This window comes from Pteropus medius, unplaced genomic scaffold (genome assembly GCF_902729225.1).
Source record: "Pteropus medius unplaced genomic scaffold, Ma_sr-lr_union100, whole genome shotgun sequence".
Classification (NCBI taxonomy): Eukaryota; Metazoa; Chordata; class Mammalia; order Chiroptera; family Pteropodidae; genus Pteropus; species Pteropus medius.
In genome coordinates, this window is record NW_024342467.1 from 19817876 (window position 1) to 19962054 (window position 144179).

At 38.7% G+C, this 144179-nt stretch overlaps 1 protein-coding gene and 2 long non-coding RNA genes across 8 annotated transcripts in view; 1 reads left to right on the plus strand and 2 right to left on the minus strand.

Moving 5' to 3' along the window:
* Positions 1 to 2630, minus strand: part of LOC120602448 (uncharacterized) — a 3786-nt gene extending 1156 nt beyond the window's left edge. The window contains exon 1 of the long non-coding RNA XR_005652768.1: positions 1166 to 2630. This is a non-coding gene — a long non-coding RNA (uncharacterized LOC120602448). The remainder of the gene's footprint in view (positions 1 to 1165) is intronic.
* Positions 2631 to 19348: 16718 nt separating this feature from the next.
* LOC120602447 (uncharacterized) lies at positions 19349 to 43077 on the minus strand. The gene is made up of 3 exons (XR_005652767.1): positions 42349 to 43077; positions 37712 to 37803; positions 19349 to 19800 (listed from the first exon to the last, which is right to left on the minus strand). It is a non-coding gene; the product is annotated as an uncharacterized LOC120602447 (long non-coding RNA).
* Positions 43078 to 44280: 1203 nt separating this feature from the next.
* Positions 44281 to 115747, plus strand: SEPTIN7 (septin 7). 6 transcript variants are annotated; one of them, XM_039862743.1, is made up of 14 exons: positions 44281 to 44505; positions 45982 to 45983; positions 65473 to 65575; positions 81282 to 81388; positions 92386 to 92486; positions 93360 to 93494; positions 97959 to 98076; positions 100727 to 100819; positions 101876 to 101972; positions 103384 to 103435; positions 105237 to 105362; positions 110024 to 110159; positions 113520 to 113659; positions 114683 to 115747. In XM_039862743.1, exons 1-14 carry the CDS (start codon positions 44445 to 44447, stop codon positions 114720 to 114722), a joined length of 1311 nt encoding a protein of 436 aa, XP_039718677.1. In that variant the 5' UTR covers positions 44281 to 44444; the 3' UTR covers positions 114723 to 115747. The 6 variants fall into 6 exon arrangements, with proteins under 6 accessions (XP_039718677.1, XP_039718676.1, XP_039718679.1 ...); XM_039862742.1 differs by lacking the exon at positions 45982 to 45983 and adding an exon at positions 53107 to 53111 and having other exon boundaries at positions 44294 to 44505; XM_039862745.1 differs by having other exon boundaries at positions 44328 to 44505; positions 65479 to 65575.
* Positions 115748 to 144179: the final 28432 nt, after the last annotated feature.

A 144179-nucleotide genomic window follows, 5' to 3' on the forward strand; every position in this document is an offset into this window, starting at 1 on the left:
TTTAATTGCCTTTGGAAAATTTTTGGAAACTGCAGTATGTTCCAGGGACCGTGCTAGATACAAAGATGGACAAAACACAGTAAGGAATGAGCTATGGACTTCCAGGCGTTCTAAGTCCCACAGGGGACCAGAACTGAATACGAGTAATTATGATGTGATTTGATAAATACTATCTGTAGCACAGAAGAGGGAGTGAGTAGTGCTGGGGGAGGGGACCTCAGGGAAGTGGACAGAGGAGGCTTCACAAAGATGACATCAGAGAAGGTGCAGAGGGAGGGACAGGAGCTCTTCAGACCTCCAGCTCCGATTTTAAAATAACGGCATTAACCCTACCTTCCCCAAAACACCACTATTATTCCTCAAGGATTTACGAAGCAACTGTTCTTGCTCCATTTACCTCCCATTATGTGTGAAAAACCACACGCATACATATTATGTTGGAAAGTAAATGACAGATAAATGAGTCCACTGGCCCCATCAACAGGGCCAGGCGACCTTCAGAGGCTCCGCACTGGAAAGCCGATCAAGCTCCCCACGAGTAGTTTCGTATGAAAACAATGTCATCAGTCACAGGCCCCGGAGAAAATCCAGCAAGTTTCTGTCTTTTCCTACAATAACACCTTTCCTATGCTTTTGCAAATATCAAATAGCCAACCATTACCCATATAGCATTTTTCTCGTTCTATTGGTGCCCCAGCTTCGCTGGTGCCCCGAGCCTGTGTTGGCCCCTTTGGAGGTAACCCTGCCCTAAGGAGGCAGCCCCTTTCTACTCGAGACAGGTTGCCTTCGACAAGTTCAAGTTCCTGCTTTTAACCAAGTGGACTTAGAGCTGTCCTTACACTTCCCCACGGGGCGTGTGCTTTACGATTCTGTTCTTTACCCCTTTCTGTCAACGCGCTCACCTTGCAGCTTACGGTCATCTGCAGGCCTGGAGGTCTGGTTAACTATCAAGGAAGGCTGATGGCAGAAACCATCCCCTTGTCCTGAGCTCGGCGCCTCGTTGCAAGAGGAAGGCCACACTACAGCGCCGCGTTTAGGAGCACAGGCTTTTGAAACAGACGGGGCCGGGTTTAACACTTGCTTTTTCATTTCATCATGTGACCCTGGGCAAACTACTTTGCACAAGTTTTATCAGCTATAGAAGGTACTTAATAATAGCACCTACCTCACGAGGTCATTCTTTCGACAAACATTGGAGACACTCCCACCACGTGCCAGGTACTAGTCTCGAAAAGAGAGATACAGCAGAGAACGAGCAAAAATTCCTGCCCTTGTATACAGCTTACATTCTAATGGAAGAAAATAGGCGACAAAAATAAATAAATAGACCACATATTATGTTAGAAAGGAAGGGGACCAGGGAGGACCGCAGTTCTAGATGGAATGACCAGAAGAGCCTGAGTGAGGAGGTGACCAGCTGGATGTAACATAGCAGCAGGGGGACACCCATGGGGACAGCCCTCCGGACAGAAGGAACAACCTGAGCAGAGGCCCTGGGGCAGGAGCGGGTCTATACTTTGAGGAGCAGAGAGTCTGCGGGAAGGGTGGGGACAGAGCAGTGGGAAATGAGGTCAGAGAGTATGAGATCAGGGGCCGGCGTCTCTGACTCACATCTGAAGAGGAGCGCTGGGCTGCTGGACTGAGAACAGGCTTAGGAGGGCGAGGCGGAAACTGGGAAGCTGGTTAGGAAATATTTGCAATGAACCAGATGAGAGAGAAAGCATGTGACAGCCTTGACTTGGTGCCTGACACAAACCGACTCTGGATAAGGGTGCCCACGGACTCCTACTGTGACCTGAACCCACACGCACATGTCTGGCAAGGAAAGATCTCGACTTGGTTCTCTCTCTGCTTGGCATTTTTCTCAGCCATCCGCCCACCACCGTCATCATCGTCATCATCTTCCTTCATCCCCCTGCTCTTACCTTCTTCCCCTTTCCTTCTCTCTCTGCCTCCTGCTCGCCCTGTCTGCCTTTTCTTACTCTTACGAATGGTCTGTTTTCCCAGGGCCCAGTTTTGGGGGTTTGTCATGAGTCTTGGGGAGAGAACAGTGCACTGCTTTGGCGTGTTGGTCCCACGGGACATATCAGAAGGATGAGGGAGGAAAGGTGGTGTGACGGGGACGGAAGGCTCCCAGAGAGACGGCTGCGCCGTGAAGGTTGTACTGGTGCCTCCGGCAGAACTGTTGTAGCCTAGTCGAAGCCAGGAGGGAAAGCCCCTGCCGGTGTCCCAGGCTACTGCAGAAAGGATGGTGACATAGGAAGATAGAGGTGGACATCACCAGTGGATAGACCAGGAGAGCAAAGGTCAAAGGGCCATTTTCAGGAAATCAGGAAGTATAGGGAAGCCCACAGCCTTCAGCGCCAAAGCAAGTGATTCTCAGAAGGAACCTTTTTGATACTAGCCCACACTTTGGTGTTGCAAGACCAGGTAAACTGTCACAGTGGGGGTATTCCCAGAAGCCACTCAGGCAGTGGGACAGCTAGCCATGACCTAACTATAGAAGTATCTGAAAATCACACGAACAGATCCCACTAAAACCAAGCTCAATGTGGCCCCACCTCGACTTCCCCATAGCCAGACCCCCAAGATACCCACGGCCGCTCTCATCCCCCGACCAGGTGACAGAAGGTAAGTCAGAGCGGAGAGGGACAAGGCCTTAACTAATTGATTTTAAATACTTTTGCTAATTTTTCACAAACCCATGGTCCTGTGCACACATTGCTAGGACCCCTCCCAAGGCCCCGGAGGTTTGCTACGAATGACGGCTCCTGAGCCTTCAGCTTCTCACAGAAAGTCTGCCTCCGCCTAGAGCGGAACTCAGGGACTTCACGGGCCAGAGAGCCGAAGCCATCCCAGGAAGGGGCTTCGGGCCAGTGCGACGGGCTCCTTCGGGCACTGTTTGTAGACATAATGTCTCATTCAGCCTAGAAGGTGCTGATACCGTTGCTAGGTGATTTGTTGAATTCGTACATTTGAATTAGTTGATAATGAGACACTCAGACTTCTGAGTCACTGGCTTTTCAGTCACTAGGCCCCGAGCTTGTCCACCAACAGCACTGTGCCACTGACGTCATGCCCTGTCCAGGCTCCGCGCTAAGCTCACGATGGTGAGCAAAGTGAACAAGGTCCCTGCCCTGACAGCGCCCTCCAGGGAAACACTAATAATCCGACAAGCAGCCACGTCTGTAACTACAGGAGTGCAGGGGGCAAGTTTGGGGTCCTGCAGAGGGTGTAGGATGAGGGGTCCTAATCTAGCGCAGGTGACAGGGAAAGCTGAAAGACTTGTTCCTTCAATAGTTATTTTTCGGTGCCCACTTTTTGCCCACCCATACAGTGCTGAGGGCTAGAACAATGGTAAGCAAAAGCCGTGGCATCCATGCCTTTCTAGAACTGACTCCTGGAGGAGACATTGTCACAGAATCAGATTGCAGCTATCTGTAAACGACAGCCTGATGATGGCCTCCATGAAGGGGTGACGCGGGTGCAAACACAGGTGTATGCGGCGAGGGTTGGTGCAGCAGAACAGGCTTTCAGAAGGGGCCAGCCGCAGAGCGCTGAGAACCAGAGCAGAGTTAACGGGTGGGGAGAAGGCGGGAGGCCTTGCGGGAGTCTTCTGGGCAGAAGAGCTGCAGGAGCAAAGGCCCAGGACAGGACAGAGCTGCAGGAGGGAGAAAAAGCATTAAAAAAAAAAAACAAAGGCCAGCATGGCTGCGGCAGTTCTAGATGAGGATGGGGGAGTGTATGGCTCCGTGGGGCTGGAAAAAGAGACCGGGCTGGCATGCCTAAAACCAATGGGAGCCCAGGGAGGGTCTGAGGAGTGGAGAGAAATCTCCCAGTTGGCATTTAAAGGGCTCACTCTGGCTGCAGCGAGAGTGTTGGATGACCAGAGTTGCTTTGGCAGGTGCTACATCCTAATGACTTCCTCCTTTCTCGCTATCCTTTCCGGTAGCCAGGGAGACCTAAGTAAATGCACGCCAGATACGCAGTTAAAAGCACCCCAACAAAGAAGGGCTGTGTGGCTCGGAGGCGAGCACAGGGCCTTCAGTCAGGCAGAGGCAGATTAGATGAGATCTCCCCTCCGCCTCCAGTCGTCTAGTGGCACCAGACAAGTCACTCCCCCTCTCTATCACTCACTTTCCAGCCAGTCTATCACATGGGGAGAACAATGCCTACTGCGCTGAGTTGAAAGAGCGAAGGAAAGAGTGTGTGCAAATTACCTGGCACTTGGCGGACACAGGACACACCAGCCCTTAGTGGAAATAACTGCGATGTAGTCGAGCCAGTCAGAGGAAGATTCCTAACCAAAAGACACACTAGCAAAAGCGTCAGGAACAGAGCGCAATCTCTCCTATAACAAATACATAAATATAAGCAACGTTGGACATTTACATAAATACGGCATTTTTTAGAGATAATCGTCTAATGAAATCTTCCTAATAACAGTGTCACAAAATGAATCTGTTACTTATAAAATTAAAATATCTACACATATACAATAAAATTTAAAGGCCTTATCGCTGGCCTTTTCCTGTGTGTATTTGTTAGCCTGTCCATCCGCCAGACTGAAAAACATTAGCTTTTCAAGAATGATTTTATTAATCTCTCTTTTTCCAGAGCCTCCTAGAGAACCCAGTCTCATTAAGTAACTGCAGAATGGGAAAATAAAGAACGAATGAGTAAATTTAACTTATGAGTATGGCAACTATACATTATGAACCACAATCAAAACATACTGTCACTTCTACAGAATATAAATGTCTCAGAGAGAACGTGGCATGGCATATTCGAAACCCAGACTGTCCTGGAAAATTCAGGACAGTCCTGATCGGCGTATACCTCAAGTCACTGAGGAGTCGCAGCAAGTGGCCATAATGGGTTCCACTGTGAGCTTGTGCGACACTTATTTTTCAGCAGAGAATTTGTTCCAAGTCCTTTGCTCATAATAGAAGGAACAATCTAGATGATTTAGAAGGACTTTTTTTAACCACCGACACAAGGACACAGGATCAGCTTTTCTGTTATCTCGCTCACTGTAATTAATTAGCTGCCCCATCAGACCTCTGCTGGCACGAAAAGAGCAAGTGAAACAGCCTTACATTTTGTTTGTTAAGCGCAGCTGAGCCTAGCTCAACAGAGTGTCAATTCAAAAGAGGGAAATAAAATATGCAGCAAAGTTGGGGGACAGGGAACAAAGAATCCAGTATGACAAAGAACAGGAGAGCGAAACGAGCTTTCAGAACACCATCGGGAAGGTAAAAAACCTCAAGAGTCTAGAAAAGAGATAAACTGGAGCGGAAAGGCTCAAAGGAGCTGGAAGAACTCGTCTAAAATCAGTGAAGAAATTTAAGACTTTGTTTTAAAGAAATATTTTTAAAAGTCAAGTTTATTGAAGTATAATTTATATACAATAAAATTTAGCCTCTTTGTGTATAGTTCTATGAGTTTTAAACATCACATACAGTTCCGTAGTTACCATCACAGAAGTATAGAATAGTTTCATCATCCCCAAATCCCTTCTTGCCCCTTTGTAATCAACCCCTCCCTCGCCCTTAGCTCCTGGCAACCACTGTTTTGTTTTCTGTCCCTCTAGTTTTGCCTGCTTTAAAGGAATTTAATAACAGAATTTAATATGGGTGGGAGGAGAAACTGAGATTTTTTTCCCCATCACCCGCTCACTGCCTACACCCTTCGATAGCATCATTTAGCGAATGTATATTTATTAAGGATCTGTTATTTGCCAAAGATTTTACATACGTCATCTTTCGTTTCTACAGCTTGTCCGTGGAGGAGGTTCTCCCCATTTCCCAGATAGGCGTGACACTCAAAGAGGTGTCAAGCTGGGAAGAGGCAAAGCAGAGATTCAAAGTCAAAATGAATTAAAAATGTCACCATGGCTTACATTATAGCTGGTTTGTGCTTTCTTCTTTATACATTATTTGTATTATCAACATTTTCTACAATGAGCTTATGTTACTTTTATGAAGAAAATCACTTTTATAAATAAAATATATAAATACATACTACATACATCCATCTGAAGGGAATAAAGGAAAGGCTTCCCTTAGCATCATGCCATGCCACGTTCTCGCTAAGACATTTATATTATGTAGAAGAGATAGTATGTTTCTCATTCAGAAGTGAGAAAACAGAACAAAATTTATCAAAAGAACCAGAGCAAAGCTTTGCTCTGTCTCTAGATCTCATGGTAGTCTTACACCAATTCCTTCCTAAGTGCTGAAGATGAGCCCTGGAGGCCTATAGAAACCCACTGAGCTCACTCCAGACCCAACAGACAACCCTCCTAAGCATCTTCCTATCTCATCCCCATCCCCAAGACACCAGGTAGGAACGAACTAACCATCATGGGCAAGCAAGTGCACAGCAGCCTTTCACCACTCCTGGAGAGGCAAGAAAGTGAATAACAAGCCCAAGGTTAAAGAGAACACAGAGCATCTTTTCTTTGAAGGATGGGTGGGGAATCATACTTGAATATGACCCTGTTGAGGGGATCTTATCTATCGCAAAGCTGTAAGGGGACTCATGAGAGTGTCCCCTGGCCCTTAGGCAGAATGCATTTATTGCTTGTTCTCAAAAAAATATTTGAGGGGTCTTACAAAAATGATATAAGATTTTTAAAAAAATTAGATTAAGTATTGCATACCCAAATGGAAAAACTATGAATCTTGACCCCTACTTTACACAATTTAATTTATTACACAAAAAAATAATCTAAGAGGGATCACAGACCTAAATATAAAATGAAAACTATAAAGCTTCTGGGAGAACCTAGAGGGGAATCTTTAGAACTTGGGATAAGCGAAGGTTTCTTAGGATACAAAAAACAATAATCACTTAAAAATGTATAAATTATGTTATACAAAAATTTAAAATTTTTGCTCATAAAAAGGCAGTATTAATGAAACACAGAAGCATTCCACAGACCGATATAAAATATTGTTAGACATATATCTGACAAAGAACTAGCATCTAGATTATGTAAAGAACTCGTATACCTCAAAAATAAAAAAACAACTCAATTTGAATTGACATAGACACTTCACAAAGGAAGATACATAAATGGCTCATAATCCGTTTAAAAAATGCTCAATATCATTAATCATCAGGGAAATGCAATGAGATACTACTACCCTCACGAATGGCTAAAGCTTATAAAAGACCGACAGCACTAAATGATGGGAGACCATGGAACCTAAACGTGCACCGCTAGTGATACAATCACTTCGGGAAAAGGTCTCGTGAAACTAAGCATGTGTCTGCCCTGCAGCCCGGCAACCTCCCAGGTGTGAAGCCAAGAGCTATGACAGCATTCCCATAAGGAGACTTGTACGAAACGTCCACAGCGGCTTTAACTGCTAAATGAATGGAGGTGCAGCTATAAAACGGAATCCTGTCCAGCAATGTAAAGAACAAATTCTGAAACACAAAACAGTGTGGACGGACCTTTAAAACATTACGCCGAGTGAAGGATGACTTATGTAAGAGTACATACTGTGTGATTCCATTTCTACGAAGTTCTAGAACAGGCAAAACTAATTATGGTTGGAGAGAAAAATAACCGAACAGTAGTTGTTGCCTGGGAGGGTGTGGGATGCAAGGAGCATCATGAAGGAACGGGCCGGACCTATGGGAATATTCTGTGGCTCGACAAGGATTCGTGTTACACAAACGTATCCATTTGCCAAAGATCATTGAATGGTACACTTGAGGTGTGTGCACTTTGTTGTATGTCAGTTTATCTCACTAAAAAATAAAAAGGAACTACAACCAAATATTGAACTTTAGTTAATGATATGCACACTCAAACACATAGGGGTGAAGTGTATAGATGTTTGCAATTTACTTTGAAATATATCAAAAATAATTGAAAAAAGGGATAGATATCTAATAAAGCAAGTATAGGAAAAGTTAATTGTGGACTCTAGACGGTGGGTATATGAGGGTTAACTATAAAATTCTGTCATCTTTTCTGGATATTTGAAAATTTTTATAATGAAATGTTGGAAAAAAATGTTAGGATTTAAGAAAAGGGAAAAGTGAAGGTCAGACAAAACGGGTCAAACTGAAGTTGGTACATGATAAAGAACTTCAGATCTGGAGTTGAGTTCCCTATGAGCCAAAGCAAGAGAGGGGGCTGGGGTGAGGAGACACAGGGGAAGAGGGAGTGGGAAGGAAGGGAGAAAGAGAGAGAGAGAGAGAGAGAGATAGAGAGAGAGAGAGAGAGAGAGAGAGAGAGAGAGGATTTCTCAGTTAATGATTACCAATGCCTGTATAAGTAAAAATAATTGTTCTAGTAAAGCACCACTTTTCCTGATACTGACAAGTTTTCACGGAGAGGGCATTGTGCAATGGATTCTATTAAGAGTTAGGGAAAGGAATTGGCACAGAGAATTTACCTCTTAATAAGTAAGAAACTCATTTATCTCTCTTATAACAGTCTACAGGTAGTTCTCTGGGACTAGTATGGTGGAGCTCTTCAAGGGAAAATAGAGTTTGACTGAGCTTTAAAATTCTACAACATAGAAAACGGCTGCAATGATTTGATTTTATTCAGAAAAAAAAAATGTATCCAAAGATAGAAAGATCCTTGAAAACCTCTAAGAAATACTGTATTACTTGTCTTACTGATCTATCCAATGTATCTTGCTAAATCCATTCCTCTCTGAACGGGTACAGAAATGGTGATAATAGCATTCTTATATCACATTTCAACAATTCAAAAATGCATAATTTTTTCCCACATTTTAGCTCTTCTAAATCAGAATGGGCCTTGCAATTAATGGCATGTCATAATTGGTGGAATTTTTCTTTCTCAATGGGACATAAGATAATAGTGTTTCTTAAAATCAGTGGCACGTTAGATTTAATAAAACACAATATCTACTGCTTCATGGTTCAAAGTAGTTTCATCTTACTTGAACCTCACAATACCATATTTGGGTGAGATGGGTAGTTATTCCTATTCCAAATATAGAAATTGAAATTCAGAAAGTTTAAATGACCTCTCCAAGGTCCTTAGCAAGACTATGATGAAGCCATAATTCTAATCTGAGCTCTCGAAATCTGAAATATCCTGTTTTCTACCAATGTCACACAAAAAATTTAGAGAATGAAATCTCCATAGAGACAGGGCTGTTGTTCTATTCACTACTATAGCACCAGAGTATAGAACTTTGCTTGTCACATAGCAAAGTATTTAATAAATATTTATCGAATGAATATTACAGAAGGGAATAAAAGGTAACGAGGGAAAAGCCCGTGAGCTGTAGTAGGCTAGGAAGTTTATACAGAAGGTGACTACCCTGCCATCATTTCTATGCTTTGATGAACTTCTCATTAATCACTCAAATAGCACCTACCCCATGATGCCTTCCTCAGGCTGAACTAGATATATTTGCTCCCTAATGACTTGACAGGCAACGTAGTATAGTGCAAAGTGTACTGAGTTATACACGAGGAGACCTGGGTTTAAGTGCCTTCTCATTTTAACCACCTGTTAGCATGCAATCTTAGCAGAAATTGCTTAACTTTCCTGAACTTCAGTTTTCTTACCTTCAAAATGGAGAATAATAAAACCTACCGGATTATATCACTGTGAGGTTTATATGAGACCAGATATGTAAATGTACCTTATACATAATAGGAGCTCGATGATATTAATTCTTTTCTTTCCTATACCACGCCCCACTTCAACTTGGTTTCATTTTTCGCAATTAACATCTTTCTCTAAAAGAACCCCATTTGGTTCATATCCACCGCTACAGGACCCAGGAGAGCGTCAGACACATGCTAAATGCCCTCAAATATTTTCAGAGCTCATTCATGCCCTTACTTAATTCATAAATATTTATCGTATGCTTGTCACGTGCCAGGCTCTTTTCTAGTTGCTGAGGGTACGATAGTGAACAACACTAACAAAAATCCCTGCCCCCGTGGAGGCAGATGGACAACACATGAATAAATAAGGTGCAGCTATAAGGGCTATGGAGACAAATAAAGCAGGGAACAGGGACAGGAAGTGGCGGACAGCCAGGGGTGACTTGTTGTAATATCAGTTTTAGTGTTAAAGAAAAGCCTTACTCATGTGGTGACTTTTGAGAAGACCTCAAGGAAATGAGGGGAAAGCCACCCAGATATCTGAGTTAAATTTAAACAGCAATAGACATCTTTGTAGAAACAATAAATAGAAAAACAGTAGACAGAACATTCCAGAATGCGGAACATGTGGCCAAAAACCTAATAGAATGAAGTAGAAAGTTTGCTTGGGCAATATTAACTGGACTGGCCTAACTGGAGTAACAGGACCTAGAACGTCAGGAAAAGAATTTGTATTTTATGTTGCTGACAATGGTGAACCACCGAAGACTTTTGAGCAAGAGTGTGTGAGAGGAGCTGACAATGGTGAACCACCGGAGGCTTTTGAGCAAGAGTGTGTGAGAGGATCAGAACAGCATTACAGGAAGCTTATCCGGTAGAGCCCCCCATGCAAGAAGTGTTCAAGGGAAAGCACAGCGCTTCCATCGTGGACATCTTGAGTTTGACATCACAGTGAGTTTTCACACACACACAAAATATGCTTACCAAACAGTTGGAAACAATGGCCTAGAGTTGAGAGATAGGTGTGGGCTTGAGATTTGAGGAGTGTATCCCATCTAAATCCTGACAGCTGATTGTAATCATCTTCTAAGAATCGCAGACTCTGTAGCAACAAACAGATCTTGTTAGAATTTCACTCCTGGCCTGAAAACTGGTAGAACATTCCTCTTTGGAATTTCCAAGCTGAGGCCAAGACGAGACAATCAAAGTCGGCAGGAAGGAGAATGATGCACAGGACCAGACAGGGAGACACGCCAGCAAGTTAAGTAGGAAAGACACCCCAAAAGGTGGGTCACGACGTGCCTTGGGAAGCTCAGACTCTCAAGAAATCTGGAAGAACATGTATCACGCCAGATGCTTCAGCCTTATGGGAGGGCTTTGGTTTAAACATGTGCCATGTGAAATGATTTAGAACCCCCTCAAAAAGCAACACGCCAGCGATTCATCCTGTCTGAAAAACCATACGGTCCCTCACATTTGACTTTTCAATTAACAATGGTTGGAGACAACAAAAGAGACCTCTTTCCCATTTGGAATGATTTCTTACTCGCCCTTCAACAAACAGGAAGGAGGTCTGTGAAAACTGAAGGTTGGGTTTGTAAACTACAGGGAGAAAAGTTGCAGGAGGCAGTTGTAGCTTTATATAAGATTCTTGAGTCCTACTGATGTGCTTGTAGCTTTGTGGCAATGGAAATCTACCACTAAGAAAAAAATGTTATTGAAATAAAAATGGTTCTCAATGACAATAGCAAAGGCCTGCCATTTTGCCTGGAATCCTGCTGAAATGCATTATGTGCCTATAATTAGCCATCGGCTCTTGAGAAGGAAAGAGACTAGAAAGATGCAAAAGAGAGGATCCCCTTTCCTTGAAATGTATTATCTTAGCCCAGTAATCTTTAAATATATTGCTTACATAACCCCCAAAAGAATTTTTTAAAAGTCTGTAACTTCTCACATATTTTATGTTGTCTTCTAAAATTTTTCATTGTAAGATGATGAATTATAATTGGATGAATACTTCAAGACACTGATAAAATAAGTTTTAACCTCCCAATGAATAAAATATCCAAATTTTAAAGAAATCATGTAAAAATTTTATAGTTTCATCCAATGTTTCTCACAAAATGGGCTTGTCTTAAAAAGACATTTCACTTAAGAGATTCGGCATCACTAACATAGTATTCAGCTGTCCCAAATCCAGAGCTTCCACATGAAGGCAAATTATTCCCCTTCTAATGCCAAACTTCACTGTTAACATAAATAGGTGTAAGACAGGCAAAGAAAGGGAATCCCATACATCTAAGGAAACTTGATTAATAATAAATAAAGGTGTCTTTACCATGTCAATATTTCTTTCTTGTTTTCTACTTCCATATGCATCTGTAAAAATAAGAATGTTTTCCTATACAACTAAAATAGCACTGTCACACCTAACAAAAGTATCTAGTCCATATTGAAATTTTTCACAGATCCCTCAAATGCCCTTTAAAGCTGGTTTATCCAATCTGGGATCCAATCCTGGGCCGTATATTACATTTGGTTGTTAAATCCCTTAAATGTCATTTAATCTAGAATACGGACTCTTAATAGGACTAATATGGTCCCTAAGAGAGTGAAAATTGGTTACTGAGGGATGAAAAAAAATCTTACTCTTTTTATGTACCAAGCACAGATATACATATTGTAAATATATAGATACACAATGTAGATGAATAAGGGGTTCTCGTAATGAATCTAACCAAAAGCAACCTCACAGGGTGATCTGTCATCAATTCCTAACCAGGCAGGTCATGCTGGGTAGTCATGTCCAGGCCTATAACTTTTGAGTAAAAGGTTATCTTTGTCTTGAGCCAGCCCTGTCCATTGTTTCTCTGTGCATCTAGATCAACACACCTGGGAAATGCCTCTTTTTCAGACCCCTCGGAAGTGGAACCACGCTCAGGAGAGCACAGAACCTTAACTATCCTCTAATCCAGTCCCTGCCTTCCTTTCTCCCACCTTCCTGGAGTCTTCCTCACATTCCCTCCTTAATTCCAAATGCATAAAAGAACTTGTAAAACTGTCATTCTCTTAAGTATTTGAGATCTTGCTTCCCAGCCTGTTGTCAGTTGGGCTCAAATAAACTCTTATAGAAATTCTCTACAGGTTTGGACATTTCATACGTCGACAACAGTGTAACTCTGATATTAAACTTTCACAATGAGGACACAATTGGGGGTGGGGAGGATGTCTAAACATGCTCCTGGGGTGGGAGTCTGGGCAATAGCGAAAGGAAAGGATGAGAAATCCTGATCTAGAACAATGCCTCTTTCGTGACACTGATGGACTGATGAGGCCACCAAACCAGTAGTATTTCAGTGTGTTCCCTTGTTGTTCACAGGGGACATTTTCGTAGCACTATAATACTCTATTGGATGACTTGAGTTGAGTGAGGTGGCAGACATGGAAATGTGATGCTCAACTATTCCCTTTAAGGAAGGCCTCACCACCCGGCTGGGAGAAACGTGGCTGGCTGAGATTCATCTGGGTCTCCCTCAGCTTTCCACATAGGTTACGCTCCTCTTGGGACAACCCCAGCCGATGACTGAGCAAGGCTGGTGTACGAGGGCCTGACCGTTTCCACCCAACTCAAGAACTCTAAGGGGCGATCTTGGCTCTGGAGCGCCCACACTGATCTAACAGAGACATCGTGGGATAACATCTACATTACGATAGCATACACAAAGCCTAAGTGCAATGCCCGCATACAGTAAGTGCTTAATAAATGGCAGCTATCGTTTCAAAGATGTCTTATAGCTTCCAGATGAATAAAAGCATGTTGCGATCTGCATCTTAGATCTGCTCAATCTTTGAAGGATCACACAAGCAAAAAACTGCTTAAGCCAGGGTTAGAGCTCACAGAACCATCAGTTTATGTCCCCTAAAACCGGAGTTCTCCATGTCCTTGAGATGCAAGAGTAGGAGGGAAAAACCAGATCGTCCCAATCGGTTCACTTGCTATTGACAAATGCCATCACTAGCTGAAGGCGAAGGCGGCAGTCAATAGGAAACTATGCTCCATGTCTCCACTGCAATTCAATACTTCCTGAAGGCAAATGCATCCTTTATGCCTCAGAGAGTTAGAATCAATCTGGGAACCATGGAGGCAAATAACACTGTGAAGGACGGAAGAAAGTCATTCCCGTCCTATCATAATTGATTCTCTCCACCTCCCTGCTCTCTTACACCAATATATAATTTAAAGGTCACAAACAAACTTTGTCAGAATGCACTAGGTTCTGAATTAGTCAAGACTCTGCGGTTGTAGGAAATAAAAACTCAAGTCAAACCAGCTATAAACAAACAAATGAACAGATAAACAAGTAAATAAACAAGGATGAAAGAAAGAAGGAAGGATGGAAGAAAGGAGTAAGGTTCATGTTTATTGGTTTATTGTTTATTTGGTTCATGCGGTGGGAAGTCCAGGAGGAGTAGACCTCAGGGGAATGCAGAGACTTAGCGACGCAGTCAGCTCGCTCTCTCTCTCTATTTCTATTTCTATCTGTATCTCTTTATCTATCTCTATCTCTGCTCTGGTTACATTCTCTTCTACGCCAATAGGCTTTTCACAAATATGAACATGAATAGCAACTAATTATTGAAATAATATAAAATCTTAATGTAACCAGAGCAGAGATAGAAATAGATAAAGAGAAGAGGAGCATAGTTCAGAAATTTCTGGTTATATCATCTCAGTCGAATGACATCACCTTCCTTCTCCCAAAGTCTTTTCCCAGGGAAAGACTCTGATTAGCTCAGCTTGATGCATAAACACATTTCTAGCTAATCACCGAGGCTCAGATGGAGATTAAGGTTGGCTGAGTCTGGATCTCATGCTCACCCCTGTAGACTGAAGACTAGTCGGCAGCCCATTAAACCTACAAGGAGCAAAGGCGGATCATTTCTCCCAGATGAAATAAGGTGTGCCAGAAGAAGATGAGAAGGAGATGCTGAGCAGACACGAGTGATAGGCGTCCTTTACAGATCCTTTATGTCTCAAGTTCTTGTTTTGTTTTCTAACAAATATCTCTGAAAACAGAGAAGATTTTTGCAGTTTCAAAGGAAAAACTATGTTGACAGAAAAAAGAGAAAATGTGCAGAAGAGAGGAGCTGGGTGAATAAGGCTATGATCAAAACTTTAAGTGCATCATTTCTTTGTGATGTCATATATTTAATCTCAGGGAGTATGACACTCATATCTACTTCTACCAGCCTTTAATCCCAGACTCTAACCCTTTGGGGATGAGAGCGATACCCATCTTACAGGGCTTCTGTGAGCATTATATGAACTAACGCAAGTGAAACACATAGCAAAAAGCCTAACGTACAGAAAGCTATTTTTATAAATAAAAATATAATTTAGGTATATTCATGTAGCACCCATATCCCCAATACACACTGAGGGCTCTTTGCTGCAAATACCTACAACATCGCTTAGGGTTCTTTTTCTAGACCAGCGAGACCCATTCAGAGAGTTAATGCCCACACCCAATCAACTCTCGACTGACTTCCTCTGCAGTCCGTGGGATAATCCTGAGCCGCCCACATGACTGCATTCCGATTGACGCATCCGAGACCGTGTCCTTTTTGGGGCTTCCTTCCTTTCCTGACTACTCCCAACTCCCCTACTAGTGTTTCCTTGGAATCATCTCCTAAATAAACCTCCTGCATTTGAATCCTTGGTTCAGGATCTTCCTCCAAGGGATTTAAAACGAGCACAATGAATTTGTAGACAAAATTTCTGAAAGAAAATGTACTGGAATGTTCACCATCATGATTCTATGACTAGCAGGATTGTAAATGATTTTCCTTTTTATGATCTCTATTTAAAACATTTTTCACAAATATGAACATGAATAGCAACGAATTATTGAAATAATATAAAATCTTAAACCTAATTTTTAGTCTCTGTAGCACCTGACCGCCTTTTTCTTCTCCCTACTTCTAATTTTATGTACCTGATAAGTCTTCTTACTTTTGCCTCCACTAAGCCCATTCCTGTCTCCACGCCTTTACTCATATTTATCTAGCACTTTCTATTAACCTAACCTCTCCCACAAGGCCTCCCCCGATTCACCCTAGCCCATAATGCCATTTTATGTTCATTTCTTCTGTGTATCATTTCACCGACTATCAATTCTTCCCATACCTACATCATTTTAAAGAGAAACATGTAAAATACTACTTTTCTATGGGTCTCTCAACTTCCTAGAAGATCTGGATCAGCAGTAGAACTACTTTCAACACAAATGTGATGTTAGACCCATTCGAGACAAAATCCCACCTCCAGAAAACATGACGGACGATATCTGAGCTGCATCTGCTGTTTCAGCCGTTAACAAAGAGTCTTTTAAACAGGACAGCAGCAATTGGGGAAAGAGAAGGAAAGAAACAGAAGCCGGCTCTGATGCATCCGTTCCATCATCCCTCAATGATCTTTTCATGAGGACACATAGCCGATAAGGAGAGAAGGACAGACAAAAAGCATTCTTGGCTTAGGCATGAAATAGCAGCTCCCCCTCGGTGTCTGATTCAGTTACTCAGAATGGTTTTCTTATGGCTGTGCCTCTGGTGAATTATGAGTCTCTCTCTCTCTTTCTCTTCCCCCAGGCTTCATACTAAAGACGAGACGCAGCTGCCAGGGCCTCCCGAGAGTTCCCAGCAGTCCACTATGGTGAAATAAAATACCATGTTATGCTGGAAAATTAGCCGGTCTTTTCTTCGCACGGGCTGTGCTATTTCACAGTTGGGATAAGGGTCCCAGGCCTGAACACTCACTGCTTCTCTTGAGACGTGCAGCGCGATCTTCCAGACAGTCTCAATCGTTTTTGTGTTCCTGCTTCCCAGCCTACTGCGATAATTATCTTCTAAAGCGATTATAGACGTTTGTATAAGACACGTACACTCCACCTTCTTGAAATACTGATCTGAAGGAGGGCATTTGCTCACCATTAGAGCAACTATTTTACTTCCGAGGAGAGAGGTTCTGTGGCCCCGATGCCACAGATGATTTAGGACTTCGACAGGCTTGTGATCTTCCCTATTTGCATCTTCCATGTCATTACTACCAGAAGGATTGAATTATATAAATGGGCTGAGGTTTATACATAATGATTGGTTGAACTGCTTATAATGTTGCAATCTCAGCTTTATCTGCCTCAGAAGAAAAGGGAGCCAGCTAAAATAGGTCTGTAACCCAGCACGGAGATTTGGAGTGAAGTATCAAATTAGAAACTATCTCTAGTTAAGCAATTTAAACCCTATTAGAGACTGAGGCTGAAAGTAAACTTGATGCTTCAACCTAAAATCCTGATTTCAATCTTTAAATAATAGGATAAGCTTCAAATCCCAGCAAAGGCTTGGGTGAACGGTTAGCAGAGGAAATGGAGCAATGTGAAAAATGACCAGTTCTTCTTGCCGAGGACAGTAGCTCACCAAATGTTAACAGACAGCCCTCTCTACACATTCCTTTATCCCTCTCCTGTTTCACCCTATTAGCCAGCAAATAGGATAAATGAAGACCCCCACACACACACATACACACACACGCTTCAAGTATTTAGAAATCCTTACTAGATCCAAATCATCAGATGCTAAAAATCTAATTTCTTTCTAACCTCTCTGTGGGGTATACATGGGAGACTTGACCAGGATCTATTTAGAGATACAAATGTTCATTGATAGATGCAATCAGACAAACAGGTCCCTTTGGGAGTACACAAATAAAAATTGAAAGTAGTTCAATTTACCAACTGAGGGGCAAAGGTGGAGTCTTAATTCTTTTTTTACATTTTTTATAAGAGGCACTCAATATATAGAGTTGGGTTGAATTATTAAATTGAAAACATTCACGCCCACTTTTGAAGAACATAATTGGAAAGGACGTTATCAAGTGCAATGGCTGTGTTAACTATACTTGACCCACTTCTCTGCTTTTCATTTGCGAAGTTAAACTGCTCTCCAGGAATAACTCGTTAATTTTCACAAGTTGTCGTAATTCCCGAAGGACGGGCAGCAAAGATCGCCATCGATCCGTCGCAGAGATTTCAGAAGGAAAGTGCAAGGCGCAGCCCAGTGAGTGGGAGTCAGAGCAGAACGATGTGAAACAGAGGACAGTGGACAGCGGGAGCAGAGACGCAGCCCGGAATGGACTGCCAGACCCTCGTCTATCTCCCTGCCCCTCTGGCTGTGTTACGACTCAGGAAGCCCTGGCATTGCACTCATACAACAGGAGTAACCTCCCCTGCCCATCAGAGGGGCAGAGCAAGGAGGCAGTCCCCGGACTCGGTTAGCGCGGGGACTCTCTTTAGTTCCCCACCGTGTGCTCACCTCTACCCCGCACCCCCTGTGCTCACCTGACTCGGCATTTGGCTCCGCCCTAGTGGACTCCTGTTGAATGAAAGAATGCGTTTGTGACGACATGGAAGGATCTAGAGGGGTATCATGCTAAGTGAAATAAATCAGACAGAAAAAGACAAATACCGGATGATTTCACTTATATGTGGAATCTAAAAAACAAAATAAATGAACAAATAAGAAAGAAATAAGTTTATGGATACAGAGAACAAATTGATGGTGGCCAAATGGGTAGGGGGTTGGGAGTGTGTGTGAAGGGATTAAGAAGTACAAATTGGCGGTTACAAAATAGTCAGAAGAACTAAAGTACAGCATAGGGAATCCAGTCGATCATATTGTAATAACTATGCATAGCGCATGGGTACTAGATTTATAGGGGTGATCACTTTGTAAGTTATGTAAATGTCTAACCACTATCCTGTACACTTGAAACTAATATAATATTGAATGTCAACTAGAACTGAAAAATAAAAAAAAAAATTTAAGAAAAAAATGAATGAACGAATGAATGAATGAATGCCTTGTTGGTATTTGAACCATTAAGTCAATATTTCTTAAGGTGGTATAATCAGCCCTTAAGAAAAAAGGTGCCTAGCATCCCTTATCTGCAATGTTCCTGCAAAATACAGCAATAGGAATCTCTCCAGATTGATAAAACCATATGCATTTGGTTATAGTGATGCCTTTTTCTAATAAAAACCAATACCTAAGTAAATAAATGAACATTAATACCACATATGAAGAAGGGTCTTCGATATGTTATAAGTAAGAAAGTTATAACACAGTACGTTCACTGGGCTGCATGCTTTTAAATGCATTATCTCACTGGATCCTCACGAAATGCTTTGAGGTCAATGTTCTTTTTTGTTCCTTAATATAGATAAGGAAACTGAGACTTTAAAAAGTTAAGTAATTTGCCCGGAATCACACGGCTTGAAAATGAGGATTTGAGACCAAGTCTGTTGGAAACCAGCCCCTGGTGTCAGATTGCCTCTCCCGGGTGTTTGCTCCAATTCTGGCTCCTTGACTCGTCTCTCTTCCTTTTCCTTCTCTTGTCTCTCAATTTCTCATCTCTCTGTTTCTTTCCTCTCTTTCCATCACCCACCTCCTACCGCACAGCTTATCTATGCATAGCTGTCCTCTTATTCTCCAAGGGTTCATGATTTAGAAAAGCTTCATTGCCAGAGAGACTTGCCAGCTCCAGATTCAAAGGCCGAGCAAGGTGTCTGATAGTCCGGCCTCCAGGCCACTGCCTAAGGTCACCACGCAGCTGCCGAGCACATCTCTCAGCACAGACTCACGGACTCTGCCTGGGCTGGGGCTGTCCATGCATTTGGTCACTTGGATTCTGAAACGGCAATTAATAATTTTAGAAGCAGTGTTTAGAAATGGTTGCTGCTTAGATTTTGTGGACTAGTGTGTATAAACATGCGCTATCAGTATAAATAATTTACATGAGAGATTCCCTTGGGTTCTTCTGTAGAAACACTCTTCGTGCGCCAGAGAATGTGGCTCCAAAGATCACCCGAGGAGCAGCTGCTCTTCCTCCTTTGGGTCGACACGTAGGTACAAACCTATGTCAGCTGACATTTTGAGTAACGATTGCACAGAACACATGCTGAGTGGTTTACACACATTATCTTCTTATCTAAGGCTTGTAGGGGTTAAACAATAGCCCAGTTGTCACGTACTAGTTCATGGAAGAGCCAGCTCTCCAATACGATGGGCCTCATGTCAGGGCCTAAGCCCTCCACCCTTCTGCTCTCAGTGACAAGCACTTGGTCATCCCTGTGAAAGACAAACATAAAATCAGTCCAACAAGGACCTTGGAATTCAGTAGCAAAGATTTTTAAAAAGTTCATAAATATAATTAAAAAGGGCAGAATGCAACCTAACATTACCCTCTCGGTCCAACAGATAAGGAGTAGTAATAATTTCTTAAAAAGAGTAAACCTTTAATTTATGTGTGATGCTTTTAAAAAGAACCAGGAGAAAAGCGGAAACCACAGCACATACTCTGAGACGGGCAGCCGTCCAAACATCACAATTACTTCTGTGGAAAAGCAGAGCTAAGACCGAGAGGGGAAAAGTCCAGGAAGTCAGTGGCCGGGTGGGTTTAAAACTCGTTATGTGCATCTGGAGATAAAGGAGTCAGAAGGGCCAAGGAAAGATTAATGACCCAATGGCAGTCAGGCCCTGGTACTGGAGGGACGGCTGCTGCCATCGGAATAGCCCAGGAACTGAGAATTCAAAAATTCACCACTGACACCGGAGGGCCAAAGGCTGAGACCCTCCCTTGGTTTATTTAGTTTCGCTATAAATCATTTACTTCATAAACTGCCATTCTTAGGACAGTACATGCTGTAGGAATTTATGACCATTATGAGGTTGAGAGAGAAAACACAAAGTTTGTATACAAAAGAAAAAAATCTCCCAAGTTGTTTTCTTTAGATAAATGGCCACACGTGGCAAATCGAAGCCAAGAGTCACTTTGGAAAGTTTGTCTAAACCCCAACCGTTTTTAAATGACTCCACAACCTAGTCAAATAGGCAATGGTGTGGCCTCCACCAAAATTCTAGATTTCGTAAATGTCTATCCGTTTCGCCTTTAAAAAGTATCAAAAATTTTAGAAAAATGCGGAGCTACGGAGTTCAGTAGCTTGGCGGGACAGTGGTAAGAACTTGACCCTCTTTGATACGTGCTCATCAAAGACGCTGGTTTTTCAATATGAGGACATTTATTCTGCTAATAAAACTTCTGCTTGCAATCATATCTCTTAGTTGAGGCGCTGCGTGGAATGGGGGGAAAAGCTATAATGCGACTATTTCTCGGGAAAAGAAATTTGTTTGTACTACCTTTGGCCCTTAAGGGTTATTTGATTGCATTTATCTTTCTCCAAAAAATCTTGCCAGAACTTGCAAAGTTCTAAGAAAAATTGGTATGGAGCAGTCAGGCAATGGCAAGTACTAGCGGGGGAAAACAGCGAGTCCTGACTTTGAAAAGTATTTACATACATTCCAGTGCATTCCATAATGCATAAAGAATAAACTTAGCGAGGAGACGCATTCCATGCCCCAAACTGAATCTCTGAAACGGGGATCTGAGTGAAAGAGACACTTGATGTTACTACTCCATGTAGAGAAACAAAGCAGATATTGTAGGCCCGGATGAAGTGTTCGTGGATGATTCGTGAGAGAGAAGGGCAAACACACACCAAGTAGATACTTCTCGTAAGGACATGCTTTGCGATGCGAGCATTTTTGAGCTTGCAATGGAATTTTAAAGCCATCCAGAAATAACAGATGTTTGAACCCGAATGATCCAACTTTTGATGCCAAAATTAGTGCTCTAAAGAGGAACTTTAGAGTTGTAACATATGAAGAACTTCAGTAACTCTTCTCCAGGCAAAGAGTTGAAAGAGATTTATTCTGTGGCTTGCTGACCTACCCTTTTATCTGTGTCCATTTATATTCTAAGCGATAAAAATTTCTGTCAAATGGAAATATTAATAACTGAAATGCAAGTCTCTTTTCTATGTCTGACTTCAATCTCCTTTCCCTCCCTTTGAGCACTCTATCTCTAAATTGAATTATGAAACCAGGAGGAAGACCCTTTGGACATGATTTATCCCCAAATTCTTACATATGAAAACTAATAACAGGTTATGGTTGAACCTACACAGCACAGAATTATCTAGCTAATTTAATAGTTATCAGTAGTGAGACAGATACTTCAAGCAAGTATACCAAAACCAGCCAACACACATTCCCACCAACAATAAATAGGCAAATTCGACTTTGCAGCTACTTTTCTTCCAAATGAAATAGGTAACCGATAGATGTCAAATCTTGGCTTTACTTGGTTTAAAGGATATATCAAGGCTGCTGCTTCACTTAAAACAAGGTTGTCTTTTTTCTTTTTCATTAGCTTGTCAGATTAACTTCCCATGCCCCAGCTCATCCCCATCTCTCAGTTAAACAAATGAATGAAACTTAGACAAGGAAGCACTTTATTTAGTTTTCAAAGAAACATCTTATACATCTCCTTTACCAAATAAACTTCCCAGCAAGGTAGCAAGGTTTATTGGATATTAGCATAGCAACGTTTCTTATTTCAGCTCAAAAACACTGGAAAATAGCGCCTGTGAGGAGCAAGTGGCAGTATGGTCATGGTTTTAAAAGGGAGCCAGGAACTCAAACTGTAGCTGTATTTTAAAAATAGCATAGCAGCTATGATTATAATTTAGCTCCACAGCACGTAAGCGTGGTATGAACAGGAAATGGGAGTACATCTTCTGAGCCTGATAAGATTCTCTAATGTAAGACATATGCTCCAATTCTTGGCTGGAGAGCTTGGCCTAGCCAGAAAGAAGAAAAGCATATATGTTTATCTTTAACCCAAAGATCAAACTATCAGTCTTTGAAGAATTTTTTAAATTGCTATTGAATTGAATGCTAAAGTCGAGAAATGTGCAGCATAGATACAAACAAGGAAAAACTACTTTTGTTAGGAAAATTTTAATTGGAAGTAACTTCCGGAGGAAAGTGAATTAAGTGAGCTATGCGTCTCAAGCCTGTGCTATCCCAGGGCAGCCTGCATAGGGCACAACTGCTCTCCAGGGAAATCAGTGCTAATTGAGGGGACATTCCTGACAAAAGAATCTCCATCTCTACAAAAGCCCAAAGTCAAATTCACTACAGACCGTATTTTTTTAAGAATACTCTACAGTATCAATAATTATTCATAATTCTACCAATGACAAATAGAAATGTGACCAAATGCCCTTGCGATTACCTTTATTTTCAAGGAAGGAACCGATGGTTTATGTGTTTCCAGATTAGTATTTTAGGAAAAGTATAAGTTAGAGCAACATGGCTCAGCAATGGATACGCAACAGTATTGCATCACGTAATTATATAGTCCATGTTAGGGATGATGAAAAGTTTGAAACAGTAATAAGCAAAGTGCTATTGGTGATAAAAGTGATCTAATATAATTGAAAGTCCTTTGTAAAGTTTAAAGAGCACTAAATTGGTGGTAACATTTTTACTTATTAGGTGCCAAGAACTCATCTAAATAAGTTTTTACACATGAAGAAAGTGAGAGGCAGAAAAGTAACTTGCCTAATGTCACACAGCTAGTAAGTGACTGAGCTAGAAATTGAGTGTATCTAATCCGATTCTAGAATGTATGCCCTTAATATTTATGCTGTATTGTATCGTTACTCCCTTCAAATTTAATACCCCTCCATCACTCCATGTTGCAATGTTGTGAACATCTGAGCAATACATACTATCGACCTAGCACTGAGAGGGAAACTATAATTCCAGTAGCAGCCAAATTCTAAGAAAAAAAATTATACCGCCTTCATCTACGTTCAAACTTGTTTTATTTTAAATTTGTTTAAAGATTTATTTTTAAATTAAAATTTTATGTTTCTTAACATTTTTCTATGTTTACTATTTATACTGTAAGATTTTATTTGATTTTATTTAAGTCTTTCTATGATGAAGTGGTTAACTCCAGGACAGGGGCAAGGAAAGTATAAGGTGAGTCTGGAACAGCTCATGATGCCAAAAAAGTAAGGAAGTGCTTGAAAAACAATGGCAGCATGTCAAAAAGACGTAAAGGCTAACCAGAAAGAGCTCCCAGTGGCCAAAGGTAGAATAATTTGAGCAAGAAACAAATAACAATAGTAAGAAATAAATAACTAATAACAATTGGTTTATAACCCATTGAATAAAATAAATATCAAGGAATCATACTGATATCAACAAATATGTAATTGAATTTTTAAAAAATGGGGAGGAAGAGATGGTCTATCTTACATAAAAATTCTAATTCATAAATGTGAAACAAACGAGGAAATAGAAAACCAAAAACAGACCACAGTAATATTTGTTGTAGGCAAAAATCTATCAACGGATGCTAAAATCAGTGGAATAGGAACAGGATATTGTCATAATCTCAGTGTCTTCCCCAAATATTTATTAATTATAAAGGTAAAAATAGTAACTTTATAGTGGAGAAACCTGGAAATAGCACCTTAACCAAGTAATGGGAGTTAATATCGCTAGTAATAAGATATCAATACTGTGAACTCCTGGATTATGATGTCCTGAGAAGGACACTTCACTTCCAAGTATTCTGATCAAAATGCATAAACGGAATTTAAACACGAGAAAACAGTGGGTATAGCAAAACTGAAACAAATTCTACAAAAACCTGACTAGTCCTCTTCAAAAGTGTCAAAGTTGTGAGACACAAAGAAAGACCGAAGAACAGTCCACATCGTCAGAGACAAAGAGGACCTGACAATTACATGCGATGCGAGATGCTGGGTTCGGGATCACAGAAGAGGATACTGGGGAGGGAGGGTAATCCAAACAAAACCTTTGTCACACTGGTGTTACCGCCTCAGTTTTGGTCCTTACATATGGTCACACGCGATGTTAATGTTAGGGGAAGCTGCGTTGAGCACTCTCTGTGCTATTTTTGTAATTTTCTATGATTCTAAAATTATTTCACAATAAAAAGTTTAAAACAAACAAACAAAACCAAAAAGCCCTGATCCTGCATTGTTTTAAACAATCGTTTAAACAGTCTATTCTAATATTTCTGCTAACTCAGACATCTGAATATCCATTTCAGGACTTTTGCCTATCTAGTCAACATTTACTGATTTCTCACACTATTTTAGAAGGGAGGAAGGAAATTCAAGCACAACGAAGTAAGTAACTAACTCAAGGTCTCAAAACTAACAGGTGACTGAACTATGATTTGCCCTTAGGCAGTTTGATGCAGTCTGTCTTAACTTCTTCATATAACTCGCTCTGGTACCCAATACCGCTATGACCTCTATTATTATTTACTGACTAGCTTCTTTACAGTTGACTCCATTTGTTTTAAAACTAAACAAATAATAAGCTATGTTATAAGGTCCTCAACCTAAGTAGATAAGACAAAGGGACCTTCTGTCTTATCCACTAATGTACCACAAGTTCTTTGAATAGTGCCTGACACCCAGAAAGTACTCAATGAATCTTTATTGAATAAATGAAGGAATGAATTCAAAATTCTACATTGCAATTGTAAATAGAAGGCCAAGCATCATTTGCCAGAAATAGAAAGTAATCTTCAAAATAAATAGAATTAAAATAACACAGTATTGGATTTTGTTAACCAATGTCTCCATAAAAAAATTAATTAATTTAAAAAATAATAAATAAAAATAAAATAATACAATATTATTACATACCGTTGTTTCCTGAATGCTCTGAGGCTCAATATCTTTATATTTTAAAAGTAAAAATATTAGAGATGTAAAAAAGGATATCTATTACAGACAGATTTCTCCTTGATTTAATCAAAAAGAGTCAAAGTGACAGAATAATTTTCCAAGTAAATCAGTTTTATTTTGAGTTGTATCAGTATGCTACCTGAAATCATCACACAAATGACTAACGTAAGGCGCCATTCTTGGGGGAATATGGCCTTATTCTAAAGGGACCGACTGAATCAGGGATCATGTAAGATTAAACAGCTTAGTCTCCGTCAATCTTTCTCACTCCTTAAATGTCATCTCGTCCCTGTAATCTCCTCCCTCCTCTTGCTTACCTCTCATTTCTGTCTCTAATCCCCTACAGAATTATTTGTAGACTCTGTGACACTCCCTTGTGCATACCTCTTCAACAGCGTTTAAACCATCAATTCATAATTATTTTTTCTAAGCCTCTCTCCTTTACTTAAATTACAATTATGTAGGACATCAGGGAGTGGAGCGCGTCATAGTTTGTTTATACCTCCAGCACTCCTATCAGTATCTTACAAGATGTTAGGCCCATAATAAATTGTTAAATTTAGGTAATTACAGAAGTTAGAGGAAAAGAAAGAACTGTGTGGGTTTTTTCCCCTTCTTTAAGCCACGATTTTGTCATCACCTGTGTTTGAAAACCTTATTCTTGAGATCATTCATTAGATCTTCTCGAACACACATGATGGCTCTCCAGTAAGAAGAAAAAGAAGACAGCCATCCCTTCCTTCGAAATTTCTCAGAATTAATTTGCTTCCCAGAGTAATTATAATATATCACTCTTCTTTTGTGTAATGGAGGCTAAAGCCTGGATGGATGCCTTCTTTGTAAACATTACTGCCACATTTTTGTGGCTTGCTGATAAAGTGAGGATAGTGCTGAGGTCACTTTTCTCTACCTGGGTGATGATCTCTGCTCTCCACACAAGGAATGACGGACTGATACAGCTCCTAGCTGACAATAGGTTAAAAAGATGCAGGATGGCAAAGAAAACACACTACAGAACAACATTCTTACTAGAAGCCAGAAATGTAACATTCCTCGGACATCTCTTGAGATGATTAACAGCAGTTTCTTAGGAATATGTAATTATGTCTAGTTAGAAAAACCCTGTTACCTACTATTGCATTTGAGAACAGGATTCAATATATGAGTACAAGATCTAACATGGAGGTGCATGGCAAGCATCCCTGAGATATCGAGCTGAAATAATCTCTACTTTATGAAATTATTATACAGAAATCAATACTTTTATATACATGAAAAATACTTAGGAAATATAATGGAAGAAAACCTATTTATAATAAGCAATAATACATATCAATATTTCATCCTCACTCATAACAAATGTTATTAAAACCACACTGAGATACCAATTTTCTCTATCAGAAAGGTAAAAATCCAAAAGTTTTACAACATACTCTGTTGGCGAAGCTGTCAGGAAATGGGCACTCTCAGACATATAGTATAAACGGACATAGTTTTATGGAAGGCAATTTGGCAAAAATGTCAAAATTTAAAAATGCATTTACCCTTTAACCTATCGATGCCACTCCTGGGAATTTATCTTTTATATGGGTAACATGTGAAGTGGCTGAAAGCAACATTGAAGAGGCAACATGTGAGTTACACTGTTACTCACTGAACCATTGTTTATAATAGCAAGCGATTAGGAAAAAAATCAAGCATTCATCAAAAAACTTTTTTATACCAAATCTATTTGTACAAAAATAAGTTAAATAAATCTCAGTCGAGGGGCCTTTTGCAAAATACTTGACTAGTACTCCTCCAAACTGTGAAAATAAGTAAAACCAAGGAAAGTCTAAGAAACTGTCGCTGCCAAAAGGAGCCTACAGAGATATGATGACTAAATATAACGTGATCTCCTATGTTAGAAGACAGTAAAACTAAAGAAATCTGGACAAAGGATAGACTTTAGCTAATAATGATGTATTAATATTTGTTCAATAATTTTAACAAGTGTACCATGCTAAAGTAAAATATTAATAGGGGAAAACAGATACATAGGAATTCTCTATACTATATTCACAATTTTTTTTGTAAATATAAAACTATTCTTAAGAAATAAAAGTTATAAATTAAAATAAATTATAGGACAGCTATATAATGGAATGATTCTATGCAACGTTCAAGAAAGAATAAGGAGCTTTCTCTGAACTGATAAGAAAAAGATCTGCAAGGCTATTAAGTGAAAAAAGCAGTCATATAAGAACTGGTATCTGTCTAAAGAAACCCACTTGCACACACAAGTACCTAGTTACAGCGGTCATCCGTCAGGGGAAGTGTGGGAAAACAGATGATGAAGAACATGGCAGAAAGAAAAAATACACACCCACACATACGCAAACGCACGCATATATCAACTATGTAAATGAAAGCCTATTTAGTTTTGTTAACTCCTGCCTGTAGGACTCTCTATGAATAAGGAAAGAGATGGAACCCTGGGTAAAATGTGATTATTGTTGAAAAACAACCCCTTCCCCAAACCATGACTCTTTCTACCCCCTGTATCTCTATGAATTCGTTTAAAAAATAAGTACAAAATGAAAACGGAACTGATTGAAGCCTGCCAAATTTGTATGAACCCAAACTCCTAGACTTTGCCTAAAAGATCATGCTACCCTTTTATGGCATCTTGTTCCTTTTACTGTAAAATGAAAGTAGGCTTAAAGAAAATTTTGTTTTGAAGAATTCTTACTATTGATTGAAAGAGAGATAATTTATAAACAAGAAAAAGAGGGAGTGCAGAATGCAGATCCATAAAAAAGTTTGAAATGAAGAACAAGCTATGGAAGTTTAGCATTTCCAAAAGAGATTAACAACACCGAGTTTTGTTCTGCCTCTAGTAGGTTATACCTTCACTGACTATATCAACAGTAGGTATGTACATATAAGAGGGACAGAATAATTTGAAACCGGAATTTATTCATTTTAAAAAAAAAAGACCTAGTGATTTAAAGAGTCAGATTCATTCTGCCTTTGTTTCAAGGAACTATTAGAAACACAATTCAGATGAGAAGGCATTTAATTATATGAACTTCACAATGACATCTTCAAATCAGGCCAATCTCTTAACATTTGAGGCAGCCCAAGTCAAAAGTACGTAATGAAGCCAATATGCCACATATCTAAATATTTTGCAGTTGTAAATCAAGCTAACAAATTGTTAAATACTTTAATCCTTCTACCTTAACATCTTCATAATGACCTAAAAGATTAGATTTGAATTTAGATTTCTCAGACTCTTCAGAGTTCCAGACCAGCAAATAGTAGGAAGGAAGAAAGAGGTGGGAAGGAGCCTTGAAAGTTACACGGACCTTGTAAGCTGAGACTTCCTCTATCCAGGTTACCCCAGATGTGGTAGAGGGCACGAGAGCTCTGAGTGCGCCTGTCTTCTTGGCAACACAGACACCTCACCCAGGAGCAGAGCCAAGGGCAGGCGGGAGTAGGACCCTCAAAAGTTTCAAGCCCAGGGTGAGGGACCTTTCTCATATGGTCAAGGGTGAAACTGCTTCAGCTACCTCTTAGCAATCATCAGAGGAAGGAATAGAGAGCTTGCATTTTTCTGGATCCTTTGGAATTGCACTTTGAAAGAGAGACTTTTTAAATGATGATATTGACAAATAGAGAAAAATCAAAAGATGTAATGATTTGTCGTGGGCATTATGCAACATTGGGGTTTTCTGAAATTCGAGGCCATATATAAAATGGAATTGGATGATTTTTATCATTTGTGTGTGTGTGATTTTTACACAGTGTGTAATGGTGGTGGGGACCATGGAGGGGACTTTTACCCTTCAGTTACTACCATTCTTAACTGTTGGGTTTTTTAATTTTTATCATGTATATATACTGCATTTACATTAAAATGACAAAGAGGTAAAGATCTTCTTATACTCCTTTAAGCAAATATAGGAGTTTAAATGTTGAATTTAATTATCAGGCCTAGGTCTTTTGGTCTCCAGATGAAGCATTGCCAAAACAACATATTAGGTAACATGATAAATACAGAAATTCTATTTTTTCTTAATGGCGATATTCATATTAGAAGCAAGCTGTCAGTAGCAAACAGCTTTGCTTGAGTTGCCTGGTTCAGCAGATGTCTTTGTTAGGAATGTGACAATTATCACCATTATTTATTTCACTGAATATCAAGTGGTACAGAGGGAAGCCAAGTCCTCATCAATAGTGCACATGGTAAATTACATCATACTATCTCCTCACGTGTCTTATTCTTTGTTACTTGTGCTTAAAAATATCACAAAAAGACATATCTGACAGACTTAAAACTGAATGCAGTTCAAAGTTAATATCGACTGTCACACAAAACTATGTAGGATACACAGGAAAAAGAAAAGTGTGTTTTCCAGCCACTTTACTTGCTATATAATATTAGATAACATTTACCGAGTGCTTAGTCTGTACCAGATAATGAGTAAGCAGTTTACATAGGTTCTCTCTTTTAACCATAACCAGAAACTCCTGATATTCACATATATTCTTTCACCTATACTGTGCCTTCCTCTTAACATATCATTACTTGTTATATTAGCCAATGACTAGTTTGATAAATATCATGAATTTTTATTCATTGAATAATTCTTACTGTAGAAGTTCTTTTATGAATGGACATTTTCTATTGCAATAAAGAGCAAATCATTAAGGAAAATAACATAAAAATCTTGCTCCTCAAAATAAGCTAAATTTTATTCTTAACTCTATCAATTAGATCAAAGCAAATTTCGATACAGAATTTGACAATTCAATAAACAATAAAGCACCTGCGATGGGAATTTTACATTCATTATTGGGTTGGGTACAAAAATGAATTAGACTGTCTCTGTCTTCTTAGTGTACAGTCTGATGGAGAAGAGGAACAAACAATTGGATGTCAAGACAGATTGTGGTCAACTCTGTGTTCCAGATATCAACCAAGTATTTCAGAATATGCGGAGGCTCTTGTTCTGACTTTGGTGATGGGAAAAGAACATTTTGAAAGCAAATGATTTGGATCAGGCTTTGAAGACCTGTTAAACTTGCAAAAGCTGATCTGGAAGGAAGGGCACCTGACAGAGGCAATAGTTTAAAGAAAGACAACTGAGAACAACTGAGGGCCTGTTTGGTAGGACTTGTCACAGACCAGGCTACAAGAGTTGATCGAGTGGGAGATAAGGCTAGAATGATGGATTTGGATCAAATCATGGAGGGTTTTGACTCTAGAAGGCAAGGGACAGAAAAGGAAAGTGAGCTCGAAGGAACATGCTCAGATCTGAACCTTTGGAAGATGACTCCAACAGTAATGTTCAGAAAAGTCAATATTTAAGGTATTTGGGAGTGGATGTGGGGAAGAGCATTAAATGAGAGTTTTTTAAAATACAAAATCACTTAGATGAATAGCAAGGTTGATTTGCTATTATTCCACTTACTGGAGGAAAAAGAGAGTGAAAACAGATAGGTAGTAGTCAGGGGAAACTTCAAGTTCGAGAGTCTCAGATGTGGAGACGTTGTGGATGATGTGAAGGCTAAACTGTGGCTGCGACTCGCTGGACATGCGGGAGAACGAGATGGAGCCCCAGAAAGCAGGTAAGGACCTGGTTGGCCAGGGAGTGAAAAAGATTATCAATACGGATTTTGAATTCCAAAGAAGAATACACTGGTTACAGCTGTTTGTTTTTTGTATGCCTATAGCACCTGGTCCCAAGTACTAAGCAGGCCCAACTCTGCTTAGCTTCTGAGATCAGATGGGATCAGGCGTATTCAGGGTAGCATGGCCGTAGACTGAGATTTTATGTGAAAAAATTTATATTAATGTGGTATTAAAACATATGAATAGTTAAAAAAAATACTTTAAAGGAAGACATTCAACTTCGTTTGTTCAACAAACATGTTGAGCCAATTGCTTAATGTGAAACTGTGTTCCATAAGCTCAATAAGCACAATGTGGTAGATTCCTCTCAAATAACAGTTTAATTAATACTAATCTTTTACTTCCCACTGTCAGAGGGTAGATTTGCATTTTCTCTTCTTAGCACCTGATGACCTAGGGCTAAAAGTAAAAAATACAAATTGCTTACTTGGAAAAAAAAAATTTATAGGAAAACTAAACCCAGGAACATCACCTTATGCTTAAAGAAATGGTTGAACCAAGTAAATAAGAGTGGTTCCCCAGAAATTGCTTGTATTCAACATAAAACTACTAATCGCTCCCTAATGTTTTGCTTTAGAGTGTAAATTTTCACACTCACAGACTCTACAAGACATGAACCCAGATGTGCAGTCAATCTGAGTTTCCCTCCGGTTTGTCATAACACTAGCTGGGGGGTGGTGCATCTGGAGCCACTGAATGCACGGACCAGAGCAAACTGGACTCACTGGTCCTTTGTACCCCAGATGGAGACACAGTGACAATTTCCTAAAGTTCTAAAAATAAATAATTTGTTTTTCTAGAGACAAGTACAGTGACTCTATTATATACACTCATCAGGAGATTGTAGAGAGTTTGGGATGTGGTAATCGTCCAACTCAAAGAGGAATTGTTAGTCAGAGGTTGAAAAATATATGTAAATGGGTTCTGGGAGTACATGTTATCTCTAAATCTTCCCAAAGAATGTTGACCTAGTCCTAAAGCATTTATTTACACATTCTTTTCAAACATTTTTTAAAGTAAACTCAGAAGCCCCATTTTGCATCACATAAGTTGGTCCAATGTAGGCAAAATGTTGATTATTGTTGAAGCTTTGTGATAGATATGAAGACTTATTATACTCTTCTCTCTACCATGTATATGTTTAAAATTTTCCATAATAAAAAGTAAAAAGAAAAAAAAGGGGAGGAGCTGTTTATTTCTTGTGTTTGGATAGCTGGAGGTAATGAGAATATTTTCTTGCTTTTCTTTTTCCTGGTGACATACACAGGAACCTTTAAGAAGTCACTAACCCTGGTTCCTTTTCCTCCGAAACAAACTAGAATTTACTGACGCTCGTATTTGGAAGGCGTGACGTCATTATTATTCCACATATTCCTTATGCTTCATAAAACTCTTCCATGTACTGTCATTTCATTTACTTCTGTGGAACTTCTGCACTCTCAGGCATCCTCCCAAATAGCTGCCCCTTCCCCCAAAATCCATCCCAAAAGAAAACTGTTTTTAATCATTCATGAAACGTTAATTGAACAACTAGCGTGTGCCATTATTTTAATAGTATTTTTAAATTCCATGACTAAATAGCTTTGTAAGAAAAAAGAAAACAACAGAAAGCCTGCATTTGGTCAAAAAACATTTATTAAGCACCCGCTCTCTGCAAAGTAGATGCTCTGGTCTTGGTCACAGAGTATGCTGGGAACTTCTGTCTGGAAACGAGAGGGGTAGAGTCGAGTGAGCTGGCCCTTGCAGAGAAGAAAGGGGAGCTTTGAAAAGTACAGATGCTCAGCTCTGCACACAGGGCCGCTGAGGTCTGGGTGGTCCCAGGAAGGACTGAGAACCAATGGTTTAATTGCTAAGCCTAAGGGGGACCAGAGCACACTCCAGTCTGACTGAAGCTGGCACAAGTCATCCATGGAGTAAGTTGGTGGGTGGAAGGCAGGCAGGATACGTGTTAGAAGCTGCATCCTGATGGCGGAAAGGATATGAAAACAGGGCCCAAGAGAAAGAATTCAGCAAGATTTGGGCAAGCATTCAGAACTCAGAGCTGACTGGGCTTAGGTTCAAGGCTGGGCTTTGGTCCTGGTGGAGTTCTCAGCAAGGACTGAGAAAGGATCGATTGTACTATATCGGGTCCCTTTTGTGTAGCAGGCACTGTGTCAAGCTCTTTTCTTACATAATCTCATTTCATCCTCATGACAGCCCTGGGAGATAGGGTGATTTGCCCACAGTCAGATGACCAGTAAATGGATGAGCTGTGTTTAAACCTAACTCTATTCTCACTTCAAAGCCTGTACTCTTTCTGCCCCCCAGCCTGCCACGGTACCTACAGGGACCAGGGCAAAGGCCTGTCAGGCTCACCCAGAGGTAGCAGCTGGGAGGACCATTTGAGTCTAAGAGGCTCTGCTCACACGAGGCACCGGGCAGCTGACTATTTCCACACTGAACTTACTAGTGGGTTAAAAAAAAAAACAGTGACTCCTGACTGACAGGGTTCTCGTTCTCAGCATTACGCCTCAGGCAACATAGTGAAGTTAGCAAGTGTATCTTTGTGCCCCTAGCCTCTCTGTTTTATCTATTTCTTCCCCAATCCCTGAGGAGGTTACTACTGTCATGCTCTTCACCTCCATTCACACCAAGTAATACATGTCCGATGACACAAAAGCACTGTGCTTTGGGGACCTACAGCTTTTGAACAAAGAGCAGGCACTTGGAGGAACGACACTGACAGAGGCAGGAGCCAGGAAGGATTTGGAAGATACGCTGAGTTCTCCAAAGTCGCACTTGTAGATAAGCTGTAGCACATTCAAATGATCCTGCTGCTATCAGGAGATGGATGCTCAAGGGTCCTGCTGCTGGGATTCCCCGCAAATCCGTTCATTTCACTGTACCAGCCTATCCATACCAAGTCCTCATTTGCACGAGAAAAACACATGCGTGTGCTTTTCACAGAGACAGTAATCAGAGGGCACAGTCCACGAAAGCTTCTTTTTTTCGATAACTGAAGTTACACACCCAGACACTGCTGCATTAGCATTCCGAACACAGTACTGCCCTACCCTACAACAAACCGAGTCAACAAGAGCGGCACCCATTCCCGCCCTCGACCATTGTTCGGTGAGAGCTTGAGATCATGGAAGTATCCTCCACTTTTCACAGTTCAAAGCTGCGCTGCCAAAGACTTCTGATTAGTGGCTATGAAATACGTATAGGTAAGTAGGTAGTAGATAGTAGGTAGTAAGTAGGTAGGTAGGTAGGTAGGTAGATAGGTAGACAGATTTAGACAGATTTGCTGAGAGACCTATAAATGTGACTCTAAGATAATAATGTCAAGCTGGATGACAATTTTCTGTATCCTATATACATAACGGAAGAAAGTAACTTTACAAGGCAGCATAATAGAGTTGACCAAAGATGTGGCTTTGCTGCTTGTTAACTGTGCAACTTTTACAAATTACTTTACTTCTCTGAGCCTTGTTTTCTGGCATGATAAAATAAAAATAGTAAAACTTGCCTTGAGAAGCTTTTGTGAGGATTGGGTGTAAATATGTGAAGTGCCTAACGATGCCTCTTGAGACATAGGGGCTCAAAACATTTGTTGAATGACTAAGTAGTAGATGTTCAATAAAGGTAGTTTTTATTATTTATTACAGTGTTTGTCAAGCTTTATAGGCTTTAAACCTGTCTACCCCATGTTCCTCTGGGAATAATTTAAAAAGTAATGGTTTTCTTTTTAATTTTTAAAACAAACACATCTGTTGCAAAAATTCAAATTACATAAGTATACAAATAAAAAGAGAAAGGCCCTACTACAAAGCCCATACCTTAGACATAACCACTGTTAATAGTTTGATATATATCGTTCCAGACCTTTTTCTAGGCCTATACAAACATAATTTCTAAACACGAGTTTGTGCCATACACAGTGCTCTGTAGCTTAAGATTTTGACACAGCATCTTGGACATCTTTCCAGGCCTAGTATTCTATCTGTATGATCAGACAGTAATTTATGCTATAAATCTATTACCGGACAACTAGGTTATTTACTGTTTTTTGCTTTTTCAACCAGTGCTGCAATGAACATCCTCTTGTAAATATTGTCTTGGCACATATGCTAGTTATTTTTCTAGGATAAATTTTTAGAAGAGGAATAGACAAGTTAAAGGGTACACATAAAAATTAGACTCTGCTAACTTACAGGGAGAGTGTTATAGGCTGAATTGTGTTACCTCAAAATTCATGTTGAAGCCCTAAACCCTAGTACCTCAGAATGGGACTGCATTTAAAGACAGGGCCTTTAAAGGAGGGTGGGGGCGGTGCTTAAGTTAAAATGAGGCCATGGGGGCGGGCCCTAATACAATCTGACTGGTGACCTTATGAGAAGAGGAAATTTGGACAAAGAGACACCAGGGATGTTCATGTAGGGAGGAAAGGCCACGCGAGGACACAGAGAGAAGGCAGTCATCTATCTGCAAGGAGAGAGATTCAGGAGGAACTAAACCAGCTGACACTTTGATCTTGAACTTCTAGCTTCAGAACCATGAGAAAATAAATGTCCGTTGTTTAAGCCACCCAGCCTTTGGCGTTTTGTTTCGGCTGCCCTAGCAAGCTGATGCAGAGGGCTTACCCTCACAGCCTTGGTGGCCCTCCGGTTTTGAGCTGAGGTCCATGCAGCATGAGCAAGCTGTCCGAGCCCCTTGCACCCTGTTTACTTGAGCTCACGTTCTCTGCCCCTTTCTTCGTTGTCCTCACCCTCCTTCCTCATAGCGGTTTATTTAATAAGAGATGTTTATTGTGAACACTGGGGAATTTTAAGGATATTTAGATGTTTCTGAATAATTTGTTCTTTGATGTATCTCATTCTGGCATGGCATTTAGATAATGAGAAGAAGTTATTAAGGGATTTTCCCATTGAAATAGCTTCTATTTTCATTATATGAACTTTGAAATTATGAGAAAAAAATCTTTCCCCCAGTTTCACATTTCTTCCACTGATTGATGGGAGTAAGTAGCTTACCTTTGTAGATTATTTTAAATTTATTAGATAAATCTTTAGATTAAGATAATTAAATTACCCTAGATCAACCTAGCAGCTAGCTAGACTTAATGTCCCTCCCCCTTGAGGCTGTGTTTTAACACATTCTCTCTCCTGACCACTCCTTGTCACTCAGCCTTCATTACACCCGATATGTGTGCTTCTGTAAGAAAGAGGTAGGAAGGAAACTTGAAATTACTTGAGGATCCACATTCTGCTACTCAGGCATCCTCAGTAACCTTCACATATTTGACATTCTTTCAATTTCCTGAAGAAGACTGACTCACCCAGAATCACACAGCCACAGAAGCTAAATAATCGGTCTCGAGGTCTCCTAATATTTCTTTCTTCCTTCAGCAATTCCTTTTACTTGTAAAGCAGAAGATTGCTTTGCTAGAGACTGCTGCATGTTGGTGAAAAATGAAGAGATAGAGTATCCGTCAGAGAAAAGAAGGTTTTACTTTTGGAATCTCTTCCCTCTGTTTCTGTTCCGGAGTCCACTCTGATTGCTTAAGTACCATAGATGTAGGAAGGATTTTGCTTACTTTTCCCCAACAGGTTAGTATATTTCAGGAAGCTAAGAGTCAGGCCTGCCTCTTATCTAGAACTGATAAGAGGGAGGGAGAAGGGTAGGAAGCAACTAGGCTGAAACAGAAGTGTAGGTAAACCTGTTCTTTCCCTGGTCTTGCCAATGGCAGTATCCGCTGAGCCTTACATTTGACTGTCAAGGTGATGCCAACCCCCATACCTCCAATAAGCACAGAAGCCTCATGGTGATGCTAAAAATACAAAGAAATCTCTGCCATTTGAAATCCGAGGGAAATTGTGTAGGAAAGGGCTTTTTCCTGACTTTTTTCTTAACATGTTTGGATTTGTGTGTGTACTGGACATTGGGGATAAATTAAGGAGCAAATATGAAGATAATATAACAATCTCTTCCTATTTGCAATACTCAGTTCCATGTTTGTTTGTTTGTTTTTTGTCCTTTTTTGATGTTCCTTTTTCTACTCCATTCAGTTTTCTAAACCACAAACACTAAAAGTATATGCAATTATTTCCAAAACGATATCTGAGTGCCTACTATGTGCAAGGCATTATGCTAGGTTAGAACAAGATGAAAAGACAGCTAACATATAATCTATCCTCAGGGTCTGTAGTCTTACAGCAAAGGTAACTTCTAGTCATGCTTGCTCACAAATTTTCAAAACAGCTAAATCTTACAAGAAAACACATTTTGTCTAGCGCTCATTGACAGCATCTAGATGTCACCGATGTTTAGCTCACGCCAAAAAGATATTCTGAAATAATAAGCAATTGAATGAACACTTTTATCAGAAGTAAGGATTTCAGAAGAGTTTGCTCACTTATGTGTCATAAATCGTAAAAAGGAAAATTAAACCCATACCATATGTGAACTACAGGGCTATAAAGTAATATCATCTGCACTACATCTGCTTCATTTAAAATCACATTTTAGCATTTATAGTTTTAATAGTTGGTATTGTGGCCTTATATATAATATGACAAAAAGTATTTGAAGATTTTTAATTGGTAGGTGGCTGATTTAGAGTTATAAGGTCTCTTCCAACTCTTAAGATAGTAGATTCTTAAGAATGTAGCCTTTTGGAATAAGAGCTTCGAGGGAAACATCTGTAGTTCAACACTAGTGTTTAATACTGTATTCCCACCATTTTGGATAAAGATGGCCATTATTTTGGTTTCATAAAATCTGTTTATCTGGTGGTTGACTGGCAAGTTGTTATCATTTACTGCCAAATTTCTGCAAGCAAATCAAGGGGGAAAAGTATCAACTAAAAACCATAAATAAATCTCAATCACGATTCCTTCCATGAAATGGATCACAATGAACATACACCATTATTTGTTCTTTTATTTTTTTTATCAGGTGCTTAAGTATCTCCCTAAAATAAGGTTCAATAATGTCAAATGATTAGAGAGATAGGAGCCTCACAAAAGAAGGGAGTAATGGCATACTCTTTTATTACTAAGCGTTTGTTCTCTACCAGTCAGTCTCCATGATAATCCAAGCAATAGCTTCGCATAAAGCAAGCCCATTAGTCTGGCGCAGGCACTTGCCTCCTCTCTGGACTTCCTGTCTTCCTGCATATGAGGTTCTCTGAGGTGGGCCCTCAGGAAACGCTCACTCAGAGGTCTGCTAGGAAGAGTGATTTGGACAGGGCAGCTTCTAACTGCGTGCTAAATGATAGCCTTGCACTAACCTAATGCGTGTCATCTAAACTTCCTTAAGTTCAATTCAACTCACTTTCAGTAGTCTCTTATATAGCAGGAGGCATTCAATCATTGCCAAAGTCAATATTAAGTCTGGTTGTTGAAGGCAGCTGGTTTCCCATAGAACCATGTGTCTCTATTTCCTATTTCAGTCAGTTTATGATTCAGTGGTACAAAATGCCAAAGGGAGTTGGCAACAACGGGCTTTCCACTTGTAATAGATTTTATGTGCTTTGGAGTTTTCGCCAGTATTGTGCTCAGTGGTATTTTTACTGTGTAATCAGATTGGTAGCTCTACAACAAGTGGTTGGCAATGAAACCTCAAGGTAAATGGCTTCCTCTCTGCCCTCAGTCTCAGAGGCAACTGTGCTGCCAGCCCATTACCAGGGGCACGGAGTCCTGACAGAAGTCGGGCTCTCATCCGCATTATAACTTAGTTTCCATGAGAGTCCTGGAATTTGAAAATTCCTTGAGCTTCCAGCGATAAGCTGAGATAACTCTGGCCTCCTGGGGCAGTCAGGATTCAGATATCCTATTTTTGCTGTGCTTTCTCCCCAACTCACTCCTTGGCTGGTGGGAAAAAGAAAAATCCCTCCTTCGAAGGTAAAGAATTTAAGAATGGGAGCTGTTATTTAAATGACTATTTTGCTGTTTGTTTAAATCTCTGGCATTCAAGTTGTGTGGTTCTCTCATTTTCTTTTGTTATTGCTACTAAGTATTTTGGCTTCTCTTCCTCTGTGGGGTGAAGTTTGATCTATATAAAGGAAGAGGAAGTGAGGCTTTATTTTTTCTAATTTTTGTTCATTAGTTGTATAACCTTGCAAACGTCACTTGACTTTCTGTACTGTATAGATTCTTAATCTATAAAAGGGCAGGTCAATATTCCCTTTCATTTGCAGAACATTAACACTGTCAATTATTTTAGTTAGATTCTCTGACCTCAACAGAACTTGCCTCCGATAACTATGCTATTTGATTATGAATTCAGCACTGGAATGCACTATTTGTTTTCAAATATTTAAAAGTTAAATACAAAAATATTTAAGCCATACTTACCTTGATTCTCTGTATTTGTATTTCATGACACATAAAAGATGCTGTGGATGGGAGAATATTTCTCTTGAGGAATATCTTGAATTATGAGGTTTCATAGTCTAAATCTGATGTGAACAAAATATACTCCCATATTCACTCATATGAAACTAGTTTGCTTTTTTAATAAGTTATATCTTTCATTTTCATAAGAAAAAAGTTTTATTTAGTTAATGTCTCCTTATTTTCCACATCATTTCTCAATCCTCTACTACCGCTTTTTAACTTTTTGGACATTCGAATTGTTAACAGGGAAATGTTGTGGACTGCCTAATACGCTTCATAAAATATACATCTGAAATCTCAGGCTCCACCCCTACTACCCAACCTGATTATGTCTGCTAAGTTCTGACACTGTAGAAAACAGGACAGACTTGTTCTTTGAGAAGTGCCATCTCACTTACATTGTTGTTTCTGAATTGGCCCTCAAAGAAATCCTTAATACCATCCACATGTCCTTCTTCCTGCCCTAAGTGTAAAAAAGTACCTGAAAGTTGTAGAAACCATCTTACCCTTTCGCTTGCAAATGTCTAGCCAATGAGGACAGGATTCAGGACAAGAGAGAAACAAATCTCTTTACCTGAGGTCTTATGTATTGGAAAAGCATGAGGTCTCTGAAACTTGTCTCAGGCTCTTACCAATTCTGATTCCGAGACCTTGAATAAATCATTTCACTTCTCTGAACATTAGTTTTCTCATTAAAAGAAAAGGGTAATATCTATTCCACAAAATTGGTATGTGGATTAGACTGATGTGAAATGGGTGACTATAAACATTCATATATTCAAGTCAACTATCAGATCACAATACATAATCCTGGTTCCACCACCAAAGCTAGAACGTTGATCCTTATCTATCATAGACAATTACCAAAACAACACTATTTGTATGACGTGCCATAATTTACAAAGCATGTTCACCTAAAGAATACTCTCACTTAAATATATTCAGATATTAAGTGTGGGTATTGTTTTGCCCATTCAGATAGTTATTCTGGGAATTTTGGGGGAAACGCTAAGAAATATGAAGCAGCCATGTGCCAGGTTTTGGCAAAGTGACATTCATTAATTATTTAACACATCAACATTAGCACACATAGGATATGCTAGTACAGCAATTCTCGTATGTTTGGGCTCAGGACCCTTTTACATTCTTACAAATTATTGAGGACTTCAAAGAGTTTTTGTTCATATGGACTATAGCTATTGATACTTACTAGAAATTAAAACCAAGAAAACTTAAAAATATTTATTCATTAAAAATAACAATAAATCCATTACATGTTAATATAAATATTTTTATGAAAAATAATCACATCTTCCAAAAACAAATAGAAATTAGTTTGAAGAGTGCTATTGTTTTACATTTTTTGCAAATCCATTTGATGTCAGGCTTAATATGAGAAAGCTGAATTATTTATCTTTTTGCAATCAATATGTTACAATTATCATACTTCATGTAGTCTCTAGAAAACTCATGAGAGAATGAGGATGCAAAAGGTTAAAAAAAAATTAGTATTAGAATTAAAATAATTCTGACTTCCTGGGTCCCCTCGCATCTCAGAGAACTCCCACAAAGCTTCCCCACCCATTCCACACATTAACCACTGTGCTGGTGCTTAGTACGCAGTTACAACTCAAGACATGTTTGCTGAATGAAATAATGAATGCCATACCCTGGGCTAGGCGCTGGGGATACACAGACAAGAGTCTCAGCTCTTAAGGAAATTAGACTGCAATGAAAGAGACAAGTATGTGCAAAACTGCGCTATTAGTACCACGGGAGTATAAGATATTATGGGGGATAAGAGGGTACCTCGACCCATCTTGAGAGTCCAAGAAAGGCTTTTAGAGAAAATGATGGCTAAGCTGAGACTTAAAAGAGAAAGCTAGGTAAGAAATGCAAGTGTAAAAAGGAGAGTGAAGGGTCCCAGACAGAAAGAGCAGCAAGGCTTGCTAGAGTTTAGAGAGAGCAAGGCATGGTAGATTGGACAGAGTTGAGGAAATGTATCTTATAAGTTTCCTGAGGGAAAGTTTGAAGACTTTAACAGGGAACTGACGGTTAAAGTTTAGAAGGTCACTCTGTACAATGTGAAGAATGAGTTGGAGTAGAACAAGGCACCAGGCAGAAAGGCTGTGGCAGAGAGGTGAGGCAGGAGATAATATTGGCCTTGATAGAATAGCAGTGGTGGAGATAAGAGAGAAATGAATAGGTTAGAGATATATGAGAAGGAAAAACTGAGAGGACATTCTGGTAGCTGTAGGAGGTGAGAGAATGGGAGGGGTTGAGTGTAAAATCCATATTTTGTGCTTACGCAATTGGGTTGATGATGATACCATTGGGAACACAGAAGCAAGTATAATGAAAATGAGCTTAATTTGGGATACATTGTTTTGAGATACGTTGAAACATCAGGACATATATTTCGAAGGCAGTCAGGTATGCAGATCTGTAGTAAGGAAAGAGAACTGAACCAGAAATGTATAGTTAGGAGTCATTAGCATATATATGGTCACTGAAGCCATGGAAGTGAATATCACCAAAGGAGAGTCTATAAAGTTAGATAGGAATAAACTGACTAGGACACAATTTTGAGATGATACATGGACATTTAAGTAACAGGTGGAAGATGGAGGTCCTGGAAATTAAAAATACTGTAAAGAAGCCAGAGACCTAGGAGGAAAACTAGGAAAGTGTGGTTTCACAAATCAAGGGATGTAAACACAGCAGGCCATGATCACTAGTATCAAATGCTGCAGAGAGGTCGAGTAAAATAAGAGGGTCCACTGGATTGAACAAAGGGTTGTTAGTGACCTTGTTGGGAGTTTCAGTGCAGTGGGAAGGACAGAATCCAGAAGCTTACTAAATAAATATCCATCAAGTGGAGTTTCTGAGAGGACAGAATCCAGAGGACAGGCGCAAGCAGATAAAATATAGAGAACATGCAGAAATCTGTGCCTCTGATGGGGGAGGGGGTGGGTACCTGATCCATTGTGATGTTTGAAAGGATAGGTGTGGATGCAGGCAGGCTTATGAATGTGGAAGCAAGAAGTTGTTGGAATTTCTCTCTGATGGGTCCTACTTTTTCTTGACACTAAATGGAGCAAATGGAGACTTAGGAAATAGTAAATATCAAGACACAAAACAAGCTGTTTCCTTAGATAAAATTTCCTTCATTAAAAAAAATTACTTGGAAACATTTCAAGTATACAAAGTAACATAAAAAAATAATCACAATTTAACCCCCATGTATCCTCCACCTTTAAGGTTTTGCCACATTTTCTGCAGGTTACTTTTAGTAGAAAATAAAACATTTTAGATACAAGTGAACCCTCCCTGTTACATTCCTTTCTCTTCCTGTCTAGAATTCACCGCTATTCTAAACTTGGTATCTATCATTTCCTTAGATGATTTTCAGTGTGATCTCACAGTTTCATATTTAAAAATTCTTATTTATGGTATACCATACACATTTTTCTGCAACCTTTTTTCCCCTCTCAATATTATGTTAAGGAACTCTATCTAAATTAACACCAGTAGCTTTAGCTCACTAATATCCATTGTTTAGAATTCTGTGTATGTGAATTAGTCCGACAATGTAACTTATCCATTTTCCTGTAAGTGGACATTTAAATGGTTTCACTAATATAAGCAATGCTGCTGTGAACATTCTTGTGCTGGCTATGAGCCGGCATACACACACACACACACACATACATATATGTGTGCGTGTGTTGTGTGTGTGTATATATATATATATAAAATTTTAGATATATAAAAAATTTTATATATACATGTGTATATATATGTATATATATGTGTATATATATGTGTGTGTGTGTATATATATATACATATATATATATATAAAATTCCTTAACGTGCAGCTTAATAGGAAAGATAATACATGTGCATGAATTATAAAATGAAGACAGCCATTAGTTTTCAAGAAAGGTACAAAAGACCACGGGCTGTTCTGAGCAAAGTGAAGCTGCTTCCATCAGAAGGCATTTGTACATGGCTCCAATGACAGAGCAACATTCACTGCTACCGTACAAGACCCCACAATTGGAGCCCTTGATTACTCTTTAACTGTTATCTGATAGTTTCATGTACTCTCATTCATTTCCTCAACTACAGTGTGCACTCCAGGACACTCTAGGAGGACCCCACAGGGCACCAACAAGGTAGCCAATACGAGTCCGCGGTGGAAGCTGCAGTAGCGGACCTCTTGGCTGTGCCAGGCCACCAAAGTGACAGCGCTAGGAGAATTTCGGGGCAACTAGGGCCTAACCTCGCTTTCTCTCCGGAGGCAAGGAAGGTGGGGAAACGGGGATGGATGGGGACATAGACACTTGCCTCGAAGTGTCTCTTCACTTTCACTCACAATGCCCGCCAGGTCAGTAGCTAGCAGCCGAGGCTTAAACGCGGCCCCCGCCCCGAGCGCCGCTTCCCAGTCTGGCCTCTTCCAAGAGGCGCCTCTTTGCCTTACGCCAACTCCGTAAGCAGGCGCTAAAGCCAACGGGGCGGCTCCCGCCGCTCCAAAACCTGACGTGAGATTGCGTGGGGCAGCACTGGCGGCGGCCATCTTTAATTTGGGCAAACCCCGCCCTCGCGCCCCACCAGCCCCTCCCTCTCAGCTTCCTCGGCCCTTTCACTGACAAACCTAAGGCTGTTTAACCTTAAGCTCAACATTGAATAAATTTGTACAGACACCTGACTCCCCGTGACCCCAGAGGTGCCGAGTCCCACCAATTTAAATATGGCGGCTAAACTCGAGCAGCAGACGGGTGCTAACGCCAATGAAGTCATGCTCGCAATGGAGCAAGGCGGCGAGGCTCGCCAGGCGTCATCTCGCGAGATCGAAGCCAGCCCCCGCTCGGCCCGGAAGCCTCTTCTGAGGGGGCGGGGGAAGCGGAGAGAGCGGGAGTCGGGCGAGAGCCGGAGGAGGAGTCCGTCTGCTGTCGCCTGCGTAAGCGGGGCAGCGACGCCGGGCGGCTACGCCGCGGAATTGGCGTAGGCGGCTTTGGAGAATCCGCGGGCTGCGCCGCTCCCCGGCTGGTCGCGGAGGGGGAGGGGATGTCGGTCAGTGCGAGATCCGCTGCTGCTGAGGAGAGGAGCGTCAACAGCAGCACCATGGGTGAGTCTCAGCTTTGGGCCGCCGCGCCTCGGGTCGGCGGCTCCAGACGCGGCGGGGCCCTCGGCCGCCGGACCGGGCTGCGGGACCGCCCCGAGGCGAGGCGAGGCGGGGGCGGCCGCGGACGGAGGTGGGTGGGGGCGACGGCGGGCCCGGGGCGCGGCGGCGGGCCGGGGGGCGGCGGCGGTGACAGTTTGAATTGAATGCGAGGAGAGCCGAGGCGGCGGCGCTTCCTGTGCTGCGGCGGGCGGCCCAGGGGAGCCGGGGGGACGTGAGCCGCGGCCTCCGACGCCGCGGCCGGAGCAGCCCGAGCGGGGTCGCCGCGGCGCGGCCCGCCGGCTCCCGCGGCCCTGCTGCCCCGCCGGCGTCCCCCTCGTGGGCGAGCGGGGCTGGCGGGGAGGCCGCGGGTGTCGTGCGCGCCCGGCGAGGGTGCCGTGGGGCCCGGGCGGCGGCGGCGGCGGGAGGGAGGGAGGGAGGGAGAGCGATGCACCAGGCTGCAGCTGCGGCGAAGGCGGCCGCGCTCCCGCACCGCGTCGCCGGCTCGCTGCCCCCTCCCCGCCCCTCGGGGTTTCCTTTCCCAGACGCCGCCGCCCCGGGGCCAGTGGAGGGCGGGCGAGGCTCGAGTCTGGAGGAGAAGGAGCCTGGTTCGGGCTTAATTTTTTAAGAAAAAGGGGAAAGAACGTCTGGGAAGGGCGCCCTCCCGAGGAGTGGGAAGGGTGGGGAGGGTCGCTGGGAAAGGAGGGACCCTTCTGGAGATGCGGACTGGCGGCGTTTAAGGAAATTAATTTTCGAAAGCATTTCAGTAGTCTGTTATTCTCTTAAGAAGCCCTTTCATTTCCTTTCCTCCCCCACGTATTGGAAAAAGAGCAAGGCCGTTTCATTCACATTTTCCACTCCTGAGTTCCATTTCGTACTGTGTGTATAGTGGGAAATAAGCAACTGAGATTTTTTTCTAACACATTTTCACTTGCTGAGTTACATTTTGAGGGTACACTGTTTCACATCTGGGTGTTTATAGTGTAAGGAAAGAATATGTGACGTCCAGGTGCTTGCTTAGTTACTGAAATAACTTATTGCGAGTTTATTATTATAGTTCAACTTTAAGGTTTCTTTTGGCTTTATTTTGATAAAAGGGAAGAATATCTTCTCAATTGCCTTTGAGACTCTAAATGAACAGATGATTTACATTCAGAGCATTTTACTTGGTTTACATATTTATATACATGCAGGTGGTGAACATAGTCAATCCATCCCCCCTCGCCTAACTTTTAAGCAAGTTGAGGAGGAAAAGCTTTTTAGGCATTAAATGTACAGGTACGCAAGAAATGAAGTTTATGGAATCCTTACAGACTGAAAGATGGTACCCTAGGATATAAACAGTTACAAAGCTGGTCCCTGCTGCCTGGATTCCTTATTCCTCCAAATAGCAAGGGAAGGAGCAAGGGGGGAGGGCAGGAAACAATCTTTCATCCCTCCCAGCTGTTCAGCGGGTGGGGCTAGAGGAGATGGGATTGAGTGGAGCTATGAAATAAATGCGGACGCTACATGGACGGTTTGTACGGCAGCATGGTGTCAGTCTGTGATGGGACAAGATGGAGCCAGGTCCTTCTAATACAGTTTTTAAAAGTATCACATCCATTCTTAGGCTTACAGAATTGAAGTTCATAACTGATACTGGAAATTTATTTTGTGTTTACATCAAGTAGACTTGAATTTACAGAAAGGATATATTGTGGTAATGTAGTTAAGAATTTTTGGTTTCTGGTTTTGATTTGGAGAAAAGGTATTTGATATATAACTACATGAAAGGTAGTGTTATCAGTATATTGTTTCAGAAGTTTGTTATAAGATTGGTTGTTGGATTTGTGCATTTTCTCATAGAGATAATCTTGAGTAAGTCATGCCAGAACTTCTGAGCTAGTCTGAGACAAGGTAGGACTCCTGATAGACCTGAGAGCAGTTGTAGAGCGTTAACGAGTTAACAACAACACAGACACACACCCAAAAAAAGCTTGAGGAGGAGGAAGAGTTAGATCTGTGGTTTTCAAGGTCTCATGAATGGGGGATAGTCAGATGACAAGACCAGTCAGAGTGAAGATCATGGTGGAGCAGTTTGGTTTCAGACTTCTTATAATTTGATGGTATACATATTCACTATATACTGTACTCTGGGTTTTGCCAATAAGCGTATTCTTACCAGACTAAATTATCAGTTGAGAACCATGTTTCACATTTTGAGCTAATAAGCTATATTCAATTTTTGACTAGAGGTCGAAATTTTTTATTATAACATTAACGTTTATGCATTTTACTAAATTTTAAGACAACTTTTTGTATCTTTTTTTAACGTACTAAGTTTGGACTGTAAATGATGTAGGATTTATTGTGCAATGAAACTGATGTAGAAAAAATGTGTTTTTGCGGAGTAGAATTTTAAGGTAGTATGATTATAGGTTAGTCCTGCCTGATGAGAGCTACTCTTAAGTGTAGACTCTTGGTCTCTACAGCGGTGTTTTGTAGACTGCAAGTTGAGACGTATTAGTTGATTTTGAAATAAATTTTGTGTATTCTACTTATGCTTTTTAAAAAGTAGGAAAAGAAATAGAAAATAGCAGTAGAGCACACTTAATATAATATGGGGCGGGGGGAGTTAAATTTTGTTAAAGCGGTAGCATTGATGTTAAGCCATTACTAGCTTAGGAGTTTTAACACTCAAGTTCATTCGTATAGCAAATATATGTCTTGTGTCCGCTGTATGCTGGGCACTAGAGAAACTGAGTTAAATTCTGTGACAGAAGTAGAAAGCATGGTGATTAAGAGCTTAAGATTTTGGAGTCAGACCTCCATTCACATTTCTAAAGCTTAACTGAACCTTGGGTAAATAACTTTCTCTGTTTTCTTCTCTGTAAAATGAGAATTTTAAAGTTACTGGAGAATTATATGAAAATGAAATGAGATAAGATATGGCAAGTCCTTAGCCTGGCATATAACACTCAGATCTTAACCTAAAAAAAAGTCATCAGACTATATGGCAATTGACTACTTTTCTGCCTGCGTTGTAAGTTTCTTAAAGTCAAGGACTGTATTTTGTTCACCTTTGTATTCCCAACCTTGCATTTACTTAGTAAATCAATTGTGATATGATTTAAAGATATATGTACAGTGGGAAGAGTACAGAGCAGGATACCTTTTTCCAAACTGGAAAAGGCGAATCTTTAAAGATAAGTAGGAGTGATTAGGCAGAGGAGGAAGGATGCTTAATCTATGCTGAGAAATCATGATGGTATAGATTATGAGGCTAAACAGGTAAGCAGAGATCTGGTGTACTATGCTGAGGATTTAAAACAATCATTATTGAAGGATTTTAAAAGAAGAGGAGTAACCATGAGCATTGTGATAATTTCAGTAGGGATAGATAGAGCACCCAGGTGGGGCTAGTGAATTGAGGAAGGTTAATGTAGCAGTCCTAGGACCAAAAGATAAAAGGCATAAGCAGGGCATTTGTAAAGGGCGTGAAGTATAGGGGATGGTTGTGAGGTATGTGGTATGTGAGGGAATGTAGATGGTGAATGATGAACCTAGAATATCTGAGCTTTCAAGAGTATATGGGTGATGAATAGGTACCATTTCTTGAAATAGGTAAAACATGAAATTGAGAGGCTTGGAGGACATCTTAGTGGGCATGTCTAATAGAGTCTCAGTATCAGGACAGACATCTTGGATGGAAAATAAACATTTTATGATTATTGTAAATGTTTTCATTTGTGCTTTGAATTTTTATGTTTAGTAATTGAATCTTGAATAAAATTGAAATATTGAAAAAAGCTATAGTTTGGTCAATAAATTTGTTGGTACTTTTTTTTTTTAAGACTTGGTATTTGGGGTTTGGTGAGCAGAGTTGAAGGAAATAGGAGTAAAGTGATTTGTGCAAAACTTCTACATTCTTCAAAGTTAGATTGAGGTCACTAATTTCTTGAGTAGTACTAAAATGTTTACTTATGAATAATTTCCGCTGGTATATTTTGCAGCTGTAGTTGTTTCAAACTAAGAGTCATGCTAATGTTTCTTTATACAAAGACATTTCGTATCTTTATATATTCAAAATGTCCACTCAGATTGTAATCAGGGGTTCTTTTTGAGGAAGATTTTGTATAGATTGTCAATCAATTTTAGTGAATACTGTAAATATTTTGAGTGAGATCATTATTTGTGTAAGAGGAGGCAGAATCTTCATAGTAATTCATTCTATCTCAGTGCTTTCTTTTTATACTCTTATTAAAATAACCAGGGTACCATTTCATTTGTTACATGTAGCAATCTGGGATGTAAGGGGATCTAAACAAGAAAAATTTTTTCAGTAAGTAATATACCTTCAAGCATCAACATTTTAAACTTTAATTTTTAAGTTTCATAGACATACTTAGTTCCTTTTATGATTAATTTAAACAAATTAACCAGTAGGAAAAAAAAGCCATTAAGTTGTTTCAATCACTGAAAGTTAATTTGTATTCTTTTTTAATTGCATATATGTATTTTTTTCATGATTGTAATTAGTGGTATATTAGTGGTTAGTGGTTCTTAACTCTGGTCAGGCATTGGAAACACTTCCAGTGTTGACACTCATGCAGGCTCATTAATTTACTATGTGTGAGGTTGGGTTGAAAAATTTGCATTTTAAGTAGTTAAGTAATTCCGATGAACCTTTAGAGTTAATAACCTCTGGCATGAATTATATATTATGAGATAATATATATGAAAGTACTCTGTAAACTCTTAAATTTTATACAAAACCAAGGTATTATTCACTTAATGTTAAATATAGTTTTCTGTTTATTAACCTATGTGAAGATTACTTGAATATGTATATGGTGTTCCCTTGTTGTTATCCTAATTTGCCGACCATTTTTTATTTTTTTATTTTGAGACATTTCATAGTTTCAGTATTTTTGAATTTTAAGTGTTGCTTTCAAGAGTATCTTTAAGTTTCTGCTTTCCCCAGTTATTTTCCAAGGGTATTTGTTAGTTTAGTACCTTAAACTTGTTTTAGTTTACGTTTTTTATATCACTGGAGACACATTTCTTATATATAAACTGATAAGCTTCTCTATTTTCAGGTAAAATATACTGAACTTATTAAAATCATTAGAAATATTTGGTTTTGTGTTGTGACATAATACGGGGGCTGTTAAGAAATGCAGTATGAGAGTTGTTTTTGTTTTTTAACTATACATAGCTTTTCACATTTTTCTGTTCTTAGATGTACCTGCTTGCTTCTGTCCTTGAAGTTTGTAGCTATCCAGTTTGCTGTTACAAATCTTTGTGTTTTAGTTGCTCAGTTTTTATTTCCTGGTTCATATCTGTATTGAAAGTCTGCTGCTATATGTTAAGCACTGAGTTAGATTGCCATTTCTGTTTCCTTGTTGTGTTCTGTAGAATTGATATGCTGAGTGAAAAGGAAATCAAGTATAAATGATTAATGTTTTATGGATGCATAAAATAAATGTGCAAGAAGAAGAGAACTTCAGAAACCAAAATATGTAGTCATTGTATAATTTGCAAAGACTGTATGTGCTCAGAGGACAGCCTTTTTAGTTTTCTCGTTGCTGAGAAGAGTTAATCAAGTGGCTAACATTTCTCTCTCTAGTTTAAGTTTGGAAACGTGAGAACTGGGCATGAAAAGATAAAATTAGTGATCTTAGAACTGTAGTCATTCTTGTCTTGAGTTTTCTATTAGAATATAAAAGTTGGTCTAATACAGAACAACTAAGAGTTACTTTATGAAATGATTTCATTCAGTTGTGAGCCGAAAAGGTAACTAGAATGACTTAGTTGGCAGTCAGACTCACCAGAAGTAGTTAAGTTAGTATTTGTGATGTCGTGCTGTTAGATAATTACGTAGGGGTAGTTCCTTTTTTTTTTTCTTTTTTGAAATCTTGGAGTAATTTTAGACTTGCTGAAAAGTTGCAGCCCCTATCTTTTTGAAAGTTAAATATTTGATCAACATGAAGGGAATGCAGAAGTAATACCAGAAACATACAAACACATCATGTTATTTGAGAAATGCACCGTCAACATTAGTACTGGCCTAGAGCAAGGGAGTAAGGGAGGAGTTTTATGCCTGATGGAAATTTATTTGAATCTGAGTTGGAAGTTTTTGGTTTGCGTTGGGAGATAGCACTGATTTTTAACTGAAGGATGAGTGTTGTGATTCACTAGTTGATTTCATTTAACAAATTAGAATCTAACCTAGATGAACAAAGGACTTTCTTTCCTGTTGAGTAGCTTCCTCATTGGTCTTATTGCTTCTAGTTTCTTTCCACTTCATTCAATAAATGTTTGTAAGATTATTGTACCCAAAACACTACTTTCATAATTGGTCTATTGTAGAACTTTGAATATCTATTATTTATAGTATAGGCTTCTAAGGTTCTCATTTAAAATCCTGTTTCCTGGGCCCTAAGAATCTAATTCTCTATTTCTTGGCTGGGCCCAGGTATCTGTTTTTATCAAGCTCCTCAGATGCTTCTGATTATAGTCAGGATTGAGAATCATTTATGTGCAAGATAAAAAACCCAGAGGCTTTAATAATAGCTGTTCCCTATTGCAGATTGTACTTCTTGTATGTGAAGTGTCAAATGTTTCATGTATACATTACAATAACCTCATAAAAACATTATCCTAGCAATCTAAGGCTCAGAAAGGTTATGTAACCTACCCAACAGAGCATAGCTCTGAGTTACAGCAGATAACTGGAATTCATATTTCTAGCTGTATTTATACTGCCTTATGATTCTGTGTTCCTTCATTAAAAACTTAGGCAGTCATTTCAGGTTCTTCTTGGTTTGGCTGTTTCCTTCTACTCAGATCAAATCATGTTTTGTATTCTTTCCTCTGCTTATGCTTATGCTAATCTTATCTACCTTGGAGTTCCATCATAAAGGAAGGTTCAGATCAAAACTCATTCTGGGGAATTTTCCCAAGTATCTAAGTCTTTGATGATCCTTTCCTTATCCTGAACTTCTTTTAAGACTACTCTTTTAGTAGGTAAGCACTGTCAATTTTTAATGTATTATCAGTTATTGTTTATGTTTAAGATTACAAGTATTGTTTGTGGGGTAGTACTACAGTTTTGCAATGGTTGGCATGCTTTTTTTGAGCCGCCCACTGATCTCTGGCTTTATTATATATAGTATCGATCTTCAGTCGAATGATGCTTTTATAATGAAATATAAGTTGACCTTGGTTTTGGATAAAATTATAATTTGCAGTTTTGAGGTCTCAAAATATTTTGTTTACTTCAGTAGCTCAACAAGGCTTTTCAAGTCTTTGGTTGTAAATTTATAAACATACATAAACATTTATTGTAATTTATTAATAATTTCAACAATAATATAATTTGGTTTGCAATACAGTGTTTTGAAAGTACTTTTCGTAGGAACTATATTAGTCTCCTAGGGCTACCATAACAGATTACCACAGATGGCTTAAACAACAGACATTTATTTTCTCATCGTCCTGGAGGTTGGAAATTCAAGGTCAAGGTGCCAGCAGCTTTGGTTTCTGGTGAGATCTCTTCCTGGCTTGCCTACGGTCTCCTCGGTGTGTCCTCACATGGCCTTTTCTCTGTGCACGTGTGGAGAAAGAGAGATATGTCTAGTGTCTTTTCCTCTTTTGAAGATACCAGCCCCATGGGATGGGGGTCCTACTGTTATGGTCTCCTTTAACCTTAATTATCTCTTTAAAGGCTCTGTCTTTCAAAACAGTCATAATATAGGAATTTTGTGGGGGAAAAAATTCAGTCTATAACAGGACTTGAATTTCTATGATTCTGGATGGTGTAATATAGGTAAGTTAAAGAAAATTAAAACAGGTAACAATGAATACTTACATTTCTTTTCATTAGAAGAGCAACGCTAAGATGACTATCGGTAAAACATTTTTATGAGTCATGGGATTCAGTATTCTGACAAGAAATGGCTTTGATGTCTTTAAAACACTAGTTTGAAAGATATATTACATAAATAATTTGAATTCTTCCGCAAAACTGTTGTGTTCATAATAAATGCTACAGTAAAATACAGAGAGTATATGTGTGTGTGTCATGAGCGCACAAGGCACAGTAGCGACTGATTAAAATGGAACAAAGTTAATCTTTTAAAATTTTTGAGTATATTCTTGATACTTTTCTTATTTCGATATTTCACAAAACCTCAGGATTCGAAGATGTAAGTCATTTAATCTAATGTCCAGTATATAGCTGCAAGCATGTATGACTGTTGAACACTTGAAATGTGGCTAGTTTGAATTCAGATTTGGTATGAGTAAAATACACAGGATTTTAACCACTTTACTTTGAAAAAATATATAAAATATCTTACTATTTTTTATATTGATTCATGTTGAAATAATGTTTTGGGTATAGTGAGTTAAAGAAAACATATTATTACAATTAATTTTACTTGTTTCGTTTTGCTTTTTTTAAATCGACTACTAGAAAAATTTTAAGTTACATGTGTGGCTTGTGTTATATTTCTAATGGACAGAGCGGATCTAGCCTGTGTTAGGAACTCATTACCTTCTGAGGAAGCACATTTCATCTTTGAGTAGCTGTCACTGTTAATTTTTTTCTTCCTATTTTTTATTTATCTTGTTTGTCTTTGGTATTTGTATTCAGAAGTTCTCATTTACTCCTTGAGACCAAAAAGATAAGTGTAGCTTCTCTTTTAATTTTATTATTTAATAGTTTGAAAACAACTCTTTCTGAGTCTTTTGTAGAGACTTTAGTCTTTCTATTTCCTTTAACAATGTTTATATGGCAGGGGGTTACATCCTTCCAACCATCATTGTTATTGCTCTCTAAACTTTATTTGGTACATATCCCTGCTGACACCAAGAACTGAATATCTTGTCATCTTAAAATTACAGATCAGGATACATCTCTCTTTTGTATTGTTTTACATGCCGTATGTCTTTTAATGAGACCTACAGGTAAATTACCTTTTAGGGTAACTTTATTGATTTATGGAGCATAATATCAACTAAGATGTCTCTACCTTTTCCTCTTATGCTATTTTATATTACTCTTCAACACATTTTTTTTTTAAATTAGAGGAACCTTGTTGATTGAATGGATGAAATGTATTCTACCATCTCCTTATTTTTTGTAGTCCTATTTTATAGTTCTGATCTTAACTGAAAGTTTGTCTTTCAGACTCTTGCTTGGGGGTGGGAAAAAGTACATGATTTAGATTCACATATTTCCATGTTAAATTTTATTTAGATTCTTAGTGTGTCATATAAATAAAGTTTTTGTTACCTTTCTCAGCTTTTATCATCTGCGGGTTTGACAAGCACATCTTTCATGTTTTTATCAAAGTAGTGAATGATGTTATTTGGGTTTAATTAAGGATGGATCCTTGTGTATAATTCTGCTGAATTTGACATACAGCTAACCAGCTATTAATCCATCTGTTTTTATTAGTTTTTTTTTTAGCCTTTATTTCTTTGTCTCACTCATATTCACATCATGATGGAAATCTTGTCAGAATTACCTTCTAAAATTGCTTCCTTTGAAGTCTAATGAACTTGTCAGAAATAGAAAATAAAGAACATATGACTTACCTAGTAAAAAAACCATACTGACTTGTGGTGAACACGACTTCATTTTCTATGTGATTCTTTTTTTAAAATGCAAATGCTTCAAGTTTCTTAATAATAACTCGAAAAACAGAAACTGGTATAAAACTAATTACTTCCAAGTCCAGTTAGCAAAATACAGCCAATGTTAAAATTTGATATGTTTTCTTTTTGGCTTTTTTTGATACACCTTTTAAAAAGCTGTAATTGATGGCAGCACATGATTACGTTTCCCTTGGGTACTTAAGCTAAGTTATCTGCAGGTGTTTAACTTTTTCAGAAATTGCCAAACTGTTTTCCAACATAGTTGTAACATTTTACAATCTTCATCAACTGTATATAAGAATTTTAGTTGCTTCACACACTCACCAACACTTGGAATGTTCACTCATTAATTTTAGCCACTCTAGTAGAACTGTAGATACCTCACTGATTTTAATTTGCATTTTCCTAATCGCTAATGATGTTGAGGATCTTAATCGTGTGCTTATTTGCCATCTATGTCTTTGGTGGTCTGTTGAAATCTTTGGTCCATTTTTAAGTTGGGTTATTTGTCTTTTTGAGTTGTCTGTTTTAGATATCAGTCTTTGGTTGAACTATGCAAATAACATTTCTCATCATACTTTTTCCACTATCTGTCACAAATTCTTGCCTGTCACAATTATTACTGCGCTGTTTGCCTTAATAGTGAATTACTGTTTCTATTCTACATTTTTAAAATTGGATTTTTTTGTAAAAAGCTGTTCTCATGTATTCATTCATTCAATTACTTGTTAATATTGGTATAAGCACGTAAGTATTAATTTACTCATTGTTTTGTTGTTCAGATTGTCTTGGGTTTGACCATTGAGAGCTTTTTCAAGTTTGCTCCTATTCATCGTTTCATCATGTACCATCAATTTTTGGAGCACTTCCTTACTTTCTAGTTTATCTTGTTTTTTTTTCTTCTTATCCCTGGAATCATTTCTCCAAGGAGTTCAGGTTCTTTTTTTTTTGAGAATAACATTTAGAAACCTAGGTCTGAGTAGTGTAAGTGCTCCTTGCTATTGGGGTATCATTACTTCTAGGTGTCTTTAGCAGATAGATCTAGGAAATTAATTATATACATTCCCACATCTTTATTTCTATATGTATCTAAGTGTGTATAAATATATATTAAAAAACATGGATTCATACTGATACACTGTCTAGTCTACTAACACAAGGTTCAGTCTAGTCTTTCTCTTTTCCTTATTTGTGACTCCTTTCTCCAACTGTGAAAAACCTGGCTCTCATCCACAATTTATTTACATGTTTGTTCAATTCTGGTATATATAAAAATGTCGTTTTAGAATTGCTATATAAATATATTTACTTACTAGGAGGTAGTGTTTGCATTTACTTTTTGTATTTAGTCTTGTACTGTATGATTAAAATCTATTTTTCAAAGTTAACTTATGTTTTCTTCCCCACTCTGTGTGGTTATGTTACTCATTTGAAATACAATGAGCTTCATTTGTTACTGTTCTAGTCCATTTTGAGTTATTCTCACATCCTGGCTGATTTTTTTTTTTTTGGAAAAAAATTATTGAAATATGAAAAACATGACTGGGATGTTAATAGTCAGCTTCGTAAAACAGTATGTCCAGAAGTGTTCCCCACACCTTACATCTCTCCTACCCTAGTCTCATTCCTCTTTTCTACAGGTCTCACCCACACATATGGATAACCAATCTCATTGGTGTCTGGTTTAGTTTTTAGTTTCTTCCTACATTTTTGCACAAATGAAACATGTAAATAAAAGAGATATGAAAAGTATATGTGAAAGGTAGGATGCAGATCTTCTGTTTCCTTGTTTATCTAATGTCTAGTTGTTTTATCCATTTTTGAAAACGAGATATTGAAATTCAATTATTATTTGAATTGTCTTGTTTCTCCCTTCCATTTAGTTAGTCTTTGTGTATTCGGGGACTCTGTCGTTAGGGGCATATTTGTTTGCACCATCTTGATAAATTCTTAGTGGTTCGGTTATCTTGTGGGAGATCCTCCAGTGACCCACCAGACTGGTCAGATAATAATGGTAGGTGGTTCTTTGGGAATGGGGTTTTGAAAGAGCCCGCCCTGCCTCCTCCAGTGGCTGACAGACTGCCAGTTTTGGCCATTGCCGTTGGTTTTTAAGGCTCCTGTAGAGCTGGGGAAGGAAGATGAGAAGGCGCAAGTTACAATGCAACAAGTGCTGCTGTTTTCCTGAGATTCAGCCCTTTTTATTAAATAAGCACTCTGGATTGCTGCAAGCCTTTTCTTAACTTCCAGAGTTCTGAAGAAGTTGATTTTGATAATTTTGCCAGTTTCTCATTGCTTTTAATGGAGAAAATTTTCTGTGATCTTTACTCTGCCAGTTTCTTTAATGCCATTTCAGTCTATATCCTTTTAATTTTCCAGTCCATACACAAGAGAACGCTTAAAGGTACATAATACTGTGCCAACTGTGTAATACAGGTTTTCTTCACTATTTGAAAGTAGAGCGTTCCTGTAAACCTTTCATAAACCGAAATAGTGTAAGACAAAGAAGCAGTTACTATTAATTTATATGGAAAAGTTTTTGAGTGTTTCCAGATCCAAAAAATAACCAAACAAATCATACCAAGTATGCTTAATTATTTCCAGTTTTACACTAAGCATACACCCTTACGAGCTCTCTTAGGATTTTCTGATACCTTAGGACACATCTTGCCAACAGATGCATAAAATAAGTTGAGATAAAGCACATTTGCCGAGAGACAGTTCAGTGTGTGGCGGCTTTATGTTGAGGGTGGTGAGTGAAGTTTCTGGGGAAGGAGCTTGGTGGTGCCACTCGCTGCTTGGGCTGTGAACTGCCTGTATAAAGGTTTGCTGTACAACAAATACTGAACGAACGTTATTTTCCTTAGTGAAAACTGATACTAATGTAGGTCTTTTGGAAAAGCGAAGTGGCGTAATGTGAACTTTTGAGAAATGGTGGATGCCTGTAATATTTTTTTCATTTAATGTATTTTTAATTGTCCTACCTAGTCTTCTAAAACTTTTAATAGCTGCATGATATTTTAACATATGGGTGCACCACATATATTATTTGTTTCACTCGTTTTGGGAACTTGGTTTTTGCAGTTTTTCACTATTAACAGTGCCTTGTTGAACGTTTTTCCATCTAAATCATATATATTCCTCAGATTATAAATTTATGGAAGCAGAATTTGTTGAGTCTGAGGGCATGAAAACTTTAAGCTTATGGTCAGCATGCTCTTCAGAGAATGATTTATATCCCACCAGTCATGTGGAGAGTACCTACTTTTTCACATCCTCACCCAGTACAGGGTACTAATAATTATTCATTTCAGTTTACACTCTCTAGTAGATCTTTTGGCAATGATGAAAATGTTCTATATCTGTGAAATGTTTTATAGCTATTATGGTGGCCACTAACCACATGTTTCTTGAGTGCTTGAAATGTGGCTAGTTCTGAATGAGATGTGCTATATTTTAAAGATTATTACAGAAGAAAAGAATGCAGAATCATGAAAAATGTAAAATGAATCATAATTTTTATACTGATTGCATGTTAAAATAATAATATTGTATATGCATTGAGTCAAATAATTCACATTATTAAAGTTAATTTCACCTTTTTACTCTTACTACCTTAATGTGTGCCTACTAGAATATTTACAATTACACATATGATTCACCTTATATTTCTATCAGACAGCACTGGTGTAGACTCCAGACCATTCTCTTTTGAAAGCTCAATTTCTTTAAAGCCTATTTAACAACAGCATTTTCTCAGCCTTCTTAAATTTATCAGTCACCACATCTTTGTTTTCTTCTTATTCATTAAAGATGGCACTGAATGCTGAGTTTTCCTTTCCGCCCCAAACACTTATTTATCATCATTCTGGGACCTTTTTAGTATCCATATGTAAAACTTGTTTAATAATTTAGCCTCACAGTTTCTGGATTCTGCTTGAGCCATCATTTTAATGGCTCCATTTTGTTATCATCTGGAAATTCTGTTTCTTCAGCTAAATAATCTTAATTTTATGGCCCATTCTAACCACAATTTCCTATTTTTAGTTATCTCACTTCCTTCCTTCCTGTTTCATCCTTGGCCCTCTTCATTTTTGTTCACTGAAATGCTTCAACTGCACTTGTCAGCTCCCTTGATCCTTGTGTACTTTTGTGCATCCTTTCTGCAAAATAAGTTCCAAATGCATCCTACAGATTGTTGGCTTATACTTTGGTTACGAATTGCTACTGGTCTTCAGCCTTAACTAATGGACAGAATTGCTTCACTGTCTGCTGTGTATTCCTAGCATTTCTCCCTGTTCTTGTGGTTGCTAATTCAAATCTTTACCTCTGAAAATTTCTGGTCCTCCCCTCCTCATTCAGGCTTAGCAGGTGATTTTATCTCTGGTGCTTATAGAAAATCCTGTCCTCACTTCAAAACATTGTCTGAATCCTAACTTACCTTCCTTTTTTCAGCCACTTGTCTACTTGATCTTTTCTATTAGCATTTAAACAAATGCAAGTATCCTTTTTTAAAAAAAATTCTTAAAACCCTGCCTTGACCCTGTGTTACCCTCTAGCTTCTGCCTTCTTGCCCTTCTCTTCATAGATAAGCGTTCAGAAAGATTGTTTACATTTGCTACCTACAGTTATTCACTGCTTGTTTATTTCTGGCCGCCTTCTTCCCTTGTATTTCCCCTATCTTTACACTGCTCTGACAGTATATGGATTCTTCTGTATCTTTATATTGACACTCTAGAGCATTTGGTAGAGTTGATCATTTCTTGCAGAAGGAAGCCACTACTGTTGACCTCTTTGAACTTCTCCTGTGAACTGCTTTCTTTGTTCTTCTCTCTCGCTTTCTCCTGGATTTGTAGAGGTGATGGCGGAGGTGGCGGTGGTGGTGTAGGATGTAGGTGTTTGTTCTGGCCTGCTTCCTATTTTGTATACTGTATCTGGATTCTTACCCTTGGCCTTAATACCATTTAAATGTTGATGACTTAAAATGTTGGTATTTATCTAACCTTGATATTTTTAGAACTTCTAACTTTTATATACATAGCTGCCTAATAGACCTACGTCTCCCCAAAGTCCAGTTAAACTCAAATGATTCCTGCCTTTAATGATTGGTGCCATCATTAATCCAGTTGTTGAAACCTAAATTCAGAAACCTGAATCTTCCCCTGACCCAGGTTAGTTATAAAGACCCGTCAGTTTATCTCATTAATATCTAACCCAGCACTGTCCCAGTAGAAACTAATATAAGCCACATATATAATTTAAGCCTTTTTAGTAGCCACATTTAAAAAATAAAAAGAAGTGGGTGATGTTAACTTTAGTATTATATTTTCTATAACCCAACATATCTAAAATTTTATTTTAACATGAAATCAACATAAAAATTAAGATTCTTTTTCATTTTTTAAAGTAAATTTTTAAATTCTGACACGTACTTTATACTTACAACACATCTCAATTCTAGGTAATTTTAAGTGTTCAGTAGCCACATGTAGTTAGTGACTACCTTATTGGACATGAGAGTTCTAACTTACATTTCTCTTTATCCCCACTGCTTCTATCTTAGTTCAAGTCCTAATTTCTTCCCTGGGCTACCACAGCAGCTCTTGAGATTGCTCCAGTTCCTCCTCAATATTTTGTTAGTGGTAATTTTCTAAAATATGAATGTGACTGAATATTAATTAATGTAATTGTGCATTCTTCTGCTTCAAATCCATTAATGCTCTCCATAAGCTTTCAAGATGAAATCTAATCTGAGTTCCTTAGCATGGCTAACAAAGTCCTTCATGATCTGGCTTTTGCTTAATAACTTTCTTGCACTTTAGCTCCTAGGCTCTGAACCTGAGTTGTATTGAGCTGTTCATAGTTCCCATAAAGAGCCATGCTTTCCTCTTTTTTGGGAGGCCTTTGCAGTTACCACCTAGCCTTCCTGAGACCCAGTTAATTCTCTAGCACCTACCCACATTTCTCATCAAACCAAGGCCTGCTAGTCCTTCAGCATCTGAAGATTCTGACCCCCGGATAGGACGAAGCACCCTTCCTTTTTTGTTCTCACAGACATCTTTTTGTGCTTGCCTGCATCATAGTAATTATTACTGTGTTATTATAATTGCCTTCTAACTTACCTGACCTTAGATTCTTAGTTTCATAAGGAAGGACCTTGTTTTATTCACTTCACATTTCTAGTTTGATAACTATGTCGAATGAATGAAAGGGTGTGGTCAGTAATTCTATAAGTAGAGACCTAAATGTCAAGTTCAGAGCAAAGAAAAAAAATCTATTTAAATTTTAAGTTATCCTTCCTTACATGTGTTCAAGAATTAAATATTAAAATCTTTTGAACAGATTAACCAAGACTCTCAAATAGAGTTAAGAAAATAAAAGTTTGTTTCCTCAGTGCACAATTACTCATCTCAGTAAAAAGGGAGGAGGAGTAGGAGGCATTAAAGACATGAACCTTTAAAAAAAAGTCGATGTTGGACGTCAAAGCCAACATTTAGGACATGCCTGTGCAATCTTGCAACATCTTAGTGTTCTTGTTATATTAAATCTAGAATCTAGGAATTTTTATATCAATTATCTTTAGTATATTTAAAACATTTAAATGATGTTTTAAATTTTTTTCTTGTGTTATGTAAGAGATGGCAGGAATTTAAGCAAATGCTAGACACTTATATCCAGATATATGATGTAAGGCTTTTGTTAAGAATACTAAGAAGTAGACAAGTAATTTCATGAATTACTGTCTTTCCTTTTATAGTGTGTATTTTTGTGTGTGTGTGTGTGTCTGTGTTTAGAATAACGTCAATTTTAGGAGAAATTTAATTTTTGTCAGTGTATAAAATAACATACAATATACCTATGTTGTAAAACCCAAAAGGATGCAGATTGAACTTGAAGTTTTGTAGGAAAGACCTAAAATATATCTTTGAAATTTAAAGCTATTGATGTAAACCTTGGATTTTTGTAGCCTTCTTTTTTTTTTTTAATTGCAGTTACTAAAGGGAAAAATAGAATTTTGGTCATATTAAGGTATTTTGAGCTGACCTCTTTTTGTGAAGAAGGGGGGAGTTGAAGGTTTTTTAGTAGATCTTACCAAAAATATATCTTAATTTTCCTCAAATTCTGATTTTTTTCAGGCTTCCAATCTGTTACAACTCCCCTTGATCAGTTTTGTTACTGCAAGGCATATTTAGCAGTTTTCAAAATAAGTTGCTGCTTTTCTACTTTGGGAAATTTATTAGAGCAAGTATTTATATTCAGACCTTCAAAAATGATAATGGGATTTCAGATGCCAAGATTTTGGCAAGAGAATAGAAAGTATTCTTAAGGGTTCCAATAATCTGTCCGTTGGAACCTGTTTGAAGCATCTTGTTCTTCTAATATAATTGGTTTCTAGGAATAAGTTTAAATAAGTTAAACACTGAAATTACTGGATATTGTATTTATGTTGACTTTTCTACAGGCAGTGAAACAAGCAGCAATGGAATTGTTTGACTGTCTTAAAAATGAATTTTGACATAGAGATTTGGCATCTCTATGTAACTAAAAGATTTTGTAAATGTATGCTTTTAGAAAAGATGATTTGGAACTGTTCTTGTTATGTAACCAGTTTTTGAAATCAAATAATATGTTTAAGACCTAAAAGTATTTTGGTAAATATACTTTTATCTATATTCACATGCTTATAAATGTCACAGTTATATCACTCACACCTATAAATAATGTTTCTTTTTCCAGAGATTATATTTCACACTGGCACTGTGAACATTTTATTTGTACAGGAAAAGAATCAGTGGGTGGTTAGGTCTTCTGAATTACAGAGTGTGGTTGATTTTAGAATCTGGGTAAGATTCTTATGCCATGTGAAAGGTCGATATGTTTTCCTCAACCAGTGTTATATTATTAGTGTATTTTCTAAGCCTCTTTTCTCTTTGGACACAGTTTCTTCCTCAGAAGAAAATTTCCTGAAAGTGTATTTTGGTCATTCAGCTTTTAAAAATATCTCCTGTGTATCAGCACTTTGCTAGGAATATGATTTTCTGTCCCTCTGCAAAATCAGTCATGTGGGGGCACGCACAAGTAACACATTTAAATTTAAAATAATTTAAAATGTAAAATTATTTAAAAGGTTATAATAATTATGTGCAAAGAATTGTTTACTCTCAATCTGCTCCTCTTCCTCATTATGTTATTGAGACTCCTCTTATCCAAAGTTACCAGTAACCTTATTTCCAGATTTTATGGTCATGTCTTTGGTATTTCATTTGACCTTTTGGTAGCATTTAACATAATTGAGTGCCCTTGAGCCAGTGCGGGTTCCACACTGACTGACCTTTCTTACTCTTTCTCTGCCTAACATTTCAAGGTTGGAGTGCTCCAGGACTCTGTCTAGACCCCCTTTTATCTATAGTCTCTCCTTGGGAATTCGATCCTCTCCTAATACTATTTATATGCTTATGATTTCAAAATCTATATTTTCAGCACCAACCAATCCTGGAATTTCTTCAACTGCCTACTGGACATCTTTTCTTGAATATATAATAAACACGTGAGACATAACATATTCAAAGCTGTTTTTGATTTTGGCATCTTTGGCCCTCACCTCGCAGTCTGTTCCTTCTCTGCTGTTCCCCATTTCCCTAAGAGAGATCACTAGCCATGGAGTTGTTCAAGCCAAAACCCTGGGAGTTATCTTTGGTCTCTCTTCCTTTCACCCATCAAATCCAGTCCATTAGCAATGTCCTGACAGTTCTCCCCTCAAAACATACGGAGTCCTCCTTCTCTCTCCATGCTTCTACACCATCCAAATTCAGTGCATACTTTCTTTCTTGGATTATTGCAGTAGGCTCCTTACTAGTTTCCTTATTTTTACTCCTCTCTTAGCAGTGAGAGCTATCTTTAAAGCACAAATCAGGTCAGGTCACTTGCCTGTGTGAAACCCTCCAGTGGCTTCCCATCATACCTAAAATAACATCCAAATTTCTTTTGTCTAGATCCCACATGACCTGCCTTTCTGACCTCATTTTCTGTCACTTATCCCTGGCCCACTACCTCATGTCATTGTAGTTCATGTACCTTTTCGTTCCTGGAAGTACCACGTTCATCCTCACTTTGAAGGCCCACCACTTTTTCTAGAATACTTGCCCCCTTAATTCAATCCTCAAATCATCCTGTATGCCAGAGATGGTTCTAAGAGTTGAGTATAAAGCAATGAATGCGACACAGGGACAGACTCTGACGCATTTTTCTTATGCTTTTTGTCTGGTGGGTTCCTTGAATATGCAGCCTGTAGTATTTCCTTCTTTAGCTCTCCCAGGTAACTCTTTCTTTTTTGATGCCACAATTTATATAATTCATTTAACCTCTGCTTTGATGCAGCTTACATTCTAGTTGAAGGCAGGTTAAGGTAAAGATCGCAATGAATCAGATGAGTAAAATGTATGTTAGATGGTGCTAAGTACTAAGGAGAAAATCATAAAGAAGCAAAGTACTGAGGTGATGAATAGGGTTGTAATTTTAGATAGGGTGGGCAGTGTAGGCCTCTCTGTGAAGGTGACATTTCCTGAAACTTCATATACTTTACAGCTTTTCTACCATTTCTTGTTAAGACTTTAGGTGCAAGATATAGTAATTGGCATTTATAAAAAGATAAAGAGGTCTTTTGTTCTCTATTTTATCCAGAGAGCTGCTGAAAAAAGGTTAAACTTACTGGGCCTTATAGCGCACAAAAAAGTAGTATTTGACATATATAGGAACAAGTCTGTCATCAGTTTATGTGTAATTTCCCTCTATTTTGTTGAATTACATGTAAGTAACTTTAATTTTTTCCTCTGTCTTGCTGTGTTCCAATGGATTGCCCTTCCTGTTTGGACTGAATGTGCCGTGTACAATTCTTGGAATTCCTTGTTTACTGTTCCGCTGTGGACCTGTTCTGTTGGAATCCGGAATGCTGGAATGATGGAAATATATTCTTTACAAAGTAGCTGTGAGTATACTTGATAACTTATACAGAGACTTTTTTTCAGTCTAAGGTATCTTAAATTTAACTTACAGTTAGATGGAATATGAGCCAAGGAAGCCTTAAATTTAATATATTTTTAACTCTACACATAGTAGGGCTTCAGATATTTGAATTTAAAATACTATATTCTGATAAGTATCCTAATTATTATATTTAAAATTAGCTTTTCAATTTAATTGGCTTGTTTATCTTCTCAACATTTGGCTTAAAATTAGTTTATATGAATGAAAAAAAGGGTAAAAGGTTATGGATGGAATATTTAGCTACAGATGTGATACTAGTGAGGAATGTAGACTATTCTTTGTTAAATCCAAATATGCTGAATTAATGCTTTGATCTCATGAGAGTTTTTTTTTAATGAGAATTTAAATGTGGCAAAAACTTTTAAGAGAAGTATGTACCTCTTAGGACTATTTTACCATTACTTTTTATGATGAATTAGACCTACCTCTAAGTAAATTTAACCAGTAAGACTCCCCTCAGACGATCTGAACTATGGACAGGTTTTCTCACCAACGGGTAAGTTGAAAATCAAACTTACTTACTGCACCAGTTTAGAAGTGAGCTTCTTTGGGTTACTCAGGAAACTATTCTTGAGGTCATCAGAGAATCAAAAAGCACACAGAACACTGAATTTTAACCATAGTTTGGTTAAATCTGATATCCCTGATAATGGAGGCAGCAGGATTCTGTGAAACCTCAAAGTGACATAATTGGACCTGCTATAACAGCATGAAAGATACTGTTTATTGATTGATACTTAGCATGAGAGCCTTCAAGAATTTATTTAAAAAATTGCTTTAAACTCAACATTTTGATTTCACGTATAAGACAAATTTTAAGAAACTCATACCTGTGGTAATTAGTCAGTATGAGTAAATGGGATAATTAGAAGAGTTCTTAATATAATTTTAAGAGATTTTAAAATTTTTTATTGTGAAAAATCCTTGTATTTTTAGATGATTGGTCAGAATCTTACTGTTACTAACTTCACTGTAAATTGAAATCTTTTCTCTGAGGCCGGTTTCTTTCATTTTTATTTTATTCCCTTGTATTTTTTGTAATTGTTTATTATATTGTCAGCTCATGCTTAATTCAATTCGTCCATTGCTGCAGTTAACTACTACTTTTATTGATAACATTATAAACCGATTTGCCATGAATAGTCGTTTGTATAGTTTTCTAAAATAGGTTAATGAAGAGACGTCGAAATGTGTGGCAGAAGAGTTTTGCTGACGTATGGATAACTTGGCCCTTTTTGCTTTTCTCAGCAACAGAAGAACCTTGAAGGCTATGTGGGATTTGCAAATCTCCCAAATCAAGTTTACAGAAAATCAGTGAAGAGAGGGTTTGAATTCACACTTATGGTTGTAGGTAAGATATGATTTCTCACTAAAACTGAATTTTGATCTAAATTTTAAACTGTTAATTAACTGAATAAATTCAAGAAAACAATGGCCCAAATAACTGCAGGGATCATGCATTATATTATCTCTTATTATGAGACTACCTTTTAAATTTAGCTTAGTGGCATAATAGAATTTATATATTTTCTTGCCTCCTTTTTTAAGGTGACACAATTTTGGAAACGAGTAAAAGTTAAGAAGCCGTGGGGTTGTTGGTAGAGGAATAAAAACGAGAGAAGTTCTCTTTGGTAGTGCTACAAAAAGAAACAGCATCTGGTGGTTGGTTACTTATTTCTTCAGGTTAATTTTATTTGTGGCTTACTTACTATAGTAGAGTCATAGCACATGAACACTTAACTTAAACATATGTGCTCTCAATTTGAAAAAAAAAGGATGGGATAGAGGATCATAACCATGTAAGTGATTACTCTGGGAATTCATTCACCTAATATAAGCCGTGGAGTGAGTGAAATATGACTCTCCTTGTTCTTTAATTCAGTCTCATTTTTCTTAAGTGTTTTATCTTATGAACACCTTACCCTGCCTGTAGTACAATTTAAGAGATTGTCAAGGGTTATTTTGACTGTAAGTTGATAACATCATTATATATGAAGAAACATGTTACCATGTATAAGACTATAATCTTAAATGACAATCTTAAATGTCTGTGTGATAGTGTTACCTTATATAGGCTAACTTGAGAACCTAAATCCTAAGTATGATGAAACTTTATTGTATTTCTCTATATATTTTTTACGAAGATGAAACACAGGATAGTGGATTGACTATCCTTGACAAAGAAAACTGAGTTGATCCTAGGCCTTTATGTGCATCAATTTTTGCTAATACAGTCAACTCCTGGTATTGTTATTTTGGTGTTGAATTAGATTAATAAGTTAGCTATAAAATACTCCTTTATTGATGGGCAGAATATTTTATCAACTGACCAGAGTATTTTCGTTAATTAACTTTCCTGTCTCTGGTTGTGTAGGAGCATGATATACTTAGCTTGCAAATTGCTGCTGTGGATACTTTATGTATTTAACTCATAAAGTGTTTAACAACAACCTGTGCAGTGAGTATTGTTGTTATCCCCATTTTAGAGATGGAGAAACTGAGGCATGGAGAGATTAGGTTACTTGCCATGGTCACATTGCTAACAGACAGTAGAACCAAACGCAGTCTGCTTCTCAATTAGTGTGGTGTGTTCTTAAGCACTATGCAGAGGTCCATATGGGGTACTAGATACAGTGCAGAGTTCAACGAGTACCTCGAATTTATACAATTTCAACTAGACATTCTGTTTTCTATAAAAAAAAAATGAAAGGGAAAAAGACAGAGAGATCTGAATGAATGAGAATTCGAGAACTTAAATAGTGTAAGCAGTTTTTTTCTGCTATCCCACTGGAATGAGTCTCTGGCTTAGGGTGGATGAAAAGTGGGAGAGGTAAACATTTTTAGTTTCCACGTACTTTTATAGTGTGAGCATCTCACCTCACCGAATGTTAGTCTAATGAAAAATATGTTGCCTTAATATAAACTAGTTATGTTTTATGTGCTCAAGGAAACAGGTATCTGTTTTCATGGAAGAAAAATAGGGTGTCAGTTTATATGTGATTATGCGTTAATGGATGATATAAGGTGTTTTCAACATTAATTTGCACTGCACATTGACTTTAGGATTTGACTCCTAAGATGTAACTTTAAAATATTTGAAAGTAAGACTGGAAAGGTGGGCTAGACTAGATTTTGAATCCTTGATTGTCCAGTATAGGAGATTGGAATTCTTGATTTAAAACTAAATAAAAATTTAGTTTAAAACCCAATGTCAGGCATATCTAATAATGAAGACGTTTAGGTCTCTAGTTCAGCAAAGTGTCAAACCTATTCTTGCTTGGAACTTGACAATCCTTTGTGTGCTCCTTAATTAGACTTGACTGTGTTCTAAGAATAAAATGTTACTTGTAAAATCCTGATTTTACCAGAATCCTTCAAGGTGGTAGAACTCAGAAAGATTGTAGACTGCTTTATCTGACCCAAACTTATTTTGAAAAACAAGTGATATTAAATCTGTTATTTTGAATTCTTCGAAGATAAAATCCATAACTTAATCATTTCTGTGATCATTTGATCATTTCTTTAGCTTTACAAAATTTTGTAGTAGAGGTGTTTGTTTGTTTGTTTTAGATTTAGTGATTTGTCATGATGTATTTGACATATCAAATGTCTTTAGTAACTGGCATTTACATTTTCTTCAGTGGGAGGTAACTTAGAACATACTGCTTTAGTCATTTTGGAGATTCAGAGTTTATCTTAATATGTTTTTGTATATGATTTATTAGCAAAAGTTTGGGAGGTAGTCATCGATAGCATATATAGTAACTGACATATCCCTCCAACCCTCTCGTTGGTGTTTGAATTCATGTGATAGCATCCAGAGTTATTTGAAGAAATTGAAAGATAATTTTGGCTCACTTTGTATCTAGGCTTTTGGGTATTTACTGGTATTATATTTAATTCTGAATGTAAGATATGTTGGATATTTGAAATGCTTCCAGTAATATTTGAAAAATTTCTTGAACTCTGTATTTTTACTTTTAGTAAGAAAAGTAATTTAACCAATGATGATTGTGCAACATTGCAGATACAGAAAAAGCACTGAATTGTACATTTTAAAATAGTGAACTTTATGTTATATAAATTTTATCTTACATAAAAAGGAAATAATTTAACCAAAACAAAGAACATTTTAGGGGGAAAAATCACATAATTCCACATATCTACTATTTTAATTTTTATATCCCTTCTATGTTTTAAATCTGTATATTTTACAAAGTGCTTTTGTAATAAAGTTAATGTTTCATTTTTCAAAATTAGGAAATGCAGGAAAACAAAAATGGCTTGTGTAGGTTGGATATAGTGCCATAAATAGTTACAAATAAATATGGTTGTAGATATATCTGCTTGCACATTTAATGATTTCCTTATAATAAAACTATATATTTGAATTGCTGTGTTTTTTTCAGGCTTATGCATTGCCCCAAAATAGGTTGCACACCTTTCTGCACACTCACCAAGTATTGACAGCACCCTTTTCTCTGCACATTGCCAACACTTTGTCAATTTAATGCCTAAAAATTGGCATCTTATTTTCATCTGTATTTTATTATTGCTGTCAGCTTTTTTTCATGTTTATATATCTTTGGTATTATTTATTTTGTAAATGGTATATTCTAGTTTAATGATACATAGATACTCTTAAGGACATTATTATTTTGTTGTTAAGTATTGACATTTTTTTCCAGAATATTTTCTGTTTGTGTTTTGTATTAACTTGACTTTTATATTGTTCGTGCAGTCTTTTGTCTGTTATGCCTTTTGTCCTTGATGTCCTTCTGCTTGATTCAAGGTTATTTGGGATTCCACTGTTTTAAGATATATAGGCTAAAGTTTTAATTTTTCATTTTGCAATCTTAAATCCATATGGATTTTTTTGATGTGAGATGTGATTTATTTTTAAATGATTACATAGACCTCCCAAAACCATTATTACAAGCTTGATTTTTAAAAATATATGTGCTTGGTTGGTTCACTTTCTCAACCTTTGGTTTAATTCATTCTGTAGTTCTTCCTATATAAATACTACATTATTACAGTTATACAGTAATTATGTCATTACTCGTGTAGGGAGATTATTGGGGTTTATGTTAATTTAGGAAGATAGGCAAACAAGAAAATAATATGTAAAATAATTACAGATTGTGTTATTTTCTAGGAAGGAAGTAAATATTATAGGATCTGTGTAGTCAACCAGGGAAGACTTGCCTCTCTGAAAAGGCGACTTTTCCATAATAATACTAAAATACGTGAAATACTAAAAGAAAAAGAAAAATGCCTTGCCAGCAAGAGATAATTATCAATAACATATTGCTGTATTTATCCTCAGTATTTTGCTTTTGACAGCCGCATAATATTTCCAACTGTGGCTGTCTCAGGTTTTGGCCATTGCTTTCTCATTTAACATTTGAATGATGTGCTACGTTTGATCTCCTCATATTGCTGCAGCAAATTTTATGGAATGGAAATTTTGGCTAACATTTTAACTATAATATTTAATGGCTGCAGAGTATTCTGATCTGTGGCTAAATGTACCATAAGTTTTAAAATTTATTTTTCTACTAATAGATATTAAGTTTGTTTTCAACCCTACCATTGTTACAAATAACGTGGCAGTGAAGACCTTTAAAAACACAAGGTTTGCGACTATGCGTTGGGAATCAGAGGGCAGTGTCATTATTTGTTTATAGTTCCTGAAGTAGGATTACTGTAGCGAAGCATTCGAACATTGTGTGGTTCTTGCTACAAATTGGTGAGTTGTTTTATTAAAAGTTTGTGCTACTAAGTGTTAAACTTTTAATAAAGGGACAATATTTTTTTTTTTTGCCTGAATTTGAAGAGAATTATGAAGAGTTATTCCATGGATGCTATAACTTTTAGATGCTTGAAGGAAGAATGTAAAGGTAGATGAAGACACTATTTGAGAATAGTAGAAGACAAAAGTATACAAGTTAACTGCACCATGAATGATTATGTGATAAATGGCATAAGAAAAGTATAAACAAAATGCTATTGGAGCTTAGAGAAATAAGAATTTATAGCTAAAAAGCATGTCACTGTCCTAAATCATACACTGTTAATTCATGGAAAACGGTACCTGATTTTTTTCAGTAATTAGTATATTAATATTTATTCACTTGGTTCTTTATTTGACTTAATTTCATTGTCTTAATCATGGAACATCGTAATTCAGAGAAGCACTTAACAATACAGTTTTATAGACTGGGAGTCTTGGTTTTTTAACAGAGGCAATGCCTGGATTGACATATAGGAGAAATGTAATCTAGGTAATATCCCAGTTTCATTTATAGACTTTAAAAAAATTCATTCAATGTGATTTGAAAAATATAAACAGTAGTCCTCTCACCCACAGATGGTACATTGTTTCAAAACCCCAGTGGATGTCTGAAACTGGATAGTACCAAACTATATATACTGTTTTCTTCTATACATACATACCTGTGATAAAGTCTAATTTATAAATTAGGCACAGTGAGAAATTGATAATAACTAATAATAAAATAGAACAGTTATAAAAATATACTGTAATAAAAGTTATATAATTGGAAACATGTGGCATTGGTTTTAGTGATTCTTATGCTGAAATAATGTTTTAATTTGAAACCATTCTAAATGCAGCTTATAGGTAGAGAACACAACTTTTTTTCCCCTCAAACATTGAGATGTATGATCCCGCATTTCCCCCTAAATATTTGTGTTTCCCTTCCTCAAGGATATTCGCCTACATAACCATAATATACCATCAAAATTGAAAGTGAAAAACATGTATGTTTCTATACATACATATAGACACACACATATATATATACACAATTATATCTATATTACATTTTTATCTAGATGTATATATTGAAAACCATTAAGTTCACATTGATATCTCTAATTACAGTTAATCACCACAGGGGTCATTCTTTTTATCTTCTCTATAGCTGTCCTTTTGATGGTCAGAAACCATTATCTTAATATGTTTACTTATTTGATCAGTGCCCCATGCGTAACTAATCTACCATATCCCCACACTCCTCCCCTTTTCTCTGTACAGCGGCCTTGCTCACCCCTTTCAAGTGCTATGACACACATGCCAGGTCACTCTCACAAAGATGCCTTCCCCATCCTGTTTGGGTTCAGGTCTTCTAGCAGACCCCCTTGTAAGCCTTTATCTTGCAGGCTCTGACACCCTGCTCTGGACCACAGTGGCTCTCCTTCCAGCATGTTCACCTGCCTTTTTTTTAAGCTCCAGGTAATGATTTTTGGACTGAATTTTCAGGAAGGAAAAGTGGAGAGAAAGAACTGAAATAATTTTGAAAGTTATAACAACAAATATTTATCTGTATTATAGAATTAACTGACAAATGAATAGAAGAAATGTGGAGTTTTTTTAATGCTTAGGTACAAAAAAGGGGGGAGTAGAAAATTAGTAAAATTGTAATTTTGGGCTGCCATAGAAAAAATGACTAATGGAGATAAAACTTTGGAAAAATTTAGCTTGGAAATGAAAGTTATTTGCAGGTATGTGTAGTGTTGTAGAGGTTACATTTACATATATTTTGATAAATTGAGTTTGGAGAACTTTAAATGGTCTCTAGATTTATTAACAATTGAGACAAAGGTTAATATTTAGAAGGAAGAACACTTTAGACTTTTGAGCCTTTGTTCTTGCACTGCCTAGAACCCTCAAATAAACAGATGATAAACACAAACTAATTGTTCATATTAAGTAATTGATTGTGAAGCATTGTGATTCATTCTTAACTTACGTTCCTATGGTAAAGATTATAAGTTGTTTATTATGTTACAGGTGGTAGTAATTACAGTAATAACATGATGATATTTCCATAGCATTCCTGCCAGGGGCCTGAGTATAGATTTTAATTGAATGATTAATAATTCAGATGACATACACTGATCAGCATTAAAGTGCTAGGAATTATGGACTAAGCTGACGATATAAAAATGGAAATGATCATTTCAGTCATCAAAGGAATTTCCAGGGAAATGCACACTACTAATTACAATTTAATTTAATAATTGTTTTAGTATTGTTCATTTAAGGTGTAAAGATCCAGGGGAGTTATTATTTGGGCTTATTGGGGTTAACATCTTATTTGCCTGATAGGATAGAGTCCTGAAACCAGTAACTATTGTGCTTAAATTTCAAATGCATATTTTGGCAGTTTTATAACTGAACTAGTTATACTTATGCTTATTATTTATGTTTTTATCATATCATGAAAATCAGCCTTCTGTATTTAAACTAACAAATCACTTTTATAGTACTAAGTACAGCAGCTGTTACACGAACAAGAATATTGTACCTAGCCTAGTTTTAAACTCTAATTTCTGACACAAACGAGTTTTCTGACCTTGGACAGATCACTTTGAATCTCAATTTCCTTATCACAACAAACATTTACCTAGTCTTTCTAAGTCAATGCACTGCACTGAAATTAAAAAAAAAAGAGCCACACCCCTGAGAACCTGAGGATGTGGGATGGTGGTGGAGTGGAGACGCTTGGACAGTAATGCCGTCTGCTGTGTTAACTACCCTTACCTCATGGAGGGCTTGAAATAACTGTGTATATGAATGTGCCTTGTATATATACTGCATATATAATGTGTCTAGTAAATCTGTAAACTAAAAATGTTAATTATAAGCATAAAACAATATATTAGTGCACGTGTATGACTTAGTTGAAAAATCCAAATACCAGGGATCAAGAGCATACAAAGATCAGGGATGGGTGAGAATGATAAGGCAGCTAATATGTTAAATACTTGCTTAATCTCTACTTTGAACTCTTGCTTCGTTGAACTCCTTTGATTATAAACATTTAGGGCACACATATTGTGCTCTTACTTTGCTATTCAGTATAGGTTGCTGAGCAGAACTCTTTTGGTGAGAGTCAGATTTAGCTAATTCAAAAGATTGTCGAGAATTTATTCTTTTCGTCTCCCATTATAAACAAAGTTTAGCTGGGTGGCTTGCATTCTTGTTAACAAAATATAATTTTGCGTTTGACTATTCTGTGCATTTCAATAAATATAAAGTATTTTGCCCAAATTACTTATGCAATATCACTAATTAGTCTTAAGGTTGCACTTGGCTCTATAGTTGCTAAAATATTAGTGCTATCTCTTGCAAACCTTTTGAGTCTTATTTTCCCTTGAGCATTTCAGTTATATAAAGAATCTCAGGGCTTGTTTTTATTAAAGGTTGACAGTATAAGATTTTAATTTTGAGTTTCAAAATTAAATTTTTCATACAGGTTGTTTTTTGCTTTTGTTGAATTATGTTTCAGTAAAATGAGGTATAATGTCATTTAGCAGTTAATAGTAATATTTCTTGATTCAGGAGATCATTATAGATAATTTTGTTCTAAGGAAGAAACTTTATAAAATTTTAGCTGTCTAAAAGGACAAATAAGCGAAGAAATCAAATGAACTGCATTTTGGTTGTTCTAAGTCTGTGTTTCTCTGACCCGTTTAATCAAAATCATCTGGACTACTGTTGCAAGATGTTCATTCCAGGTATGTGAGGATTTGCATTCTGACAAGAATTGCCCTTTACTCCCTGTTTTAAAGTTTAAAGAGCACTGCCCAAAATGTTCTTTAATGTTTAGAGAAAGGAATCAAATTATATATGTCTTGGAAATATAGTTGTATTTTTTGATAACTCAGATGTTTTTGATATAACAAAGTTATTGAGATTTATGTAGTTTTAAAATGTTGCAAAATGGTTTTCCATTAGAAATGTAATAAAGGAGTAGATGGAATGTTTTAAAAAGAGGGAGAGCTCATCACCAATGTTAATTTTATTTTCTGTGTCTGTAATGCATAACTGTAACATACTGTATTCATTTTTAAAAACTTTTCACCTAATGCTATGGCAAACATTTTCTCATGTCAAATGGGGTTTTAAAAAATAACTTTCAGTGGTTGATTAATACTAGTTTTATAGGAATACCAGTATTTTTGGCCTCTATCGTGGTACCTGAAAGGCGCCCCCCCTCACTTCTTTACTATTAAAAATATTATTGCAGTCTTCTTCCTGCATTCTTGATTCTCAGAGTAGATGGCATGATAAAGGATGTGAACTGAAAATGTTACGCCAACTTAAACAATTACCACAAATGTGTAGATGTTCTTGTTTATCTCATCCTCGCCAATACTGAGTAGAAAAGTTTTGTTAAATGCCAAATAAAGCAAAATGACATGGTTAATTTAGTATTAGTGACAGGCTCCTCATTTTAATTTGCATGCCTTTGATCTGAAATTTTTTGGTCTAGCTTTTTATTAAGCATATTTACTACACCACTAACAACAGTTTCTTTATTGTGAATGTTAAAACTATGCATACGCATGGGTTTTTGTTTGTTTGTTTGTTTTTAAGAAATATTGGTGAGATAGATTCACACAATTACGAGTGTGATTCACACAACCCACCGCTGGTCCTTAACATTATATTGCATTTTGGTTTATGAGATTTATAGAACTTGAAAGAATCTGAGTCGCCTAGTTCAAATGATCAAAGTCAGCCTACTTCGGCCTTGAAGGAAACTCCTTTAGCATCGCTTTGTTGACCTGCTCAAGAATAACTCAATTCCTTGCTTCCTTCCTTCTTTCTAGATATCCAAGTAAACTCATTTCTTCATTATGCTCCTATTTCCTTTCCTGATAGCTCTTCTTTTACTGACCTCCAGTGTGGCCATTGGCCTTCAGCTGCCCTCTAAGTTTCATAGAGCTCTCCACTCTGATATTTCCACAGAATATTTACTTTGTCTGATTCTTATATTTTAAAACTAATCCTGTTTCCCTCAGATTAAAACTTACTTCCTTAATGAATACTGTCCACAGCTAGAAAAAGTCTGATTTCCCCTGTCAAGATATGAAAAAGAACACTTGATTTTTAAGAGGGAATATTTATTGAATGATTAATTCGAATTTCAGGCAATAATGTGATGAATTTAGAGGAACGTGGTGGGGAGACCTCATAAATAGTATCTGTTGATTTCAGCTCTTTTTCAGTTTAGTAGAACTTATAGAAACTTGATTTACAACCTAGAAAAGGTTGCAAACCCTCGCCTAAGACAGTATATTTTAACCATAGAATTCTGGTAATTCATTTCTGGAATAATTAATCATGAGAAAAAATTTTCCAAGTAGACATTTGGATTTTTCTGGTAAAACGAGGATTAAAAAAATAAATAAAAAGGTAGTTATCTACTTGAACATGGCCCTCAAAAGAATACTCTTGTCTCTGCAGGCAATAGCAAGAAATATCATAAACATCCTTTTTAAGGCCTCCCAGCTTTTAATGTATAGCAAGTGAAAACTTTCTAACTTGGTAAATGAAATAATTATTGAGTGGCTGGTTGGATGTTTGCTACTAGCTACACAGCAGAATTATTACTTAGCTCTTAGTGCTGTAATTAGAATAAGTAAACCTCATTTAGTTAATTGCAGAGCCAGGTCATAGGAAACTTGTTTAGCTCGAATTTTAGGATTAGCATGTATATCAGTCTGTATGTTGAAAGATGCTCTTAATGGATTTTGAGGAGATGAAATATTTTTATAGCAAATCTCAGGCCACATATGTATGAAATACCTTAGAAATGATCAGTATCTAATGTAGTCTAGATTGTTCTTGTTAGAGTAAAGCTTCAACGATAAGCATATTAAAACGCAAAACAAAGAATAGTGCCTTCCCTGGATAACATTTTTATCTACTTCATGGGTGGTATCATCTCTTCATTTTACTAAATAAATCTACTTTTAAATTTCCTATTCATTACTTCACTCCTCACGATTTCACTTCTCTCCTTAATGTAAAACCGCTTTTATTAAAGGTCAGTAAAGGCCTTCTGTGGTCACTTTAATCCCTTTTTTTGTTATTACTGATCGCTTTTCTTTGTACTTTTTTCTCACTTTTTGTGATACTGCCTGTTTGTTTAGGATCCTTTCCACTGGCCATCTTTAAATATTGGTGTAATTATTATAATAAAAATTCATGTTATTTTCTTCAAAACCTCATGAACAGACATTTCATTAATGTTTTATTCTTAGGCTTGAAATGTAATATCCTTGAACAGTAATGGAATATAGCCTTCATGGGCTTGACTTCAAAGATAAAATGGACATGAGTAATTTTAACCTGCTCATAATGTTAAAGTACAGGTATAATGCTACAAATTCTAGTTACTCTTATTTTATAATCTTCACGAAGTATTTAACATCTTCTATTGTAAGTATTACGATATTTTGTTTAAAGGACAAAAATTTTAATCTATTTTCCCATAAAATTCAGTAAAATGAGAAATGATAATAACTTCATTGCAGAATGTATATAGTGCATTTCAAAATCAGATAAACGTAAAATAGTTATTAATTTGGATCACTTAACATCTTAAAATATTAGTTATAAAGAAATATAAAATATTACGCATTTATACATATAAAGAAATCATAAAATTTTGCATGTAGACATTCTCTTTATATTTTATTGAAAAATTTTGTTTTCTTAATCTGGGACGTATAATTCTGAATTTTGTTATTCTTTAACGTTTCCTAAATAATACAGATAAACTTGATTGAGGTTGTTCCATAAGTTCTGCGATTAAGTAGAATTCGAGTTGATGAGACTAATTATAGCTCTCTATTTTGCAACCCTTTCTAGGTTGTAAATCAAGTTTGCTATACACTACTATACCTTCCCTTTAGTGAAGCCAATTAGCAGGAATCAACTGTAGTTCTAAGTCATCCCGAGAGTATTAGGACTTGGCTGCTATAATTTCTCTTTTTATAATTATAAGTTTTCTGAAATTCTGTTATGGAGGGCAAGTAAAAGAAAAAGTATTACTGGAGGAAATCCCTATTAGTAAAATAAATTTAGATGACCCTATTTGTGAATTATTGATTGTGATCTGTGCGTGATGAGAATATTTAAACACCTGAGAGCAAAATTGGCAACTTATCTAGTTTTTAAATTAGACTAGAAATTTACTTGTTAGAACTTTATTTCTCTGTAATTTTGCAATATGCTTTTTAGTTACATTGGTTATTCATAATGAAGAAAATACATGTTAGTTTTAGAAAGATCAGAAAATATAAAATATTGGTAGAGGGGAAAGAAAGCCTGGGTCCAAAACACAGCTCTGGGGTTCCCTTCTAGGTCACCAATGTGTGTCCTCCTTTCTTTAACAATGTGTAGGTATTGCGGCCTCCAGGCCTCATACCTAATCTTTTGTCCAGTGTTCGGTTCTCTCCTCTATCCCCGTTTAGGTTCTCATCCCTTACTTGGCCAGTCCACCTTTCCACTGCTTCTCTGGATCTCCCATCCTGTGTTCAACACATTGCCTTATACAGAATTTTTAACTGCTTCCTAGTACTTTCCTTCTACCCCCTTGCCCAGAGTGAAACTTGGTCCTTGGAGGACCATTTCTCCTATAGCTCGCAACTTTGTCAAGAGTGAGCTTTGTTTTCTCACCTCGTGAGCCAAGATGGGAGGGAGATGACCTTGGTTATATCCTTATTATTAAAACTTCCTGTTACACTGGGGCCCTGCAAATTAGAAAGAAATAGAAATCATCTTAGTTTAGACCTAAAAATTAAATGTCAAATTCTAAACCATAGGAAAAAGTAATTAAGGTCTCTCATCTTTGATTTGGCTCTTCTAATTGAGTTTGAGTCGGAAGGAAGAAGTGTTTTGTTTCTTAATTCCAAGATAGAATCTACAGTGAAACATATAATCTGATTTGGGGGAAATAAGAAATTGTACAGTAAATGCACACTTTGATTATAAGAGATGTTCTTTTTTAGAAATGTTGATGGGGAGAAATGGATATCTTAGAATTAAGGAAATTAAACAGTTGTTCTTAAAAATAAAGTTTTTATTTGCCCAGAATCATCTTAGAAATAACTTAGAAATGACTACAAGCATAATTGTGGAGATGCGAACTAGAGAAACACTTGTTATACACATGAACAATGTTGAATTGGATTGTGAAACCATCTTTTCCTTGGCCAATTGATACACCCTGTATTTTCTGTAGTGTTTACTTTGATAGAGATCACTCAGTTAGTGTAGTCATGGTTCAAATTGTAAGTTAGGATAAGAGTCTATAAAATATAGAGAATAAGCTGGTAAAATAGGAAACTCATTTTTCTTCAGGTTAGCTACTTCTTTCCAACCTCACTATTAATTTACTCTGACATGTTTTTAACAGTTCATAACTGTTGGTGTCTTGAAATTTTTTGTCTTGATTTTAAGCAAGATAAGCTATGTCTTGTTGCTGTAACCAACCTTCAGGGATACCATGGAAGAGTGGATCTTAAAGCCTTGACCCGTAATTTCAGTGTGAGTTGTCTAGGAATAGATGGAAGTTTATTTAAATACCTCATGACATGTTAAAAATTGGCCATAGCTTAAGTTTTAGTTCAGAGCCCTCCACACACTTTGTCGTTAATATTATAGATTGTATCGTTAAACATTACATATGCATTAACGTAGATTTATAATTATTTTTAATTTATCTTAAATTTTATAGAAAATATGAAATGGAATTACAGTAATACTGGTTTTTACATGTTTCCATGTATTTTATTTACCTTTACCGGAGATCTTTATATCTCCACATGGCTTTGAATTACTGTCTAGGGTTGTTTCCTTTCAACCTGAAGGACTCTCTTCAGAATACAGAGCTGAAGTGATAATGTAGTGATAATGAATTCCCTCAGTTTTTTGTGTATCTGGGCACGTCTTAATTTCTACCTCAGTTTTTTAAGCACGGTTTTGCCAGATACAGAAATCTCATTTGACAGTTGTATCATCACACTGCCTCTGGCCTCCAAGATTTCACCTGAGAAATTGGCTGATAATCTTAGTGAGGATTCCTTCTTTGTGATGTATCGCTTCTTTCTTGGTGCTTTCAAGAGTCTCTTTGTCTTTGGCGTTCATCAGTTGGATCATGATGTGTTCCAGTGTGGGTCACCATGGATTTATCCTACTAAGAATTCCTTGAGATTCTTGGGTTTATAGCTTCATGTCTTTCATCAATTTGGAAGAATTTTTGGTCATTTTTTTTTCTTCAGATAATCCTTTTTCTTTTTTCTTCTGAAACTCTCATTGCACATATATTAATCCAGTTGATGATGTTCACAAATTCCTTAGGCTATGTTTACTTTTCTTCATTCTTTTTTCTTTCTGCTCTTTAGACTTTATAATTTTAATTGTCCTATTTTCCAGTTTGCTGATTCTTTCTTCAGTCAGCCCAGTTGTGCTGTAGAACCTTTCTAGTGAATTTTTAAATTCAGTTATTGTATTTTTTAGTTCCAGAATTTTTGTTTGGTTTCTTTTTACAATTTCTATCTCTTTGTTGATATTTTTGTTTTGTTCTTACATTTTCCCCCCTAATTTCCATTAGTTCTTTGTACCTATTTTCCTTTAGCTCTTTGGACATATTTAAGACAGCTATTTTAAAGTTTTCATCTACTAAGTACCAGTATCTGTGCTGCTTTAGAAATGGTTTCTGGGAATTTGTTTTGTTCCTTTCTGGGGACTCTGTTGTCCTGTTTCTTTGCATGCCTTTTGATTTGTTGTTGTTGAAAAATGTGCGTTTTTAAAAAGTCACCCTTTCAAGTCTTTGCAGATTGGCTATATATCAGGGGAAACTGATATATATAGTTAGCTGGCCATGCTCTGAACCTAAAGATCAGCCTGAAGTGAAAGTTTAAGGTCATCTCAAAACCTTTCTGAACATGTATATTGCTTTGGCCTGTGTGTGGCTTCCTCAGTTTCTCCTCTATGTGTGAATTTTTTAATATAGTATACTTTTACATTTAACATCCAAAAATATTTTTATTAGTACCCCAAATTTTCATTTATGCTTCTAAGTGAAAATATTGTAGATAGTTCTGATAATCCTCAAATGTTTGAGTTTTATTCTAATCTTTTCTCCTTTGTTTAAGATATAAGAGTTAAGAACAAAGCAGGTGTGAAGAACTGTAACTTATTTTCCTGTGACTTAGAAATATCTGGAATTTTCATGTCTAAAAATAATGGCATCCCCTCATTCAAAAGGAGTAAGCCCCAGACCACCTAGAGCGGATCTTACCTTTCTTGAGAGTCAGTATGAAAAGAACTCAACCTAGGCATAGAAATAGTAAGGTTAATATTGTGACATTAGTTATTTAGGCTAAAGATGTTTATTAACCTATCAATAACTGGATTCTTTAGTCCTGTGCCATATTAATTGAGAATTACAATATGATTATAATTTATTTTAACTGTGTATTATGTATATTCTGAAGCTGTTTATATTTTGATAAAAATTAATTGTGTATTTGGTGTGGTATATTAGACTTGACATGAAGGGTGAAGGAAGAGTGATATTAGAGGAAATTGTGTCCTACCTTCCTCCATTCCCACCTCCTGCCTCAGTCACAAGCACTATAAAAAGTAATTACCTATCTTTATTTTTTTTATTTATTTTTTTTTTAAGTCTAATTTATACTTTGGCTGTGTGGTATATGGGTGGTATAAATTGGAAGTATTTTTTTGTGGTTCACTTTTATACTGATGTGCATCGTGATTAATTTTCTTTTATGAGCAGATTCCTACTTTTCATAATTTCTTTGGTCAATGTCTGTATTAAGTGTTTATAGTTCACTTCTTCTATGTTTTATTTCACTAAAGCAGCAATATATAATCCAGTGTTTCTTTCATGACTAACTTTGACCTTAACGAAACATTACTGTTAAAATGGAGGCTACTTTATTAGATACATTACTTTTAAAGAACACAGATTGTAAAATTATAAAGCTAAAAGAATCCTTGGAAACATGAGTAATTTGATAAGAAAATGAATACAAAGAACTTACTCTAATAGGAAGTCTTTATATAGTACATTTTCTAATGTCACTTCTTTGTCCCACCAAGAAATACTTGCATAAAGCAAGTTTGATTATAGCATTGGTTTAATATTAAAGTCAATAACATGACTGAGTTTAACAGATTTTTTTTTTCTCCCTATTTCTTTTAGGTGAATCTGGACTGGGAAAGTCAACGTTAATCAACTCATTATTCCTCACAGATTTGTATTCTCCAGAGTATCCAGGTCCTTCCCATAGAATAAAAAAGACTGTGCAGGTATGTATGTTAGTATTGTTAATTGATGATAAGCTGTAGTAATGTTTATAACACAAAAAATAGAGCCTATAACTTTTATTATGCTTCACTAGAGGTAGGTTTCAGATTTGGCCTCAACCAATATAAAGTGGTAAACATGATTATTGATAAAAGAGAGGGAAAGAAGTACAGCTAATTAGAGGAATTATTTTGATTAAAACCTTCTAAATTTATCTTGAGGGACCCTCCTAGAGATTATGCTATAATGTAGAAAATAATACCTCTGGAGTTATGCTGTCTGATAATGATAGCTACTTGCCATCTATGGCTATTTAAGTTTGAATGAGCTAAAAGTAAATAAAATTAAAAATTCAGTTTCTAATTTGCAGTAGTCACATTTCAAGTGCTCAATAGCCATATGTGGCAAATGGCTATAATTTGTACAGCGCAGATATATTTTCACCATTGCAGAACGTTCTGTTGGACGGTATAGAGAAAACATGACTCAAGGAAAAGTCATTATTATTTAAATACAGTGTTCTATATTAGTCAATAGAATAATACCACATTGATGGTTGAATGGCAGTAGCAATTCGTTAAGGCTTCCAAGCTATGTTGGTCTAATTTAGTACTTTTCAATCTTTTATGTGCATTCAGATCACCTGGGGAGCCTGGTAAGTTTAGTTTCTGTTTTAGTAGGTCTGAAGTGTGTTGGGAGTCTGCATTTCTAACAAAATCCCAGGTGATGGCAATGCTGCTGGCCCACAGACCACATTTCATATAGCAAAGTGCTGGACTCTAGATGCGCACTGTTCAGTACAGTAGCCGGTAGCCACATGCGGCTGTTGAGCTCTTAAAATACGGGTAGTCCAGATTGAGATGTTATGCAAGTATAAAATACACCTCTGATTTTGAAGACCTAGTACATAGAAAAGAAGTATTTCTTTAACAGTTTTTGAAATATTGATTACATTTTGTAGTGATAATATTTTGGTTATATTGGGTTAAATAAAATACATTAATTTCACCTGTTTGTTATTTTTAAAGTGGCTGCCGAAAATTTTCACATTACTTTCGTGGCTCATATTACATTTTTGTTGAGCAGCACTGCTCTAAATTATTGACTGAAAAAATTGTTGGTGGAATGACACAGCACGTAAACAGGAGAAAGTGAACAGTGCTGGCAGGAACAGGCTTTATTAAGGTAGTGATGCTGGAGCTGGATTTGAAGGATTGGTAGTGATTATCTCGGCGCACAAGAAGGGCAGTCTGGAAATTCTGGGCAGAAACATATGTATCAAACAGCAAGATGCAGTTTAGTAATTAGATTCCTAAGATGTAATTCTGGGATGTGAATATTTTATTTCTCCTCTTTTAAAGCCTTTTTTATTTTAGGAATTTTTTCGTATCCCTCATAAAGCTTGAGATTTCAGATTACCTGCAAAACTAAAAACTTGCTACTACGTGTTTTTATTTATTTTGTGATCATACTGGATATTTTAACCCTAAGCAAGAAGTTAAACTTGACTTTCTTAATTTCGGTATTTCAATTCAAGATCAGTAAACTGGGTATGTAGAAAATGTTATAGGAACCCCAGTGTAAATACCTAATTTTGGGCATATTTAGTGTAAAATACCTGTTAGCTCTTAATGGTCATGTACCTACCAATAGCGTTCTTGGTGATTATTGCTGGTAAGGACATTTTCTGAGTCCTCTTTGTATTTCTAGCACTTAGCAGCATGCCAGGCCTACATTAATAATAAAACAGGGTGAGTCATTAACATCTTCCAGGTGTTGTTGGAAGCACTTTAGATGCATTAACTTATTTAATTCTTTTAAGAACTTTATGAGGTAAGTGGTATTTTTATCCCCGTTTACGGATGTGGAAATTGAGGCACAGAGATGGTGATATGCCTGAGGTCAATGTAGTTAGAGTGATGACTTCAGATACAAGTCTAAACAGTCTGGTTTAGTCTGTTCTATCAAACTGTGTACTATTTCTATATTGTAGATAATAAATACTAGTTTAGTAGATTAACCAATTCTTAAGAAGTGGATTCGCTTTTCTTTATCTCATCCTCCCCTTTTTAATAATATTTGGTTCAACAAATGGTTTTCTTTTGCCTTATTTTACCTTTTCCTTTAAAAACATAGCGAAGGTAGATATTTTCCTATTTAGGCAATTTAGACAAAATGAAGACAAAATAGTTTGATCCGTGAAGTCATTTCTTTACCATAGTTTTGTAATACAGGAATAGTTCAAATAACATGGAAAATGCCTCTATAGGCTATAACGTCTGATCTGTCTGATGCTAGCTATAAGGATATGTAAGAGAAGTGTTTTTTTATAATAGTGCACACATGATGTTTTCTGTCACTTATTAGGTTTGAATTTGCAAGATGAACTCAGGAGGATATTGACTTTCCTTTAAGTATTAGGTTTGACATTCCAGTAAGCTACTGCTGGGTGGAGCCAGTTAACTCATGAAAGTTTTGTACCTTACCATGTTTTATTTCACTTTGTTTAATAAACTAAGAACAATATTTCTAGCTCTCTAGATTCACCCATGCAGTGATTTTTGCTAGTTTTTGAACAGATGAGTGTATGGTCTCATGCAGTCTCCAACACATAGAAATCTAGTTTGATGTACTGTGCAACAATGTATTTGCTCAAACAACGAGAGTGCTTGTAATGTAGTTGTAACTGTGCTTACTCTGTCATGGTCCACATATTACAAACAGTATATTAAATAGGATTCATATTCAGTTGTCATCAGTGATTCCCCACAATATGAAACTGAATATTTTTTCTTTTTGTTATATCTTCTCAATTTTATATAGTGAGCATGCTTTTATAATTGAAAACAAAATAAATAAATAAATAAATAAATAAAAACCTTTCAGAAAAGGGAATATACTAAAAGATAAAAAGTACCCATGGGTGGAGTAAAATTCATATTAAAAATTGGTTCTAGGTCAGTTCAGCAAAGCCTGTCTTTTAATAATAGTCCTTATGCCAAAATCGAATCTGCCAAACAAATCAACAAATTTATCAAAAATATTGACAGACGGTATGGTACTGTCTACCCTAAACCAGCTGCTCTTTCTGCAGAAGTTTTCTTCTCACTCAGTGACAATTCTACCTTTCCAGCTGCTCAGACCAAATAACTTGGTGCCATCTTTAACTCCATTCTTCGCTTAACTCCACATGTAGTCTCATCAGTAAATCCTGTTACCTCCTTCACAACGTACTCAAATCCTACTACCACTTTTCCCCACTTCCCTGCTACCACTCATATCCACTGTTCCATCCTCATCTCTCTTCCTGGATTATTGCAGTAGCCTCTTCACTCACCTCTCTGGTTTGATCCTTGGCCAACACCCTAATCTCTTTAACAAAGCAGCTAGAGTTTTCTTTTATAGTGTGAGAGTTTCCTTTTATAGTGTAAATCAGATTCCCTGGCACCTTTTAGCCCTAAACCCTTCAGTGGCTTCCTGTCTCATTCAGAGCAAGGCCAGAGTCCTTAACAATATCTAGGAGACCCTATAGGATTTGTCCTCACCGCCCTCTTCAACCTATTTCCTACACTTTTCCACTTTTGCCTTATTCTGCTCTAGCCAGACCAACCTCCTTTTTGTTCTTTGAACAGGCTAATGCTGCTTCTACCCCACGGTCCTTTCACTTCTATATCTCTGCCTACAGTGTCCTTCCCTGAGATAGCCTCATGACTTGCTCCCTAATTTTTATCAGTTCTCTGCTTAAAAGTTGCTTTCTCAGTTAGGCCACCCTATAAACTCCCTCCAGTCCCTACCCCCAGCTCCAAAGGTATAAGCTCCATGAGAGTAGGGACTTCATTTTTTCAGTACTATAAGCTCAATTCCTAGAACTGTATCTGTTATGTGTTAGCATCCAATATTTGTTGAATGATCAAACAAACGATTTAAAAATTTATAAGTGTTTTGTTGGGATATTTGAAAATTTGAGGACCTTTGAAGTTTTGTTGATCTTTGTTTCTTGATCCGTAAAGTCCTGTGACTCACCATTGTAGATTAAATGGAATAGTTTTAAATCTGAGGATCTTTTTCAAAGTTTTATTGATTATTTGAATTTTGTCTTGAGCAATATTTTTTAAAATTTAATTTTTAATTGTTGTGCAGCTTGTATACTAAATGGACACAAATTTAAGCATAGAGCTTAATGAGTTTTTTTATATGTATTTCTATATCCAGGTAACTACCACCCAGATTAAGGTATACATTTCTAGCACTCCAGAAGGTTTCCTGTGCCTCCTCTCACTCAGTATTATACCTGCCCCTGAATATAAACACTTTTCTGACTTCTATCTGTATGGATTAATTTTGCCTGTTCTTGAATTTTATTTAAATATATTTCTTGTGTTTGATTTCTTTCACTGAAGAATTTATCTGTGGTATTTGTTCATGTTGTATTAGTTGTGGTTCTGTTTCATTGCTGTATAGTATTCCATTGTAGGACTATATCACAGCTATCATTTCTATAGATTTTTAGTTTTTGACCAATGTGAATATTCTTGTACAAGTCTTTTGGTGGACATAGGCACTCATTTTTATTGTGTACATGTGTGTACATAAAGTTATTAAGGTATTTCATTGTTTAAGTATATTTTCTTTGATTTTTATAAAATTGAACATGTCTTTTATACTCATTAACTGTTCAAATCTTATTGAAGTGGTTTGACCATCTTCATATTTCCTTTGTTTTCCTTCTTGATCTGGAGAAGGCTTATCTAGATAATAATGGTCCATTACATTTCAGAAATTGCAGACAATTTTTCCCAGGCTAGCGTCTGTTAAAGACATGGGGAAAGGTTCTCAATTCATTAGAATTCTTTTTGCTTTGGCCTGTCTTCAAAAGAATCCAGTCTAAATTCACTTTTTCTTCCTTTAAGGTAACACTTCAAAAGTGCCCTCTTTTATTGTGAATATCTTCCTGACTTTTTTAAAAACAAAGGAGTAATTAGGGCTGAGAGAGTATCTCTAGTAAGATTTTTAAGACAAAGGCCTCTGTGCCACTGTTAAATCCTCCACCTTTTCTTTTCTTTTTAACCAAAAGTAAGACTACATCCTGAGAACTGAGAACTGGATTGATAGTTAGAGTACCAGAGAAGTCCTCTTTCCTTAACTGTACCATGGACCTTCTAAATTCTTTTCCCACTTACTCAGGAGAGAACACGACATGTTAGAGAATAGAATGTAATTTTCTTTTTCAGTTGACTGGCTCTTCACGAAGCCTGTAATCTGTCTGATCTGCTCTTGGAAGCTCGTAAATTCTCTCAGTAGAGAGTGGTCAGAAGTATTGTATCTTTGCCCAGACATATTAGACCAGGAGAAACATATAATCCTGAATTTCAAAAGGCATATGTCCACAGTTTCCCTGACCTGAAGGCTTTCTGGAACACTTCCAACTGTCAAAAAAAAAGAAAAAAAAAAAAAAAGAAGGAGGAGGAGGAGGAGGAGGAGGAGAATAGAAAAATCCTGTGATGTGACCAAATAGGGAGTGAAATTTTAATAAAGACCATGATTTCATAATTTCTTTGAGCATCGTTTATTTACAGGAGACTTGTATCTTAGAAAGGAATTCCTTCACAGTCTTGGAAGGAAGGAGAGGCTGTCTACATTGAATAGAAATGATTTTGAGCTTCCTGTTACATATAAGTGGTTCCGATTTGAGCGAAGTTTTCAATATTTGGTAGAAGCCCTCTAAGATTAATTCTTGACCTCCTATGTTGGGCCTCATGACCCTAAGCTAAGCAGTTTCAAATGTGAGCTGACACTCTAGTCCTGGAATTGTTTATACTGTAGTGGTTCTCAAACTTGAGTGTGCATCACAGTCACCTGAAAGACTTGCTAAAACAGATTGCTGAGACCCCACCCTAGAGTTTGCTGTTTAGTAGGTTTGAGGCAGGGTCCAAAGAATTTGCATGTCTAGTAAGTTCCCAGGCTATACAGCTGCCAGTCTGGGTGCTACACTTTGAGAACCAGTGCTCTGTACTGTTTCTGGCCTAGGCTGGTTTCATCCTATCTCTATGGGAAGAAAGTAAGAGAGGGAACTGTTTTTCCTTAGTTCTTTCAGAATTTTTCAAATTGAGTGAAGAAGCATCATGTTACTTCTGTTTTCATTCATATATATTTTTTCAATAGACTGATTAAAATGAAGTGATAGAAACAATTGAACACTTGAGTTCTACTTCATGTTCCAGTCTCAAATATAGATCCTCAGATTAACAGTATTATTAAGAGCAATACTACATACAATATCTGGTGTATGGTAGCAAATCTTATTACTTTGTTACATTTAAATTTTTTAGATCGTATTTCGCGTCAGCGAAAGGTTGCCAGCTATCTTCTAGGAAAAGACTGTCCTTTATTCTGAGACTAAAATCCGTTTCAATTTCTTTTGTGAAATGAGTGTTAAATTTTTTTTTTCTTTTTTAAGTTCTTAGTTGAGAACCTTATGTTGGGCCTCTTTAAAACTTTTTTTTCTTGGTTTGTAAAGTCCTCTAAATGTAAATCACTGTTGTAGGTTAAATAGATAACAAAGATTTTAGAGGTGAGGTAAGTTGAAAACAATGAATTCTATCCCAGAGATAACATGTTATAGACTATTTGAAACATTTTTATAGAGTCCAATTAGAAAATGTTCCTGTTGATGCTGCTCCAGTGTTGGTAGTTTTTTTGAACCAGTCATTCACAGAACAGACACTGGAATGCTTGTTTTATACTAGGCTTTGGGACTACAGTGGTGATGGACACAATTCTCAAGGATCTCAATCAAGTGAAGGATATAACAAACAATTATGATTTAGTGAGAAAGATGCTGCTGCTGTAAGGTACTATGAAGGTGACTTTGGCAAGGTAGATTTTAGTGAAGTAGGAATGGAGAGCAAGATAGCAGTGGATTGAGAAGTGAATGTTAAGTGAGGCAGTGAAATTGGGACTTTAGGAAGGAAGGAATGAGAGGGGAATACCTAGAGGTTGAGTATTAGGGGACTGAGAGAGTCATGTGGTTTTTATTTCCTGGGAATATTTATATCCTATGAAGAATCAGTCCCTAAGAGATGAGAGGTTGAAGATATAGGGGAAATAGTCTAAATAGTGTCAAGATGACTCTAAAATGGAAAGTGACCAGATACTCAGCATAGATTGAGAAATTAGCCTTAGGGAGAAGGATCTGTTCCAATGAACAGGAGAAAATAAGTGATGGCTTAAGACAAATCAGAGATGCTCTTGTCTTCAAGCAGAGATAAGGTAATTTTCAGAGCATGGTGGCAAAGACAGGTAGAGCTTGGGAAGAGCCTTTCGGGAAAATGAGAAAGGCATGAGACTAAGCAGCACATGAAAGGATTATCAGGTAGCAGAGAAGTTCTTTTTGAGGTTGAAGTTCATGAATTTTATGGAATAGAAAGGTATCTGAGCTGGAAAGGAAAAGAAATAAATGGTTTGAGAAGGGGGTTGCTAACAGAAAATGAAAGGGACAAGGGACTTAAGATATCAGTGTAGGGGGATGGGAATGAGATGTAGTGGTTCAGAGAGTAGAAGGCAGAATTAGAACCTTTAGATCAACTTTTTCTTCTCAATAAACTAGTTCTGGGGGTTGACGAGAGGAAGTAGTCTTTAGGCATAACTTCTGTTGGTTCCTGCTTTTTGTTTCTTGTGGAACATAATGAAGCATTTTAGATGATGTTTGTCTTTGGAGCCATTAAATAAAGTAGATAGCTTTTGTGTTTGAGCTAAGTGGACTATCTCAGGCTGTTCAAGTCTGTAAAGCTTTAGCTTTAATGCCGAGCAAGTGTAGGTAGCAGTAGCTCTTGACAGAAAATTTTAACCCTCTCCTCAAAATTTAATATAGTTAATTAACACTTTTTATTTACCATAACAAATGGCTTTTAAACATTAGGTTAGAAAAGTTTTGTGTATTTAGCTATCTTTTGAAAACGAAAGAAATAAAGCAGTATCATTGAGAGTTTGACTTTGTTTTCTCAGAATGAAAAAACTATTATTAGAAAAAATGAATGCCTTGGATTTCTGGAATCTAGAAATCCAAAGAGGCCTTAATAAATTAATTAGACATAAACAATATAATGGGCTTTAGTTTTATTTTTCAGAGAGAAAGAGTTGAAAATGCCCTTGATTCATTTCTTCAGTATTATGTATTTAATCTTAGAGAACTCTGAGTGATGCCATAAAATATGCTGATGTGACCTGCTTAAATAAAGTGCATGGGAAAGTGGCCATTTGGAATAGATTTGTAAAGAAAAGTTTGAAATTCCTGGACTTGAACTGATTTGTTTTCCATGGATCCCATGAGGATACTTGCAAAAGCAGATGATAAGATACAGTTGGATCCTGTGAATGGCACTAGTTTACAGTTATGTTTTCTGGATTTTTTTCCATATGTTGCTGTGTTCTTTGTATCTGACCATGTATGGATACACAGAATTTCATAGGCCAGAGAAGAAAGGACGCTTTATAAATAGACTAAAGTATATAAAATGCAGATCTTCATTTTTCTTATTGTGTCAGTAAACAAGTTGTTGAACTGATTTTTAAAAATCAAAACAAGGAGACAAAGATCTTAAAGTTTAGGCTATTATGGTGTGTGATTAGTATACAGTTTATTACTGAAGGTAAAAATGGGCTTCGTTTAGTAATAAGAGAACCAGAAATGGTTTGAAGTAAAATTGGGAAATGATTTGTGTAGCACAATTACATTTTTGCATCAGTTTCTAATATACAGTACTGTCATTTAGAAAAATTTTTAGGTAAAGGGGTGGTATAATTACTTTAGATTTTTCTGTTTTAGTGACAGTTACCATAAGTGAATGATGGAGGTGGAGGTGAATTTGAGGAATATTGAAGTATTAGATTTGACTAGATTGTCCTTTAAAAAAAATTGATATATAATTGACATATAACCAGATTGGTCTTTTCGCTAGAGGACCACCAGGCATATAAAATGTGAGCTTCCTGGGCCACTTGAGATAATATCACTTACATTTTTGTTTTAGTTTTGATAATCTAACACCGATGGTTCTGATTATTTTCTGTTATTTTGCCCCTCTCATATTATTAGAGTAACCTGGCATCAGACAAGCTGTATTATCTTGGCTATGTGATGTGAAACACTGGTATCTTAAGTCATGTGCATCTATCATTGATTTTGAAGATGACCAGAAAATATTAGAACCCATATTTTTTAATGTTTTTTTTTAAACATTACAGAGAAATTAATACTTAATATTTAGTGTTCAGATTGCCAATTGTAAATATTTGGTAGATTATAAATATACTTCTTTTGGGGGTGTTCAAGTTTTTCACTGAGAATTTACACCAGAGTCAAAGCAGTCTGAAAACTATTGGCCTAAAATATAAGACTTTTGCCTCTTATTTGTCTAAAAGAAGATGAGAAGCTCCTCCTTGGACTTGCATGTCCAAATCTCAGGCAGTGTCTTCAGTTTTAACAAGTTTCTTTTTTGATAATATTCTTTTAACAAAATAACTTACAATTCCATTAGACCTGTACTGTCCAATACAGTAGTCTAAGTCACTAAGCCATGTGGCTATTTAAATTTAAGTTGATTTGAATTAAATTAAGCATTCTGTTCTTCAGTTACTTTTGTCACATTTCAAGGGTTAAGTAGCCATGTGGGGATACCAAATTGGGCAGTGCAGATATAGAACATGTTTATCATTTCGGAAAGTTCTATTAGACAGTGCTGATACAGACTTTTTGCTCAGCAATCTTACTTTCATCTTCTCAGTCTCTCCATGCATCAACTGGCATCTGTAAGAAAATGCCAAAAGAAAATGGAAAGACATCATTTCTGTAATATCTGAAGGGGAACCAAACTTCTACCCAGAAATTAGTCATTTTTCCTTTCCAAACTGTGTTAAACAGCATAGATAGTTGAAGTTGCTTTTCACACATCTGTGATTACATTTTCCCTTTAAGTCTGGTAGTACTTAATTTATATCATATTATTGCAGTTAATGCTCAAAGTTTTAATATAATTATTGCCCCTTAAGTTAGCCTTTGAGCATACATGGAGCCTATAGTCTTAGTAAGTACTTGATATAAATGTACAGTGAATGGAAGCTTTTCTTTTTCTGTGAGAATTATTATTCTTTTCTGTTTAAATCATCAGTCAGTGTTCACTTTATCTTGCAGCAGCCTAAGCCTAAGATGAATGAATGATACACATTCTGATACATAACTTGGGGTCACAGAAAATTTTCAATTGTAGGAGGAACTGTTACTGTTTAAGTCCTGTATGCTTTCTCAAGTAGAGTATTTTTACAAATTCTAAAGAGAACTGAAGATCTTAATCAGAGTTAATAGGGTTTTACCCTACCAGAATATATTTTTTTCAATGCCTGGATGTTTGCTGATTGCTTTGGCCTAAATGTGCAATATCACGTTTGAGAAGAGAACTGGATCTTAGCCATAACATAAACACAAGTGTAAACAATTACAGACATGTGGAGAAAGATTTGGGAATGGTAATAAGTTCACCTGAGTAATTGGTTTGAACCAAACTAGATGGAGATAGTCCAAGAAAACATTTACTCTGAGTGCTAGATTAGATGTAATTGTCTGATTAATCACTTTTGATCTCTGAATTATTGAATCATTCCAGTACACTGTTTATTTGTATTATTAGATGTGCATTTAGGTTATATAAGTATTAGATGTCTTTAGTGATTATTAATATTTTATCAGTTCTTGTTTTCCTTCTTTATATCAACTGTGAGCCGTAAACCCACTATTTACATATGTGCTTTTTTTTCCCTCGAATGATTAGGACTTCTAATGCCCGTAATAATTGATTCTAAAGAAAATGTGGAGTTGGGTAAATTTAGTTTGCAAAAAGCTTGTCTATTGGTTGGTTTGATTAACGCTCATGTCCCTACGTCTTCCCTTATAGAATACTATAGGTGTAATGTACGGTATTAATATCTGCACCAATGACTCTTACAGGTAGAACAGTCCAAAGTGTTAATCAAAGAAGGTGGTGTTCAGTTGCTGCTCACGATAGTTGATACCCCGGGATTTGGAGACGCAGTGGATAATAGTAATTGGTAAGAAGGGTTTGTCATCACTGCTTTCCATTGCATTTGGAGTATGAGATGGTTAGACTTTTTCTGCTTAACATTTAAAAATGTCTCATCTTATTAGAGGCCACTAAACTTCATTTGCTATGACTTGGGTTTATCTACCAACTTTGCCACTTACTTAACAATGTTGCTTAATTTCTTTGCACTGATTTTTTTTCTATAAAATAGAGATAACACTTTTCCTAGAATTATTTTGAAGACAAATTCTAAAACATATGAGAATTTTTATTATTATAGGAAATTTAAAACTTTTCATTCTCTTCTATAATTTTATACATTATTTTCTGTCACATACTAATTTAAATCTTATTTTAGATCTTCAGTTTTCCCATACGTCATAAATGAAGAAAACATCCATGGCATTTTAGTTGGTAGTAATATTTTAGTATTTTATAAACAACATTTTAATTTTTCTTTGAATTCCATGTTGTTTTTGAAGTAAAGTTGTGTCAACTTTTAAAACACCCAAATAAGTTCATCATGAGGGTTTCATTTTGTTTAATCTTTTTATTTAAAATGAAATCTTATTTGGATGTAATTTCTCATATTATAAAGTATTTTAGCATCAGGGGAAATAATATAATAATTTTGTTGTGTTTTGACTCTAAACAATTTTCTTTCATATGGAAAGTTTAGAAGTAATGACTCAAGACTTAGTCAACATAATTTATAGGTGTTTTAAATCAGTGTATATTGTAGAATAATTTGAGATATCTTCTAATGGTTAGATTGGTTTTGTTTATTTAAAAATATTGATTATTGCCCTTTGACAGCCATCAGTTGTACATTTATATGTAGAATTGCAACTTAATTATTTTATTTATCTGCATTCTTTAGCTGGCAGCCTGTTATCGACTACATTGATAGTAAATTTGAGGACTACCTAAATGCAGAATCTCGAGTGAACAGACGTCAGATGCCTGATAACAGGGTGCAGTGTTGTTTATACTTCATTGCTCCTTCGGGACATGGGTCAGTACCTTGATGCTTCTGATAATGCTTTTTGTTGTTGTTGTTGTTTATTACTCAGCTTTGGGTGCATATTTTAGTAATCCTCATCTCTGTGGTGTATGTTTAACTATACCAGTTGTAAAGTCCCAAGTTCCATGTAAAAAATTGCTTATAAAGAAACTTTTTCAGTGCTAGGTGAGCTTACAGTGATTTTACTTCTTAGTTTCTCATGTATGAGGCTTTTTACCTGCTTCATAGAAAAGAACAGTGTTTCCATCACTGTAGTTTGATGTCTCACTGTGGCTAATTTAGCTTTCTTTTTGATCACTCTTGCACTAATTGAACCACCCAGTAAGGAGAAGCTGCCATAACAATTAGCTTAGACATATTCTGAGAAACTCCAAAGAGGTTATTTACTATAGAGCTGATAGAGGTTACCAAAAAACCTAAGTGCCAAAGTTCTTATGCACTATTTCTTTCTTCAGTAAATCTATTTGGCTTCTGTTTCACCTTAGCCATCACAGTCACATTGTTTAAGTATGTCATCAGTGCAAAACTTCTACTTACCAGGAGGTAAGATGTAAATATCTAGACATTCATCTGGTGTGATTGTTCTGTGTTAGTACAGTCAGTGTATACTTCCTTTTTTGTTGTCTGTACTCCTTCTGTCATTTTGAGTAGACACATGTGTTATTGTCAACTGCAGATGTTTATAATTACTCTTCTCTAATATTTTTCTTTGGGTAAATGACTCAGCATAACTCAGCTACTGGATGATTGTAACTCCACCATCTCTCCACCAAAAGGTTTATAACGTAGTATCAGACAAAAAAGTATTGAGTCATCCAACACCCAGATTACAGCAGTGTAAACCAGTTCCTTCATAAGAGTACCTTTCCCTTCTGTTTTCTTCTGCTTCTTTCTCTACCTTTTTCCAAGACAGGCTAGTCCCCATTATCACCATCTTGGTTGAGCATTATCACTACATAAAGCCTTAATTATGTAGTTTACCAATTTTACACTGACAGTTTGTAATGGTGCAAAAGTTTCTTTATTTCTAATATACATCTATGATAATGAAGCACAAAATTAACTCATCTACTTAAAAGGCTCAAAGAAAAGGTAATCTCACAAATATGACTTTTTATGAGTACTTGTTAACTTCTTCCTGAATTTATATTTTTTAAATCATTCTAGTTTAACTTGTTAGGGCTTTTTCCTGGACACCAACAGAGTAAAATCTTATCTGCAGTTAAGTCAATAGAAATTTGTCAGTTTATAAAGTTTTATTATATTAGATCTTTTGGACTATCTCCAAGATTTAGTAATTCTCATGAAATCCCTTTTTTTTTTTTTTTTAATCCTCTAGGGGAAAATACATTTCTTAAAATAGCATGGGAAATAGATATATTTTTTTTTAAGAAAAAATATTTGATATGATTCAAATGATATGTAGTGGCTTTAGGCCATTTTTTGCTTGTCACAAGGGAATGAGAGTTCAAAATTTTCACTTCCTATGTATAAAAATGTGCTTTTGAGTAGTTTCTCAGCTTAAATAGTTTGAGAAATGGAACAAAGTTTTGCTCATTTGTAAGTGCTACTTTGCATTTAAATGAAAGAATATGACACTGAATTTTATATAGAGAGTTCCAAATCCCTGGCTCACCACAGAGTGAAATTCCGGGCAATCTGATAGATGAATTAGGGCCTTTCTGTCTTATCTGGGCAGTCCCTGGATTCCCTTTTTAGAAGGATCCTGTTTCTGGAGTTATTATAAATTGTTTCAGCAGTGCATTTTCAGTGCCTGCCACCTCACCCCACCAGGTGTCATCACACAGGGCTAATTTATGATTTCACCTATTGTTGTTCCATTTTCTTTGTTCAGTGGTTGGTAATTGCTATTAAAATAAACAACTGACTTGGAACTTGAATTTTAAAATGTTTTTACCCTTTTGAATATTGATTGCCACTTAAAAAAATCGATGTCAGTCACTGAGTTTTATATAGAATGTTTTTCCATATGTGTGTGTGTGTGTGTTTGTGTGTGTGTGTGTGTATTATATCTCTTATTTGCCCTGTAGTTATTTTTTTATTTTGCCGTAAGCTTTGGGGTTAGTTTTTCCCCTCTAATGCGAGTTTACCTTCTAGAAATTTTATAAAGGACTTTCCATTGTTTAAAAACAACATTTAGGAACTAAATTTATTGGAAAAGATGACCCAAAATAAAACTAAATGGACAGAGGAAAGATTTCAACCAGAATATATATAATGTACATGTGAACTAAATCTTTCCTGCTGTTGACATTTTGTAAGCTTCCAAAATTTGTATTCTAATTTAAAATGGCAAAAGGGTTTTATCAGGGCTTTTATAAAAGGGTTAACCTTTCCTGAAGTTTAATTTTTAAGCTGATTTAAATTTAATTTCTTCTTCCCTGTTTTATATTTAAAAAATTGGCTTTCCTAATTTCCTTATTATTTAATTTTTAAGTGTCTTTCTCAAATTGTAATAATAAATATTCAGCAAGTATTGTTTTACTTTACAAAATCTTGATAACTTAGATTTTGATTTTAATATTTTATAATAAATGCTTTTAAGATTTATTAAAATTTTAGATTAACCGAATTTTTTTGTCACTGTTTTAAGTGGGCGATGGTGGTAGTAAATTTTCCTGAGTATAATCTGGGAAGTAAACCATAAAAATTTACAAATCTGAAATTTATTGAGCCATACCTTTTATATTTAGTTTTATTTTGTGGAATATTAATTTTTGGTCTCAAATATATTCTAGATGTGATGAATTTTTTTTTTGTTTTCATTTAGAGTTATTAAAAGACATATGGGAAATCATAGCAGCTTATTAGTTCTTGGTCAGTAAATATTTGGGCACCTCCAGTGTTGATACAGTACTATGTGTTGGAGATACAGATGAGCGAGACAAAGCCCTTGCTCTTGAGGATCTTCTAGTGAGGAAATGGGAAAAACAAATATATGAGTAGGCAGTTATTATATGGCAAAGTAAGGGGTGAAGTGAGAATTGTAAGCCAGGTCCTAAAGTCAAATAGGTATTAGGCAGTTCAAGAAGAGGGATGGGAGTGGAATGTGCTCCAGGCAGAGGCACTGCTCTGTGGCCAGAGGTCAAACTGTGATGCTTTCAGGGGATTGTGAGAAGTTCAAAATGGCTGGCATATTGGAAGTAGGAGGTAGCAAAATCTACTAAGGAATGCTAAGAGATGAGGGCAGCTGGAGAGGTTATATCTTCCCAGGCTTGTGGTCGACACGAGCTAAGGACTCTGGCCTTCAGTAAGGTTTTTAGTCAGGAAATGACTCAATCAGATTTGGATTTTAGAAATACCATTCTGACCAGTGTGCATGGTTTGGAGGGAAACCAGATAGATTCTTGTAATTATCCATGCCAAAGGTTATGGTGTCCTGAACCAAAGTAATTGAAATGAAGATAAATATAAAAATATATTTATTGGTTCAGCAAGTCGTGGTGAATCTTTGCAAGTGAGAAAGAAGGGAAGAATCTTGGGTTTCAGCTTTGAGTAATTGGGTGGATTGTAGTGCTAGTCACTGAAAGAGAAACACAGAAACAGGGTAGTTTGGGGGTTCAGATGAGCTTTTCAAGGAGCCAAAGTGGGATGTCCAGGTAGTATTTCCACTGGATGAGCACAAGTCTGGAATGTTAGAGTGAAATCTGGGCTCAGTGTGAAGATTTGGAAGACAGTAACCCATACAGGATGATAGAAATCATTGTAGTTGATGATGAGCATACACATTGTAGAGTAAGATGAGAAGAAGGCCTACTAGGGAATTTTGATGGACATACCTCTTAGGGGAATAGCATACAAAGAAGATCCTGAAAAGTAGCCTAAGGGAACAGCTCGTGAAGAAGTAATGCCAAACGCTGCATAATAGGCATATTAAAAAGTAATGGTAAACACCATGGCATTTATGAGTTAGCTACTGCTAATTGTATTATATTAGCAGCATGGAAGTATTTGGTGACTTTGAGAATGTAGTGTTGTGGAGGCAGCAGTCAGATTATAATGGGTAAAAGTGATGATGTAGAAGATTCTCTTTTGAGACTTTTTTCTGAGAAATAGACTTGGTAGCAAGAACTGAATATGGGGTTCAAAGAGAACTACCATTTTTCACTTAAGAACAAAGTTTTCTCAAATTTGAGTAATAAATATAGAAGCTACTCTGGGAAAGCTTACAAAGATCCTTTCTGTTTTTTCTAATTTCTCTTTAGGGCCAAAACCTTATGACCAGGGTCTTCAAGGGCCGGAGTTAGAGCCTTCTTAGCCACTCTGGTGCTTCTTGAAGTCCTGTTCTACTGAACTGTTGCTAGCCCAGTACATCTTTAGAGAGTGTTTCTTATAACTAAGTAAAGTAGTTCCAATGTATTTAACTTAGCATTGATGTGAAGAATTTTTTCCCCTACTTATCAATCCAGTTATATTAAATACTGTGTATTTCAGACTTAAACCATTGGATATTGAGTTTATGAAGCGTTTGCATGAAAAAGTGAACATCATCCCACTTATTGCCAAAGCAGACACACTCACACCAGAGGAGTGCCAACAGTTTAAAAAACAGGTAGGCTGAATAAACTTGAATTCTTGGGTGTCTCATACTGCTCACGTAATTTGCAGTTTTTATATTTTCAGTGTATAATATGTTACAGTATATTTCTCTTGCTACTTTTCTATATGGTCGTTTATACTGTATTACAAGCAACTCTTGAAAATAATTCTCTGCCTTAGTTTTCTCTTCAAAGCCCTTATATATCCATTATTATAGTGCCGTTATCATTTGTCACTTAAATAAGGCTCTTGTAGATATTTCTGTATAGCCTTCACCAGTACCCCACACCCATTAGAATTATTTTCTTAGACTGAATTTCCAGCAAGAGAATTAATTATTTTTTGAAAGGGTATGATTATTTTATGATTTCCCCCCAGATTATCATTGTGTTTTCCCACTAAAACAACCAAATTCCTTTTATAATGGGTATATTTGTTTCAGTGCCTTGCTAGTAGCACCGTTTGTCATTTTTATTTTTAAAAATTTTTTAAATTTTGAAGTGGTACCTAATCATTTCTTTAACTTTTAATTTTCCATAAAGGCTGAACACTTTTTAAAGCAGTATATTTTCCCTCACGGTTGCGTCTAGTTTGTTATATATTACATTTTATGAAATGTAGGGTCAGTTTCTTGTTACTTTTCTATTACAGGAGCCTATTTTTTATTTTTTAGGTCATTGTTGTATTTTGTAAACCGTAGCTACTTTGTATAATATTTAAAAATAATTCTTAGAGTTAATTATCTCTCATTGTCCTTGTAGTCCCCTTTGTAACAAGATACTTTTTTTTCTTACTTTTTTCAGTGTGAATTTTAGAGTACCTCAAACTCGTTACAAAAAAACAAAAATCTATTGAAATTTGTTTTGAAATAGTGTTAAACCTGTTTAAGTTTTGAGAATGTTTTAGTACATTACTTTTAGTATATTAAACATTTCTACCAGGAGTATGTTTCTTTATTTTACATTTACTCTCATTTTTATTTTGTAATATGCTTTTTCTAAGTTTAGATACTAATCATGTAATACATTTCTCCTCTCCTGTCTCGATTAGTATGTATCATGATTTATAGTGGTACTAAGAACTTAGAAAAAAAGATAAACAAGCAGTGATCTCTACTTCCAAATCGGTTACATTGTGCAGTTTTCTTTTTCATGTGCTTAAAAATATGATTTTTAACCAGGGGTGCCACTCAGAATCATCTAGAGAACCTTTTCAAAATAAGTTATTGGATCATATCCCTACAAGTTGGTTCTGTAGATTAAGGTAGGTTTTTGGCACTTGTTATTTTGCAGATGCTCACTCAGGCCTTTTTAATACACAACCTCTGACTAAGAGCTATGGCTCTTAGAGCTAGCTTTTCCTGTTTTCTTTTTTTTTTTTTCCCATCTAGTCATGCATTTGACACCTCATTATTTATTCTCATGGTTTTTTTCCTATATAGATGATATATGTATATAAATTGTAAAAGGTGTGTGGTCCTATTTTTTTCCCCTGGCAATTTTACTTCTACCTAGTATTGTAATCATAACACATTTTGGTTAGGGTCTCTTTACTGCTGCTGGGGACTCATCAGAGTCGCACTGAAATACCAGTAGAGACAGGGAGCTAGTTCTAGATATGTTAGCTACTGGAGTAGGGGAGGTAAGTTGAACATTATTTGGATATCTATATTCTGTTTAGAATTTGGAATAATTTTGGACACGGTAATTTGAATAGAACTCAGTTATTTCTGATGTTGTTATTAAGTTGCCTTTTTTCTGCCTTTTCCTTATTAACTCCTTAGCTTCATACTTTCCACGGTGAGGTTTATTTTCTCTGTGTGTTTCCCCAATCTTTATCTCTTGCTCCTTGATTTGTGTGTATGCACATGCACGTGCTAGGATATTTTCTGACAGTATGCAAACTTCTCCTGGAGCCAATGCTGTATGTAGTTTTACTTACCTTTGCCACATTCTACTAAAAATTTTAGGTGAGTTTAAGCTCTTGATTCAGCCGATTAAAACAGTTGGAGAGAGCTGTATCTACAGAAAGAATCTCAGTCATTGTAAATAAATGCTTAAAGCCATTATAGTAGAAATCAACTAGAACAGTGGTTCCCAACCTTTTTGGCACCAGGGACAGGTGCACCTGTGAGAATCTAATGCCTTATGATCTCAGTGATCTGAGGTGAAGCTGAGGCGGTGATGCTAGTGCTGGGGAGCGGCTGCAAATACAGACGAAGCTTCACTCACTGGCCCCCACTGCTCAACCTGCTGTGTGGCCCGGTTCCTAACAGGCCACAGACTGGTACCTGGTCTGCAGCCCGGGGGTTAGGGACCCCTGAACTAGAGAAAGGCTTTTCTGGAATCTTACATCATTTTTAGAACTCTTTTAGTTTTATAACCACATAATTTTAACATTTCTGAATTAATTGGATTTTGGGAATAGTACTCATATTTCAATTTAATCGTTTTTGTTTTGTTTTAAAACCAGAATAGTACCTCTTTTTGATTTTTATTATTATTTTTTTTTGTACCTTGTTTTTAGGTTAACGTTTTGCATCACTGAAAATTAGTAAAGGACCTGGAGCAGAGGACTCATATGAATTTAAGAATATAATAAAAATAAAGTTAATATACTAATTATGTGTGATGCTTTTTTGGTTATTTCCTCTTTCATTTTAGATAATGAAAGAAATCCAAGAACATAAAATTAAAATATATGAATTTCCAGAGACAGATGATGAAGAAGAAAATAAGCTTGTTAAAAAGATAAAGGTAAGTTAATTCCCATACATATACTAAAATGTTTTGGGAATTTAAACACACCACAGTTTCCACTGAAATGACCAAAAATATCAGCGTTTTTAAGTAGTCGGCTTACAGAATAAATACAGATTATTCAGTGTTGAATTCAACTTTGCAATTTACTTTGTTGAGAGGTTATTATATGTAATCAAGCATCGTATGGAATAGAGATGAATAACATGTTTCTTATGGTTTTCAGTTAACTGGTTTCATATTATATAAATTCCTCCCTTAAAAAAACATAATGAGAAGGGAAGGGATTTGTTCTTCAATGCTGTTATGCTTACTCTTTGTTTTATGAGCCAGACAAAAATATGTTTTCTTTTGTCCTTTTATAAAAACCAACTAAAAATCTATACCAACATAATTTTCTGTACTTTTAATTTTTGGTGGTTTCCTAAGTACCCTGGACTTAAAAATGATATATTGATTAATGGCATTATGTAAGCTAATAATATCTTGGAATAGTGAAATACTTATACCAATAAAGAATTTCTGGGGTTTTATAAAATAGCCATAAATTTTATATATTCTTATTTATTTCTGGGAGCCACAAGAATCTTGAAAGACAGTACTCTGAGTTTGGATGAATACAAATCCAGTCCCCCAGATTTGGACTTCCAAAGGTAGAGTTTAGCAAGTTTGATAGTCTCTACTTCCAGGCCTCTTAGAATTGCTTTGTGACCAACTTAGGTGGGTTAGTCACAAGCCTCATTTTTTCCCTCTAACTGCCAATATATTTTTTACCCTCTTTAATTTTTCCAGTATGGGACTTCTTTTTGGAATGATTTTTTAAAGGAATAATTTGATCATTATTCTTAAATTTTCAGAGGAAATATTATTTGTTTACATTGGTGACAGTACCTTGTAATGGCAGTTTACTAAATAGTAATTGAGCGACCTATACATGTGAATGTAGACACTATCAAGGTAATTTTTTGCTAATCTGTTGAGTAATGTAACTTTTGTTCTTGAATTTGTGAGGACTATAGAGATGTATTTGAACAAGAATACTTTGTTTTATAGGACCGTTTACCTCTTGCTGTGGTAGGTAGTAATACTATCATCGAAGTTAATGGCAAAAGGGTCAGAGGAAGGCAGTATCCTTGGGGTGTTGCTGAAGGTAAGGTTTTCTTTGGTGAATGACTTTCTATAAGAGCTCACAAATGTGATAAAAAATTTTATATAGTAAGTAGTATGATATACCCACTGCATTGATATATTCTAGATTTTCAAAGGTGGTTGTGAATTCAATTTCATTTAGTCTCATTTCCTCATAAGTACATTCCAGTTTCTCAGTTTCTCAGATCTTATGTCCTGCCAAGGCAGGCAAGTCTGTGTGAAATCCTAACACTGGAATACTTTAGAAGTTGCTTTTCAGTGCCCCCATCCTCCCACCTCTGCTCCATCATTAAGTCTATTTCTATTTTCTTATTTGAAAACATGCTTATAATGCAGGGGTTCTTTACCTGGGACCCAAAGTTTGCTTCCAAGGGACCTAAAAAACCTTGTATTGAAAACAATTTTGGAGAAAAGGCTTCTCTTACTTTTATCTAGAGTCCCTGATGAGTCTGGGACCCTCAAGAATGACTGAGAACAACTTTCATAGGTCCAGTTAAAACATTCACAACTTCTTTTCCTCAGGACAAAGATTGCTTTGTTTGGTGTCTTATCTTTAGAGAAAAGAAATCATTATTAAGACCTCCTTTACTGATATTGTAAGGAGTTTTAAACACCAGTAAAATCTTAGCGATAGCATCAAATCTCAGAAGTCCACTTGGCAATGTAGACTTGTTTCCCCAAGTTTATGTTTTTATATTGATTTAACCTAATAAAAAAGTTAAAATCTTCTGTATTATGTAGTATCTTGGAACCAAGATTGAGTCATGATTATTTTATCTATTTGTCGTTATTGCTCTGAAAGATTCTGTAATTTTGGGGATATTTTTCCAAATTATTGTCCTTATCAGTGACTGTTCTCACCAGTAACATTGTACTCATTCCCAGCTGTCAACCCCAGGTAACCTTCAGTTGCTGAGTTAAGGCTTTAGAACGGGTATAAGCCTTGAGATATGAGCTAAAGAAATTGTTTTGTATCTCTAGTTTTCGTACCCCATCCCCAAGAGTGTTCATATAATTGATACATTTTTTAAAAAATAAAGGACCTTAAAGTTCTTGGCTCACATTTTCATTTTCATTACTTTAAGGAGGTTCGTCTAAAGTGATTCCCCCTTACCCCAACACTAAATTTTTAAAATGCATTTTATTGTGTACTAAATGTATTCTCTACCAATAAAGAAAAAAAGATACAATGTCCGCTTTCAAAATCTCAAAATCGTTTGCTCTGAAGAGCTCAGTTAGGGTTATGTATTTCATCATACTCTTAAATTAAGTACTCTGTTAGTGTTTAACCTTAATGAAAAATTAAGCTATTTTGCATATTCTCTTTTGTTACCCCCACTTTCTTGTGAAATTTCCTTTGAGAAGATTACAGTTATTGGAAATAATCTATGTGGTCTTTTTTTTTTTTATAGTTGAAAATGGTGAACATTGTGATTTCACAATTTTAAGAAATATGTTGATAAGGTAAGTGTGAGCAGTAATGAACATAACAAGTGTTTTTTTCCCCTAAATAAAGTTAGTGTTGGACAGATTTGTTTTTTGCCTTCTATAAATGTAGCTAATTTAAATCGGTATCTTCATTCTAGCACTGAAGTAAGAGTGCATGGAGAAAACGTGGATTATTTCTCCAGAGTTTTAAAATCATTAGCAAAAATACAAAATAAGCTGCGCGGCTAGGGATAGATAGGAAAGTAAGTCTGTTTAACATTCTACTTTGTGTCGAGGTTTTAACACTGAAAGAGAGGTATGGAAAGTAGAAAGGAAAAGGCTGTTGCTCTTTAAGGTGAAAGGCTTGGAAAAAGTGGAAGGGAAGGCTAGGTTTGGATGACATATTTCTTGTAAAGGGAAGCTTATAATATAGTTAAAGAGGTTGTATGATGTCACCTATAACATATACTGGTACCAAAAAATGAGTGACAGCCAAGGAGAAAATTGTCATGGTTTAGAGTGGCTTGACTCAAAGGCTAGAACATTTTTGAGCGTTGGTGACAAATTAGCATGAACTGTTCAGTTTCCACCACTGGCTGTATGCCTGGAATAAGGAGATGTGTGACTTGACTTCAGCATTAGGTGTAGCTGTAGTGGCCATAGAGAGGATACATCTGTCAGGGGACAGAGTATAAATTAAAGGAGAGGAGATTTGTGGAAAACTCAGACTTAGAACTAGGGGGAGTAAACTATCAGAGAACTACGTGGAAATGTCAGATAGTAGGAGATAAATCAGAGTAATTGAACATTACATTCTGTTCACAAAGGGGAGAGTAATGGTAAATGTTTTATAAATATCAGGAAGAATAAAAACAGAGCACATCTTTATATTTGCCCCTCGGAAGGGAGTTCTGGAAAGGCGGCAGGTGTGGAAGATGGCAGATGCAGGAATGGATGGTGAGGAAAGGGAGGATGCTGCCACACCACGCACACTCTAGAGCCTGCATTTCTCAAGGGTGTCAGGCAGCAGCTCAGGGTGTCTTTGGCATCTTGAATCATTAAGGAATGATGAAATTGTCTCATGTATAGTTTATCTCATATGTATTGTTTTTATATTATTGTAGAAATGCTGTGAGCAAACATTCATTTAACCAAGATGCCACATTCACTGGACAGTTTGAATAAACAGACGTTTACTCTAAATCAGAATTCTCCAGTTTGAATCTAACTTGATATGTGATCTAAAGTGTCCCTTTGTGTTCATTACCTTAGCAAAAACTCAGATATTAATAATATTGCTAAAAGTAAAGCTATTTCTTTTAGGTTTATAAGCTTCAGTAGAAACTAATCAACTTCCCCTTCTCTAGTAAAATAAAATATATACAACAGGTTCTCGAATAATGTCATTTTGCTCAGTGTTGTTTCATTATCATGTTGAGACGCTATAGGAATTTAACTCTTGTTTTTATCCTCTAGCCTGTGGTAAAAATAGTTTTGATATATTTCGTTACATTTAAAGTTGCAGAACCTATCGATGTTAAATGATTAATAAAGGTAAATATTCTTCTGTAGAAATGTCATATTTAGTAACTGCTTTGAGGGATTTTATGGCTCTTAAATTCTCATTCGGAACCTAAATTAACATTGGTGTCAAGTTAGTGCATCGTATGTATCTCGCTCTGCCTTGAATGTGAATGAAAACAAGTGAATGCCATCGTCCTTAAGAATAGTCTTGCTTGTTTTAAATCTGAAATTTTTGTTTTGGTAAAATTTCTAATTTATATCAGAACTTTTTTCATAGAAACAAACTCTTGATCCTGTTATTTATTTACGACAGAACACACATGCAGGACTTGAAAGATGTCACTAATAATGTACACTATGAGAACTATCGGAGCAGGAAACTGGCAGCCGTGACTTACAATGGAGTTGATAATAACAAGAATAAAGGGCAGCTTACAAAGTAAGTATGCATCGTTTCCTCCAGAAAAAGTATGATTTATGTATTAAATAATCATATTGTTTCATTTTCATCAAATTTCTCTTGTCTACTGAGGAGAAAATTGGGATGGTGTTTTTTATGCACAACAGCATAAGTTTATATTGTTAAGCTCTGTTTTGGCAGTTTTATAATTTAATTATTGGAAGAAGTGTTGTTTTATTACCTTGTTCCTTAAGTGAAAGAGCCTTGTATTCTCTTCTGGTCATTTGCCATCATCTTTATTATACACCACACATTTAATAGATTCCCATTTAGAAATCAAACAGTTCCTTTGGCAAATACTTTTTTTTTTAAGGGAAGAGAAAAGTTACTACCAAGATCTCTTCACCCGTTTTTCCTTATAAACATCCCATAGTCTCTTTAAGGTAAATAAACACAGAGCTTCTACCTTTTATTATGTCTTTTTAAAATAAAACTTTTTGATAGCAGAGTTTTCACTAACATTATGTAGAAACAAAGGACAGAACTAAACAAAAGGAATATTTAGGTGAGTGTAGTCTTCGTTACCATCTCTGTTCCTACTGTGTATTTCCAGGGACTAAATTAGCCGGGGTTTGGATTTCTTCTGTTGTGTTTTAGAGTGGTGTGCGTGACTGCTGAGTGTGTACCTTCACCCTACCAAGCTAGGATCTCAGGCTGTGGTGGTTTTATGATGAGATAGGAAAGAGATGTGTGGGAAGGCTGATGAGCTGGCTGGTGCAGTCTTGGTAACAGTGTCCGTGCTGTGTTTTATAGTGACCACAGCCCTTACCATGGGAAAAAAAGTTCTTGTTTTCTTTTTTAGTTATGTCTCCACAGTGGCCCTACATTCCAGAAGAAAGCGCACAAAGCATTAACAGTTAGTTATTGGCAAAGTCACAGGCAGTTCTCTTTTAAAACTGATCTTAGACCTAACTCTGTGTTTATTTTTTTCCACATTTTTCTTCTCATGTTTGGGTCATAAATCCCTAATTGGGTCTTAACCTTGAATTTTTTCTTATGCTTTTAACGTGCTTATTTGAGGAACTTCATTGATCAGTTCCTAGGTTTTTTGTTTTCAAAGAGCTTGTGAGAGCGATTGTTAAAAAGGCTGATTTCTAGGTTCAGTTTTTAGTTGGTGATTCTGATTCAGTAGGTGGGGAATGGGCCTGAGGGTTTGTATTTTTCATAAACGCCCTAGGTGGTTCTGATACAGGTGATTAGAAATTCATGCTTTGCAAAGCACTGACTTCTAGGAATTTACTACTGCTGTTTTAAAAATTGATTTGGTTAATATTTTTAAGTTATTTTAGTATTTAAAATATAGGATTCTATGTGAGGTAAGGTTCAATGGATGAGGAAAAGGCGAGACTTTTTATTTCAGCAGAATTTGCATCAAATGACTTTAGCACAAAAATACATAGATCCATTGTAGTAAATATTCATAAAATCCTAAGCCATTGAAAATGCATTTCACTAGCTCAAGGACTTTTTAACTGTTTAAAAGAACAACATACACAAATAAAGCCACTGATAATTTTATATGTTAAAGGGAAATATACTATCAGTAAATATTTTTCATTAAATGTATGCACCGAATGGTTAATTTTATTCATGTCTTAGAAATAAGGAATTATTTGTTTCCATATTAAAATGTAAGTCTTTTAAAATAGTGCTATTGGGATATTTCTGCCATCGGATGCAGGTAAGATATAATTCAGAGAAAAATAGTAAACTTTACAGTGTCGTTAAAATTTCTTCTGCATATACAGAATTCTAGCGTGAGTTACTTGAGTTAACTATCACCCAGGCAAAGCATAAAAAGTAGAATTCTATTGATTTGTATTTCTTAATGAGATGAATCATGTCCAAATTGTGCCTATGGAAATAATAGAAAAGTTTGTATGGCTAAAAAGCAAATTGCCCTAGGAGTTAGTACGTTATTTTATTTTATGTTAATAGTAACTAGAAAATAAATATTTTCAAAGATCGAACCAACTGGGGAATATCTGTAATTAGAATAGATATTGATCCGATTTGTTAATTAGGTGTTTACTATTTTATTGAATGACATACTGAATCTGAAAGAAGTCATTTGGAAATTTTATCCGTCGGTTGTATCTTATATTGTCTCGAAAATATTAACAATTTTAGAAAACATTCCAGCGAACTTTTCAAAAAGTCAGTTTCAGCAACTTATGGTGCTTTAGCTGATGGTAAGGTGCTTTTCCTTAAAGCTATGGACCCACCAATGAATAACTGAAAAGGAATGGCTGATATTTAAATATGCGAAGTGAGCAAATGTGAGTTTAGGCTTCTCACTGATGCTCCATTTGTGTTACTCCCATGGGACTCTTCCTTCTATGATAACACATCCTTTAATAATGGTGATAGGGAGAGGTTGCGGTTGCATGGAGCTTGGTGTAGAAGAGGCAGAGTCGTGAAACAAAAAATGCTAGTTCTTCTAACTACTTCCCTTTCCTGTGTATCTGAACTCAGTGCATCCCAACATAGACCCAAGTAACATGTTTCAAACACCTAACACTACACTTTCCCTTAAATAGAAACACGTTTAGTACTGGAAGATAGAAGATACAGACAGTATAGGTTTCTGTTACAGTGCTTTGTTTAATCATTGAGGGAGACTTTTGTCACCTGGAAATTTTCACACCTCCAGGTACACTTGGGATAATGTACCTTAGGTAAGGGATGGGTGAGAGGGAGTAGACCTTTCTTCTGTAAGTAAAGTGAGAAATGGGCTTTCTGTAACTTGGAATTTTCAGGCTTGTCACCTTAGGAGACTTGGTATGCAAGTTGAGGATCTGGAAACGGATTCTCTTAAAACTACAGAGGCTCACGTAACTCTTGGAAGACTTCATATAAATAGAGACCCCAGTTTGAAGACCACTGAACTACATAATTTCTTTGGTCCTTAAAAAAAAATGTCATTTTATCACTTTCTTTATCACTTTGTGTGATCTCTGGCATCTGCAAGCAATTTGAGAAGGAAAGAAAATTGATAGTAAGGTCCTTTATTCAATATCTAATTACTGAATGATCTCTGTTTTTTCATTGCCCTTATACAATGTATATAGGTATACAGTTGGCCCTTGAACAACACAGGGGCTACAGGTGCCAACCCTCCATGCACTCAGAAATCTACGTATAACTTTCAACTCTACAAAAACTTAAGTCGTCCTTCAGTATCTGCAGGGGATTGATTCTAACACCCCCAACAATACCCAAATTCTCAGTGCTCTTGTTTAATACTTTCTGTCTAGCTCTCTTGTCCTCCTCGTTAAGGGCCAGAAAGATTCAGCCCCTTAAAGAAGTCAGTATGTTCGGAGTGTGTCAAATCAGGATTAAAGCGACTCCTTCCAAGGCCTGATTTTGTTTTTCAGCCACAATTTGATTGTTTTACCACTTCATTGAGATAAAATTCACCTATTTAAAATGTAAAATCAGTGGTCAAAGCCTGTTTTTGTGGAGGCCAAATAAACATGTTTTATCAACCGTCAGAACAGGGCCTGCTTCTTTTAAGTTGTCCCTGTGGTTTGAATAGTTTTTCAGAGATCCTTAAAGCCACAGGAGCCCCCTTTTCTCTCCTCCCTGGGGCTAGAGTAGGTTACCTATGGTATTCTCTTAGGTCTATAAGTATACTAGATTGAACATAAAGCTCATCTGTATTGCTTTTCAACATGAAAATTTTGCACAAAATTGTACAAAGAGATTTGAGCCTGTGGACTTTAATGTCAATGGAGTAGTAAACTACTTTTATTTAATTAAGCTTGTGTCTATTTTTGGCATATCAAAAATAATTATGATATTTATTTGTTTCTGATTCTGCATGTGTGTGTGTATGTTATCACTGAACATCTTTAAAAATTAAGAAATGAAATATTTGAGTTAAATAGAATCAGTTTTCAAGAACATCAAAGTTACCGTAAGTGGTCTAACAATACTCTGCATACCTAAATAAAGAGTGTTCTGGGTATTGACTTTGGTAGTCATTTCCAGAATATCATTTCAGTTACCAAAATAAGTTTAAATTATTATTAATTAAGTGTATAATTATGATGTCAGTCATCTTAGAAGAAGAGATTTTAACACTTGGATATTTGTAGAACTAAAAATATTCTGCATATATTAACTTGATTAACTTGCTCTTTTTTTCAGTTCAAAATTGTATTTAAAGAAAGTACAAAATGAAATGATTTTCTTCTGGTTTTCAATTCTGTGAATGTATTTGGGGAATATTTCCTTTCTGTTTTCCTTCTACACTTTATATTATGGGGTCATCTTTAGATCTGATATGCGCTATGTTTAGAGAAACATCGCACTAAAAGTTGCCTTTGTTACTTAGATCTATTTTCATGATAATTATTCACTAGAGATCCATGTTTAGATATGAAATTTTATGGAAGGACATCTAAATTATAAATGTTCATAAATTTTAAAATAAATAAATTTTTAACACATTTATACATAAATCTTCAAATCTGTTCTATGTTATGGTGTCAGAATAATTGAAAGGGCATTTTGAAACTTATTTTCAAGAAACAAAATAGATTTTAGTAATGTCATATAGCATCTCATTTGTTCTCATTACTCAGAGTTTTGTGTTAACTTTTTAGGCATTTAATGGTTCTTAATGTTCATAACAGGAGCCCTCTGGCACAAATGGAAGAAGAAAGAAGGGAGCATGTAGCTAAGATGAAAAAGATGGAGATGGAGATGGAGCAGGTGTTTGAGATGAAGGTCAAAGAAAAAGTTCAAAAACTAAAGGACTCTGAAGCTGAGGTAATCAGCCTAGTATCTTCTCTATCTTTTAATAAAATTCACAGATAATGTAACCTTTCTATACATTTTTTTTTCAAATTTAACGTAATACCCTAATGTAATAAAATGGAAAAATAAAAGTAAATACTGTTTATAATAAAATTTATATTTCTTAGGTAAATGGACACAAGTATACTTGCAAGATATAATAGTCAAAATACTTATAATGAATTATTAGTTATCTTGAGTAAGTTATGAGAAATGAAATTATAAGCCATTCCATATATTCAGAAAAGTGATGAAGATCAAAGTTTTGAGTCAATGAAAGAATAAAAATGCGTAATAGTAATAATAGTAATAATAATAATAATAGACTGAACTTATTTGCATATGATGAGAAAGAAAGAACCTTAATTGAACTAAGGACATGCCAGGGTAAATTACAGCATGGATTTGTTAGCATTGTACTCAAAATTATTTTTAAATATATGGGGTGACATTAATAAGAAATATTTTTAAAATAACCTTTAATGATAAAACTATATATACATGGCTCCACTAACATAATAATATTTGTTTCTAAATATATTACAAGGAGATTCAGGTCTGTTCTGTTACATCCTTATAGATGGATGGTTTCATTGCTTTTGTAATTACTGCATAAAAAATACTGAAACCCCTTTGACTGAATACATAACCAGAAGTACTCTAACCCATTGAGTAAAGAGAATACATGGAGTGAGTAAAGTATTCAGTAGTTTTGAGGAACTGTTTTTGTTCCACATTAAATGTCTTAAGTTACTGGACTTTTCATATAATCTCTTTAAAAAAAAAGGAACTTTCACTCTCGTTATATTTGTCATAGACTTAATTCAGTGGGGATATGGAATAATTCCTCCTGGTTTGCAGTGCTGCAGTGCTAGCTAGCATCCTGGCACCTGTTGGCACCTGTTATGAAGGTGAAATTTAGGAAATTAAATTTAGTCTTTTTATTTACTTATCAGCCTGTTATTACATCCATTTGACTCTACCCCCTTACTAATTAATAATTAATCTATATCAGAAGAATAAAAACAGTAATCAAGAATTTGTATTATCTCCACACATAGATTCCATTGAAAATCTAAAAGTAGTTGAATTTACATTTGATATAGACATATTTTCAGACTTACTCCTAAGAGTAAATGTTGTAAACAAATAATTATGAAACTGTAGCCAAAGAAGCCTTTTAAGAATTTTTATTATTACTGCAAATGGGGAAAAAGAGTTGAGAAACTTAACTTTCTGAAGAATGGAAGCTTTCTTAACATTGCAAGGACCTGTAAAGAGATCTGGGCCAAGTTTCCCCTAATACTGTAAGCCATTTAAGTATATAAATATGGTGTTGAAGAAAACCTATTTAAACTTGTTTAATACAGTTTTTTTTCTCAAGTTGATCTGTGCTAGAAATATATGGAGCACAGCTGCTAATATCCATCAGCACAGTGCATCAGGCACTAAGCATCTTTCATATATTAAGTCATTTAATCCACACCACAGCTCTGTGAGGTAGATATTATTGTGCATCTCCCTTCTTTACACGAGAAGAAGGGTAAATTTACTTGGTCAGTGCTGCATATTTGTAAGCCGTTATTTGAACCCAGTTAGTTCTTTGGCTCTTAATCACTAGACAAGTCCACAGTCAGGTATCCACAATTTCAAATCCTAAAAATCTCTGAACACTATAAAGCCAGACATGGAACTAATAGTTTTATTTCACTTGATGTAAATATTTACATGTTTTACTGCAAAAAAAGAAATAGTAATTTATTTGATTATAGGTGCTACCCTGGACAGCCCAGGTAGTGTTTTATAAATATGGTATATATAACTGTATCAGCAGTGTTTGCCTTTCTAAAATCTGAAAAATTCTGAACTTGGAAATACTTTTTACTCCAAGGGTTTCTTGTGAGTGAAGGATTGTAACCTGCACTTTTTTAAAACATGCAATTAACAGAAAAGGGAACTATATGTAACTGAAGTATACAGGTAAAGAATGATGCATACCCGTGAACCTCCCGCCCAGCTTAAAATAAGACATCATCAGTTCATTTGTGCCTCTCCCCTATTGTATCCACCTCTCGTTCTCAGAGGTAACTATTTTGAATTGTGTGTATGTGATTCCCTTGCATTTTTTTTTATTAACTAGAGACATTTTCCTATGTTCCTGTTTTCTGATGTCTTCTTAGCATAACTTCTTTGCTATATCATCAGGAAGCAGTTACCTCCAGTTTGCTTAAATTTATCTTAGAATGTTTTGTTTTATAGGAATTGTGTGAAATATTTGCAATAGGAATGAATACGAAGTCACTTTGTGGGTTTACAAAATAATTAAGAAAACAAATTGTACCCAGAATTATAATCCAAACTCTAAATATTAACTCACTGATGTAAGACAGTCTTTAATAGAGCATAATTACTGGACATCCGAAGATTTTGAATAGTTCTTACATATTCAGTGTAGGTAGATTTAATCTTTTTATATATATATATATATATATGACTGTTTTCTTCAGAAGTAGGTTGACTAGGGCCTAAATGAAATTATTTAATGAACCATTAGATGAGCTCTTTGTTTCTGCAGTTACTTTGCATGAGTGTTTCCCATCTGTCAGCCAGTGTTCTTTATAGCATTAAATCTTAATGTAGAAACGACCACCTGCATTAGAACCACTGGGGCTTATTGAAAATACAGATTTCTAGACTTAGCATCCAGACATTCTAATTCAGTAAGTCTGGGTAAGGTCCAGGATTTTCTGTTTTTTAACAAACACTCCAGGCGATTTGTATGAAGACTGACATTTGAGAACCGCTGTTTTATAAGAATCGAGACCTTGCCGTGACCTTGGAACTGTTAGGGCCTTATCTACCTACTTTCTTTCCACTTGTCTCAGCTTTCTGAACTTGGAATTAGGAGACAGGTTCAAATCCTAGTTCTGCCACTTTCTGGCTAATGATCTTGGCAAGTGGCTTAAAAGTCTACACCTGTTTGCTCATCTGTACAGTGGGAGCAGTGGTGTCTTCCCTGCCGAGCCTCCTTCGGGCTTGTTTGTGATGAAAAATGAGATGAGATGTGTCTGTTATAAAGTGCTGTGCAACTGTAAGTAAGCCTGTTGCACTTTTTCCCCTTGTTTCCTCAACATTATTCTCTTGGTTCAATGACCTATTGGGTGGCAAGTTCTACAGGAGGAGGAATCTTACACAATGCTTTCCAGATGGTACTCTGAATTTATAGCACAGGAGCTCAATGTTCATGTTTTAACATTAGGATGCCTGGATGAAGTGTACTTCTGCTCCTGAGTTCTTAAATAGTTTTATTTTGTATATCGTGCTGTGATTTAGCTCCAGAGGCGCCATGAGCAAATGAAAAAGAATTTGGAAGCACAGCACAAAGAATTAGAGGAAAAACGTCGTCAGTTTGAAGATGAGAAAGCAAACTGGGAAGCCCAACAACGTATTTTAGAACAACAGAACTCTTCAAGGTAACTAATATCTGATGCCCCAAAATGTGTGTATTACTGTTTTAAAGAATTATTTTCCTATTTCAAAATCAGGATAACGTTTTAAAAGACATCACATCCATTATCATGCATCCTAAGCACAATTATTTTCATCGATGAATATTTTTATATAGATGGATATAATCTCTCTATTATAACTATTTTTTCACTACAAGTATTTTCCATGACTTAAGCATCTTCATAATTATAATTTGGTAGCTTCATAACATTCTCCCCAGTCGCCTCATCATAATCAATTTCTTACCTCCTCCCTTTAATTGTTGGATATGATGGTGTGTTTATTTTTGGTGAGCATAGAGAACAGTGCTACAAAGATCTTTTATGTATGTAGGGGTATGTTTTGTGTTATTTCTTTAGGATAAAATCTTTAAGATAAAAATTTAGATATCTAATTCCTAATACAGTTCATTAAGTTACTCTCAATTTACACAAAACTCATTAATACTTGTACCTTAGTTTTTAAAATTTTCCTCATTAGTCCCATTTAAAACTGAAAAAGTTGCGTCACTGTAAGCGATTCTACAATTTACCCTCACTGCTACATGTTTCCAAGATTAGACATTTGTTCTATAACACTATCCTTTCATTAACTTTTCTCCAAGGAAGAGGAAAATACATTTGTAAAAACAAATGCATTTCAGAATGCAAGTGGCAGTAGGAGAAAGGATACCCAGTTTGATTTCAGTTGATCTTTTTTAATTTGCACTATTTCATTTGAGAAGAATTGTTCTCATATATTTAAAAATGGGGTTTTGTCATAAATTTACTGTTTATCCTGGAATTTTGTCACGTACTTGATTGTCTAAGAAAATACTACGGACTAGCACTGCCCTCATTGTTCATTTCTAAATATTTTTAATTTTTCAAATGAAGAAGTAGTGTTGAAAATCCCACACAGTTGTAGCTGGGGTAGCTATTGCTACCATATGTTGATTATAATGTGTATAATATAGTCATTTTGATTATTTTCCTTTAATCATTTAGAACCTTGGAAAAGAACAAGAAGAAAGGGAAGATCTTTTAAACCCTCTGTTGACCACCAGTTACATATTAGTTGCCAATATGCCAGCTTGGACATCAGTGTTTGTTGGATCCGTTTGACCAATTTGCACCAGTTTTATCCTTAATGATGGATTTAACAGCATGACAAAAATTATTATTACTATTATTTTGTTCTCGGTGGAGATTAAGATGCCTTGAATTGTCTAGGGTGTTGTGTACTTAGAAACTAACAGCTCTAAGTACCTTTCCTACATTTTTTTTTTTATTATTAAACATGTCTTCAATTTAATGCAAGAAAACATTTTACTGTTGTACAATCATGTTCTGGTGGTTTGATTGTTTACAGGATATTCCAAAATAAAAGGACTCTGAAAGGTTTTCATTGAGGATAAATTGCCATAATAAGATGCAAACTGTGCTTCTCTATGATAATTATAATACAAAGGTTCCATTCAATGCAGCGTATACAATAATGTAATTTAGTCTAACACAGTTGACCCTATTTTTTGACACTTCCATTGTTTAAAAATACACATGGAAAAAAAACCTATATGCTTACAATGCACCTAGAGCTTTTTTATAACAGCCTTTTTTGTTCGTTTGTTTGTTTTGGATTCTTTAAATATATATTATTCTCATTTAGTGCCCTCTTTAGCCAGAATCTCATTACTGCTTCATTTTGTAATAACATTTAATTTAGATATTTTCCATATATTGGCCCTGCTAAAATAGAATATAGCATCTTTCATATGGTAGGAACCAACAAGGAAACTTTCCTTTAATTCCCTTTTTACACTTTATGGTAAGTAGCAGGGGGGAAAATGCATTTATAGATCATTTCTAGGCAAAATTGTGAAGCTAACGACCAACCAACCTATTTCTACCTATGTGCAGTCTCTTTATTTTATTAGAAATGGGAATCATGGCCTCTTGAAAAGAAAAAAAAAAGTCACCATTCTGCATTTAGCTGTATTCATATATTGCATTTCTGTATTTTTTTTGTTTGTATTGTAAAAAATTCACATAATAAACAATGTTGTGACGTAATAGAGTGTGGGTCTTAAATATTCTACAGTTGGTAGACAAGACCGGACCATCTTTGGAAAGAAACTTGAATCTCAAATTTGCCAGCTCCACGATTGTCACTCTTATCTTTTCTCTTATATTTTGTTTCATTTAGAATGCGAATGTGTTGATTTTTCTAATCTATGAGATACAGCGAGTCTCTCTACTCATTATTACCTCATTAATGTTTTTTTCTCTGAGAACAAATCCCAACTCATTCACATTAGGGAAATTCAGGTCCCTGGAAACTGAAATTTTTTAACTGGAAAGAATATGGTGTAATTTTCACGAAGGTCAGAGTATGTAGATTTTAACAACGCTTTATGGTATTTTAAGTATAATTTTTGCATCTTAGTTTATTACCCGAAAGTTTCGCCGTCTGTTACTTTTTGAAATTAATGATCCGAGCAGATGGAAGTAACTGATAATTCTGATTTGCCCTAATTTTTGTTTACTTCTGAGGCTGCAGGATTTAAATAAATCAGCATGCTTGAAAGATCCTTACTGCTTTTCAAAGATCTAAAGTGTGAAATATATATTAAGGAAGTTAGTCACATTATAGAATCTTGACTTTACATGTAGACTCACCCCCAGAGTACTATTTTTAAAGCAGATCTCATGAGGCATTTAAAAACATGATTTAAGAATGCTAGAGTAAACATTTAGCCTTACTTGATGGCCATCACTAGTTAAAAATTGTCTTGGAAAAGCATCGCTAATCCTAAAATGTCTTCTCCTGTTGGGCAGCATAACATGGTACAAATGGCTTTTTGAAAATAAATTGGCTATTATTCCAAGACCAGAGTCAGATGTTCAGGAATAACTAAGTTAAACATGCAGGGCTTTTTGTTTGTTTTCTTTCTTGTCTTAGGAGAGATTGGGTTTACACCTCTAACCAGAAAGGTTTGGTTTTAGGGAATTAAGAACAGCCTATTGAATTTGGAGAATGTAAAGTGAAAACCTTTATATAGACCGCTGGTCTAACTGGTGCCGTACTACTGCTTCTAGATACAGGTTCTTATAGTTAATCATTTTAAAATGCTGTATATTGTTATACACTGCCACTTTAGGGAAAATTCATAAAGTCTTTATCCATGTCATGCCTGAAGTTTTACCTGAATCTGATATAGGACTCATGCGACTTTACTGGGTCATTTGATTGTTGACTCCAAGCTTTGCAAGCATATTGGGGGCTATTTTTGTTCTGTGGCCTTTGGATTTCTGAGAACTGCTAAAAGATCGTTCATGACACATGTAACATTCAGGAAGGCATAAGTTTGTAAACAGCAAAATGGGCAGTGCCTAGCTAGTCTGTATTGTCAGAGGCGTTATATAACTATCTTACTAATTAAACGGGATTGATCAAATAAAACACTAATCCCAATGAACAAATTGGGCATTGTGGAGGTAGAGTTTTACTGCCACCTAGTGGGGTGAGATCTAATTGTTTCCTTATCACATTCACAAGTAGTGGAGTTGATAACGAACTGGACATTTGGCTTGTTTCTGTGTAGTTTGGTTTGTAATCTTGGAAGCTGAGGAGACTCCTGCTTCGGACTCATTAGCTTGGTGCTACATTACGATCTTCACTGTCTGACTCCCTGCATTTCTCATTCCTTTTATCCACTTGGAAAAACCGACCTAGAATGTGCAAGTCAGGGTATAGCAGGTGAGAAAACAGGAAAGAGAGTAAGGTGGGCTGAGGATGCAGCAGGAGCATAGTGCTGACCTAGCGGGTCATCTAGACTCGATCACCATCTCCAAGCCTGAACCTGTTTCCCTATTAAAATATGTTACACCCGTATGCATGATTATAACTGTACAGTAATGAGTACGTGTACTACTGTGTTGATTCGAACATTATAAAAACATTTTAAAGAGCGGAAAAAAGGTTTACCACTCTTCTCAAGCCTCAGTGAATTCTCTAGCACACCCCACTTGGGAAGCCATCGATCTAGTAGCATGTAGATTTGTTAATATTCAGTTACTGCTGAATCCCTAAGGAGGTCCTAGTGAAGACTGCTGTGGTATCCTGCTGGGCGTGAAAGGAAGAATGATGGTCTGCCACTCGGGTAAACAAATCCGTTCTAATATGAAGCTTGCAGAGTACGCCAAAGTCGGTGCGCTTCATTCAGGATACTTGCCCTGCTCCTGTGGCGATGGTAACTATCCACGTATCAGACACTTGCTCTGTTCCAGTTCATGTTCATTATCTTCATTTCAGCCTCAGTAGATGCCAGTATCATCCATGTACTGAGTGGAAACAGTTTTGGAGATGTTTAGTGACTCATCCAGTAGACGGGGGTCGGGGGGTGACCAGCAGAGCTGCAGTTTGAACCAGGCTTGGTGGCCCCAGGGCCTGTGTGCTTCAGTCTTAGCTGTGCGACCACCTGGTGTGTGCTAGAAAATACTGAACACTAGTCATGTCGGTTCAAATCCCAGCTGTGTGAATTGGGCGTGCGACTTTTCCTTTCTGAACGTTGTTTCTTCAGCTGTAAAATCGAACCCCATCTCCTTTGCTGGTTGGAGATGAAGGTTACCTTCTGACTACATCCTGGACAGTGCCTAGACGCAAGAAATTATCCTTGAATGTTTACGAAGTGGTGATGCTGAGGCCATAACATATCGAGAGTTGTTTTCCCCCAATTTTAGGTGGTGGTTCATTTTCAGTAAGTTGCATGGTGCTGTCATAGGTCTCTAGCCCTGCCTCTTGGTACACAGAGAGCCTGGTGGAAGTTATTAAATGAAGTACGTTTCAACAGTAGGGCACACCATGGAAATAAGGTAAATTTGGTGAACAGCTGGTGTTATTTTTATGGTGCTAGTAATGGGAGTTACAAACTGTGTTATTCTTTGCAAATAATGCCGAGATGGTTTATCAGAGTATTTCCTCTCTGATGAACACATTGCTGCTTTTCAAGCAAATTTAGTTCCCATGGTTTGGGATTAATCCATAGAATGTTCAGTAGAAAATTCGACTGTTTTCAGCAGAAAATAGGGGCTGACAATTTCCTGTGTTCTTTAGAAGCCTTTTAAAGCTTCACAAGAAGAATGAAGACTATTCTTGGCCTGACCGTTTGCCCCATGGGGTGCTGGGCCCAGCCAAACAGCCGCGATTAGCAAAGGAGGGTCAAGTGAAAAGAGACCTTTTTCTGTGCCAGGCGCTCAGAGGGTAGCCGGAAAGCCCTTTGGCCACACAGAGCCCCCGTTTGAGATGCAGTGTTTGTGGACCTGCCGAAATCTAACGCCACTCAGGCTTTTGGAAATCCTTCAGGACGGGAGGGAGTCGCGACACCTCTGAGAACAGCGCTCTGTGAAGACGGGGCTGATGGAGGGATGGGTAAGACACTGCCAACAAATGTTTTTTTCCCTCTCCCTCTTCAAAGGGGCGGGGCCTGCTTAGCTTCCTGGCTTCCAGGTGTGTTGCGGGAACAGCAGTTTCACCCTGGATATTTACAAGGAAACAGCAGAGCACGGCATCCCCACGGGTGAGGCGTTGGCTCACCCCCGGACCACTGAACCGACTTGGTCCAGCAGGGACTTTTCCCATCGTTTTATTCTGTTGTCTTTGAATTTCACTGGTCTCTTTCATATTTAAATACATGCTCCACTCGACTGCAGGCGCAGAAAAGTTCCCTGTGTCTTGGTTAAGCCAGTAATTTAAGCAACTTGGCAAATGTTGAGTAAAGTGCTGGGTGCCCTGGCACAGACCCTGGTGTTAATGCGAGCTTTGCCCCCTTTGCAGAAGTCAAGGAATATATATATATTTTGGTTGGGAGTCGGGAAAGCTGTCGATTTTTTTCCCTAGGGGTAAATCTCATGAGATTATACAAATCTGTGGCTTAGTGTTTTTTACTTTAAAAACAAAAAAAAAACAAACCTCGTAATTAACATTTCAGGAACATAGTTCTATCAGTCAGACACCAAAATGAGATCCTCCTCAGACCTTCGTGTTGCCGGGTACAGCTGCCAGGAACTCAAGCTGGCATCTTCTCTCTACTTCATTTGTGGCTAATTAGATTCCATCCCTCATAGTCAGGTGCTCCTCACAGGAGGCCACTGAGGCAGGCTCACCTCCTGTGACTACTCCATTCAGGTGGAATTGGCCCAGTTATATAGTTGATGTCCTAAAGACTTCTAATTTTCAGTTTTGGCCAAAAGTACTTTTTTTCTGAGCAATTTTTGAGTCATTTCAGCCCCATGCCCCTTATATTAAATATTTAGGTGCGTATTTCATAGAAACAAGGAAATTCTCAAGAGCAATGCCATAATCAAAGTGAAATTTAATGAGCTTTCAGTAAAACTAAATATTTATAGCTCCTCTTTGCTACTTTATCTCCAAATATATGTGTCCATCAAATTTATTATATACGTTGTATTTTGCATTGTAATTCAAAGTCCCCAATTCTCACTGTTGTGCTTTCACTCTCCAAATAAATTTAAATTATCACCTCGCGCCCGGAGCCCTGGCCCCTTTCTGTGCCAATAAACACCGGGTTGATTGGGTGGACTCAGTGACCGGGTTGACACCAGCATCGAGGGCCCAGGCTTCCCTTTCACTTCTCTGCACGGGTGAAGCCAGCTGACGCCCTCTTCCTCTCTCCCGCTCCCTCCTTCCCTTCCCTTCTTCCACTCATTCATTTAACCATTCACTCGTTCAGGCCATCCAACCTGCTCTGAGCTCTGCATCCCACGCACAGGACAGCCGCGGGCTTGGCTACATGTGCCCGCCCTACGTGAGACACACTGGTGCCTGATGCCCGTGCCCTCCAGGAGCCCAGAGCCTCTGAAAAATGGGCAGGAAGCACCCTGAGGGGACACAGGGCAGGGCAGCGCAGGGCCACAGTCCAGAAAACGGTGGCGTCGACATTTGTTCCCCCAGGAGTGTCCCAGTGGCCGAGACCCTCAGGCTCCACTCCCCCGTGTCCTAGATGGTGCAGGATCCGGCTTCGGCCCTAGTTGTCCCCCGCCCCGCGCTGTGACTTCTCTTTGCAGCCAGATGAGACGGGAATCCCGCCATTTGGCAGTTTCCGATGACGCAGCCGAAGGCGATGCCCCCGCCTGGGCCCGCGGGCTGGTGAGGGCGTGATCCGTCGCGCCCCCTGTGGCCAGGGCCGCCCGTGCAGGCCGGCTCCGCGCGCGAGTGGCCCGCGCGCCCGGCCAGCCCCTTCCCGCTCGGGCCTCCCATCTCTTGGGGTCCAGCGGGGGCTATTATCTGTGGAGACTGCCCCTGCCTTATTCCCACGGGCCGCCATTCGAGCGTCAGCAGCTGGCGGTGGCCGTATGGCCACACAGGCCGCGCCCCCGCCACGCTGGGAGGTGGCTCTCCTAGGGACTTTCCGAGAGCCAGCCTCCTCTGGATTCCACGCTGCTCAAAAGTTGGATTTTATTTTGCTTCAGAAATTACTTCAGGACCTTCTATTATTTTTATTTATTCAGCGGAAGAATTTTAAAAATGTTACAAAAGTCACAGACTCTTTGGAAACAGAGCAATTACAATCACACAAAAAGAAAACATTAACAGTCTGGCCGTTCCCCAAAAAGTCAAACACAGAACTACCATGTGACCCAGTAATTCCACTTCTGGGCATTTACCCAAAAGAAGTGACAGCAGGGACCTGAGAGCATGGATCTTTGCACATCCCGGTTCGTCGCAGCATTATTCACAAGCCCCCAAAGGTGGAAGCCACCTCGGCTTCCAAGGACATAGAAGTGGATAAACTACATGCGGGACATACGCTCAATGGAATATTGCTCAGCCTTTAAAAGGAAGGCAATTCTGACCCGTGCTGCCATGGCTGAAGTTTTAAGAACATTATGCTAAGTGGAAAAAGCCAGACACGGGACACAAGAGGACAAATGTCTGATTCCACTTACGTGAAATCTCTAGAATAGGCAAACACATAGGGTCAGAATGCTGACTAGAGGTTCCTAGACCCTGGGGGGGAGGGGAAGTGAGGGGTTACTGCTCAATGCGTACAGTTTCCGTCTGGGGTGTTAAAGGTTTTTGAAAATAGTGTTGATGGCTGCGCAACTTTGTGAATGTAGAATCACTGAATTGTATACTTAAAAATGGTTAAAATGGCAAATTCAATGGTATTATACATATTACCATAATTTTTTTAGATAGTGAAAAAAGAGGGAAAAAACCTTGCATTTATATCTCCATCTACCACGCAACCTCCCGAGGCCAGGGGCAGTCGAGCGACTTAACTGGCACGTGGAGTTGTGTCATTGCAGTGGTAGGATTTGAGCGGGACCGCAGACGGATGCAAGATCACCGTGGGCGGCCAGAAGCCACAGCGAAGAGCCTCCCACACCCTCGCGTCTCCCTGGGGGCCCCATCGGGTAAGTCATCTCTTCCCCAGTCTTCTCCCTTGGCTTTCCTGTGGGATCTGGCTGGCCCTGGCCTGAGCCTGGTCAGGGCTTTGGTATGCTGGCCCCAAGCTTCCACAAGACAGAGTGACAGTGGCTGTTCTAGAACCCAGTGCAGCCAGTTCAAAGCTCCGGCCAGCACAATGGGAGCGGGGCTCTGGTGGTTTCCCAGAGCTCCCCTCCTCCAGAGGTACGATGAGGCCACCATGGCAGCTCAGCTCCAGGACCGGTCCGCCGCTGCCCCTCCACCCCTGTGCCTTGTCCCTCTGAAAGCTCTCTCCACCCATCACCATCTGCACCCACTCCTGCTGTCACCTTGGAGGCTCCAAGGCCTCTGGGCTCCCACACTCTGCCTTGCCCCACCCCCCACCCCCCATGAGTGAGCACTGCCCAACAGGCCATCACAATTCTGCTTCAGTTAACGAAAACTGGGGAGGGAAAGTCTGAAGTTTGATACAGGTTCCCCACTTTCCAAAAGTAGTTTCCTATGAAACCTGTCATGAGAGAAGCGGCGTAAAGCGAAGAAGCAGTCACCACCTTAGGCCACATCTTGCTGCCCGATGCCCAAAATCAACGGAGATGAAGCGCGGGCTCACAAACGCAGGGCAAGGCTGAGGGGCTCGGTGCTGAGACGTGCAGTCCCCACTCCGTGCCGCTGCCTCTGTGAAGGCCGCCGCAGAACACGTGCTGAACGCAGCTGTCACCCTTCTTTTTTTTTTCTGTAAAAGTGAAATTCCTTTTAGGATTTTTTTCATTTAGCAAAAACAGGTACTTACGTAGGTCTTTTCATAAAAGCGACGTGACATCACAGGAACTTTGGGAAAGTGAGAGGGAGCTGTGTTTTTTAAAAAAGACATCATATTACGTATCATGAGAGACCAGGATTTTGCTGGGATCCTGGATTTCGTTCCCCTGTTTCTAGTTTCGTGTTGCCTTGGATGGATGGGCGGAGGGGGCGCCTGGCTTTGAGGGTTCACAGCCCCGCTGCGTCTTGGTCTGGCCCTGTCCAGCCTGCCCGGTGCTGGGTCTTCTCCCTCCAGCTTCTCTCTATACTCTCGTGGGGGCCTGAACATCACAGGAAGCGGGGCCTGGCTACAGCTGGGCCAGCGGGAGTGGAAGGGACCCATGGGCTGCAGCCGGGAAGTTCGCCGCCCGTGATGCGTCGCAGGGCAGCCGAGGGCCCCGCGAGCATGCTCAGGAGGGAGCAGCCTGGGTCGGGGAGACGCTGGGGCGGCCTCAGGTGCTCACTCTAGCAGTGATCAAACAGGCACCCTAGCAGTGCCCACTTGGGGCAGTGGTCAGGGACAACAGGGCATCAGCCCCTAGTGGCTGGGGAGAGGAGACAGCACCCTCTCCTTGGGGCATCAGCCTGGCCGGATGGAAGTGGGGCGCAGGGATGAGGAGTCCCCAGTGACTTCGCTGTGTCCTCAGTGGATGGGGGACCTCCCTCAAAAAAAGGTTTGACAGACACTGATGTGCTCCTTCTGGAATTGTGACCCCACACAGTAGGGTTATTTTGGCCACTTGAAAAACCTGCCGGCTTTGCCTGGCAGGTGGCCTGGTTATGGGAATGGGCACGTGACGGTCCCCAGCTCGTGCCCCACCCACTTCTCTGAATAAAATGAAGAGGGAGCGGCCAAGGTTGGGCCGGGAGCCCCCACCTTGGGAGAGCGGAGAACACAACTCCCAGTGGACACCAGGGGGCAGCACTGCCCCAGCATCAGGCTCCTCAGACGGAGTAACCCTTTCTGACTTCAGTGGCTGCCGGGGCGCTAAGTTCCTGTATCAGCATTTCTAGACTTTAAGAAGTAAAAGGCATTTCCAGGGCCATGAACTTGGTGCTGATCCTTGCAGCAGCAAGTGGAAGAATTTGGTCTGGGGACAGAGCCTGAGACCAGGTTGTGCTCCCCAGCTCTGATGAGAAGCAGGTATTTCAGCTTCTCTTTGCTCGGTTTCTCCATTTGTCGGGCTGGAACAATCTCTCTCTCCCACCCGCGGCTTAAAGAACTCAGTGAGGTGGGTTTCCCCATGTTCCCGCGGTTGCCCTGCGGTCATCCGCATTCTTGGGGCGAAGAAATGTGCTGGTGCTGCTCCATCGCCGTGGGCTCCTAAGTCCATGCTTTGGAACTAAGTTTCCATGGGTGGAAACACGCGGCAGATGAATGACGCTTCCTGCTTCTGCAAGGCTGGGCCGGCAGAGCACCAAACTGGTTTGGCCTCAAAAGAAGCGAGAACCTGTAGAGTCAGTCAAAGTCGAATCTGGCCGGAGGGAGACCTCGCTGCATCTGGGTATCTCTTCTGCGTGTGGCAAGGGAGGGGCAGTTTGTGGCACCCACTGTTAGGCATCTGATTCCAGGGCCTTCCCTGTGCCAGTTCCGCTGCCAAAGGGAAACGACCCCCCGAAAGTGAAGGAAGAGAAGAATTAGGAGGCGGGGTCCTCGTAGCTGAACTTCTGGTCGACCTTTTTTGACAGCACAGCCCTGCTCATCCCCAGGGCGGCAGGGTGGCCCGTCCAGCATAAGGATCGATCTTGGGAGCTTTGACAGAGCCAGGCTTTGAACGTATCCCCTGGAAAGAGCAGGCAGAATGTGCTAGAATAATCCAATAAGGCCAAGCTCGCTTACTAACTCGTCCTTAGCTTTAGCCAAAGGAAGGTGTTGACGGTACACAGTTTTCTGAAAGGCATCGGGTTATAAAGGTTTATTCACCCCGGGGTATCTACATGGGTCTCGACCACACGCATCAGGTCGGTGCCAATTCTGGCTCTATTCCTTGGTCCTGAGCTCATTCCCTGACTTTCTTTAGGTCTCACTTTCCTCATGAGGAGAATGAAGACTATTATCTCCACCTCGCAGCCTCCTTGTGAAGATAAAATGAGGCTGCTTCTGTCAAGGGCCTAGCAGAGCATCTGGAACGCAGTCAGTGCTCAATAAATATCAGCGTAGCCGGACGCTGGCTGAGAGGTCGAGAAGTTTTGTTTTTTTAGTTTTATAAACTTAAGTAACTGTTCGTCCTTGTGGGGCAGGGACAGAGTGGGCTTATGGCTGATGAGGGAAAAATAAAAGGTACCTTTCTCCTTCCAAGAAAAGAACCAAACTTTAATGCTTGTAAGCTCTTGACCCACTTTACATCTGGAAGAGCCTTTGTAATTTTAAGGCTGGTGCCCTATCATGGCTCAAAGAGGCAGAATAAATGTGTTGTGTTTTGGAGGCTTGTAAAGGGGGTGGTGGCCTGAGCCTGCCATCTGTCTCGGGGAGCTGGGAAGAGCAAGCCTTGAGCTCACCCGTGAGGGGGCGGTGGTCACAGAGCACCATGTAGGGGTCCCTGGGCAGGCGCAGTAGGGAGGGTGTGGCATTGCCCCAGGTGTCCCCTCCTTGGCAGAGCCCTGTCAGAGGGAGGGAGGAGGCCAGTGGGTGTGAGGCTCAGATGTGGGGGGCCACCATGCCCTGGACGCCTGGAGGATCTTTTCCGGGCTGTGCGACCCCCACTCTTCCCCCGAATTTTCTGAGATCCAAAGGAGGAATCCTAAAAGGCCTGATTTAAACCCCTGCCAGCCCTAGCGGGTGGTTCCGACTAAATCAGAACAGGGATGTCCGACGTCGTTTGCCCCTCACGGAGGAAGGATGACCTCGGGAGGGAAATACCCACGTGACGTGGATGGCACTCACCTGGTCTTGGACTCTCAGCCAGTCCGTACCAGACAGAGCCACCGACATGTGTTTTGCATCTGGTCATTTTGGTTTTCTTGACTCCAAAGTCAAGAGAGGGCTGCCTGCCCTGGCAGCGATGACTGCGTCCTGAGCCTGGCAGAATGACTCTGCTGAGGCCATCCAGAGAGGTCAGAGAAGATAAAAAGGACAGGCATTAACCACAGAGGTTGTCACAGCCACCATCAGACCTACAGGCAATGCCACCAGGCTGCCGGGAATTTGTTGGGTTCACAGAGAGCTCTCTGGGCCTGTGTCTGTCTTCTGTTGATTTTGAGTGTCCGGTATTGACCTGTTCAGACCGTGGTACCTGGGTGAACTCACGCGGACTCACCCGGCAGTTTTTCGGGTTCTGATAAGCACAAACAGCCTGTGTCTGCCAGGAATGTCCTCTTTGCTTCCTCTCAGGATTGACATGAAAAGTAAATTGGTCTACTTAGAGCGCTGATTCCTAATACACCCCATTGGGAAAACCTTTTCTGTATCTCAAAGCCTCTTAGGCTTTGTGGGTTTTACAGAAGAACCAGAACTGAGGGCCAAGCCACACCCCAGACAGTCATGGCCATGTCCTGGCCGCTGACCCTTCGGTGATAAGGTGACAAGAATGGTCTGTGGATTGTCTGTGTTGGAGCGATGGGGTGTGACTGTACTGCTGGTCACCGATGCTGGTGACACAGCTTTCTCCAGAGAGAGACATCAGCAGCTTAGTGCCTGTGTCCCCCAGAGAGATCGTAATCTCTTTGTAGAAGTGGTGAGGTCAATTATGACATAATCGGATAATGTGATAATGTGCACCTGCGAAGACTTCTACCTTTGAAGCATCCCTGTCACCATGGGGGGATGTTAACGCCACATCCAGCCAGACGCTGCTTGGCCACTGCCTCTGCTGCAGAAGGCCGGCCGATTAGACAGAGGAGCAGGAGGCGGGCAAGCCGCATCCGAATCTACTCAAAGTAACTCTCTTTGGCAAAAGAAAACCGTTTCATTCCATGGCAATTTAGTCTACTTTTCAGACCTCGTGAGCCAAAGAGATCGCCCCAGGATCCCCAACTTTGAAGTTGCTGGGGCTCGGCCTGTCCAGAGCGCAGCGGGAGGGCACAACCCCCACGCAAACTGCTGGGGTTCTGGGTCTGGGGTTGCAGTCCCGGTCTGGGATCGGGGTCCCCGTCCAGGCCTGTGGCGGTTCCTGGGCGGGCTGTCTGGGAGTCACACCTTCCCACTGCCTCACACTCCAGCCCTAAGCTCATGCCCGAAGCCGGCTCCGGAAGCTCGCCTGTGCATTTCAGAGTGCCAGGGAAGCTGAGTATTTGGGGTATTTAATATTCAAAAGAGCTCAAGAAATCCAAGAAATTCAAGCAGCTCAGCTCCAGGAACCCCCACTTCCATCCCGGAGGAAAGGCGTGGGCAAGCACAGAGCGAGGGGGCTGGGTCCCCACAGGCGTCCTCGGTCTCCAGGTGCCTCTGCTCCCTCAGCATAGTTAGAGATCTGAGCCCCGTGTCGATGTCAGCCACAGAAACTCAGAACTGGAGGCATCACGACAGGGACCCCAAGGAGGAGCTGCCGTTGACATCGCTGAATAAGTAGAGGGAAGGATCTCTCTCAGATCTTTGCCGACACCAAGTGTCCTTTGGAAATAGAAAGAAACTTGGTAATGGAAGAAGGAAAGATGGGGCAGATCCTGGCATAAGGGTGGCCGCATAGATCCGTGAAACAGAACTGAGCATCCAGAAATAAACCCCCACATTTAGTCGATTGCATTTCAACGAGAGAGACAAAACGATGGGGAATGAATAGTCTTTTCAACAAATGGTGCTGGAAGAACTGGATGTCCACATGCAAAAGAATGAACTTGGGACCTCTGATGAACGCAAAATGGATCAAAGACCCAAATAGGAGAGCTAAAAGTAGAAAATGCTTAAAAGAAAACAGGGACCAATCTTCATGACCTTGGATCTGGCAGTGGTTCCTCAGATATTACACCAAAAGCAAAGGCCACAAAAGAAAAAAAAATAAATTAGACTTTATCAAAATGAAAAACTTTTGTGCTTGAAAGGACACTATCCAGAAAGCGAGAAGGCAGCCCAGAAAACAGGAGAAAATATTTGCAAATCATGTGTCTGAGAAGGGATTCGTATCTAGAGTGCGTAAAAAAAAAGTTTACTACTTAATAAAAAGACAAATAACCCAATTAAAAATGGGCAAAAGACATTTTTAATAGACATTTTTCCAAAGAAGATATACAAATCTATAAGCAAAGGAGAGGATGGTCAACATCACTGGACACCAGGGAAGTGCAAATCGAAACCACGGTCAGATACTGTTTCACACCCAGCAGGATGGCTATTGAAAGCCAGATCATAACAAGTGTTGGTGAGGATTTCAAAAAAGAAAAACTTCATGTACTGCTGGAAGGAATGTAAAATGATGCATCCACTTTGGAAAACAGACAGGCAGTTCCTCCAAAAGTTAAACATAGAGTTACCATTTGACCCAGCGATTCCGCTCCGAGGTATTAATCCAAGAGAACTGTCGACATGTACATACACAAAAACTTGTCCATGGCTGTTCATGGCAGCACTATTTTTAATAGTCAAAGGCAAAAAGAAAGAACCCAATGTCCATCAATTGATGGGTGGGAAAATGCTATATCCGTACGATGGAATATTTTATTTGCTATAAAAAGGAATGAAGTACTGACACATGCCATGACCCGGATGAACCACAAAAACACGCTAAATGGAAGAAGCCAGTCGCAAGAAGACCACGTATTGTATGAATTTCTTACATGAATTGTCCAGAAGAGGCAAATCTACAGAGACAGAAAATAGATCAGTGGTTACCTAGGACTAGGAGGTCAGGGGACGGGGACAGGAGGTGGCAGATGAGGACGGCGTGACAGCTAACGGGTGCAGGTTTCCTTTCGAAGTGCAGAAAATGTTCTAAAATTAATCGTAGTGACGGTGGCACCACTTTGCGGCTATACTAAAAACCACTGAGTTCTAAATTTTAAAGGGATGAATTGTAAGGTCTGTGAATTGTATCTCGGTAAAGTCAGAAAAGAAACCATTTCTAGTGACCTTTTCAATGTGGCTCCTCAAGCTGGACCCATTTTCTTGGAGCGCCGTCCCTCGCTGCTGAGCCTTGAGGAGGCCACAGAGGGTGGACCGAGACCCCAAGCCTGGGGACAAGCGGCATCAGACAAAGTTCCTGGCCTGAGGGTTTCCTGAGCATTCCTTCCTCTCCCGGTCTCTGATGCCTCCCCTGAGACTTTGACTTGAGACTTTGACTTCGAGTTGCCAAGTCTAAGTAAACAAGGAACTGAGCATGTTTGCACAGAGATGCAAGCAAAGGTGACCCATGGCGTGAGCGTGCGAGGCCGACGCTATCAACTCATGGCACAGCAGTGTTTTTGTAAAGAGGAACTAGATCAGATAGTCTGCATGAGGGTCCAGAGCGGCGAGGTGGGGGACAAGCCATTCAGACCCGGAAGTAATCAATGATCCCCGTTTATCAGCTCATCGGCTCTGGAACACAGGGCCCAGCACAGATGTAGTTTTACTTCCAAATAACAGGGGTCAAAGGGCACGCCTTTACAACAGGGAGACTACTAGTCCCGTCTGTAGGACCTGAGTACACTTTGCTTGTTTGTTTGTATTTTTAGAAAAAAGAGTAAAATTTTTCATTTGTCCTTAAATTTAACTTGAAATCTCTTCTTTAATCCTGGCTTGTTGGCAGATGCTAATTCACAAGACTGTTTTATACATTCACATATAGCACACCTATCTGTCATTTTCCACCCACAGGGCGGGCGCTGAGAAATTCAGAATTACACTTTAGAGAGTAGATGAAATTCTGAGTCCCAGATTAAGGCAGCCACGACAAGTCCCTCCGCATCATGTTTTCTGCACTTAAGAGGAGTCAGGTGACCTGAACTCTTAGTCTCTGTAAAGTGGGGAGGATCATCCTGCCCAGCCATCCTCACGAACTCAGGGAAGATCAAATGCAGTTAAAGAAAGACTCATAGAGGAATTCATAGTTAGAAAAAGGGTCAGGGAAGCAGGAGACAAAAATGGGGACAATATCTGACGGGGGCCATGTAAAGCTCCCTTTTGAGTTAATAGCAAATGACGGAGAAGGACCGTGAGAATAACATTGGCTTTGCAGTTACAAGACTTGGATTTAAATCATGGTTTCGACTTTATCCTGTGAATTTGAACTGATGATTATAACTTTTATAAGCTTTAGTAACCTCCTCTGTAGAGTGGGGATGATAGTACCAGATCTGCCCATTTACAGGGATGATGCAAGGATCAAGCCAGAGAGTGAAATCGAATAAATAGTAAGCTCTGAGTTTTCCTGTTTTGGAAACGTTCGGTTCTACATGCCAAGCAGGTTCAAGGTGCTGCTACGATAAACTCCCGCTATGAACTCGAAAGCATGAAGTCCAATCTCTGGTCCTACTAGCGTCGTGGGATTTCATCTTGGGGCGTGGGGCATTTTATATCAAACCGTGGGGGGAGGAGATGCAGGCGAGGACAGAAACAGCATCTGTGTAGCATGTCGCCTTCTCCCTTCCAACTTCCAGGTATTCAAGAATGCAGTCAGAACATTTCAACAGGTCACATTCTGTCTCGTTCCGTTACAGTGGGTCCTGTCGGTAGTGGTTGTCCTATGCTACAGTGGATACATTGATATTTAACAGTTCTTCAAGTCTTTTAAGGATCTTATAAGGGAACATTAAATAAGTATAACATATAAAAAAATGTCCAGGAAGGAAAGAAAGAAGGAAGAAAGAAGAAAGAAGGAAGGAAGGGAGGGAGGAGGGAGAGAGGAGGGAAGGAGTGAGGGAGGGAGGGAGGAAGAAAGAATAATGTAAGACACTTTTGGATGTAGAGTTTATGACTGTGAGTCCATTTCTGCTGTGTCTGATATCAATAATACTCTGCTTAAATCATGGCACGAGGCTTCGGAAACAAGCATAAGGGATCTTGACACTGCGCAGGACGGATGGCTCTTGGTTCCTGGCAGCTGGTCATCCTGTTTATGGAGGATTATTTTTCTGCCCTCCTTCCATCAAAGTAGAAGAAGGGAGAAAAGATGAAAAATGATGTAAATGTTACGAGCACTGCCTCCAGTAAGGGTTAGAGAAGATAAAGGGATTGAAATTATTGGATTCCATCTATAAATATCAATTATTTACATCGTTCAGATCCCCCATCGTGCCAGAAAATGCTGAGGCAGCTCCAGCCGCTAATCTCGGAGCACGCACCAGGGATGGCTGACGGGCCGCGCGAACGAGCCGGGAGTTAGTCGACTGCTGTATTAATAATGAGCATGACTTAGTTTTGGTTTTGGCTCAGATTAATAATTTACCCATCATTGCTTGACCATCTGAACATGGCTCGTCCTGGGACCAAAACCAGGGGCACAGTGCTTCCTCCTGTTTCCTCGGTCCCTCCCACGCAACGGTGAAGACAGCGGGTTGCCTGTGGCAGAGCTTCGCTGCCACCATTTGAAATCCGCGTTTGTACTGAGGGATTCTCACTGACGGTGGCGGCCCCCAGCGCCCCCAGATCTCTCTCTCTTGCTGACTCCCCGTTCTTCCCTTTCCCTTCCCTCTCCTCTCTTTTTTGCTTTTCTCCTTCTCCTCGAGAATGAATAACCAACGTTTATAACAGCTCCTCTCACTTTTTTTTTTTTTTAAAGCTTTCTACCTATGTCTTTACAGTCTCACTTTCTGAGCCTAAGCGGAGACAGCTTTTCTGTGGGGAAGCGGAGCACTCGACGGAGCCAAACTGTGTGGGTTTCAATTCCTGTGCTGCCGCATCCTACGTGGATGACTTAGAACAAGCCACTTCACTTCTCTGTGCCCCGGTTTCCTGTTCTGTAAAAAGCAAACGAAGAGTCTGCATAGTGTTGTAGAGAGGATTAAATGAGTTAATAATGTATGCGCCATCGATGGATGAATGGATAGACGCATCGTGGCATAGCCATACAATGGAATATTATTCAGCCCTGAAAAAGGAATGCAGTACTGAGGTCTGCTATGACTTGAATGACCCTCAATAACATTACGCTACGTGAAAGAAGCCAGACTAAAAGGTTATATATCGTATGATTCCTTTTTTAAGGTATGTCTAGAATAAGAAAATCCGTAGAGACAGAAAACAGGTTAATGGTTATCAGGGGACGGGGAAGGGCAATAGAGAATGGCTGCTTAATCCCGTGGCGTGCTCTTCTGGGGCGATGAAAAAGTTTTGAAACTAGAGAGAGGGAGTGGCCATCCATTTGTGAATGCACTAAATCCCACTGAAGTATTCATTTTAAAATGGTTAATTGTGTGCTAGGTGAATTTTACCTTTAAACATAAATACATGGCAAGAAATTTTTGTATTTCCTGGCATACAGTAAACAATTAAAATGTTACCACCCGTCACCCGCTCCAATTAGCAGAGAAGACTATTAATCTCCCCCGTTTTCAGAATAGGGGGAAATCGTTACGTACCCGGCGGTCTGAGGGAGCCTCAGGTCCAGGCAGAGGGTCTTCCTGACGCCCGCCTGTCGCTCAACTACACCGATCGCAACGTTTTCACGTTGCTGCGGGGAGAACGACAGGACGTGGAGTCAAGTCGGCAGATCCTGAAGGGCCTCTGGTCTCCTTATGCGCTTCTGGGAACTGAAAGTCGGAAAAGCCTCTCACCGTTTAAACGTCGCTGACATCTACGCCCTCTTTCCATCCTCCTGTTTACCGTCTTAGCATAGGCCCTCACTGTCTTTTTGATTGAGATAGACTTCACATGCCGGAAATTCACCCCCTTCACAGTGTCACCCAGAATTCCGTGGTTTTTAGTATGTCCATTCACAAAATTTCGTATATTCAGTCTTGCCTTTCGCCTGGGCGGTTGCCGTGGGCTGGGAAGCCGCCGCCCTCGTCTACTCTGAGGTTGCGCTTCCCACCTCAGCTGGTCTGATCTTTTTAAAACACAGATCTGATCCTGTTCTCTCCCTCCTCTTCCCACCCTATTTAAAATACCTCACGAGCTCCCCACCCCGCACGATGATGTCTGAATTCCTAGCATGCCCACTCCCGGCCTCCGCCCCAGCCTGCCCTCTCCCACCGCCCACAGTGACCCCTTGCAGTTCGGGGGTTAGACTCAGGCTGGATGTGGCCAATACACATGCAGCCACCTTGCCTTTGCTGCTGCAGCGGGCAGCAGGCACCAGGCTCCTGTCTGCCGCTTACCGCAGGGGAAACGGTGAGCTCTGTGAGCTGCCCCGTGAAAGCCCAGCTCCTGAAGCCTAGAGATGGGGGCCGACTCTGGGCGCCCAGGAGCAGAGGGTGGGATGCAGCATGCTGAGAGATCTGCGGACCGTCCTCTCTAAACATTCTTCCCCGCCGTTGCCACCCGCCTGGCCCTTTACACTTGATGTTGATGAGGAGTTTAAGGGTCAAGGAGCCAGAGTCTGGGTGTTCCCTTTGCAAATTTGCCTCTCAGACTGGCACCCCCTCTGTGGACCGTCATAACCATTGTGTCTTGTTCAGATATGGGGCAGTGTCTGGGCCCCCAGCAGATGGTCATCACTGCATCCCAAGTTCTGGCTCAGACCTCGAGTTGACCATCCCTTTGCTTCAAGCCAGCTGATTGACTGCAGTTTCGGAGGTGGGACTTGCCTGAGGGAAAGAAAAGCTTGATTAAGTGCTGAAGAACAACCCAGTTAATGGACGTTTGTTTGTTGAATTCCAGACGATTCGGCAAAGGAAAATCTCAGTTTCAAACATTTAGTTTCATTGTTTTAAAATACATGGGCTAATTGATTGCAGTATTGCATTTTTTAAAATGTCTAAATTGATAATTGTTTGCTATTTTGAACTGAAAATGTTATTATCCCCAAAAGCTTCTTTCGACTTTAAGAGAGAACGCCCAGTCTCCCACGCATTGCACAGAGGTACCAGTGGGACATTAGAAGGATCTTAATAACCTATGGTTATTTACATCTTTCTTATTAGGTATTATTATTCCAACTTCGCCATCTTCAGGATGCTCACACTACCCAGCAATGTGCCCCAATGGACTGCGACTTCAGCCTTTCTGATTGCTATCGCTAAATACATAGGACGTCCTGTACTACCCAAGTAGCACATCTTCATCACCATGGTGATCAGGCGACTTCTATCTCCAAACACATTCCTTTGCAGCATATGTCTACCAAGGACAGAAGGCAGCCAGTGAAGTCTGCCGAAGGAGGGTGCCCCTATCCCCCAGTCCCCGGCTGTGAGAATCGAGGGGCCTGGGCTCCGCCCTTCACCACGTGAACCACACTCACACATTTTCATCCCCTAGAATGGATTCAGGAAAAAGGCAGCTAAGAGGAGGAGACGCTGAAGGTGACGGCTGTGAACCTGGGTAAATCAGAGGGTGCCGGATTCACCGGGGTCACCCAGGAGGTGCCGGCTCGGAGGTGATAGCACAGGTCTCAGAAGCGCCCGCAGGAATCTCTTTTTGAGAGATTCTCTGTAAGGATGGACCGAGGAAAAAAAAAAGGTAGGCGCCTCAAGAGAGCCTCTTGCTTCTAAGGAAATTGTGAAATAAGCGATTCCCTTAAGATTCCCTCAACGCAGGAGCCATTAAGGGAGGGACAGACAGAAAGCAGGTGACTGTGGGCAGCTGGTAGGGGCTGACCCACGTGCAATGGCCGTAGCTCGCTCTTCCCAGGCTGGTTCATGTGGCCTTCCCAGCCATTGTCACCCAGGCAGTCTCCTGATCTTCATCTGAGCACCTCTGGGCTGGCCACCTTCTCTCTACCTTTCAGAATCTTATGTTTATTTTATATGTAACATCCAGGGTTTTTATTTGCACTTAATCGAAGGGCAGGGAAACGAGGATCTACTCCATCTTCCCAGAAGCGAAGTCCTACTAAGTGGCCTTTTGCATCTGACGTCTTACCCCCAGCTTAATGCATCTAAGAATTCATAATTCAGTGAGTTTTGAAAAAGCATTATCTATATCAAAATCACGATATAGAACATTTCCATCCCCCCAGGAAATTCCTTTAAGGATATAGGAAGTTTTTGAAAACTGCAAATCTGATTCTGCTCCTTGTGAGGCCAGCTTCTAAGATGACCCCGAATGGGCCTGCATCTTGGTTAGTATCCTTACTCTTATGCAGCACCCTCTCTTGGGCGTGGGCTGGATTTAGTGACTGCAGTCTGGCCAATAAAATAGGGCAGAAATGATGGCTCGTCACTTCTGAGATTCGGTCACAAAAGACTGCGGCCTCCATTTCCTGCACCCTCTCTCTCAGATTAGTCACTCTGGGAGAAACCAGCTGACACTTCATGGGGACACTTGGGGCGTCCAGTGGAGAGGCCCATGGAGTGAGGGCCTGAAGACAAGGTGACAGCCAGGTGCGTGAGCCTTTTTGGAAGCAGATCGGTCAGGGACTGCAGTCCCGGCCCACAGCTTGACGCCCACTTCGTGAGAGACTCTGGGCCAGATGCACTCAGCTAAGGCACTGTGGGTTTCGGACCCTCAGAAACCGTGTGACATAACACATTTTTGTAGTTTGAAAGCTGCTAGGTCTGAGGTGACTTATTATGCAGCAGTATAATACGCTCTCTGGTGCTCCCCTTACCCAGGTCTGGTCCCCGGCCCCATCCTGTCCTCTCTCTCCTCTCTCTCCGCGCTTCAGCCATGTTGGCCTTTGGGTTTCTCCTCCCTCAAGACTCTATGCCTAGAATGTTCTGCCACCCCCGCCTCCCCAGCCAAGCTACCATCAGTTAATTCTGATCAGCTCCAACGTCTATTGTCCAAGGACGATCCTTCCGGCTTAGGGAAGGTGGCCCAATTATCTCCTCTATTTAGGGCTTTTCTCCTTCCAGCTGAAGCACTTATCATTATTGCAATGCCCTAAATAACCGAGAAATGTCTCCTTTAACACGTCTCCCCTCTGAGGACAGAAGCTCGCTGAGGTGGCGGGAGTGGGGGGCGGTCTGTCTGTCTTGTTGGCAGCCTGGCCCCTTGTGTGTGTGATGAATGGATGGAGAGAGGCACAGTTTTCTTCCCAAGAAAGAGGAAGTTTTGGGGATAGAGCATGTCTTGGAGGTCTCCAAAAGTTTCCCATTTCCATATAGAAAGTATGAGAGTTCTTAATGAAAAAAGGCAAAATGTGTTAAAAATCAAAGGCGCTCACCACAGGCAGAAGGGCGACCCTTCAGCAGGGAGGTGGGCCTGGCGGTGACGGGTGATCCACGCAGACCGCACGCAGAGCCTGGGGGGCTTTCACGGGGCCTGGCGCCTGGGCTCCTCCCGCGCCAATTGAATCAGATCTTGGGCAGCGGTCAGGGGTTGGGGGAGGGGGGACGGAGCACTGATCTGAGGCTCTGAAGACTGTCACATGTTTGAGGGTGGCCATGGGAACTGGGCGTGTTCTTGAAGGCCAGCAAGGAGGCCCTGACCTTGAGCCCGGCAGGAGCATTGGTGGGCGTGAGCCTGGTCCTGAGAAGACCTGCAGGGCCGGAGTCCCCGTGAATGAGAGGGAGGCAGGGTTTGGGGGCGGCCCCAGGGCCTTGGGGCGCCCCTTCCGACACGACCAGAAAAGTTCTGATGAGAACAGCCATTGTCACGGCCCCTGCCCTGAGCTCTGAGCTTTAGGAGACCCTGCTCTGACCCTCCCCAGGAACTTCACCCCAGGAGACCTCGGGGCTCGGACGCCTGCCTACCCAGGTTCGGTGGCCTCTTTCTGAGATGAGCCCTGGTTACCGGGGATTCGGGAATTCCTGCTTCCAGGGCTGGGGAGCCTCCCCGGGTCCATCTTCTCCAGGGAAGACCACAGCAAGTCATGCACCCTAGACCTTGGTCATGAACCCGAGAGGTGGCCAGTGGATGGCTGTCTGCAAGCCGGTGAGGAAGGACCGGGCTGAGTTGTCCACACACATCCACACTCATGAGGCCGTTTGTGGTAAAAGACGGGAGTGGGGGTGGGGGGTCCGGAGCCAGGGACCTTCATTTATGTTCTTGCTTCAATCCCCAGTCACTCGACAGGCCTGGCATTTGTCCCTCATCTTGGTTCTCCTGCCCAGCTCCGCCCTCGAATGCACTGACTGCGTTCTCCATGTTGCCCCTCCTCCTATGGCCCTGAGCCTGTGAATCCCGTTCTCTCTGCCAGCAGTGCCGGCTCCTTGTCTGCTACCTGCCGGGCCTTCCAGGCAGAGTGTCCCTGTCCCCCCCGTCCCTCCTCCACACCCTCAGAACTGCTGCTTCTCTGCTGCCTCTGATCTGGGACCAATCACTCTAAACGGCACGTGTGGGCAGAAATCTTCACCTCTCTCATACGTGGCCCCTTATTTTCCCAGCCCCCGGCCGTCGCACCTGGCACAGAAACACCATTTAAAGACTGGCTTATGAACTGGATTGAATCGTTCTTGTGATTTGAGAGGAAAGCTTTGGAGGTCTGCCCAGTATTTATCCCCAGACTCAGCTTTCTTTTGGAAAACTCAGTTCTTGTTCTGAAGTGAGGGCTGAGGGCGGGTATCGATCTTCCCTATCATTTCCAAACTCTGAGCTGTCACTGTGTATGTGTGTGTGCACGTGTGCAGGCCTAAAAGGCAGAGACATTGTTGCGCTGCGCGGGGCAAGAGATGCGCGCGCGTCGCATGGGGATGCCAAGACAACCAACAAACGCCGCGCGCGCGTGCGCAGAGAGATATGCCGCGCGCGCCTGGCGGAGAGATGCATGCTGGAGCGCGCGCGCAGATGCGCGATGCGGCGCAAGATACGCGCGCGTGCGCTTTTTATTTTCGCGCGAGATGCCGCGCGCGCGATGCGCGGCGCGCGCGCGCGCCAACCACCATCAACCGCGCAAAGATGCGCGATGACGCGCGCGATATGCCAAAAAAAGTGCGCGATATGCGCGCGTGAAGATATGCGCGATAGCGCGCGCCACCACCAACCGCAGATACGCGCACGATATTTTCTGCGCGCGATACGCCGCGCGCGATAAGGCGCGCGTCCACCACCCGCGTGCGCGATGATATTTCATTAGGCAGCTGCGCGCGTTAACCATCAACCGCCGCGCCGTGAGATGAAGAGCGCGCGCGCGATGCGCGCGTGATACGCGCGCGCGATATGCGCGCCACCATCAACCGCAGGCGAGACATGCCGCGCGCGCGATGATGCGCGCGAGAGCGCAAAAAACGGTGCGCGCGCCAACACACATACGTAAGGCAGGTGGGGTGGGTGTGTGAGAGAGAGAGAGTGTGTGTGGAGGTGTGTGGTAATGTGTGGGGTGTACTCTCCCAGCACCCCCCGCCCATGCTCCCACCAACCACATGGACAAGGCCAGACCAGCATGTGCTTGTGCGTGCACCTGAGTGTCTGCCCCGCCTGCAGCAAGAAGGCGGAGAACTCAGCTTGCTGTGGAGGAGGAGGCGTGGGTATCAGTTTGCCCGGGTCGAGCTGCGCATATATAGATCTGCCGTCCTGTGGCGATTATTAACAGGGCCGCTTTCACTCTCAAGTGTCTCATCGCTTGATAAATCACAAAGACCCTCACGTCTCACTGCCGAGCTCATCAGCCTGAACGTTTGCACTGTTTCCCTTGGGTTCTGGGAATCCTCAGATCTTGGAAAGGTTGGCAGAAAGCAGGGGGACTTCTGTGGCCTCATGATGAATCCCGACTGGTTTTCTTTAAAATCCAGGACAGTGGTTATAAATATTCTGTCCAGCCGAGAGGCTCTGAGGCTCTGTTTCCAGAGGACACTGAGGAAGGAGTCCTGCAGGTGTAGGCGAACGATGACAGCTGTGTCCCACGTCACAAGAGAATTACGAGTCCGTGGCTAGAATGGACTCAAGTTTCTCTTCTTTTCCAACCAGTTCTAATGCACCTTTAGTGGCTGATCCTGCTTGTCAGCTGCCCGTAAACACACACACAACTGTGTAAGTGAGTAAGAATTTTTAAACATTCAAGAAAGTGTTTAATAACTTACATATTTTTAATGACATGAGAATTTCTTCATTCCTGGAACATGGTCATACTTTCATTTGGTAAAATTACATGTAGTTTATTTGATAGAACTTAGCATATGAACGTGTTATAGTGCTTCATCTTAAGCTGACGACTAACGTTTGTAGAGCCCCATGTATGGAGGTGTTCACTGGGGCTTCGGGAAGGGAGAAAGCCACGCCAGGTCTCTGGAGTGCCCTACGCTTGCCTGAAATCCTCTTCGAAATGTCCTCGTCATTATAGTCAAACAAGCTTCTCTCCTTTGATTCTGCCCTTTGGCCATGCTTGCGTAACACTAGAGAAGTCTCCCGAAACTCCAATGAAGTCATCTGAATTTTCCCTTTGACTCTGAAAAGAGCTCTTCTTGTGCTGTAGTTTTTTTGTTGTTGTTTTTTTGTTTTTAAGGGACAAGGCTAATAAACCTGGGAAGGTTTATTATAAACCTGAGGCCGTATCCTGTTGACCATGACGCTGCTGGTCTGCCTGGGCACCTCTCCAAGCTGTGGGCTAAGCACACTTCATGCTGTAATGCTGCTCAGAGGATCGATTCTCCCAGAGCTTCACGTGCCGGCCGCTCTCCGTTCCTCAGCTTGCCCGAGGAGGGTACTTTTAATCTTGTACGTAACAGGTGCTCAGTAAACGTTGGTTTTAAGGATGAATGTGTGACGTGAAGGAAGCAATGACTCCACAAGACCATGAGACGGAATCCAGCGGAGACGGCTGCATTTTGCCAGACCGCTTGCTCCGAGTTTCTGGGTGACTGCCAGGAAACCGAACCTCTGTGCTCTCTGGTTAATTAGACACAGGGGATTGACCGGTAGTGCAAAAGCTTCCCCTTGGTCCTGTGACCTCATCCAGGTCATGTCACTGCTTCCTGTCCCCCTCTGGAAGGTTGGGGAGAGAAACATTACCTACCTGGGCTTTGCCGACCGAGCTTGTTTCGTAGTCTGATTGCTTTGAAACTCAGCCTGGCACATCACCGTCCCCAGTAAACAGAGTGCCATCTCGCCCCACCCACCACCCGCCCTCACACTTGTCCTGTTCACACCCGGCAGCCAGACCAGGTTTCTGCTGTGTCCAGTTCCGTGATTGGCAACCGGCCACCGGATCCTGGAAGACCTGCCCCGCCTCCTGGCTCTCGGCGGACAGCAGGGAGGACGGAGAGGTGGCTGACCCAGCTGAGATGCTTTTCTTGCTTATGCAGGGAGTGCGCTCACTGCCAAGAGTTCCGAAGGCCTTTGTGTCCCCCGCCCCCGCGGAGACAGCCTGCATGCACTTGGCGTCCCAATGCTCCGCTTTCCTGGAAAGCTCTCTGCCTTCTCTCTACTGCCACATCCCGTTTCCTTTTCAGCTCCGGACCGATCACCGTGGGTGACATCTGGCTCAGGGTGTTCTCCACTCCAAAACCAGACTGTCGGTCACTTTTTCTCCATACATTTTTCGAACTGATGTTTACTTTTTAAGACAATGATTACAAAATTAATATATATCTATTCATGGAAGGAATTTGAGAAGTACAGGAAACAGAAGTAATCACCGCTTTGAGCTACCGGCATCCATCGGCATTTTGCTATGGATATGTCTAGATATTTTTTTTTTTCAATCTGACCGCTCTATTGATTATTGGAGGAAAAAGAAACCTCCAAGTAGCATTATACCAGCTCGAATATTTGTTTAACTCTTGATTCGTTTTTATGCATTTCCCCCATTAAATTTTTTAAAGTTTTGTATAGTAATTTTAGATTTACAGTAAAGGGGCAAAGATAGTAAATATGCAGCTTTCCATAATGTTAACGTAGCCGCGGTACATTAGTCAAAACTGAGACATTCACAGTGGCGCCACACTATTAACTACACTACAGATCTTATTAGTATTCTACCAGTTCGTCCATTCATGCTTTATTTTTTCTGTTTCAAAATCACATTCAGGACACCAAGCTGCATTCGGTCTTCACGTTCCTTAATCTTCTCCAACCTGCGAAAGTTTCTCAGTCTTTTCTTGTTTTTCATGATCTTGGTACTTTTGAAGACTACAAATCAGGTATTCTGTAGAATGTCCCCCAATTTGCATTTGTCTGATTTTTTCTCCATGATTAGATTTAGGATATGAATTTGGGCATAGAATACCACAGAGGTGAACTCGACACCCTTCTTATTGTCTTCGTTAATGTGTATATTCATTTCATTCTATTTGACAAAAATAGAACTTCTTTCTACATCATTATGGGTCCTTCTACCACAGGAATAGAAGTACCCCGTTGATGATGGCAGTGGTCTAACCCGGATAAGACTTCAGAACCCCTCTCAACATAGTTCTCTGGGCAGCCGACTTCAGAAGGCCTGGAATTGAAACTTTTTCTCGGTTCTGTACTACATCATTTTTAAAGGCTGCAAAGTGGTGTGTAGAATGATTGTGCCCTAATGTGTTTTACTAATCCTTCATTTGAGTCTCCATTGTCTTTTTTCTCCTCCCTTTTATTTTTTCATTTTTTTAAAGGAAAAATTCCTAGTACTATTATTATTGAATCGAAATGAATAAATATTTTTAAGGTTTTTGAAGCATATTTTCAAATTGACCCCAGAACATTTTCATGGATTTATATTTCCCCAATAGCAATGAAAATGTCATTTTCCTAAAACTTTTTCAAAATTTGCTATTACAATGAAAACCAACAAGTAGCAAACTGACATTTGACAGTTAATATCTTTTTATTGTTTTTATTTAAACTTTATCAATTACTATGGGGATTGAACTTTCTTTTATAGGTTTATCAGAGGTTTATATTTAATATATTTTATACTACGTGTGTCCTTTGTCAATCGGGCGATGTTAGCGGTTTTCTCATTGATTTGTAAGAGCCCGTTATAAATCAAAACTATCAATCACGTGTCATATCTGTTGTAAAGTGCTCCCAATCTGAAGGTTGTCTTTAAATTGTGTTTGTAGTGTTTTTAGCATACAGAAGTTTTAAATTTTTATTTAGTGAGGGCCTACGTTCAGTTTTTCCCCAAATAATTAACCAATCATCTCAGCCTCATTTATTAAGCAAACTTCTCTTTCGACACTGATTTAAATGCCACATTTGCTTGCGATTCCTTTCTCCTATAACCCGAGTTTTCTTTCACTGGCATCTATTTTGTTCCACAGAATTATGTATCAAATTTTGCATTTCTACTTCCTTGCGTCTTTAATACAGTTTACTATTACGTAGAACAAGATCTTCTTATTATCCTAGTTAAAAAAAAATAATTCTCACTAGTCAAATGATACTTTTTTCTTTCTGATGAATTTTAGGATTAGACAAGTTTTAAAAATCTCACAGGAATCTTCACTGTAATTAAATTAAGCGTACGCCATGGGTTCATTGGGAGAGAATTTGCCAGCGTTACCATATTCAATCTTTTCATTCATTTATGTGCTCTTTTACTTTAGTCACATACTTTATATCCTTGTGGGAATAATTTTGCTTTTCTCTGAGTTTCTATGTCTTAGATTCACTAGTCAAATTTTAACTGCCCAGATCAAACCAGACCATAATGCAAGGAAGGGGCTACAGAAAAACGCTCTTTGAACTATATCAGTCTGGGCTGGAGATAAGGAGAAAAAAGTGGCCGAAAGTTCTTGTCCAAGAAAAGGTAATTTGCATAAAGAAAAGCAATTTTAAAAAGGCATTGTGCCAGAGTATGGCCGAGCAGGCTTCTGGGAGCTAGGTAGTCTCGGCTTCAGCTCCCAGGTCCTCCAGTCCCAGCCTGGGGTGTGACTCCCATGGGACCTGGCACCTTTATAGTGGGGTGGAGATAGAGATCCTGCAGAGCTGCTGAGCCTGGAGCTTGTGTGGGTGAAGTGTCCAGTATAGTACCTATGTAATAACTATTATATATAATAAGACCTTATTATCTATATTGAATATAACAAACTATTCTATATATTATTTTATGTAAATATATGTATTTGATATATATACCAAACCCTAACAAAAGGTTATAGGACTACCTTGTTTTATTGCACTTCTTTTTATTATGCGTCGCAGATACTATGTTCTTTTTGCAAATTGAAGGTTTGTGGCAACGCGGGATCGAGCAAATCTGTCGGTGCCATTTTCCCAACAGCATTTGCTCACTTCCTGTCTCCGTGTCCCATTTTGGTAATTCTCCCAATATTTCAGATGTTTTCATCATTATTATATTTGTTGTGGTCATCGGTGATCTTTGATGATACCATTGTAATTGTCTCTGTTCTCTGAGACACAACAACATTAAAAGTAGGCTGATTAATAACCCTATAATGGCCTCTAAGTGTTCAAGGGAAATGAGAAGTCGCATACCTCTCACTGTGAATTAGAATTTTAGCAGCAGAACCCCCTTCAAATTAAAATCTTAGACAAGCTCTACTATATAATGACAGATATAGAGAACGCTGGAGAAGGTGTGTAACCTCTGAGAAATCTTAGCTGATGGTGATTATTATGCCATTGAAATGCCCAACAGAGGGAGAAGGGAGTGATATCATTTTCCAAAGCCCACGGTGGAAACAGAAACGAAGTCCTCTGGGTCTCTAAGTGGACGGGGAGGGCATGCCTGGGCTGCCAGAGGTCACCGTCCATGAACTTCCGGTTTATGGACACCCCAAGGCCACACAAGAGAAGGACATAAATAACTAGACAGAATCTCATCTTTTTCTTCTTTCAACATTTTCGTATAATAATAATTAAAAAAAAAATACATTGCATTATAATTTTTTCATCTTCTTTTAAGAACTTTGCACTCAGTCACGCCAAGTTTTTACAAAGCCTCTTCGGTTCTTCTCTCTGAGGAGGACTCTGCTGAGGCCCCCCGAGTTGCTTTCCCACAGGGACAGAGCTAAGGTGTTCACGGTGGCCCTCCCCAGGTTTCCCCCCACCCCCGCCTTCAAGGGCGGCTCACCCAAACCCCAGGTTTGCAGAGTTCTGAGTGGGTGGTGTTTTTCTTTTGATATCAGATAAGAATAAAAACATGTTAGAAAAAATATATTGTTCTCTCGACTTTAAAAAAGTGTCTTCTTTTACTGGTTCCCCAGAAAGCTTTCTCTTCAGAGCCTACGCACTTTCATCCTTGGGTTCAGTTTTTTTTTTCAGGGCAAAACTAGTGCCAAATTAAGTCTTATCTTTGTGTTTGGTTGTCTTTCTTACTGTCCAAAAGCATTTACCTGCTGCCCGGAAAAAAGAGACCACTTGCTCCTCTGCTGGTCCTGCTGACTTACTGTTTTGTCTTTGCTCTGGGACCCAGGGGAGACGGAAGCAGTGAAAACTTGTACCTCCTCTCTCCACAAGACAGACTAAGTTAAGGCAAG

Bases quoted from the DNA above. Each gene is read 5' to 3' on its own strand.
- SEPTIN7 (XM_039862742.1), top strand. From the start codon at position 44,445: ATGTCGGTCAGTGCGAGATCCGCTGCTGCTGAGGAGAGGAGCGTCAAC. The intron at 81,389-92,385 runs GTATGTATGTTA...TGACTCTTACAG, and splicing joins GAATAAAAAAGACTGTGCAG to GTAGAACAGTCCAAAGTGTT. The intron at 101,973-103,383 runs GTAAGGTTTTCT...TTTTTTTTATAG, and splicing joins TCCTTGGGGTGTTGCTGAAG to TTGAAAATGGTGAACATTGT.